The sequence below is a fragment of the Acartia tonsa genome, chromosome 13 (genome assembly GCF_053477335.1).
Source record: "Acartia tonsa isolate MP-2025a chromosome 13, ASM5347733v1, whole genome shotgun sequence".
Lineage (NCBI taxonomy): Eukaryota > Metazoa > Arthropoda > Copepoda > Calanoida > Acartiidae > Acartia > Acartia tonsa.
In genome coordinates this window covers 25081230-25225408 of record NC_137272.1, presented here as the reverse complement: position 1 = coordinate 25225408, position 144179 = coordinate 25081230, and the positions used below count along the sequence as shown (strand labels likewise).

Genomic DNA, 144179 nt, shown 5'->3' with positions numbered 1-144179 from the left:
GCCAACAAGAAGGAGTCATCTAAAGATTGTAACAGCATCAGTGGAGTCAAGGCTATCACAGCTGAAATAACTCCCAATGAGCCTAAAGTTCAAATAAGAGACAATTTTGCACCCACTAAGCAGGAAGAAAGGAAATTGTACCTTCATTGTTCTGGTTGTATGCCAGATGAAGTAGATTGTAAATATGACTATGATGTACGTATGACAGCCTTGTTTGACTCAGCAACAGACAAAAACATCATGTCAGCCAGGTACTTCAGCAAGTTGTTTGGCGTGCAAATGCGCGATGTTAAGAATCAGTTGGAAGCGAGTGATATGTCACTTGTCACCTACTCCGATCACAAGATCCCCGTGGCTGGAGATATAACTCTTATGATTCGCCCCACATCATTATCAGGCCATCATCACCCAATTCTCTTTTCGATTGTATCTGAAGACCATGAGAATGTCACACCTATGATAATTGGAAAGAATGGTATTAGAGACCTACAGCTAGGATGGACTTCCTTCACAGACAATCGCCTTACAGCACCATGTTTGTATTCTGCATTTCATCCTGAAGGAGCATTGAGCAGTATCTACTGTTCTGACTTTGAACTCCAGCTCTGTACGGGAATAGTTGAAAAGATTGAAGCTAAAGGAACTCAAGTGATAGTGATGAATATCAACCATTTCTTCAACCTGGCGCCTGGAACACAAGTGATCCTCAGCGATGACCATATTGCAAACAATAGAAATGCAGGAATTAAGATCTTACCTGGACAAACACAACTCACTATTAATGATGGTGGACAACTCAGCGGCAGAGCTCTAATAACCAACAACTCCGATCATACTATCACCAATACTGTTATCACTGGCTACATAGAGCCTAGCGACCAATCTATTGTCAGAGAAGTAGTCGTTGACTTTGACTTCACAGGATCATTCATATATGGAGTACCTATGATACCAGAACTGGATGAAACTGACGAAGAATTGGAGCAAATCGCCATAGCACGAAACACCCCAGCTATCAACTAGATCTCGCTAGATACCAGTAACCAACCCAGTATAACTCTTGTAACCATCTGAAATACAACTTCATTAATCAAATCGATTAATCTTTTGGCTGATAGATACACTCCAAATCATACAGCTATCAACAAAGACACCCCAATATTAAGAGTGGTCTTAATCTGATTATCATTTTAATATTGATAAGATCCTAATCTCATCTGATCCTGAATGAAATAAACTCGTTGAAAACAGAGATGATATTGTAGAGTTTAGATTAAGGTATATAGCTGAGATTGGCAATCTCATACACTAAAAACTTAAAATTAAGTACACAGTAGTAGTAATATAGCAAATGTTTTATAGTATAGCTTTAGGATCTTTACACGTTTACAACTAGACAGGAAATTTTAGGCATGCAACTGTGCCAAAATAGCTTTAGAACTTTACCTGAAAACTATTATGATTTGTGAATCAAATTTTACACTGAAATTCAATTTATGACAACCAAGGCAAGGTTGTAATAAAAGGAGATGTGGCCTAAATAGTACACTCTCCCACCCCAGATATCCAGCACATTTATGAAATATCATTAAGTCGACTGAACTATCTAAGGCTGAAATCTGAATCATTGAACATACATTTTAATATTCTGAAGAAAGTTGTGGGAAGGATATACACATAAAAGGGAAAGAATTAGTTTAGAGAAAATTCACTCACTTTAAAAAGGTTGTGATTTTCCTTAGCTCCTATTTCACATGCCTATTGCAGTATAGACCAGAGGCGAGTATAGAAGCTTTTAAATATGTCTAAACCTACTGATATCACCATAATGAAACTTTTATGAGTGTATTAACAAAAGTATGCATAAATATTTAAAGCTTGATATTATGGGCCAAGTGCATACTCTAATCTCACTTACATCTTCAAGATTAGATAAAACTTTTGTCCCAACTCTGGAACAAGGACAAGCTTTAAAGGACATTAAGAAAACTTTGGCATCCAAACCAATTTTAGTAAATTAGTTAGATTATTGGCACTTAAGATTATTCTGTCAAATGCAGCCGGCACCACAACTGGCTCATACGCAGCAGTCTTAGCATAAATAATATTGCCAGACTTACAGACCAAAACTATTATCACCTGGTCTAACCCTTAATGATCATGTACAACCATATCACTCATGGTGACAGATTACCAAGCTTATCTTTACCTTAGCAGACTAAAAGATACAGTATTAAGGATTACACTAATGTATGTCCAAAGATGGACCGCCTAAATTTAAGTATTTTTGCTAGTAAAACTTTGGGTTATCCGGAAGAAACTATGTATAATAGCTTTGATATAACCTTGCAGTTAACCTTAGGGCTAAAACACACTCCAGATACTTTACCCATCATCCTGCAACAATATCCAGAAATATACATTCCAACCATGTTGCGACAAAAGTATATTTAATTTGTATTTAACAATGATAAAGATAAAACTATCGATCAATATCTGTACAGACGTAACTATACTCCTTTCGTGTTTTCATTATAAAAGCACAGGGAACAGTATATATTATGACTTGCCACGATTTCACCCACCAATAATTTTAACTTAAAAGTTCTAGCAATTATATTCGAAATCATTGCATACCCCTCAAAGAAAATTCAGTCGCAGGGTCGAAATTGCATATCATATTTGGACATCTTAAGAATTATTTATGCAACAAATTCATTCAGAGCTTTAATATGACCAGGGTACTAATGCATCTTGTTAACGAACGAAAAATGGGCTTATTACCTTTCTAACCCAAGTGTATTTAGTATCGTTAAATAAATCAAAGAATTGGATTCTTACTTGGTTAATCCTAAAACTGAAACAACAATATCGTTCCTAAGAGGAAAAGACAATGTATCAATTCCTAACCAGGACATGTAAAAGCTATTTTAGCAAGCCTAAAAGTAGTCCAATAACAAAAATTTGTTAAGTCTGATTTTAAAGCACTTGCCCCAATGTAAAATTTGGACTGTTATAAAACAGACACAATTTATAGTAAATGCCATAAATATTTAAGTTATAATAAGCAACCATAATAGCTTAAACTTTTGAAGCAAAAAAAAAAAAAAAAAAAAAAAAAAATTGCCATAAACTTCCTTTCAGTAATAGAAACAATAAGTTAGTGCTAAACCATTGAAATCCTCAAAGAAAGAATTTCAAACAATATACTGACCGGTGAAAAGAAAGAGATATTTAGACATATAAAATGTCTAATTACCTTAAATTTATACTACTAAGACAAAAACGCATATAAGCTAAATTACATTTCATGTCATAAAAGGAGAACACTTTTGCTCTTCTTTCCCTTAGAGACATTATATGTTATACGCAACTTCTGATAAACAAGGAAAAGTCAAAAGTTTAAATAAACAAGACTTCTTTCGCTCTAATTTAAAGAAAAAAGTATCAAAACTTATCAGAACCTGTTTTAGTTGTTAACTAAAAAGAAGGCAGTTACAACTAAACAAGTAAAAATATAATGTAAACTAACAAAAAAAAGATCGTATGTTAGTTAAAAGTAATATTATCCACATAAGGTCAACTCTAACCTCACATATATCCTCTCACAATATATAGTTATAATCAAGTCTTCAAAATAGCATGGTTGAAAGGAGCTCTGATATAAATACAGGCAATTTAAATACCCTTTCAAAATCAAAAGACTCGAACCAATTGACGAACATTTTGACACCCTCACAGAGGATACAAGAGAGTAATTATAAAGCCTTACAATAAACTTACGGACTAAAAGATAGCTACATTAGTTAAAGGAATACGCTTCCGCTTATATTTCCGGCTAAAGCAAAAGTCTGCAACCAGAAATATGTGCACACACATCTTTTTATGCACAAATAAACATCGAAAGCGAATACCATTACAACTAAAATTCAAGCTTAAAAGATACTAAATCTATAATTCTAACAACATACCGAATTTATCTCTAAGAAACATTGAACATAAATTATAGATATCAGATTTGAAAAAGCACAATTTCACAACCATAACAATCATTTACATTTCTGTTTACCCTGTAAACTTGTGAACAATATGATAATATGTTATTCTAATCTGATAACTGAGCTATCATAATTTATGTAGAATTTTCCCACTCAAGGTTATATATCCAGTGGTAAAATTTACGTTTTCTCTCTTGAAAGGGGGAGACCACCATATACAATACACGTCGACTAACAAGTCGATCCCTTCAAAAATATTTATACACAAAAATATATAAAAGGAAAATTGCATATGTATAAGTTTTGAATCTGTATAGTCTAAACAGAGTCAAACGAGTAATACAAACTGTACAAATATACGTATGTTACTGCGTAACCCAATATATACAAAAATGAGTTAAAACATCTAATATAAACTATGTAAATTACACAAGCATAACAATATTATTAGGCAACCTATATATATGCTTTGAATTGAGATGAACTTGATTAGTTATTAAGCCTATAACCAATCTACATACAAAAAAAAATATGTCAAAACTTTAATTATAGCTAGGAACCGGAAACGCCCACTCAGAATCTAGCAGTAGCGAAAGTAAGATAATAAATAGATTTTGGAAAATAAGTTAGTTTATCATAGAACTCCAAGCAGTGAAGACCTTATTTATTAGTGTAAGTGTATCAATCAGAAAGGTAACTTTTGATTGTGGATATAAGCATTTATTAAATAAACTTAACTGTTTAACAATGTATCCTAAGATAATATTAATAATACTAAGTATGTACTACTATAGTACAACAGCAAATACAATGACAGACTTGATACCCACTCACTATCAAAGTGGAGAGTATATAGGCTACACAGCTGTGTCAATTCAATCTATTCAAGTTGATATATCTGTAGGCAATACAGCGCCTGAAATAGCAATCTATGATGGCCTGAAGACTCAATTAGACCTTAACTACAATGGACGCACCTTCACCTCAGCGCAAAATAAACTTATAGGCAAGCTATATACCAATAAGATTAAGGACTTGCTTATTGATGTAATAGAACTTATCCGCACAATCAAGGAAGCTATTGAAACCGTAACTCCCTTAATAAGTTCTAACCGCATTGAAGTGACTAATAACGTAAACAAATGCATAACTGAGGCATAAAGACGAACTGTAGCTGGACCTCTCAGCTGACCCTTCAGTACTGGGCGGATTACACCTCCTCATGGTTGTGTAGTACTGCGCCAGAGGAATTGAGTTCGTGGCCTGAAATAAAATAAGTTTTTATTAGTATTACTCGCAACATTAAACAAAGTTCAGAAAAATCAGGAAACGAGAATGCCTAAAATCCTGTAAAGCCACATGTTTAAGTAATGACTCAACTCACTTTATGATAGAATTAAAATCTTAGAACGGTTCAAAAATGCTTACACGATCATATGTTTTAAGACTAACTTTCTATCAATTAAAAGGATTAGTTACAAAAACCTTTAGAAATGTGTGCAAAGAAAAAAATTAGGTACAGCCTCTCACTGAAAATTAATATAGAAAAGACTAATAAACCTATACTTACATGGAGCCACTCCGGTGGTTCAAAGATCAACGGGCGGAAACCCTGACTTTCTGAAGGGCTATCCAATCTAGCAGGCACATTACTACTGGTTGGCCAATCTTCGATGGGAGACAGGGTATGTACGGCAAAATTCCCGACGGCAGACCTCACCTCGGCTGGAGTTGATGGACTAACAGATGGAGCCTAAACAAAAAAAAAGGGAAATAAGTTTTATGACAACTTCAGAGAACCCCAATGGGATACGTGCGGCAGGAGCAAACTCTCTCAATTTTCCTAGAAGGAAATAATATTAATTAAAACCCAGCCAGTGGATCTCCCTGGTGACATTAACTGAGACAAACGGTGAGCGATATATATGGAAGAGCAGAAAGTCAAAGTTGAGGAAGTGAAGACAGGACAGAACAATCCTGCAAGGACATGATGCTTTAATAGACAAAAAAAAAAAAAAACATTACAAAAGAAGAAAAGTTCACCTGTGTGTCCAGCAGAATATCATCTACAGAGGACATAGCCTCGTAAACTCCGGTGTCAGAAGTATCCACTGTTGGCGATGCAACACCAGACCGAGTCCCGTGACGGCAGGGGACAAGCTCAATAGTCCGGAGGCCTATATCACGGATGCGCCTGCATACATCTCGAATCCAGCGAGCCAGTGACCTGTCCGAGGTATCATCTAGACGATGTAAGGTTTCAAGCCCCACGGCACCAAAGAAGACAACTAGGAGAGCACAACACAGCAAGCCTAAACCCAATAACATGTTGAACAAGCCACTCATGTTAATTGCGTCCAGACTCGTCCTCTGGTCTCTCCTCGACTCGGCAGACCCAGAATCACCTCTGACAACATTGTCTCCAATGTCACCGCAGGAATTCCACATCACTGAACCGAAGAGAGACCAGAGTATCTGAATGGTTCTACTAAGCATCAATGAGAGATGCTCGTTGCCGAACATCGGGTTCAGAAGTGTCATAGGTGCTCCCATAGTCATCAACACTGGCGAGGCTTGGTACCTCGGACGCGTCACTGTACACTATCCGAGTCGTCCAGGGAGGACTCGAGAAGAGAGGAATTGGCGAGAGTAGCAGCCGCTACTCTCATCGACTCCTCGAATCTCTCCCTGATACTCTGATGCGCATCTAGGCTATCCGGTATGTGCATATTGAGCAATGTAAATTTTAAAAAGGACTAATGATTCTGAAAGGCAATATAGTAAAATTAATTTTATGAAAGAGACTGTACACATAAAAGTTTTTACAATCTATCGTTTAAAGTAACTATAGTTGAGCTACCTAAACATTAAATTTTTGATTTATCATTTAAAAGTAGATTTAATTGAGCTTATGAAAGTGTAATTAATCTTACATAATTCAACGCTTAAAAGTAGCCATCGTCGAGCTAACTAAACATTTTCTTTATGATTTATCAGCAAAATAAAATTGAGCTAACTAAAGCATAATTATTCTCACATAACTTAATGTTTAAAAGTAACTATAATTGAGCTAACTAAAACATAATTTTATGAACTATTTGTTTAAAAGTACCTAAGATTGAGCTAATTAAACATAATTTTTATAATCGATCGATTAAAAGTAACTATAGTTGAGTTACTTAAAACGCAATTTTACATAACCTATCGATTAAAAGTAATTATAGTTGAATTAATTAAACAAAAATCTTATTTTAAAATCTAAATTAAAGCAAACTATAGCCAAAAGTATACTGAAAACACTAATATATTCTTAACGTAAAAGCAAATTAATTTTAGAAGATTTAAGTGAATATTCGATAAACTTTGACTACAAAAAAAGGGACGCTGTAATCAAAAGTTAAAAGCGAATAAAATGATAGAATATATCTGTGTCAATATAAGTATATATTTACGATGGGTAAGCTTAACCGTTTTTGCAGACGGAAAACGTAAACAAAACCAAGATACGTCTATCTACCTGTTGACTCAGATATGTCCTATCAAAACTGCAATTATTTTATAAAACAGAATCGTCGTAGATTGAAGATATGCACATATTATTTCTAACCTACTTTTGATCAAAATATAGAGACAAAAGCGTTATCGACGGAGAAATATTCCTTCTTGACTCTTTAAATAGTGGCTAACGATAAAAATAATGAGCATATCAACAATCTATAACATAAAAACATTTATATAAAACAAACGAATTACTAATTTTTGTCACTTTTATATAAACTTTCTTAAAATTAGCGGTAAAAAATTAAACATTCGGACGCAAGCTCCGCACGCAAAGACAATTGTTGTTAAAATGAGCAGAATTATTGGGCCGCCAGCTATTTATAGCCTCGCTCAAATCTAACCCCTATCACTTTTGACCGCCCAAAACATAAACAAAGGGTTAACAACTTATTGTTACGCAGATTTTAATTACGGACGTCGAACGATATATTTCATAGACATTAGGTCTAACAGATATACCTAGCAGCGATGTAACGTAAGATATTAGCTTCAAATTGATTAAAATTCGTTCATATTAAAATTAAAATGAAATACAGCTAATACCAAAGATGGTATAAACCATATGTACATATACAAAATATACAAACCAGGGTTACCAACTATTGGTAAAGCCTTATACCTATACATATATACGAATAACTTAGCCAAAGAAATTAATATGATATGTAAATATTAATTGTACTTATTTTTATATGAAATATTATTTAAATTCAGGGATACAGTTAGATTTAACAGAAATCGAGATAACTAATCAATCCATTATAGGTCTATCTGTAACGAAAAGAATTTCTAGAAATATCCTAGGGATAAAATGATTAATAAAAGATTATTAAAGATTACCATACCCCAGGATACCCCAAGGAACCGGTTGGAGCACGCGCACTAACTCTTTTTAGGATCTACCATGGACCAGCCTGGAGATAACCTAGATGACCATGGAGTATTGGAGCCATACCACCACCCTACCTTGGACGGATTACGGTTGTGTACCTGTCAACACCTTGAGATGGTAGACGAGAACAACAACATTATCACCACACCGGATTATGATGGATTCTCAGAGAACCTGTCTATCACCATCCGGAATTTCTTGTTAAATACAGCCCTGAATACCAGAGCAGACAGTAGAGTAGAGACCGACAGTGATAGTAGTTCTACCAGCACTCTATCCCTCTCTGCCGATGACCTCACCCAACTCTACTATGACCTGCAAAGTCACTCAATCATCCTGGACGAGAATGGCAACGAGGTAGCACAAGTGGACGCCCTTAGCTACATATCTACCTCCCCACCAACCTCAGTCTACTCTTCAAGAGAGATTACTTTAACACCCAGTTCATCATCAGAAGAAGCTGAACTGCCCACAACAACAGAAGCAAAGACATTTATTGATGTGACAACGTTGGATAAAACCAAGCCATTCAAGAAACGAATGTATTCTGAATGGGAAGTTTATCATCTTGTATATCCAGCTATGAAAATACGCAAATCTTACTTTCTTAATGGAAAGCGTATTTAACTTAGCTTATTATACATGCCTATAGTTTATTATATATATGCCTATAATGGGACTACTAAAATTTTTCTTTTTCTCTTTTTTCTTTTTTAACAACTTACCCCCACTGGAGATGCGATCCCCAATTTTCAAATTCTTTGAACGTACATATAAGACTTTTACAGAAATGCTTCGCATCCAGACTATCTATCTATGTTTGATATAAAGTTAACACTATATAAGAGTAGAATCTAAATATTTGATTGACGTGCCTCTGTAATTATCAAGTAACATTCAGGCACGAGACACAATTACTTTAGCTAGGCCCAAGGCATTATTTGTATCCTTTTTATGCATTCATAGGCCTACCTTTACCAATATAACACCATATATGGGTAACGCTAGCCTATTCATGGTAATTTGTATGTGATTCGTTAATATTATATGTTTATTGAAGACATTATGTTTATTGTTAAAGTAATCATGTAACCAATTAGTACATGTATGTATGCCTACAACCATGTCTGATTTACGTCACAAGTTAACATACAGACACTTTATTGAACAGACAAACACTAAGATCCTTATTATAAGCTGATGTTATAGCATGTATCTCTTAAAATAAGTTAGTTATTTATTGACTCTCCTACCATCAAGTTCTCTTCTGGCTTTAAAAGGTAATGACTTAGTTGTTTGGCATGCATTGTAGTTTAAATTTAGGACCCTTAGTACTTAGCATGAATTGAGCTTAGGCCTTATGTTAGAATTCTAACACTTAGCACAATTCACTGCTTGGGACTTGGGGCACTTTTCTGTCCTACACTACTTATGATTTTAACACTTATCCTGTAAATATTTTCATACTTAACTTATTCACTTGTAATATAAATACACTTTATAAAACATTTTCCTTCCTTAATACTTCATATACTTATATAATTCCGATCGAATATCAAAACCAACCATTTATTCTTAGATTAAAGCAATATAATACCTCGCGTGGGACTTTTGTTGAGCTTCCACCAGCTCAACCAAATTCGTATTATACTTGTGGGAATAGAGGGATAAGCATTCTAAATAGACGAACCGACGATGAGAATGTCTATGTGTATTACAGTAAAAGTAGGTTTTTTAGTAGTACTCATAGAAGAGCGGTCTCCATACCATATTATTGGACAAACGCCCCATTCGCACTACCAAATGCTCCTAGAGGCTTCTGTGGGCGTAGCTGCTAGTAATAAATATAGAAGATACATACTCTCTAAACCAGTCAATGGGAAAAAAGTGTAGGAACAATTCGGCCATATCATTGGTAAGAAAGTGTACAGATTTTGGTAGGAAATAGAAGATAATTTTTTATTTTCCATAATAAGACAGCCATAAATAGTTGCATTTCTTAGGATAAAGCTTTGCTAGGATAATTTATTTTGTGTAAAAATTTCTTTGCTCGTATACTGTGATGCATTTGGCAAAAGATATATGATAAGTCAGCTATATATAGTTAAATTTCTTAGTATAAAGCTAGTTTTTGAGAAATTATCAAAAAATTTATGTTGCTCGCATTATAGGAATAAGTTGTATATAGCTATAAGTAAACAAGGATGACAACATCCATAAGTAGCGAAGCTCAAAAACTATAAATAGACAACTGGAAATGATCTATAGAGTATGTAATAAAAAACTTCAATAGCAAAAATCACGAAACCTTTTAAAATGTATATTGTATAATGTTTTTTTGAAGCATTAAGCTAATAAGAAAAAACGTTAAAATCTAAAATTCGATTTAGCACCCCAAAAAAAGGAAGTCTTTAAAAAACTTGGTCAAAATATGAAGAATGTTGACTTAATTAATCACTAAAAAATCCAACCGTTCATCTTGAACAGGAGTTGAGAAAATCACAAAAACTTGAAAAACTAGGAATCGATCTAGTACCCTAACCAATAAAGGTATCTTAATAAAAATAAGTGGAATTATGTATAAAGTAAACTTGTTCAATCCCTGAAAATTTCAACTGTCTATCTTGTATAGGGATTGAAAAAATCATGAAAACTTAAAAATCTAGGAATCGATCTAGCACCCCAACCAATAAAGGCATCTAAATAAAACTTAATCGAAATATGTAAAATCTAAATTTATTCAATCCCTGAAAATTCCAGCCATTTATCTTGAACAGGAATCGAGAAAATTACAAAAAGGAAAAAATCTAGGAATCGATCTAGCACCCCAATTAACAGACAGACGGACAAAACAATGTATAGATTGGATGGGCATATGTCATATGAATCTTCACTACAAATTTCAGCTGTCTATCTTGAATAGGAGCCGAGAAAATCACGTTTCCCCCATAGCGTTACGGACGGACTGACTGACTGACGGACGGACGGACGGACGGACGGACATAGTGAATTATAGAGTAGCTTCGCTACTAACAAAAGGTTTCGTCTGCTAGGAATCCCTTTTAAAGATAGACGGTTTATGGTGTCAGAATACAGATATAGATATTCTACAGCTATTTTTACTAATGTGACTTATGCGATTATGAATCTAAATATATGGGGATATCATGATTTGCGGAAATAAATGCTAACTATAAATTTTCAATTTACAATCATATCCTAGTTATAAAAAAGAGGTGGGGTGTTTATCGGTCTTTTTGTTTCTCAGATCCTCAAAAATGGTTGCTAATTGATTTATCTGCAGATTCCTTGTTGGTCTAGTAAAGCGCACACAAAAAGTTTCTCTGAAAATCGAAATGAAATCATCTGGCCGTTAATGTAGATCTATAGTCCAAAATATTTTACATTAGTGTAAAAATACTTGGTTGAAAAAGCCTTAAACCTTCCCGAAACAAAAATTATGTGTCTTGAAAGTATAACTCGTTTTAGCTGTTTCAGATATTTTAAGTAAGATGCATTAGAAATAAATAGGTAGGTTAATATATTGTAAATAAAATTGAATCAAACCAAACAACCTACTAAACTCTCTATTTGCCAGGGATCTTAATGGACAATATGTTGATTTACATTCCTAACAATGGTAAACAAAGTTAAAATTATTGGTTTAAAAGTTTGGACACTAATGGTTTGAAAATTAACAATTGAAATTCTATAAAAAGTTCCCAAAGTTTCTGAGCCAACGGGACCAAAAACCTCCCCTCCCTCTTTGGTCTTTATAAACTTTTTATTTCAGGGAAACTACATATTCACAACATAGTACACAGGTTGGCGTTGCTACAAAAGACCAACTCTACAAAAGACCAACGACTACAAAAGACCAACTCTACAAAAGACCAACGCCTACAAAAGACCAACGCCTACAAAAGACCAACACCTATATATTTTTATATAAACATCAAATTTATTAATAAAGTAAAACATAATCAATACATGGCTGCAGCGCTCGGCACCCTGGCCTGCCTAGCCGCGGGCGCTCGGCCCCCTTGCCTATAACCTAACCTAACCTTACCTAAATATTGTAAAAAATATTAAAAATTTGAAAAAAAATCTACCAACCACTTTTTGTAAAATCCACGATATTCTAACTATAAATAAATTAATGTACATTAAACATTCATACATATACAGTTTAGGTTATAGGTAAGGGGGCCGAGCGCCCGCGGCTAGGCAGGCTAGGGTCCGAGCTCTGCGGCTATGAACTTCTAGCATAACGATTTTTTGAATGTTGGTCTTTTGTAGGCGTTGGTCTTTTGTAGAGTTGGTCTTTTGTAGGCGTTGGTCTTTTGTAGAGTTGGTCTTTTGTAGCAACGCCCACAGGTTGTTTTGATTGTATGGTTTTTATAGTTGACATATCAGAGATAATCTGATATTTACTTCGATATTAGATCCTTATCTTTTATTTTGTTGATATATCCCCAAGACATAAGTTTAACAGGGAATAATCTTTGCATTTTCCACCATTTAAAAACACTATAGGCATTGAAGTATGTTAACATTAAGCAACGGATATTATCTCAGTTACTTATATAATATGTTTTAACTTGGGATCAGCAACCGCTCGGTAACCGCCATTTTGAGGGCGGCTCCGCTGCGGATTATTGCAAAAGAAAATATGAACTGTGGATTGCGGTAAATTAGCTCCGCCCGGATAAAAGTTTCCGACGACTCAAATTGAAAATTCTTTGTAAGCCGCAAACAGCATTCATTATGGCGGCTAGGGTGCAGATGCGTGTTTTACTGCCATTCGGCATGAAAATTCAGCGGTTATAATGGCTACGGCCGAGAACCTTGTTAAAAACTGAAATTAATTTTGTTATTTATCTGTGAACAGGATTTAAAGCTCATAATTTGTGAATATGCTCACGTAATTTGTAAAATGTGCCATTTTACACTGTAAGAAAAAAATGCCAGAAAGTCAGTTTTTAAATAATGGTTGAAATTCATTTCATTTGTAATGTGTACAATAAGTAAGGCGTGTTTAATGGCCATTATCCCCCATCACCCCATTTTTAAAATTTTCCTGTTCCCCTCCTTTAAATACAAACTTGGCCTAGACTTGTTTTCTAATTAATTCTTGATGTATTATCTTTTATATTTAATTTTGTAATTTTTTACAGTGCCCAAAGGATGGGCCTTAAAGATGGGCATACAGTGGGTAACTTCCTGTATATTGAACAAGTACTCATACTCAGAGATGCAGGGATATGGCAACGGAGTCCTGCAGAGTTTGTACCATTTTGTTAACATTTCAAGTAGTGAACACATTGTGATATGTTAGATGTTAAAACGATATCAACTGCTGCTATGTCATGAATCTGACATTAATTTTAAGAGCAGGAGAATTGCACGATTAGGACTTCCAGACAGAGGTTGTTCAAAACTTCAATCAAAGAGATGGATGCAAGTAGCTATGGTCATGTTGTCTATGAAGTTTAGTTCAGTTGTACAAACACCCAAATTTGGTCATGTGGTGTATTCTGTCCCCTATTGTATTTCATTTAAGAGGTAAAATGAGGTGAAGATTAAAATAACAAAGCTCAATTTTTATAGAAAGAAGTTGTGTCAAAAATATTTTTTTCTATTTGCCTTTCCTTTAATTCCTAGGCAGTAGCACATTATCATAACTGTTTTACTTAACAAAAGTATTTTCCTTTTTAAATCATTTTACACCCAATTTATATTATACTTTTTAAAAAAAAAGTTTTAAAAAAAGTAACTATTAATGGCACAAATTTGACATAAAGTTTAAATAGCTTCATTTTTTGCCAGGAAAACTACAGGTTTAATAAGATTGAAGCATTCTAAAAACGTTAAGTTATTATGATGAATCCAGTGTTAATTGATTTAAATTGTTATCTTAATTGAAAGAGGTCTAAAAATTAAAAAGGGGAAATGAATTTTAATGAAAACACTGCAAAAATAATTTTTTATTTATTAAAATCTAAAGTTGACTATATATGAATTGATGTGACTAATGATTTTTCACAAAATTACCCCTTCTGCAACTAACAATTTGTGGTTAATACATTTGGTCACTCAACTTAATAAACCAACCAATCAAAATTCAACAAAAGTTCCTAAAGTTGTAGTGCCACGCATAAGAAAACATTATTATTAATAAACTTTGGGGGCTAATGTTATAAACATCCCAGGAAAATTGGCCCTTGGCCCTTGGTAGAGAGAGGGGGGGGATCAAAGGTTATAAAATACGAGCTAGTTGAAATAAGTTTTTACAGTGTGGTATTAAACCCTTCCGTTTCTTAAGTATCTCCAACAAAAAAGTTATTCTTCTGAACATTGTAGATATAACATTAAATTAAGTAGCTATTCTATTTGCTAAGCCCGCCAAATTTTAAGTAGCGCAGATACTCTACAAATTGGACATATATGTTTATGACTTTTGTCTGTTCCTTTGACGGCCTGGCAGTCAAAGATGATACAAATGTGGTTAGATCAAAACTTAAAAAAAATATGGTTTGTTTTTTCTTTAAAAATCTAGTTTTGTCATATAGTCTAAGCTAGAGATATTTATATGCTATTAACCCTTTAATAAAAGTATTATTAAGTCTTTTTTTGTCTGAATCGCAAGTTCTTTTCGGGGATTTTGTAAACATCTTTGGATGGTTTTATGCTATTTTCCTGATTTCTACCCCTCTCCCCTACCTATGGACGTTGTAATCTTTGTTTATTGCCTGTCTGTCTGTCGTTCAAATAACAATTAAAACTGTTTATATTTTGTTATTGTTTCTTTAAATGAGTTAAAATGTGTTTTGGTTTCTTTAAGATGATTTTTTTGAAACCCAACTTTTTTATATGTTGTACGTGTACGTCGGTTTTTAAACGGAAAGCTTTGATTATTGATAAAAACAGTCTCAGGTTATCAGAATATTGCAAAACAACTGGATTTTTAAAAAGTGTATTTTTTATGATTTGTTTCTTATTTTCCTATTATCAGTTTTCAATTTAATCTAATTTCGAATATATTAAAGTACAGGGAAACAAGGATTGGCGAATAGTATGTAAATTAATATTAAGTACCATTATTTGGCATGTTCACTCAAAAGCCTAGTTTAGCAATGAAATCTCCCCTCCTCCTCCCTTATTTTGAAAAAAAAATTAATTATGAAGGTGGTTCTTCTAATTTAATCTAATTTTATGTTTGTTTTCCCTCTTACTTAAGGTCATATTGGGCACGGGTAGCACCGCAGGTTAGGGCACTACGGGTGTATGTAGGTCTTGAACAGTTAGAGCCCCCACCCGAAGGCGGCATAGAAAAAGTACACCCCACCTGTATTTTCAATCTTTATCTACTAATGGGGGGGGGGGGGGGCGAAGACAATGCTCAAAAGACACTTTTAGGGAAAGCATCCCATATTTTCTTAAATATGTATGTTTATATTTTTTTACTTCTGTTAGACGTAGTTGTCTTTTTAAATTGAGATTTTGGGAGATAATTAATTTTTGACCAATGTGTTCTCCCTCCCTGAAAAGCTTATATTGACTAAATAATCAATATTGCCTACATTAACCTTATTAGATGAAAAGTCAACATAACAAGAATGATACAAATACAGATGCAACAATATTAATAAAATCCAATGTTAAAATTGTGGATAAAACGTAAAGCAACGGGTTTCCTCAAAATGTCTAGCCGAGCAAAGAAACACTTCTCCCCCTTTTTTGATAAAATATGAAAAAAAGGCAGAGGTAGTTTTTCTTACATTTCTTTTTCACTTTAGGTCAGGTTAGGTTTTGTATTGGCCACAGGGTAGTCTCACATACCGCAGGGTTTAGGCAAAGATAGGGGTAGGAGGGGTGTTTTACCCCCACTCTTTCCTATTGTACAGGGTCATTCAAGAGAAATGATTTTTTTAAAAACTTAATTATGCATAGAAAATAAAACAATTATGTAAAATGCTTTTTATATTTGGAAAACCTATTATGAGACATTTATGTTACAAATATTTAAAAATTATTATTTCAACAAATTATGCCCAAAAAACCGGTTTTTCCAAAGACCTTTTTTTCGAAGATTTATGGATTTAAAGGGTGTGCAAAAAATACACTCATTTTTAAATTTCAAATTGCGTGACTTATGTTAATAGTAGAAAAATGTTGCGCATACCGTTGGAATTGTCATAAGCTCTAGTTTTTGAAAATATAAGACCTGTTTTTGTGCTATTTGTAGTTTAGGAGCTACATTGAAAAATGTGAGAAAAAGGTTGTAAAGTTTTAAGTAATTGGAACATTTTACCTCGTAGCTCTTATACTATACGTAGCACAGGAATGGTTTTTATATATTAAAAAACTAGAGATTATGACGATTCTAACGATATGCATAACATTTTTCTACTATTAATACAAGCTGCGCAATTAAAATTTCAAAAAGGTGCGCATTTTTTTACAACTCTAAAATCAATAAATCTTCGAAAAAAAGGCCTTTGGAAAAACCGGTTTTTAGGGCATAATTTGTTGAAATAATCATTTTCAAATATTTGAAACATAAATGTCTCATAATAGGTTTTCCAAATATCTAAAGGATTTTACATTATTGTTTTATTTTCTATGCATAATTAAGTTTTTAAAAAAATCATTTCTCTTGAATGACCCTGTAGTTTTTAAAAGAGATCCTTCGGTACAGACAAAAAGACAGACTTTTATAAAAGCATTTTGTTTTCGTGTAATATTAATATTCGCTCTGTACTATTGGATGTAATTGTCGTATTGTTTAAGAATCTATAAATGTTTCAACAAGTGTAGCTGCGCCATTAAAAACTAACGGCTTGACCCAGAATTCCAATCAAGAGTTCGATTCTTCTTTTCTTCAGTTTCTACAGGAATTAAGGGATAGGACAATTGTAAGAAAAATGGCCGGATATTTTTACTAAATTAAAACTACTTAGGAGCATTTTGTTGACACACGTTTCCGATGGTTTAGAATGCAATAAAAACAAAGGGCTATACCCTAAGAGTCCCCTAGAGGCACTTGAGGTAGGAGAAGAAAGTTTATCGTCTATTTATAATTTTTTTTTGTTTTAGGTAAAAATATTTTTTGAGAGGTCATATTTGTTTTGGGAGAGTAGAGGTACCACCCTCCACAATAGTTACAATCCTTCCCAGGACCTATAAAAAGCTTCAATGTAAAGGAGAACCATAACGGCCCAACGGTTAGCGAGATCTTAAGCTACACACACACATCATGTTACTTTTCATATAATGATTATTTATTTGTGTAGCTTGTACCATTATGGATTAACTAATCTCCTATTTATCTATCCCTGTATTCCTTTTACAGAGCTCATATAAATTCGTCAAAGATTGACTTTTTATTCGGTTATATAATTCTAGTCATTTCAACGATCTATTTCCTAATTTGAACTCTCTAAGAATAGTTGTATTTCTTTTTGTGTTCTTAAGATGTCGAAAACGGTTGGAAGAAAATGAACCGTTATAAGAGCTGATTATTTTCAATAGAATAAAAAGTCTCGCTCGTCCAAACACTTTAAAGATAGAAGGTCTGTTATCTTGAATCAGCTGAGAAAATCACATTTCCACCTTAGCTTTATGGACTGAGTGACATACAAAGTGAATAATAGAGTAGCTTCGCTAAAATAAATTCTGGACTATTTCAAGGGTGGCAAACGTTTTTCATACTTGTTCTTCAAATGCATCAAACCTAATAAAAGTAGCAATTTTGACACAGTTTTTGGAACACAACAGTTTTTCATGAATTTTTTGTCTACAGCGTTTTAAATATGAAGCTTTTCTCTCAAATAGTTCTTTGTACTTCAAAGCTTTTCACTTATTTTCTGCTTAGTTGATATTTGTAACAAGATCTGTGTCTGTCTGTACCGAGGGATCTCGCTAACTGCTGAAATAATATGGTTTTCCTTTACAGTGTAGCTTCTCATAGGTCCTGGGAAGGGTTATTCCTACATTGGGGCAGTGTACCACCACCATCCCAATAGAAATCACACATAGAAAAACAACCATCCACCACCCCCCCCCCCCAAAAAAAAGTTAAACTAAAACTAAAATTTGGGGGGGGAGTTTGACTCATGGGTTACTAGAGGCCTCTAGGGGCGTAGCTGCAAGTTTTTTGTAAAGTATATTTAAGTGAATAAGAATCTATTTATCAAATTATTAGAGCATAAACATCTTTAACATTACATTTATAAATTCTAATGGATATTGATCAATTCAATTAAACAAGAAAGTGCATTATCCATGGGTGAAATATCACAATAGAAATATATATTTTTTGGAAAGAGATTTCTGTGTTTAGTTAGACTTTAGCATAATCTAGCAGCTTTGTATTTTAATTAAGATAGATTGTTGGATATCCTGGCTTATTTTGTTGGAGAGATTTTGTTTAATTGAGGGGGGGGGGGGATTGGGATGAGTATTACATTGACCAGAAACATTTGGTTTTGTCTATGAATTGCAACCTGTAACTTGTAAGTTTTGGATATATTTAGTTCTCTTTACGGGGTGTCAAATACCCCCCCCCCCCCCAACACACACACCCCACCAACTGGACCTCCTTGGAATAATAGTTGTCTAGAAATAGGACAAAAAGAGCCTTTCCTGAATAATCTAGACCTAAAGATCCTGCTGTTTTCAAGATGAACAGCAAACTACTGTAGTTTTTTTGAGAAAAAAATTATTAGAATTAAAAGTTAAAGAGGATATAAACTCCTTTCTTCCATGTTATTTAAACCAGTTATAAACATCTATTTGTGGTTTTATTTATTTCAATTATCAAAAGTATCCTATTAATTATATGTGTAAATATAAAGTAATATTCAAATGAACAAGGATGACAACATCCATAAAAGCGAAGCACTGAAACGGTAGGAAAACGGACATTGACACTTGTATAGTGTCTGAACTGAATAATCAGAATATAAAAGAATAAGAGTCTAAGCAAAATTGTAAGTAAATTTGTTGAAAAACTGCTTGATACAGGATAATGTTTAGGGATTTGATTATAGAGTTGCTTTGCTTAAATATTGTTCTTTGTTGTCCCAGGAATCAACATACCAAAAATCAGATGAAACAGATAATTAGATCACATAAAATTTGTTTTTTTTTAAAAAGTAGAAAAATCAACATGTTTAAAATGGACGTACGAATATTCTGGTAATAATTATAGAGTTGCTACGCTTTCTAAATCGTACCTAACTACTACAGGAATCACCATGCAAAGTTTGAAATCGATAGGACAATTCTAACATGCCTAAATTAACGAATAAAAGCTATCTATTTCGGACGGATGGACTTACTCTAATTTTAGAATAGCTTCGCTTAAAAAAAAAAATTGATGAAAGGTTTCGAGAATTTTTTACACAAATTTTAAGTCCTCAATAGCATTTGAAATAATAGAATGTAGTATTTGACTGATTATTCTATTCATTGTAATTATAGAGTAGCTTCTCTAAATTTGCCTCGTGTTTTTAAAGTAGAATAAATATATTACAAAAATATATAATTTAGGTTCTAAACATTTTGTTAAGGAAGACAAGGAGGACATTAATCATAAAAGCTAAACTCATAATTTAGAAACAATTAAATAAATGCAATCAATTAGTAGCAATGGCTTCGTATAAAAAGCGAAGGGTAGGGTAATTTCCCAAAGCATTTATTTTTGGAAATAAGAAAAAATATATCACAGATCAACACTATCAAACAGCTTAAAAACCTGGACAAATTCTATCGGACATATATGCAGACAGACAAACATAATGTTGTTTCAGTAGTATTTTTATACTAGCAGCTACGCTCCTAGAGGATTATTATGGGCCCATCTAGGGATGTAAGAAGGGGTAATTTGACTCTTCCGCTTTCATTTTATTTATTTTTATCGAGGGGGGGGGGGGCATTTTTTTCTTGGGAGGTTGGAGGTAACCTCCCTCAAAATAGTTATAAACGGAGTTCTTAAGATACTGACAAACATCAAAACATCATATTACTTTTTGTAAGGATAAACCTATTTTTTAAAAGTATGTTAATAACTTACAGATTCTAAATATACAAAACCTTCTGCATTAAATGTAGCATGATAAAAATCTCCCATTTCTTTATGTTTTATTCTAATTAGGTAAAAGTATATAGTTCAAACTTTTAAAGCGAGAAAATCTGTTCTATAATTAAAACAAATAACAAGGTAATAAAGAAATGTGTCAAAACTAAAAGATTAAATTATGATTTTCTGTTTATACTTTTAAAAAACTTATTTGAGTTTTGATTTTATAATTCATAGGATGGCGTCACTCGGGATTTTTGCATGGACGGTATGCACTATTAATCTTCCTAGAAACAACCAACCCTTCGATTGTACGATCCTTTTCTGGAAGTTCAAGCTGTTGACGGTAATGATTTGCGCCTGTTTTGAACCAAGTCATTCCCCTTACTTATAATGTCGCGCACCTGACATGTGAGTAGTAGGAAACTTTTTAACGTTTAGTCATGACGCAAGTTAGATCGTGACCCAAACCTCCTGACAAAATTTAGAAATCTACACAAAATACTTTTCAAAAATAAATTTTCTTGAAGTGTCATACACTTAAATCCCTGGCAAAATTTGAACAAAATATCATCCATAATTAATTTATCAATAAGAGTAACATTTTCAAACATAAAAATAAAAGTTTTAGCACAATATGGTATTCTATTTAAACAGGGATAGGACAATTGATAACATATTATCAACAACCCTCCTCCCTCCCCGCACCATCCTTTTCACCAAATTCTAAATAAGGGGTTCCTATTGATTGAATTCATTTCTAGCACTCAACTGTATAATACTCTATGTCTGTCTGCCTGTTTTTATAATTGGAAAATTTTCCAAAGTTTATACAAAATGAAGTTAATTCGTTGGTCATCCAAATGAGTATGATACAAATTGTACATAAAATTAATTCCAACTCGCAGTCATCAAATATGTTATTCAAATGAGTAAAATTTAGAGTGTAGAAAAGATTAAGGTTGTTCATCAAAACTATGAAACACAATAAATACAAAATTAAGTCCGCATTCTGGTCATCAAAACTATGGAATTAATAATTAATGAGTACATCATCATTTTTTCCAGTGTTGAAGCAAAACAACGAAACTACCGATCTCGGAAACCGCTGAACCCAAATGGCTACCATGATTTTCCTACACCTTATGTGACAAAATCTAACCTTACAAAAATAGTATTCTGAGTCATACTGAAAAATCATGTATAGCATCATATTATAGACAACTACCACGAAATTTGAAATTAATATCAGTTTTATTAGCCCAGGGCTTCGGCTTCTTGTGGCTAACAAATTTTGGTTTTGATCTTATAATTTTCATTTGAATATCCGCAGAAAGCTGTCTATCATAATATTATAAATAACTATACTTTTACAATGAAAATTACTTTTATGTGAAAAATAGGTAAGAGCTGTTTACATTTTATGTTTTTCTTTTTCTAAAGGATTTATTTCTATTACCACTTAATTAAGAGAAAGCATTCCCAAATAAAATTATGAATAATTAAGATAATGTATTTTTGATTTATAATTATAATTTTGTGTTAGGATAGACCTGCAGGGCCAGGGCCCCCACAGGGATTAGACATTAAATTAAAACTGCTTTCCTATTTTAAGAAGCAACCAATAGAAATATGGAAAAAAACAATTATTTATGGAATAAAAGGTCTGAAAAATTATGTGTAGATATTGGTCATCAATAGAAGTAATAACGTACAAACAGTAGGAATAAATGTTTTCAATTATTTAATAAAACCTTGACAGGTAAATATCATATATAACAAGCGGCTACGCCCATAGTATAAACTTTCCCAGGACACATTAGAGGCTAAATTGTAAAGGAGAACCATATCAGTTCAACGGTTAGAGAGTTCCTTAGGCACACACAGCTAGACACACACACAGACACCCTGTTACTTTAAGAATTAATCTACCTCTAATTATCATTATGTATATTATTTTTGGCATAGACTTATATTTTTTTGTGGGAAAGATTACTTTATATTTTATTAACAATTCCTGTATCTTTGAAAAACAGAAATCCTTATACTAAAGAAACAGGATGTTTGTTTGTCTGTGTATCTGTACCGAAGGATCTCGCTAACCGCTGAACTGATCAGGTTCTCCTTAACAGGGTAGCTTCTCATAGGTCCCGGGAAGGTTTATAACTATTTTCTTGGGGGGTGGGACACCCTTAATCCCCCCAAAAATTGAAAAATCACCCCCGAAAAATTTTTTTTTTTTAATTTTTGAACGCCCCCCCCAAAATTTTTTTTACTTTTTCTTATAAAATCTAAAATAAGAAATTGGGTTATTAAATTCGACTCTCTCCTCCTCAATTGCCCCTAGATGCCTCTAGGGGCGTAGCCGCTAGTAATAAAATAAAAGACTCAATAATTAGCAAGGATCTTCAGGGATAGACATTGAACAGTAAATTAAATTAAAGTATTTTCATAATAGTTGCTGATTTTATGATTTCTTTTTCTTTTTTCTAATTCATGTGAATAGGTTGAAAATAGAAGTGGATGAACTTTATTATTTTTGCTACAATGATCGCTAACCAATGATATTATTGTGTTAAAAATGTCAGTCAAATCGATTTAGGTATATTCATATATATTTAATTTCAAAATAATTTCCAGATACTTTAGTTGGACTTTTCAACCCCTCCCTCTCCCCTTAATTCTATGAAGTCAAACTGAAAGCTTTGTTTTCATAAGCTTGCGGAAAGGGTGTGTCAACACCCCCCTTAAAATTGAAACTGGGAAGACCTGTCCTAAACCTTTTTTACCCCCTGATGAAACACACTTCCCCTCTGCAAAACCTTGTGCAAACCACTAATTGTGTTAGCATAAAGTTAATATCGTTTGTAAGTCTTTTCATATTTGTAATGCTTAATGTCAACAAAATTATAAGGCAATAAAAAACCTTTATAATTTAGCATGTCGATAATATTTCAGTCACTTTTAGAGTCATAATCGATAGATTTTGTGGGAATAGTTCTTTCGTAACATCGCCCCATAAGTGGCGATTCGTCGTATTTTTGAAATGGCTTTTTATGGGTTATTTTAGGTTAGGTTAGGTTATATTGGGTTAGGTGATTGCCCCAAAGGGTTAGAGCCCCCCGAAGGGGCTAGAAATAGGAGAAAAGCTACTGTGAAAAATACGAAGAATCGCCCCATAAGGTGCGATGTTACGAAAGGGACTATACCCGATTTTGTTTAATTTTTTTTTTAAAGGGGGGGGGGTCTTTTAAATTTTCAGGGGAAATTGAATATGTAACGTGTTTGTATCGTCCCATGCAGCCTCAGTAGGTTAGTAAGCCTCCAAAATTGAAGGTTTTATTTCTGTGTTTGCTTTTAGTTCATTTATATCAAGTTAATATGAAAAGAAAAGCATATCATGCAGGAAACCAATTCATATTCGCTGGAAACAAACTATATTGAAACCGTGTTAAAAAATGATAGCTTTTTCATTTTCATATAACTTATCCTCGAAATCTATATGATATTATATGAAGTAGTAAGGGTCTTTATCTAAAGCTTTAGAACTCAATTGATACTGAATCTTTGGGTTCTCTGTTTTATGTACGCTTAAAATTAAAAGTTTTGGGAGTTTTAAGCTCAGCCCCTTTCGAATTACAAGCTCTAAGATGCTAATGTCCAATAAACAAAGAAATATTTATTTGAATAACTTTTTTTTCAAGTTGAGGTTGCAGATATGACAGAGGAATGTTGTAGAATGCTTAAACATGACCATAGTTAGATGGACAGACTCAATTCCAAAGTTTATTAGTAGCTGCGCTACATTTTATTGTTTAAAGAAGAAAAGTTCGTCTTTAATAGTATGCTTTTTAAAACTATTGCTATACCTAAAAGAGTGGATTACCCTCTTGCTTCTAGGACTTTATTTTAAAGAATATGAGTTTTTAAAATAGCTTAAAACCTTCCCAAAACCAATATCAAAATCTAATTTATGATATACTAAATTGAAACAAAAGTTATTATTAAAAGTTTTGCATAATTTTGGGAAAAAATCTTCGAAATGAAAAATAGAAAATCTTCCAAATAAATGATAAATTGTGTTAGATATACAGTTTAGCATCAACCTTTACCATGGAACCTGGAACAGATAAAATTAACTTTACCGCCAGCTACTACCAGGACGGAGAATACAAAACCTTAAACTTTTCAGACTATTCTGACAAATTTGTTGTCCTTTTCTTTTATCCTCAAGATTTTGGAGAAGCTATTACAACACAGATACAATTAATGGAAAAGCGAAAAGATATTTTTCCAAGCAATACTTATTGTTTTGGAATTTCAACAGACAGCCTGGAGGCGCACAGATTTTTTGTTGAGGACCAGCTGCGAGAAAATATCGGCGTGGAACATGTTATGCCCCTGATCTGCGACCAAACTGGTAAAATCAGTTCTAAATTCAAGGTTCTGAACAAGGATACGTTTGAGGCAAGTTTGTCTTGCTTTATCATAGATAATATTGGAACGGTTCTGGCATGCATGGCAAGTGATCCAAGGCTTGGCTTCGACCTGGAAGAAGTTGGCCGAACTGTTTTTGCTGTTCAGGTATTATTAAGTATTTTTTTGAAATTAGAAATCCTAGCAACTTTTATAGATCAGACTTACAAAATACCTTGAAATTGACATACTTACTTGTTTAACCAAACTTATATAAAAGTTACACTTACTAGTTACTTTACAAAGGGCCTAAAAAATCAGCCATGTGACGTCATAAAATGAGGGAGATGAGATGAAGAGTGGGAAAGAAAACCCCTAAAAAAGATATGTATAATCCCTCATTTTTATGACGTCACATGGCTGATTTCTGAGTCATTTTGTAAAGTTACCACTTAGTACATCATGCACAGTTTCAAATTATTTAAAAAGATTCTTAGGGCCAAAGTTGCTTTTTAAAATGAGTAATATATAAATGAAAAATATAAGAGCTTTGGAGTGTCCTTGATGCAGAAAAATAAACACTTGATAAGCAATGAGAATTGAAAGCATTTCATTTATTCATTTAAGGCTGCTATCAGTAAGGATGATTGGCATCACTCCATGGGAACTCCGGCTGGCTGGAAACCTGGAGACCAGTTTGTCAGGATTGATATTATCACCAGAGCCGTAGGTCTAAACTTGGAGGTTCAGAACAGTACAGATCAAAACAGTGGGAATCAGAGCAGCCAAATTTCACAGAAAACTGGATCCATGGGTCTTAGATTTTGGTAAAATAGTCTTTGTAGATAAAATTTTCTTTGTAAAAAAAAATAAATGTTTAATTTTATACGTATATTCTTTTTATTTCTAACAGTAAAGTTTAGCAAATGTATTAAACATTGATTTGTTGGTTTAAACTAGCAATGTTCAAACTCTTGAACCATTAATATTAAACTACAGAAGGTGTGATTTAGTTAAACAATCTATCGTCCATTGTCTTATACGTTATCAACCTTTGTATCTGTACAAAAAGAATCAGGCTTTATAGGCTGATAATCAAGCATTTCTTATAGAACACATAAGTTTTATCATAACTTTTTATTATTCGTTTGCTTAAAGGAAGCCTGCAAGAAATACTACGCTTTAACTGCTGAAAGACTGCCACAAGTAGACCAAATACCCCAAATTTGAAGCCTTCAGCTTCTATAACAAAAAAGTTCTAGGCATTTTAAAATGACATTTTATGTACAATGGAAATTTTGAAAGAATTGCAATGCTCATGTTGAAAACTTTGAAATTAAACTACGTGGCCTAGAAACAAAATTATAAGCTTATTTTTGTCATAAATTTAGGTTTCCAGTAACTAATTATATTTTTACAATAAAAATACCCATTTTTATAGTCAAAATCATTAAAAAAAAATAAGTTTTACTTGCGTTGTACCGAATGTACTGTAGCCAATCAGAAGGCTGAATCAGCTTAACAACCAATCACAGCAAAGCTTGTATTAGTTTACCCCTTTGTTTCCGCTATGATTTTCGTTTAAAAATGCAATTTAAATCGAATTTTTTTCATAGATTTTGACTATGAAATGTGGTGTTTTTATTGTAAAAATGTAATCAGTTACAGGCAATCTAAGTTTCTGACAAAGATAAGGTTATAATTTTATGTCTAGGCAACGTAATTTAATATTGTTTTTTCTTTTATGAGCATTGGAAATCTTTCAAAAATTCCATTGTACATAAAATGCTATTTTGAAATGCCTAGAACTTTTTTGTTATTGAAGCTGAAGGCTTTAAATTTGGGGTATTGGGTCTTCTTGTGGCAGTCTTTCAGCAGTTAAAGCGTAGTATTTCTTGCAGGCGTCCTTTAACAACTTTGGGACCTTTATCAAACTTTGATAGGGTGGTTCATTAAGTTGGGCGTTTAAACATTTCAATCATAAATTGTAATCTATAGAAAGGTTAATTTTTTTGTATCATCATTGGGAATGTACATAATACATATGTTTATCGGTCGTTATCTTACAGAGAAAAATGCCACACAAGGAGGTGCTCGGCGACAGCGGGTTTAACATGTCGTACATTTTGTACGGAATCATTGGATTCTCCTACACGTTCTGCTTCCTCTTCTGTATTTATGTTGTTCATAGAAGGTAAGCAGAGACTTTATTAAGGCCAGGGCATGGCACTTACTCATACAATGGTATTTCTCTGCTCTTTTCAAAAAGCTGTGGAAGCAATTTTTGGACATTGACACTATTTTTATTTTTTAGGGTTAGAGGGTAACAACAAACAATTAGTGTAAAAAATATAAAAAAACCTGATTTTAAAAATGAAGAGCTTTGAACCATGGCGCAAACCGCTCTTAGTTTTTACAAATCATGTCAAATTGAGACATTTCATTATACAAAATATATCCATACCCTACCTCAAAAATAAGCTTGGACGTCCTTATGCATTTTTAATTGCATCATTATGATACGCTTGGGTAAAATTTCTTATTGCATCCTTTTCTTCTTTCAACAACCACAAGCTACCAAAGTCAGAGTTTCACATAAAGATACTTGGATTTATAATTTATCCACTGTTGTCCTATCCATGTATCCCTGTCCTAAAAATCAATTAAACAAAGGATTTTTATTTTCTTTGGTTAGGTATTTTCTCATACTCATATAAAACTTTACTGCCCTTTTTGGGTCCCTAAAGAAGAAAATTTAAATACAATAAAAGTTAAGGTAGCGCAGCAACTCTATAATAAATAAATGATTATACGTCATTATGTCATAAAAAAGTAAATGGTAAAAGTAATTCCACCTTCTAACAGTTTTACCCTTAGGGTAAAATTTACATGGTTGTGGGAGGGGGGTAAAAAACCTACATTTTGTATGAGAACTTTCATACAAAAAAGGGCTTTAAACAAAACAATGGCGCGAAGCGCCCAAAAATTCTTTCATCAATTTTTAAGGGTATATTATCCCTTTACTTGCCCCCCCTCCTTTCCCTCTATGAAGTTTTGTTAAAATTGATATTTTGACTTTATTTTTTGTACTCTTACAATTTTTCTATAAAAGATATTAGCAGAATTTAATAATCAATAATGGAGAAATATTCAATATTCCTTTATCCCTGGTAATAGTAATCAATTAATCCACCGTTATTTATTTTTTTCTATAAAATTGGTAGTCATCAAATAGATAGGTATACAAAATACCGCAGAGGTGCAGGGATAGACAAATGGACTGTAAAATGTCTTCAACCTAATTCCAAGAGTACATGAGTTATAGTGTGTATATAAGTTTATTAATAGTGGGCGTGCAACTGATTAACACGCCCCTTGGCTGTATAAGAGGTGAAGAGGTGAAAACCTAGGGGGTGCATCAACCCCCATAATTTTGCCAGTGAGGATATCACCCCCCTTCTTCACGCCTCTGTTTATAGATGTGATAATTGACACTTATATCCATGGAGTAGCTACAGGGACATCAAGAAAAGAGATGGTTAAAGGTTCTATTCCCTTGGTTTTTACAAACTATAATAGCGTATGAACAAACAGATGGACATTAATACTAGGGTGGGTCGATTTTGGACATTTTTTTTCTGAGGCCAAAGCGGGGATCTGCACTCAATTTATATAGATATAATACACCTCTGGGTGATTTAAAATTTATCCTAAGTCTTAAAACCGCTGACGACCAGACATTCAATTGTATAGCTATTTGTAAATGGGAGTAAAAAATTTATTGAATCAGAACTATGGCTTCATGGTGCTCCCTGGAAATGCCTTGAGGAGCTGAGTCAGGAACTTTTGTCCGTTTCAAAAAATCTCGTTCCTAGCCTGAGAAAATCTAAAAAACCTCTACAAATTGGACAATTCTCAATAAACCTTAAATTTTTTTGGTTTTTTAGTGATTTCTAAGGCTAGGAACAAGATATTTTGAAACGGACAAAAGTTCCTGATTCAGCTCCTCAAGGCCTTTCCAGGGAGCACCATGAAGCCATAGTTCTGATTCAAAAAAAAATTTGAATGTCGTCTTTGCATACTAATAAGTAATGAATTATATTTTTAAGTGATCGTGTTCTAAAACTCAATTTTTTAAAATTCTTTTTCGGTCAGAAATGTTTTAAGGTTAATTTTATCTGTTGCATATCCCCGCTTTGTCTAATTCCGATATGAACCCACCCTAATTAATACTTACTAAGATATAAGGTAGCTGCGTTTATGGATTTAAGCAGCTTATACCAACAATGAAATCAATTCAAAAAAATCACGAAACCTATAGTGTTTTTCAGCTTTCGTTAGGGGCAATACATAGTAAAATTGACGACTCTCTCCATTTTAGAACTATCGCTTGTTGGTTATACCTTATTCCTGGAATTTAAGAACAAAAATATATTCTACTTTTTCAATAGTGGGAAGATTAAATTATCTTAACTAACTTATCCTTGAAGTTCTGACTTTACAAAGTAACCAGTAGGTAGAAATAAAACAAGGATGAATACTTTCCAATAATTTTCAACATTTATTTATAAATTAGATAATAGTTAATAGTTATATATCGCATCGTATTATAACAGCTTTTCGCAGATATAACCGGTTCAAATCCAGCGGATATTAATCGGCTTCGAAGCTATACTGGAAAATAATTGATTGTCTATGTCTCTTTGTGTGGGTCACTTAAAGTTCTTACATGACTGAATATAAAGGTCTACAATTTAAAGGAAACTTAGTATTTATCATGATCAGTTTTTATGCTATTTCAATACATATTTTTTAAAATCTTCTCCTACACTAAACGTCTTAAGATTTTATAATCTGAAATCTCCTTCTGTCTAACTTCGTAGGTAATATTTAGCAGACGAAGGTTTTTGTTTATATTAAGTTACTTATCGATTATTTTAATAATCTTTGGGAGACATAATTTTCCAAAAGCAAGCTTTAACAAAATTTAAAGAAATGTCTATCTGCTAAATATCCTTTTAAGTTTAACTGATTATGGGGCCAGTTTGACCATTTATATCTATTCTTAATGCTAAGAATTTCACACACACAAAAAAAACAATATTTAGAAGAGGCTCCCAATTTTTTATGTACAGTCTACAGATTTAACCACCAACGAATAATAATTTTTTGAGTAGCTTCGTCTCTTAAAAAACTATTTGAAATAGTGTGATTATGTCCAATTATGACATCCGAAGTGATAATAGCAGAATGTAAAAAAAGAGGGTGCGATAACTTTTTGATAGGTGTCAAAACAAAACAGCAATTTTTTTTTTAATTTATTTATTTTAGAAAGATTGTCCAGATTCTTTGTTTTTTTATTTAACTTAGAACAGGCTTTTAGAAGAATCGATGTATAATTACTTGGATGTTGCACTAGATTTTCAAGTACTCTAGTAAAGTGATACTCCTAGCTGGCTAAAATAAATCTAAAAGAAGATGATTAAAGTCCCTCCATAGATTATGACGTCATACGATAAAATAACCAATGAGAGGCCAGCATAAATTTTACCATTGGTCAACTACAGTGTATACTGGCTTCTCATTGGCTAGTCTATCGTTTGACGTCATAATCTGTGGAGGGACTTTAATCATCTTCAATCTAAAATCTTTTTTTTTTCAACAGTCTAACCTACTCGCTAAAACAGGAAAAAATGGGGTAAAGAGAAAAAACAATAGGAAAGAAAGATAGATCAAAAAGGCAGACAGGAAAAAGGGCAGACATGAGGACTGAGACACACAGTCTCTGATAGGATAGTTTTGTATCTTCCAAAACGAATAATTGTCCAATATCTAGTTATTTGTAGAATTACCAATAGAATTCCCAAACAAGAAAGTCATGCGTAATGGTATTATTTCTTTGGTGAATTTACAATAACTTTACTTTTAAGCAATGTTAATATATTTCCTATTTCTAATTTTACTATTCACGGAAAGCTGTCTATAATACGATCGATAATAACTAATAAAATTGTATACTTAACTATTTTGTAACTTTTTGGTAGCGAAGCTTCTCTATTATCAACAATGACGTCCAAGTGGGGGAGGGTAAAGAGGTACTCCCCCCCACCCCCATTTTTATCTATTATATTTGTAAAGTTTATGTATGTCCATCGATCTATCAATTATCTATCTGTTGCCCAGAAATTCACACTTTACAATTTTACAAATTTTCATGGAAAGGAAATTAGATAATAATTTAAAAGAAGTTGTATCAACTTTTTTTTTATAGCTAGCCGGTCCTTTTAGTAAGTAGTAGATGTAAAATTTTTCATAGAATTCAGATATGCAATCGGTTTTTTTGTAGACCTCTTATTTTTTAAGTAATTTAAGTTTTTTTTTTTTTAAATTAAGTCGATTTTAAGGTACTAAAATGCAACAAAAAAAAGAAAAAAAATGGCCATTATGAACAAAAATAGTAAGATCTTTAATTTGACACCTTACTTTTTCAATTCTGTCAGGTAATTATTGAAAAAATCGATTTTTTTAAACCCACAAGAATAAAAACTTTGAACTCAATTTTATCATTTCACAAGTAAAAAAATATGGGTTCATATATACCTTTAGAATCAGAAAAATATTACGAATCCATTGTAAGCAAAATTGAAAAAAAAAGTTTACAATATAGTATATAAACTACAATAAAAGGAATTATATGAAAATATCATATTATATTGTACAGGCAACGTCTTAACTTTTGAATTGAGTATAAAAATGGGAAGGGGGTATAGAGGGGGTAAAGAGGGGGTAAAAAAGGGAAGACGATAGTGTTGCCAGAACAAAAAATACAATTGGCCATTTTTTAATTTTTTAATTTTTTTACTTTTTTTCAATTTTGTTTACAATGGATTCGTAATATTTTTCTGATTCTAAAGGTATATATGAACCCATGTTTTTTATGTCTGTTTGAGAAAATATTTAGGTCTAAAGTTTTTATTAAACCGAGGTTAAAAAAATAGATTTTTTCAATAATTACTCAACAGAATTTTAAAAGTAAGGTGTCAAATTAAAGATCTTACTATTTTTGTTCTTACTGGCCATTTTCTTCTTTTATTTTGTTGCGTTTTAGTACCTTAAAACCGACTTAATTATTTTTTTTAAAAACTTAAATTACTTAAAAAATAAGAGGTCTACAAAAAAACCGATTGCATATCTGAATTCTATGAAAAATTTTACATCTACTACTTACTAAAAGAACCGGCTAGCTATAAAAAAAAAAGTTGATACACCTTCTTTCCACGATTTTTTTGGTGTGAAATACTGCCTTTTGTAGCTCCCATATGCAAAACATACTCTAAAATAATTTCTTATATTTGTTTACTTCTAATACATTTTTACAATTTTTGAGAGATTGTTATCATAATCCTTTCATAAAGGTAACAGAATGTCTAGGTTATAAGTTAAGCTTATAATAGGTTTATAGGGAGGTTTATTTAAGTATTTTAAGGAAGGGTAACTCTACTCTCCCAAGAAATATTACTCTAGAAAAAAAATATTTATTGCTTTTCTGTAAAAACTAAGGATGGAAGTGGATGGTCAAAATCCCTTCTCTCATGTGCCTCTAGGGGCGTAGTTGCGAGTTTAGATAAATCAGAAAGGTTTTATTGTTTGAAAAAACTCGATAACTACTAAACCGACGGTTTTTAGGGAATCTTCACATAGGTGCTGGATTTCCTGCAGCCGCAGTCGCTAGTTTACGAAATTTAAGAAACGGCTAAAAATCTAAAAAAAAATGTTCCAATTTATTGAGGTTGTACAGACCCTAATCATAGAAAAGCTTCATTTCTAATAATTGTTGCATGGTGATTCATAGTTTAAGATGACATGGAATAAAATTTATTTTGAATAATGATTATTTTTTAACTATTCAAAATATGTTATTTTAAATAAAATGATTTTGTTATTATGTCTTTTGAGTATTTTTTCTGAGTCAACAAAACTGGATTTAATCTTTTATTTTTTTATTTTGATATCCGCGGAAAGCTGTCTGTAATACGATGAGATAAATGGCTCTTCTACTATTGAAATAAATCATCCTTGGACTTTATTTACATAACCTAAAATGGTCATAACTTTTAAATAATGCATCTAGCGGTTACGCATTTAGAGACATCTACTAGCACTTTATATATATTTTTTATTTCAAATTTCTAGTTTGAGAAATTTGTCTATGTTGCGTTCAAGTTTCTACGCAAAAGCGAAAATGTATTTTCTTAAATCGATTTTTTGTGTTTTCTCTTGGGAGGGTGGTGGTGGAACCAAATCGGTTCAGCGGTTAGCGAGATCCGTCGGTAAAAAAAGACAAACATCCTTTTACTTTATTATGAGGATTAATTTGCATAGTATAGATGTATATAAAGACAACTACCTCCCTTTTTTCGATGACCTTTTTCGTCTGCTTCTAAATTATTTTCTGCTACTTGGTTGTGTTTATATAAGCAATACTATTGGCTGATTTTCAATGACCCAATAGAAAGGTTGCACATTGCACAAGGTTGATGCGATGGGGAGACAGTTATTTAACCCTTTCTCCCTCTAGTGTTTTAATCTAATGATTGGATAATTGAATGTTTTGACTTTGGTATCTTATATGGGCCAATCCACCAATATATATGAAATACTTAAAGCAACCAAAGACAAAATCTAGTTAATAAAAGTTTGGGGGTTAGATTCATCTCTAGTCCATTTACTCCCTTGTCTTAAGTAAACAATGAAATATTAATAAAGGAAAGTAAACATTGTTTTATGGTTGAATATTTGCTTTAGATCATTTTTATCGGCGCAACTACTCTACAATTTGGAATCCATAATATTTGAACTAAAATTTTTAATCTTTGGTTAGGTCGACTATCCTATTTTATAAAGTAATAAGTTTGTTTGTCCATTAAGTTCTGACCAATTGAGATTTTAGGAAATCTTCAAATAGTGCTTTATGGATATTATAATTCTCAATTAAAGTCTTAGGTTTTAGGATATTTTTCTACATTTCCAATCTCCCTTTCAATACAATAACTTGGGCGAAGCCACTAGCCCTATAATTTGAAATAATAAGAAATTTTCATCTAAAGGTGACTATTTTGGTATTTGTTAGTCTAATGGGGTTATGAATGTTGAAAAAGCCTCATAAATTGAAATAGTTTTTGGGTTTATTTCAGATACCAATCTTCTTCTCTGAAGACCAGGGGCGTAGCAGCAAGTTTGTTTATTAATTGTGGATGGGGGAGGGGGTATTGTTAATTTACTAGGGTTTTTAAATTTTCCTAACAAAAGTTTTGATATGCATAAAAAATCATTTTCCAGACATGTTACTGTATAAAAATAACAACGTTGTTTGATAATAAAAACATGACATGACGTTTTGTTTTACAATTTGTAGGTATTCTTCAGTAACATTAGCATTATAACTTATTTTATAAATTTTCTCAAATAGAGTTATGCGTATTCATTGTAAATGAAATTAGAGTGTAAAAAATATTTTTGTAAATAGAGGAATCTCTTGTGGGGAAGGTGGTGTCATATCACCTAGGAAAATGGCTTAAACCCATAACAGGTCCAATGGGTTTTTATCCCTGCTTATCACAGCATAATTAGTTAATTGTTAACTAAACTATTCAGCTTCAGAGGGACAATCACCGTCGCGTCGTTCTACTGTTTATTATAGATTGGATATTTTTTTTAAAATCTGAACTTTAATTACCATCTGTTATAAGACCATCCCTCCCATTCTCCCGGTATTTAGGCAAGGAGGGGAAGAGCAATGACAAATAAATTTTTCATCCAAATATCAACAGACAACAAAGGATACATTTTTTGCATAACAAGGATGACAACTTCCATAAAGCGATGCACTAAAATCAGAATGCAGGACAAACGAGCATTAACACTTGTTGAGTGTCAGAACTTAATTAATTAATAGAAATATTAATTTTGTGTCCATTGTCCAATCCTTGTATCCTTGATTTTTTGGGGTGCATTTTACTGTATTATCAAAGACGGAAACAAATAAAATATTTGTGACGTGCTAATTGTATTTTACATACATACATATGAAAGGATCCACAGAATTAGGAATGTTCGATTAGAAAGTCGGGGAGCTTTCGGGTTTGACTCGAATTTGTACCACACCGCGTCATACTAGAGACGTTCAAACCTACAATCAAAGGTTTGGTTGTCTGTTGGATGTTAACCTAATATCCTTGAGTGTTAGAGTATCGCATCCCATTACAAACGGATGATGCTCTGGCTTCCCTATATGATCACTTAAATCAAAGGATAATACCGCCCTAACGAGGTAATAGGAACTATCCCTCTATAATGTATGTTTCTGTCGGTTTTTATCCTCCCATATACCATAATCCGTGGACCCCTAAACATATTATGTTTGGTAGTTTTAAATGGATTATGGCATCAAATGAAAAAATTCCTTAAAATTTCTATCGTACATAAAATTGATTTTTTGAAAATAAATAATGATATTAAATACCATAAATACATAAATAATAATAATATTCTGACTAAAAATTATAACTTTTTCAATTCTATACCTTCAATTCTTATTTTTTAAATATTAATAATAGTTATTTCTCGCATCGTATTATAAACGGCTATCCGCGGATATAGAAAGTACAATTATAAGATTAAAACTAGTTTTTTTAGCCCCGGGGTGCCGAAGGCAACGGCTAAAAAAACTGGTTTTAATCTTATGATTGTACATTTCTATATTCGTAGAAAGCTGGATATAATACGATGCTAGACATAGTTTTTTCGTATGGATGAGAACCGGTTCCTATCCACCGGATTCGAATAAATACGAGAATAGTTATTTCTCGCATCGTATTATAAACGGCTTTCCGCGGATATAGAATGTACAATTATAAGATTAAAACCAGTTTTTTAGCCCCTAGGGGCCGTAGGCACGGGCTAAAAAAAACTGGTTTTAATCTTATGATTGTACATTTTTATATTCGCAGAAAGCTGGATATAATACGATGCTAGACATAGTTTTTTCGTATGGATGAGAACCGGTTCCTATCCACCGGATTCGAATGAATACGAGAAAACTCTTTATGGTATTTTTATTGGATCCATATTCCTTGATATTCCTGTGTCAGTACCATCCCACAGTTTATGGTGCTTCCTTTTTTTCAGATGCGTGCTATCTTTATAAATGTTTGTGTTTATACTAAGTACCTGTATTTTTCATGCACTCAGAAATATTTAGTATAACGCTCCAAATGCTTTCAGAATGATAATAAATCTAACTAATGGATAGAAAGAAGATGTAATTTTTCTTGTTTTCTTTTGCTATTTTTCAATTTTCTTATCTATTTTCAATTTTAAATTGTTTTTAAAAACAAGAATAAACTGTTAAAAAATAGATGCGCAAATAAGGCACTGTTGACAAATCTATTTGAAATAAAAATAATTCGAGGGTATACTTCATATCTATAAAGTATTATGTTGTCTGACTGTCTGTCCTTATCAAGCTGAAGATCTTGGTAACCCCTAAACAGATTGGGCTCTACTTTTCAGGGAAAATACCTACAAGACCTATGATGGTTTTAGGCTAAAAACAAGCCCCCTATTTTTTTTAAAAACTTAAATTACTTAAAAAATAAGAGGTCTATAAAAAAAACCGATTGCATATCTAAATACTATGGAAAATTTTACATCTACTACTCACAATGATTTCGAAGGTGCTTTGACTTTAGTGTCAGAACCTAAATTAAGACATAGTGCATTTCATTACCCTAGGTTAGGTAACTTCATTTCACTTTTCAACAAAATCTAAAATGCAGCGGTTTTTGAGAAAATTAGATTTGAAAATTTCAAGTTAAATTTTCATCCTCTAGGAGTTATCGCATAATCATGACAAGAAAAGCAAAGATTATTTAATTAAAATTTTGAACAACTTTGCTTTAATAAAGTCTTTCATAAAACAACTCTTAATATGATTTATTTAAGGCTGAATTTCCGTGACCTTAGCAAAGCAACTGATAAAAATGGCCATTAATTAACTCCCTTCGGGAGTAGTTTTATGAAGAACTTTATAAAAGCAAAGTTGTTCAAAATTTTAAATAAATAATCTTTGCTTTTCTTGTCATGATAATGCGATAACTCCTAGGGGAAGAAAATCTAACTTAAAATTTTCAAATCTAATTTTCTCAAAAACCGCTGCATTTTAGATTTTATTTAAAAGTGAAATGAAGTTAGCTAACCTAGGGTAATGAAATGCACTATGTCCCAATTTAGGTTCTGACACAAAAGTCAAAGCACCTTCGAAATCATTGTGTACTTACTAAAAACACCGACTACCTATAAAAATAAAAGTTAAGACACCTTAATCGACATTTTTAGAAAGGACTATCTGGTAATGATTATAGAGTTTCTATGCTTACTAAATTGTACCTTTCTGTTGCAGAAATCATTATCCCAAGTTCGAAATCGCTAGCACAATTCTGACATGTCTTAATTAACAACAAGAGCTATCAGTTAGTGATAAACATACGGACTGACCAAAATTTTTAAAAAAAAACTTTGTTTTTATTAAAGGGAAGATGAAATGATTGTTTATTAGTGAAATAAGTGATTCTATAGCGGAGATTATTATGCAATAGGGGAAAAAGACAAATAAATATGTAAATTAACAAAATACAAATTTTTGCAACGGCCTATCAAACTTTATTTACAAAGTCTATACAGTGTACTTCAAAATCAGATAACAACATGAAAAATAATTAAATGAGTCCAAAACTTGGTGTTTAGCAGAATGTATTATGACAATATTTTTACTCGTACCCAAAGTCATTATGATAACGTTTTATTATGCGTTGGCTTAAAAACTTTTATTACATTTTGATTGGTTTTCATTAATTTGAGTGTACAAACTTTTCAGCCAATAGTTTTCCACTCATCTAAAGAAGGGGTAATTATGTTTAATATCATGTATATCAATTTATAATCCTTCTAGATCCCTGGGGGTTTAGTGTGAATTATAAATGGGAGAGGTGGAGCCCCTTAACCCCCTCCTGAACCCCTTTTGATATTACATTTTCCGAGGTGTACAAGTCACGGAAATAATTTTGTTTTGTCAACCAGACAATTTTGACACCTGGGTTTTGAAGTTAACAGCTTGTTTATTAAACATTTTCCGTATTATGTATAAAATGCATATTTTGCAGAGATCAAGGGATTGATCATACATACTTTTATGTTCTTATTGTAAAGAAGCCGCACTAATAAAAAGAAATTTAGTTTAGCAAATTTAATTAATATAGAAAAACTAATAAACTGTCGCCTTTTTATCTGTTTAATTCAAAAATATCCTAAAAGTACATTGATTTCTGTTTGTAGCAAAGGATCTAGCCAAACGCTTGACCGATATGGTTCTCCTTCATAGTGAAGCTTCTTATAGGTCCAGGAAGGATTATAGATATTTTGGAATAAGGGTACCACCACACTCCAAATAAAAATTGCTACCCATAAAAGGATCCCCCTTAAAATAATTGTTCATCTTTCTCTAAAAAAATATAATTAGAAATGGATGGGGGGGGGGGGGGGTAGCCTTCCCTCCCACATCAGGTGTCCCTAGAGGCCTCTATATATGGGGAACAATACCCATCCCTTGTTAATGAAGATACTACTATTTATAATTAAACCACTATTTTTTTAGAGTAGAGAAAACCGGAAGCCTATTTAGATCATCATCTCGCAATGCTAAAAAAGAGAAATATCTCCAGCAACTACGGGAGCAAGAAAGATTGAACAAGGTAAAATTCAAACAAATTTAAAATAGAACGATCGATGATAAATGAATTTCCACCCAAAAAAGTTTCATTTATTGATAGTTGGGGAGAAAAGACAGCTTTATAAATTAGAACAAAAAGTAGAATCTTTTAAATTTTTCCTCCAATGATATACAAAAAGGGTCAATTGACCTCCCAACTTTTCATTTTCAATCTTTATATAGAAAAAAGATTTTTTAGGAGGATGGGGGGGCTCTTTTTCTATCCTTCAATATAAAGACAAACACACACACAGAAAGATATCTTGATACTTTTTATATCAGTATTACTTTATTACTTTCATGGATGTTGACATCCTTGTTTTATTTATAGATAGCAGAATTTGAGAAAGAAGAATTTATTAAAAACAATGTTGAGCCTAAGAAAGAAGAAGAAAAGAAAAAAGATTAAAATGTTATAATTTTCACATTTCATTATCCTATGTAGCAGTCGAACAGATATTATTTGCACACACAACTTTACCTATTTTTATTTGAACAAGATATTTACTAAAAATAAAACAAGCTTTTCTGTGTTTTTTACTGAAAAATATAATGTTAATCATAATTTTGTTGCAACACTACTTACAACTTATGAATATAATTGTCTTTGTTTATAATCAAAATTTCTATATTCTAAATGGTCTTTTAAATAAAAACATATTTTGTTTATTTGCTAAAAATATGTTCATGTTGTTGTAATAACAAACATATACCTAATTATTTATTTATTGTAATTTTGCACTTAATCGTCAAATAAATTGATTTTAAGAATATATTTTAATATATTTTAAGAATATTTTCAAATGCGCAAATTCAATCAATCTTGTAATTTTTCATTTTAATATCCGCGGAAAGCTGTCTTTATTAGGATGCGATAAGTAATTATCTTAATAGTTTAATACCTTAAAAGAAATAAAGTATTTATTCTAACAATACCAATACTAAATGTAGAAAATTTTTGCTTTATAAAAAAAGATATTTATAACAAATGAAAACATATATTTCCTCTGATAATAAAATATTATAATATAAGTATTAACTACAGCTAGGTGGTACAGGTACAATAATAATGTTGATAATACAATAAATAAACAAAAATTAATTACAAAAATCTTTGGTTTCAAAAAAGGTTATAAATTCAGGTGCTTTTTTAAGCTGTTAAGAATTAAATTCTACAATGAAAAAGGCTATTTTTGGAACAATGTTATTCTATTTTTAGAACTTTTTATATGAAAGGTTTATATAAAAAAAATAATAATTAGGATGCCAGCTGCCAAAGTCGCCCATTTCAAAGATTCATGCCTATTAGTTGCATATTTGGTTATTGGTTGAAGAATCAATACCCTAAAATATAAAATTTGTTTAGTTTGTTTATTATAAAGATGTTTTACAGCATAGCTATGAAACAGTCTTATATTCGCTGGATTTTAACCGGTTTTCAGCCATACATACAAAAAAAATATGTTTCCTAATACTACATATAAGGCCCCATTTTGTCCCCAAAAATTTGATATTTTACTAATTAGTAGGTGCCTTACCCCCCACTTGAGGGTTCATTTCCTAGGCCGGAAAATGAGTAAATTGCAAGAATTAAAAACATTTTATTGACAATCCCCCACCCCCTCCCAGTTAAAATTGTGTGCACGCACTCATACCACAAGAGAAGACTTTTGCATAGCCAGATAAAATATTTCTCCAAGCTGGCTGACGATATCCCCCCCCCCCCCCTACTTATGAATTTACCCCATCCCCTTCCCTTGACCATAGGATCGTTTTGACCAATATCTGAGAACTATATTAGCAACCGTGACGATAAAAATTTCCCTGTCACAAAATCCACGTATTCCAAGTCCATTTCATACTTTTTTTTAACTATCGTCTGCATGTATTCAAAGGTGTAGGGAATGTAAAAGAATACCCTAAAACTAATCTTGTAGAAGAATTAAGTAGTTTTAAACAATCCAGGGATCTATAAGAAGCTTCCGTAAAATCATAAACTCAATCAGTAATCAAAATCTTAAGCTACAGAAAAAAACTTACTACTTTATATAATAAGATTTTTAAATATATGGATTAAATATACATAAAGTTGGTGTTCAAAATTGTACTTACAGTGATCCAAGGCATGACTTTGCTGACTCTGGCGTAGACACCGGGATACTCAGCCTCAGCACATCCAATACCAAAGGATACAACACCTGTTGTAACAAAATTATATTTGTTTAAATTGTTAATTCATAATATCATTTCCTCACAAAAGACGACATATAACTCTTTAATATTCTACGCGGCAATCACATACGTGTAACACGTTCTGCTGATCATTATTATAAATATGTTGTTCTTATTGTGATTGATAGTTTATTTTGTAATCTTTATGCCTTTAAGGATTGTTTGAATTAATTATGACTGAGAGTTGTTATATTTTCAGACACCTAAAAGCATTCTTTTAGAACTAAATGTTTATTATTAGCTGAACTTAATGTTTATTATACCATAACTAATTAACAAAATTAAAACAAATCTTTCACACCTGTCTGAACATAGTTAGCACCGTTCTGGTAATACACAAGGGGGCCACCACTGTCGCCTTGGCAACTGTCAGTACCTAGCAAACAATAAATGTTAAATATTGAAATCATACATATTGTATTAGAGTAAAACACTAGAGGGAGAAAAGATAAAATAACTGTTTTTCCCTAGCGCAGTGACCTTGTGCCGACTTTCAATTGTTTCTTTGAAAATCAACCAATGTTAACAGAAATATTAATACGGCCAAGTAGCAGAAAACAGTTTGCTAGCAGATGAAAAGGTAGAATTATATACATCTATACTATAGATCTGTTCATATTGTCGTGCAAGTGATTGGTTGGTATCTCGGCTGGACCTACGAAATTACTGAAGATGTAGGCAAATATTGTATTTTACTTTTTGTTTTAATGTTCACTTTTGCTTGGATTTTGAAACAACATATAGCATCCAATAAAATATGATGTTATACCAATGATAGGCCAGTAACAATGTAATTGACCAATGGCATTTTTTATATTGGCCTATTATTGGTTATTCGTTTTGTATGCCTTTATGGAGTGTTTGAATACCTGGATTAGCAGCGCACATCATGTAGTCTGTGATTCCACTACAGCCATATTGATAGGGTGAGCTGCAACAAGCTGAGTTGGACATAGTCACCACGGTTGTCTCGCGGAGGTATTGGGAAATTGATCCACCTAAATTTTAAAAAAAAATAATTGGAATTGGAATCTATTGTGTAAGTCTTTTTAAGGGGAAGCTTTTCTATAATAAGGCAGGCCCATCCGTCCGACCTGGTGAGTCCTGTATATTTTGGGTATGAAATGTAGAAACCCTATCATCAGTAGCATAATGTTAACGTACACTTCAAACATGTTGATTTTAACATTTTTGATGTAATTATCCTTTCAATCTGATCTATGGAATACTGATTCCTATGACAAAAAAGTACAAGCGAAGCATCTCTATGTTCAAGTCTTAAAGTTGTAAGTATATCCTTAAACAGTATTTAAGCAGATTTGCAACAAATTTAATGCATTAATCTTCTGAGTAATCAGTTCTGATATTCTACAGGTGATGACATTTGATTGTCCTACCGATTCAGAGCTTTGCCTTATGGATGTTGTCAACTTTATTTTCAATGGTGACATGGTGGAAGGTAATGTTGTTGCTGAAAAGTGTAAAGTGTTTAAACTGAAGAGGTAGTTCCCTAGCCAGTAACAACATTGTCCTTGTCTTACTTGAAGATGTAGTTCCCCAACCAGTAACAACATTGTCCTTGTCTTTCCTGAAGATATAGTTCCCCAGCTAGTAACAACATTGTCCTTGTCTTACCTGATGAGGTAGTTCCCCAGCCAGTAACAACATTGTCCTTGTCTTACTTGAAGATGTAGTTCCCCAACCAGTAACAACATTGTCCTTGTCTTTCCTGAAGATATAGTTCCCCAGCTAGTAACAACATTGTCCTTGTCTTACCTGATGAGGTAGTTCCCCAGCCAGTAACAACATTGTCCTTGTCTTACTTGAAGATGTAGTTCCCCAACCAGTAACAACATTGTCCTTGTCTTTCCTGAAGATATAGTTCCCCAGCTAGTAACAACATTGTCCTTGTCTTACCTGAAGATGTAGTTCCCCAGCCAGTAACAACATTGTCCTTGTCTTACCTGAAGATGTAGTTCCCCAGCCAGTAACAACATTGTCCTTGTCTTACCTGAAGATGTAGTTCCCCAGCCAGTAACAACATTGTCCTTGTCTTACCTGAAGATGTAGTTCCCCAGCTAGTATCAACATTGTCCTTGTCTTACCTGAAGATGTAGTTCCCCAGCTAGTATCAACATTGTCCTTGTCTTACCTGAAGATGTAGTTCCCCAGCCAGTAACAACATGGTCCTTGTCCTCATACTCAGTTCCCATTCCTATGCAAATACAATTAATTTAGTTTGTACCAGGATGTTTGTCTGTCTAAGGATGCCTACACACAAAAGAAATTGCTTCTAGAACAAACTGCATCCCTCAAATTTCCTTTTAAAATATAAGTTGAGTATCTCCTCTTCCCTCCTTTTTTTAAGTGCATTTAAAAGCCTCTAGGGGCGTAGCATCTAGTCTATTTAAAAGATAAATGATGTCTGTCAATGCATATGATTGTCTGTATTGAAAGAGCTTGCTAACCGTCCAAAAAATAAGCAACACTTGGGGCAAAAAGTTTAGTAAAATTTTCAAAAAATTATTTAAACATAGTTAAAGCTCCAATTTTAAAGAGTTCTATTTAAGAATACTTAAATAAATCATGATTCTTAGAAGTTCTTGGTTGTTTCTCTCTTAGAGCCTATCGAGAACCCCCTACCCCGTATTTTTAATGTATTTCTAGCGGTAGGGGATTTAGTTCTTTATAGGCAATTTGAGGGAATAGCTCTAATGGTAACTTAAATTACAGGTGTCCTTTCTTTGAGAATTATTATATTTTTAATAGGATTTATAATTACTTGAAGTTTTTAATAGAAGATATAAATAGAAAACTTATGACATTAAAAAGTTTGTTTTGTATAAAAATTTTAGTTAGAAATAGAAACTAATACATTTGTCACCCTAGATCGTTACTCAGATATTGATAAGAATTTATGGGATCCTTGTTTTATATTTATGTCTAATTACATATGATTCAATACAAAAATAAAAAAGCTTAAAGCTGTCATAATATAAAAAAACATGTACTTTTCTTAACTGCAGTTATGGTCGGATTGTTCCTACGCTGTATTACTATTAGTTCAATTAAGAGGTCATCATTTAGATTTTTATATCTGTTTAAAGAAAGAAAACAATATTCGCAAATGGAGGGTGACAAGAAAAATTCAGATATCCATACATTTCAACCGACACTGGTGACTTACAGAGTAGCTTGGATGCAAAGAATGTGTCCTAACTTTTGTGATTTTTTAGCTAGTTGGTGCTTTTAGTAAGTATTAGATGTAAAATGATCCATAGAATTTGGATATGCAATCGGCTTTTTGCAGACCTATTATTTTTGAAGTAATTTAATTTTTTAAAGTATTTTTAATTTTTAAGGTACTAAAACGCAACAAAAAAGAAGAAAATTGCTATTATGAACAAAAATAGTAATATCTTTAATTTGACACCTTGCTTTTTTAATTCTGTTAAGTATTTATTGAAAAAATCTATTTTGTTGAACCCCGTTGAATCAAAACGTTGAACTTTGGGAGCTCGACACGAATAGGTTAAAACAAAATCACAAAAGTTAGAACACGTTCTTTAAAATAAAATTACCAGAGGCAGGCAGGCAAACTGGAGATACAGTCTGAAATAAAATGAATTTAATTATGCTTTCCCACAAAGTGCCGGTTGATCACTGACAACCCCTGCCCTTGTTTTGAAAATAAGGGTATTTTTTCCCTGTGCCTAACCCCTGTTGGGGGCTCTAACTATGTTGGGCCTATACCTGCGGTGCCCTAACTATGCCAGGCTACCCAGCACCCATTATAATCTAACCTAACTTGAGCTAAAGTAATAAACAAATAAACGAAAAAATTTACATTTTTTTTTCAAAATAAGGCGAGGAAAGATCAAATGGGAACTTTGTGTGATAGCAACAATTTAATTAAATTAATAATGAATATTGTGGAAATTATGTCATACTGAAAACAACCTACCTCGGAGATAGTAAGGGGTGTACACAGGGTGAGAACAGAGTAATCATATTCCAGGGTGTTGTCATTATAATTGGGATGGTCATTGATAGTACAGACATCGTAGTAGGTTCCATCTGAAGAGGACCAGGCGTTGTGGTCTCCAACCTAAAGGATAACAAATATTATTGCCGCTTCGCGCTACTTAGTTGAGAGAACAATAACAACCTTCAGAGCACCACTAATGACAACAGTAATACAGTTTAGATTAAAAGTTAAAATCGTATTGAAAATAGTCATTTTTAATTTTTTTTTGTATAATTTAATTTAACCTAAATATTTAATTACCCTGTATGATCGCTTACAAGTGATTAAATAAAAAGCTATTAATTTGAATACTTAAACAAGTGTTACTGACCAATTAATAATTTTTTAAAAGTTTTTCAAAAGGGTTCATAAAAGAAAAAAACTTAATAAATTTAAGGATACAGGAATAAGTTAATATAAGCTAAATATAGCATAAGAATATAGCAATGATAAAACTGTATCATCCTTACAGGAAGTATGACTATAACGATATAGTTCTCCTTTACAGTGTAGCTCCTCATAAGTTCAGGGAAGGCTGATACCTATTTTAGGAGAGTGTACCACAGCCCTCCCAAGAGAAATCGAACCTAGACTTAAATTGATAGGACAATTCTAACAAAACTAACAATGAATGCGAACGTACAAACAGATGTACTGACCCAAATTATAGAAAATCATCGCTTTAATTAAAAAACTTACAATGACTTTAAAACTTCCTGCTGTAGAGCCAGCTGTACAATGGGCAGCGGTCAGAATGGACTGAAATAAAAAGTTTAAGCCAATGGGTTTCATTATAAACCAAGATAAACCAAAAGCATGACTTCAACAAAACGTTAAATGATAGAAAAGGTTTTTTTAGTTTCAGATTAAAATACAAATTTGAAAAATCATAAAATTATAAAAATAAAGAACATTGGATCATGTTTTAAATTTGAAGTAATTTTTTATCCCCAAATACCTCATCATGCATGAGAAAATCTTGCAAGTTTACGTCCAAATTCATATAAAAACATCTCAAAAAAATCAACCATTGCATTTACAACCTTGCAAGTAAGAAGATGTATGTCTTAACCGATGGATCTCTCTATCCGCTAAACCGATATGGTACTCCTTTACAATGTATTTTACAAGGTCCTGGGTGGGTACATAACTATTTTGGGAAAAATTACCACCATCCTCCCATGTTTAATTATGAATTGTGGATGTGTTACACTTTACGCTAGCAACTTAATACTCACATTTTCACTGATGATAGATCCACCACAGAATGGAGTCCAACCTTCACCTGATGTCAATCCGATCTACAACAAGGGTATAGTAGCTTTCACAATATCCCGTAAAATTGTGAGCAAGCTTCCAGTCAAATGCGCTTATTAAGTCTAACTGTACTTAATGTTGACAAAACGCATAGTATAATTAAATGCGTATTTAAAAACAGTTTGATCTCATAAGCGCATTTGACTCACAACTTTACTGAATTTTGCTAAAGCTACTATTTTCTTTTAACAAACTTTTTGTTCAAGAAAAAAAAACATGTAATTTAATTTAAGTAAAGTTCCAAACCTAAATCCAATATTAAGTCAGCTCTTTGATTATAGCTGTAATTTTTATATTTTTTTGTCTCATTTGCTAAATATTCATCACCATCAATCTAAAAATCTATCCTTACATTTATCCTTCAATCAATCTACTAATGGATTTATAACTCTATTGATTTTTTGTTATCTATCTGTCAATAAAACTAGAGATATATCTGTCATTATCTATCCTTATATCTATTAATCTATTGAACGACCTATCTATTTCTATCTATTAATTTATCTATTATTCTATCCTTATTTAAAGTAACAGGATGTTTGCCTGACTGTTTGCTAACTACTAGACCGTTATGGTTCTTCTTTACAATGAAGCTTCTCACTGGTCCAGAGATTAACCCAGGAAATTACTCCCCCCCCCCTCAAAAAAGTTACGTTTACCTTTTTAAATTTAAAGATGAGGGTCAACCCCCCACCCCATCCCCTTTCCCTCAAGGCCCCTAGAGTTCTCTAGAGGATCGAAGCCGCCAGTCATGTAATTTAGTTTGTACCTGCCATGGATATTCATTTTGTTCAGTGATGACTCCATTCACAATCTTGGTAACTCTGTTGGGCTTACCACACTAAAAACACAGGGATAGGACAATGATGATAAATTTAATCTACCCTCCAATTCTTTAGTAATCTAATATGCCTGATTTTTATTACACCACACAACAAGCATTATAGAAATAATATTGATCGGAAAATTAAAGATCGTTTCATCTTCCCAGGACTCCGAGTAACATATTTGCTCACAGACCAATCAATCCTTTAAGTGCACGACCTTGTCCTTAAGTTTTCTTAACTGATTTTTTGTGTAGCAAAAATTCCAAAAAGTTTTCTTTTTATACTTAGTATCATAAATTTCAACAATACCAAATTTACGCTGATATAATTCTATTTCTTATAATTATAGTTCCTATAATTACATTTTATTTAAGTTATAATTTACATATTTTTTTCATGTAACATTTAAAAATATAGGTTAGGTTTGGTAAACTGTAGCCCTGCATGGTTATGGCACCCAAGGTATAGGTACCACAGGGAGAGGGCTCCACACGGGGGTTAACCATGAAGAGAAAACAAATATGGAAAAGTAATTATATAAAACAAACTATATGAAATAAACTTATATAAATTGAAATTGATAAAAATAATACTTACGTCACAGGAGGCGGCTGTGGTTGTTGAAATATTTGTGGGGGGGCTAGTGGATGGCGTCATCGTAACTGGAGGGGCAACTGTTGGGGGGTTCATTAACATCTAAATTAGCTTAATTATAAACACTAAAAGCCTGACATATATATGATAAAATCTGTATGAAGCAAATAAAAAGAACGTGTCCTAACTTTTGTGATTTTTTTAATCCATTCGTGAAGAGCTCCCAAAGTTTTGATTCACCGGGGTTCAACAAAATATATTTTTTCAATAATTACTCAACAAAATTCAAAGAATAAGGTGCCAAATTAAAGATCTTACTATTTTTGTTCAAAATGGCAACTTTTTCTTTATTTGTTGCGTTTTAGTACCTTAAACCAACTTAATTATAAAAAATAAACTTAAATTGCTTCAAAAATAAACGGTCTACAAAAAACTGATTGCATATCTAATTCTATGAATCATTTTCCATATACTACTTACTAAAAGCACCAACTAGCTATTAAAAAACACAAAAGTTAGGACAAGTTCTTAAAAAATTTAACTGATTTACTGATAAAAAATTAATAAAACAAAATTTTCAACATTTCTCCCATCAAAATATTGATACATTATTTTTTAACATATTAATTAGCATTTTGAATATGATCACAAAATTTAAAATATGTATCGTATTTTAAAAGATAACATATCATATACAGTATAAAAAAATCAAACGATTTCGCTTTAAATACGGCATAATAATTGATCACATGGCAAAATATTTTGCCAGAATATTTGCAATACCTATTAAAACATTATCAATATTACAAAAGTAAAATAATAGATATTTCTCGCATCGTATCATAAACAGCTTTCCGGCTCCGCAGATATAAAATGTACAATCTCATCATACGAAAAAAACTATGTCTTGCATCGCATTATATCCAGTTTTATAAGAATATAAAAATGAAAAATCCGAAGATTAAAACCAGTTTTTATAGCCCCGAGACGCTGAAGGCACGGGCTAAAAAATTGACTTTAGTCTTATGATTGTACATTTTTATATTCGTAGAAAACTGGATATAATACGATGCTAGACATAATTTTTTTGTGTGGATGAGAACCGGTTCTAAACCACTGGATATTAATCAGTTTTGAATGAATACGAGGAACAACTACGTATATATAAATCATAAAATACCATAACCGTGTTAAACTGCATGTAACTGACCTGATAGATGTAGTTGATGAGTGCAGTAGAGCAACCATGAGACACGCCCACAGCACACAACTAAATATAATAGTAGAGCAACCATGAGACACGCCCACAGCACACAACTAAATATAATAGTAGAGCAACCATGAGACACGCCCACAGCACACAACTAAATATAATAGTAGAGCAACCATGAGACACGCCCACAGCACACAACTAAATATAATAGTAGAGCAACCATGAGACACGCCCACAGCACACAACTAAATATAATAGTAGAGCAACCATGAGACACGCCCACAGCACACAACTAAATATGAAAAACGAAAAACATGAAACCTTATAAAAAATAAGTATTTATGTCTTTTGAAGCATAAATGATAGACAAACAGACAAAACAATGACATAGGTCATAGAACTCTCACTTGAAATTTCATTAATAAGATCACCTATCTTTAGCCTTAAGAACTGACTGACGTACGGACAGACGATGATAATTATAGAGTAGCTGCGCAACAACTAACTGACCAATACGACTGCCTTGAGCACCATGTTGAATATTGATATTCCAACAAGAAACTCAATTAATCCAGAAATCTTGACAAGCTTTTAAAGGCAACTTCAAGTGTTTTTCATGGTATGCTATCATTTCCACTAAATGTATCAAATCAGCGGAATTATTACTACAGCACACACTGCCTTTTCTCCTGTACTTCACTCTAACCATTGAATTTCCATCTAATTTATTTATTTGTTGCCAGCGGCCACGCTCTTACATATAGGACTCTAGGGTCACATCAGGAAAGGGGATAGAGGATAAGTCAAACCTCCACTTTAAAAAACTTGAGGAGGGTGGTTAATTTTTTCCATGGTTAACTTCTCATGGAAAGGTGTAGGCATATAAGCCTTTCTTAGACCAATAAGCCTACAGTGGTAGGTATTATTTTAAGCTATAAACAGACAGACATAATGTTACTTTTATATATGGATTATTTCCTTTTGGAAAAATGAAAACTATGTGAATAGTATATTAGGCGGATAAGAGTGCACTCCACATTCAATTGCAGGAATGTGGATATGAATAAGAATATTTGGAGCATGGAAAGAAAACGAAGTAGCTGGTTTTATTGTATTTTCATAGTAGCTTTTACAGGTTTTAGGCAATTTTGTATTGATAGATAGATTTATTCAATTCCTCTAATTACATATCTATAATACAAAGTAGAACGATGTCTGTTTGTCTGTCTGTCTGTTTGTTTGTAGCGAAGGATCTCGATAACCGCTGAACCGATCGGGTTCTCCTTTACAGGGTAGCTTCTCATAGGTCCCGGGAAGGTTTATAACTATTTTCTTAGGGGGTGGGACACCCCTAACCCCCCAAAAAATCAAAATACCCGTACCAAAAATTTTCTTTTTCTTTTTAAAACTAAAATTAAAATAGTGGAGTCGATAAACCCCCCCCCCCCAAAAAAAAAAAAATTCTCCCCCCCCCCAAATTTTTTTTTAAATTTTCTTTTAAATCTAAAATACGAAAAATTGGTTTGGTCAAACCTCTTGGGGCAAAGCCCCTAGAGGCTAGGGGCGAAGCCGCTAGTCTATAATACAAAGTAGAACGATGTCTGTCTGTTTGTTTGTCTGTTTGTAGCAAAGGATCTCGCTAACCGCTAAACCGATCGGGTTCTCCTTTACAGGGTAGCTTCTCATAGGTCCCGGGGAGGTTTATAACTATTTTCTTGGGGGGTGGGACACCCCCAACCCCCCAAAAAATGAAAAATTCCTCCTCCAAAAAAAATTTTTTTTCATTTTTTCTTTTGAATCTAAAATACGAAAAATTGGTTTGTTCAAACCTCTTGGGGCAAAGCCCCTAGAGGCTAGGGGCGAAGCCGCTAGTTATATAATAAAGTACATTAGGATTTAATAATGAATATGATTAACATATACAGTTACAATATTATATATTAAAATATAACTAGGTAAGATTCATGGCACTACACTGTATCTTGATACTTTGTAGTTTTACCCACAACTTGGTTTATTTTTTCAGGTTGGAGATTGTGTGAAGGCGGCAGAAGGACAAGGCAGGTTGAAATTTGAAATGTACAAATTTTGTATTGAAAGCCCCTAGATACCAGATCGAAGCCACTAGTTCTATATTTCAGAAAACATTTGAGAACACAATAGATTTATTCTAAAATATCTTTAGGTGTTGTAGGTACATCTTTTGGAAGCTCTTTAAAGGAACCATAAAAAGGGGGATACATTTAGTAATTTTAACCGAAAAATCCCGAATAACGTCATATTAGTATAGTTCATTACTCTAAAATGACGTCTTTAAGGTTTTTTTGGCCTTAAGTTTTTAAATTTATCCCCTTTTTTATAGGCACTACAAAGAGCTTCATCTTTTTTGTACTTTATATTTACTTTAACAAAGCATATGACGAGTTTGTAAAAAATCCTAACTTATCAATATTGTCAAAAATGTTAGGAGTATATTGTGTATTAAACACTTGTTTTAAATATGTAAAACTTTATTGACCATCAAGATTTACCATTGCCCTATCACAACAATCCTTCAAAAGTTTTAGATATTCAATCCAGGAATCTAAAGGGATAGGACAATGGCCGATAAATTTATGTACAATCCCAATTATGGTACACAAAATTACTCCTTCTGTAAATTTAATTAGTCGTTGAAACGTTTGAACACTCAACTAAATTAAACAACCTATCAAAATTCACTAAATTACCCAAAGTTGTTAAGCCAACGAATAAGATAACTTTATTATTAAACTTTTGGGATTCGTGTAATATACAGCCCATTGTCCCCTCTCTCTCACTGTATCAAATCCCAATACAATTGGGAAGTAATTATCCTAATGAGATTAATTAATAATTATGTCGTCTAGAGTACATTTAATAAGCTTTGAGTCAACCACATTGGACATTTATGTTAAAATTAAAATATATGTTGTTCAATTTATAGAATGTAAACCAAAAATGTTACCAAATCCTTTCCTTATGCTCAACTAACAGTTGCTTGTTGTTCTTGAAAAAAATCTCCCAAGTGGTCTGCTTAACAATGATTAAAAAAGCTTTTGTCCCCCCCCCCCCCCCTCCACACCCGGTAAAAAGCTGAAATGATAGTTAAAGTCTTAAGGAGAGGTGTGTAGATAATTCTTTAGATTTAAAATTCTTTTCAGAGTACAATTTTGATTTTAATTTTATTGCGAAGTTGTTCATAACTCACTTAATTTATTAAAATACAATTATAAATTATTTAGTAATTATTCAAACAAAGAAAGTTTGTTATTTGATATCTTGTACTAATAACATATAACATCTCAAAAACGGTTTGCCTCATAGAATAAGCTTTGTTTTATCACTTTTGTTTAAATGTGAAGTTTAAAATCCTAAATTTTCATCATTATTCATTTCACATAAAATTTGTACTCAATTTTAAATATTATTTTTATAATAAAAAGGATGACAACATCCATAAAAGAAAAGGTCACAAATTTACAATTCGAAGTACTCGTTGGGGAGACGATACTTTAAGCATCTCGACTTTTGGCAAAATCCTTATAAAACTCTTTTTAAAAATCACAAAAGTTAGGACACGCTTTTTAGCAAAATCCTTATAAGACTGTTTAAAAACTAAAAGAGAGAGGAGTGTATGGCTAAGAAAGAGCTTTTTTATCATCAGATGGGTGTAACTTGTAAGGAAAACACAAAAATATATATATTTGCTGTCTAAAAACGCAGCAAACTTGTTTGTCCTCTTATATTCATGTATGATTAAATCCTAATTTTAGAAAAGATTTGCTTATAATCATCTTTATAAATGGTCAATGGTAATAAAAAGTTAATAATTATTTTATTAACACTTGTTAGAAAAACGTAAATAAATAAATAAAATGTAGCGGGACAAAGTGTCTCAAAAATCAGCCATGTGACGTCAAAAATATTAGGGAGATGAGAGGAGAAGTGGGAAAGAAAACTCCTAAAAAAGAGATGGATAATCCGTATTTTTTATGACCTCACATGGCTGATTTTTGAGACACTTTGTCCCGCTACTATAAAATATTTAATTTTCTATAATGAATATTATACAAACCTCCAATAAAATATGTATATAAATGAAATGCCTACAGGGTCTTTTTTGTAAAGAAGCGGCACCAAAACTGAGGATATGGATTAAGTTTTGGTGAGAAAGAGCAGGGTAAAATATTCTTTTATGGGCAATTTTTTGAGAGGGATGAGGACTATTTCTTGCAAAAGATAAATAATAGTTATTTCTCGCATCGTATTATAAACAGCTTTCCGCGGATATAGAATGTACAATTATAAGATTAGAACCAGTTTTTTAGCCCCGAGGTGCCTAAGGCACCGGCTAAAAAAAACTTGTTTTAATCTTATGATTGTACATTTTTATATTCGTAGAAAGCTGGATATAATACGATGCTAGACATAGTTTTTTCGTATGGATGAGAACCGGTTCCTATCCACCGGATTCGAATGAATACGAGAAAAAAACTATCCACTATGGCTTCTAGACTGATTAACATCCGCTGGATTAGAACCAGTTCTAAGCAATACTGAAAATCATTTATCATATTGTATGACAGACAATTTTTCTTCGAATAATAAGATAATAAAAAAATCATAAAATTAATGCTTGTTATTACTTCCCGGAAATTAAAGGAAGCTTCACTGTAAAGGAGAACCATATCTGTCCAGTGTGTATAGAAAAAAGAAATATCCTTTTACTTTTATATTTTAATTTTTCATAAGAGACCCAGTTATTAAAATTACAGTACAGGCCAAGTGATGACATCAAAGCTCTTTATATTCATCTTTTAACTAATATTCATATTTTCTTTAATATAAACAATTATAATTTATAATTTATAGTTGAAATATACGTTTAACCTTATTAAGTGAGAAGGATTATCCAACAAAAAGTTCATTAAATCATGTATTTTAGAAATACTCCATTAAATGTTTCATTGGCGACCATTTCAGTAAAAAATACTCTGCGCATACCCCTTGTTAATAAAAGAATTCTATTATTTATATCATTTGTAAACATTTGTTATTTTAGGTTTTTGTAAATAAAATATTATATATTTGTTTATCATTCAAATCCAATTCTGAACTATTTTTTATATGGTTAGTGATTCGCATAAATAGAAAATAGAAATAGAAAAATCCCGCATTTTTTGCTTAATTTAGGTTGGGTTGAGTAAAGGTTATAAGATTGAAATTATCAGGCACAGGGTTCTGCAAGAAAAAATTTACAACCCCTCTTTAATCAAATTCGAGGGGGTTGTGATACAGACAACATAAGGTATGTTATATTGTCGTCATGGGGTTGTAAGACATACATGCATTCCATTGATGTAAAATAGAATATCAAAGTAGGTAAAAGAAATAAATCTTCTTTATAAAGAAGCTTAGTATAAATATGTTTAAGGCTATTTATTCAGACACACATATGAAAGAAAAAAATTAAACGTAAGAGCGCAAATTATTTATTTAAACCTCCTTAATTTTAGGGGTTGCTTAAAATTGACATTCCTATTTTCTGATTTAGGAGGATGTTTATGGGAAGAGTAGACCCCTATTAAGGAGGTAAGAGGTTCTCACTATGCTAGATAACATGGATGACTACATATATCCATAAAAGCGAAGCTCTGACAAGGTAGGAAAAACGAACATAAATACTTGTCTAGTGTCAGAATTGAATAAGCAGAATATTAATGCATAGTTCAGACAAAATTGTAACTAAATTTGTTGCAAAACTGCTTAAATAATTTTTGATAACGATTATAGAGTTGCTGCGCTTTTTAAGTCGTACCTAGCTGTTATAGGAATCATCATGCAAAGTTTGATATCGATAGAACAATTCTAACGTCTCTAAATTAACGAAAAGAGCCAACCGTTCCAGACGTACGGATGCTTTTAAAAAGGGTATTTCAACTTGTCCATACTTTTACCAGGTCCCAGAAATAAACAGTGCACAGCTAAATTGCTTTCTTCTTGTCGGATCATTTCAATTTATTGGATCATGTCTAAGATACACAGTGTCTGCGCACAAAAAATTGACTTTTGCGCGTATTCTCTAGCCGTGCTCTCAATGTTCATATATTTGGTATTGAATATTAGTTTTGTAACAGGGAAGGAGGGGATATTTGACTTTGAATTAAGCTGAGGTGGATTCTTAAAAAAAAATTGCCCCACTAATCGCTTAGTGGGGCAAAATTGTTTTCGTGAAAAATCCTCAAAAATCACATTAAAAATCTACAAAAATTAAATAAAATCTTATGTGCATAACCCTTCCCTTCTATGATTTTTTTTTTTTTTGTTGTAGATTTTTAATGTGATTTTGGTGGATTTATCACGAAAACAATTTTGTCCCACTAAGCGATTAGTGGGGCAAACTTTTTTTAAAGAAACCTGGTCTTCAAAATATAATACACACTTTCTCTCATTTATTGGCTTCAAAACTTCAGATACTTTTACTAACTCTTTATTTAATAGTAAACCTAGCAGTGTCCAAACTTTTCCCCCAATAATTTAAATCAAAGTAATTTTGGGTTGGACATTAAACTTTGTTCATTGTCTTATCCAAGGTTCTAAAGCAGCCTTTAAAGTAATGAAAAAATAATTTTCTTTGTATTTCTGACAGAATCCAAGTAAAGTATTTAACAATTACGGGAACTTGTATTGTAAACACAGATACAGACATAAATACAAATAAAAAGTTTAGTATATAAAAAAGATAAATTTTGCGCAATAATTCAAATGAAAAGTAACAATAAACTGTTATACGTATATTATGTAAGAATTTTTAAAAATATTACAATAAACTGCATTGCAATTTAAGAAAAGAGCAAAAATAGTACAACATGCACTTTAAGTACAATAAAAAATCTACAATTATTTTGGGATATTTCAAATTTATCATGCATAATTATTTCTTTTTATTTTACATATTTTTGGAGAACTTAATTTCTATTTTTCACTCTGTTTTTGAGAAAATTATCCCTTTCCTATGGAGTCCGAACATAAAGCATATTTATAATAGGCAGAAAGGCAAGTGTAATATATATATTACTCTAGATGGCCTGTCAGACATATAAATCCAGCAAACTTAAAAAAGAATTTCAAATCATGAAAAGAAAACGGTGAAGCGGGTTTCGTCGCATTTTCACAGAAGCTTTTCTCCTATTTCTAGCCCCTGCGTTGGGCTCTAATCCTGCGGGACAATCATTAACATTTACCTAACCTAAAATAACATATCGAAAGCTACTTTAAAAATACGACGAAAGCCGCTACTTCGTTTTCTTTCCATGATACAAAATTTTTAATAGACGAAGATTTCTGTTTATTGATCATATATGAATCATTCCAATATTACGAACGATACAAAGATAGCTTTATCTTTTAAAAATCATTATTTATAACTTGCTTATTATATGTGGATAAAATGAAAAAATGCCCTTTTGTATAAAAATTAAATTTTGACAACTTCTAATAATTTGGCCAGAATGTTTTTATTGATTATAAACTAATTATGTATCAATATCTAATATATTTATTGCAAATGTGTATTCAGAAATAGGTGAACCTATTAAACCTACTTACAAATAAGCCTCTTTAAAATAATAGCTAATCCCTAAAAATTCCGCTGTCTATCTTGAATAGAGCCGAGAAAATTACGTTTACGGACTGACAGAAGGACGGACAAAAAAGTGAATTATTATCATTTGCGTGAGATATAAATTTATTATCAGAAAATTGGTTGAAGTGGTAGAACACCACAAAAATTTTCAGGAAATGTTTATTTTGAAAAATGAAATAGTTGGCTTTGCTCCAACCGGCGCAGGGACAGGGAAATAGCATATGAAGAAATAATTGACTTTTCCCGCCAGTAAAAAAAAACAGTCAAGCCTAAACAAAGTGTTTTATTCAGTATTCTTTTTTTACATTTAAAAACATACTATTGAAACTAACAGAAAAGTTGGAGGCAAAAACATATTTTCTGCAAGTGCCCCATCACTGTCCTATAGCGGAGAGCAATAGGAAAGGGCTCGCACAAGGGGAAAGGCATTTAACACAAATATAAGAGCAAAGACGATTATGTTCAAAAGACGAAAAAAAACTAAAACTAATAGTTAATAGATATGGAAAGTAACTAAATCGTTACATAAAACACTTGAATAAAATTAAATAAATATGGTATATGGGGATTTAATTACAAACCCTGTCAAAATTAACATTTTTTACTGTATAATACTGTACTTTTATCATAATATCATTGTAAATATTATTAGCTAATTATTGACAAAATTGTGCTTGTTCGATTTAGAGATTTAGAATAAGAAGGCTACAAAATTTTAAACATGTTCGGCTTTTCATTTTGTTTTGAATTTGTATCCCCGTCTTTGAGAGGGAAGCTTATATTTTGCCTGTTTTTAGGTTAGAAAAGTTATTCTCATAATTTAGTATATTGTCAATAGTAATACTATACACTGAAAGCTTTTACCTTATTTCCCTAAAAATCCAGTTAGAATATTAGTAGTGAAACTACTCTGCAATTTAAAATACTCGAGGTTTTATCCTATAGTGGAAGGTTATCCAACCCCATTATATTAGTAAAGAAAATATCTTAAAACCTTCCCTGGACAAATACTTTACTTTCAGTTCAGTTCAGTAATTAACGAGACCTTAACAGATTTCTTATAATTTTTGTATATAGAATTGCCAATACTATTCAAATCTTAAAATTGCTCTAAAAATGCTCTAGTTCTAACATTTTTATTAGTGTAGCAACTCTATAAATTAGTACATTGCCAATAATACTCAAAGCTTACATAGCATTCTAGCCCAATACTACGTTACACTATCTAACAAGCAAGGCTTCGCGCGTCAATCTACCAATCAAAGGATGTTTAGTTAACTTTTGAGTACATTGATTTTGTAGGTTTGTGTATTTTGGTATTCATCATACAAATTAAAATACAAATAAAATTATACCCCCATTGATTGAGTTTTAAAGGGGATAGTAAAAACGCCACTACTCTATATTTCAAACCAAATATTCTTATATAATTTCTGAGCTACTTATGAATAGAAATCTGATTGAATAGCTTCCTCTTTGTTTATTTTGTTTCTATTCAAAGTTTTATTAGTGAAGTTATGACCTAATAAAAGTGTTTGACTCTATTCAAATTGATATGATTCATGGACATTAAAAATAAATAAAAGTGCATATGTATTACCTACGTTTGTAATCTAACAAGACTGGCCACATCCATAAAGCGAAGCCTTAAAGTCAGACTGTAGGATAAAGGAACATTAACACTAAAGCGTCAGAACTCAATAAGCAGAATATCAATTTATAAGTCGTAAATATATAAATTTGTTGCAAAATTTCTGCAGGATACTGTTTAAGGACAAACTTGCCTTTTAGGACTAGATTAAAATTATGCTTTGCTTAGAATATTTATTTAGTCGTGCTAGGAATCATTATTTCAAAGGATAAACATATCACACAAAACATTGTTGTCAAAAAGTTAAAAGTCAACGTTATTTTAGAGTTTCTATGCTATCTAATCAAAAGATCCATCCGTAATGTATGGATGGACGTAAGTATGGGCCGAACTTAATTATAGAAAAGCTTCACTTTTAAAAAATTGAATTGAAGAGTGAAAAAAGAACCCGAAAAAATTATAAGTTCTCATTTATAGAATTAAAAATGGAAGAATGGAGATTAAAATGTTTAGGATCCGCTGGATTTCAGATCAAAGTAATAATTATTTTCTCTATTACTCACTTTGTCCCACTGTACTAGCCGTACTAGGAAATATGCGATTTTCTCGGCTTCTATTTCAGATGTAAAGCGAAAATCTTAAGGAGAGGTTCATATGAATAATGGGCATGAAGTCAGTCCGTCTGTAATAATATGAGAGTCATTTAATTTTAACAGCAGAATTGAGATATAGAGCTGGAATTTTTGGTGATGATTTTTATGAATAGTCACCAATAGTATACTAATAGTTGCATCACTAGTATCAATTAGCAGAGTCGTTTAAGTAACTGAAAACAAATAAACAATATAGAACATGACAATTGAATTTTAATAATAATATTTAGACCGATAGTGGAAAGACTATGAACCTATCTGAAACAAATAAACAGGTAAGAAACAGAAATATTTAATAGATTAGCGTGCATTGAGTTGGTGTTAATTGTGAGATGTTTAAAAAAGTCTTTAACCCCTTCTGTTTCTTAGTTTGGAAGTTAAGATAATTTTCTTTGTCCATTTGTCTGTCGGTATGGCTATGGGAGAAGCATATTTATTGAAAAGATTCTTATGTCTTACAGACATCTAATCTATAACTTGTTTCGTCTATCTATTAAATTTCTTTGGATAATCAGCATATACATATTAATTTTTCAGTCCGTTTGTATGACTTTTCTTTACTATAAAATTTTATAATTTTACAATTTGTTACTTATGGATGCTGTCATCCTTGTTTAATCTAAATGTTTAGGAGATACAACGACGTCATTATTTTGGTTTATGTCCCGTGTGTCTTAAAATTGGAGAACACAACGCATGTGCAGGTATGGTTACTCATTATGGAAATAGCGCTACTAGGCTTATTTAGATTCATATGAGATGAGCTAGTCGAATTGATAATTCAAAGTCAAACTCTTTGTTTAAGTCAAGAGTACGATAAATACGTCAGTTTTATTAAGTATTTAAAAAAAAAAACATTAGAAAATGTCAAAACAAATAAATGATTATCTAAGTAAGGTCAATTTCATTGAATTTGAACTTGTCAAAAATAATATTTTATCGGTGAAAAGTATGAAAGTATTGTTACCAAGAATAATGTTCCCTTGTCAAATATTTAAGTATACATATCTTGTTAAAAAGGAAAATCTACGTTTAAAACATTGTCGTCAAAGCTATTATATTGTCTACGTTCATATGAATGATATATACTCCAGCTTCGTTTAGGATGCATCCTTGTGTTCTATTGTAGCAAAGATTGTCAGAAAGCTGACTGGAAAAATCACAAGGTAATCTTTTCAGAATAAATCAGAAATTACTTAACAATAGTATCCTGTCACAGATTTCAATAAAGAAAACAATAAATCTAAAAAAATCATCAATTTGATATTTAAGGTAATTTGCAAGACATTAACAAAAATCAGAGCAAAAAATATTCATATTTTTCACAAGTAAGAACTTTTTCCTTTAATTTTTTTTTCCTAACTAGCGGATACGCATCTAGTTTCTGTGTGAGTAATTTTTAGGTTATGGGGTGCATGGTAATTGGGTCAAATGGTCTAAAAAACCTTAGGCCTATACTAACCTTACCTGAAAAATAAAACTTACCTAAACTAGTAATTTCGTAGATACTTGCATCAAGCAAAAAAACAAGGGATGGACAAAAAAAATAGTCTAATACAATACCAAGACTTGTATCTAAAATAGATAACTCAATCGGTTCAATAGTTACGAATATCTTACGCAACAGACAAAAAAAACTTCTTTATGCAATAGGATTATGTTCAACATACAAAATCCACCATTCAAAGTAAAAGAAATACAAATAAAGCATTTTTCTATAACGGTTAGGATGTATATTTTTGTGACAATTATCACTTTTAATAAAATCAAATTTTATACAGAAATCCGATGTTACAATCTCAAGTGGCCAATGCTCTTTCTGTTTCATTAAGCAGGTGAATTGAAGTCTTATTAGTATCTAGAAGAATCTATTCTCAAGTCCTTACTAAATTTTGACCAGGTCAAGACATTGCCTCCTGTTTACTATTTACATTTGCAGACTAATTAATTCTCAGGGATTTGAGCCAGTATGAGAGTGATATTCTAACCCATCCAAGACTCTGCATGGTTTGCTTGACTGGAAATCAGGTCTTAACATTTTAAACTTTAAAGTATAGTAGACACCTTTATATAAAACCCTTTGGCTGAAAATTGTTGATTCAAAGCAAATTAAACCTCTGACAATAACAAGAACGATTTTTTCCCAGTAAAAAATAACCTTTTTTTATATTATGAGTAATATTATAAAATATTAACTTTTTGATTTAGGCAAGTTTGAAAAACTGTACGGGTTGTAATTGTGTCGCTTATTGTTCTCAAGAATGCAGGTTAGTCATTGGTTGTTCACAAGAATACAGGTTAGTCATTGGTTGTTCTCAAGAATACAGGTTACTCATTAGTTGTTCTCAAGAATACAGGTTACTCATTGGTTGTTCTCAAGAATACAGGTTTGATATTGGTTGTTCTCAAGAATACAGTTTAGTCATTGGTTGTTTTCAAGAATACAGGTCAGTCATTGGTTGTTCACAAGAATACAGGTTAGTCATTGGTTGTTCTCAAGAATACAGGTTACTCATTAGTTGTTCTCAAGAATACAGGTTACTCATTGGTTGTTCTCAAGAATACAGGTTTGATAATGGTTGTTCTCAAAATTACAGTTTAGTCATTGGTTGTTCTCAAGAATGCAGGTTAGCTATTGGTAAATCTCAATAATATAGGTTACTCATTGGTTGTTCTAAAGAATACAGGTTAGACATTGGTTGTTCTCAAGAATACAGGTTAGATATTGGTTGTTCTTAAGAATACAGGTTAGTCATTGGTTGTTCTCAAGAATGCAGGTTAGCTATTGGTAAATCTCAATAATATAGGTTACTCATTGGTTGTTCTAAAGAATACAGGTTACTCATTGGTTGTTCTCAAGAAATCAGGTTAGTCATTGGTTGTTCTCAAGAATACAGGTTATATATTGGTTGTTCTCAAGAAATCAGGTTAGTCATTGAATGTTAACAAGAATACAGGTTAGATATTGGTTGTTCTTAAGAATACAGGTTACTCATTGGTTGTTCTCAAGAAATCAGGTTAGTCATTGGTTGTTCTCAAGAATACAGGTTATATATTGGTTGTTCTCAAGAAATCAGGTTAGTCATTGAATGTTAACAAGAATACAGGTTAGATATTGGTTGTTCTTAAGAATACAGGTTACTCATTGGTTGATCTCATGAATACAGGTTAGATATTGGTTGTTCTCAAGAATACAGGTTAGTCATTAGTTGTTCTCAAGAATACAGGTTACTCATTGGTTGTTCTCAAGAATACAGGTTAGATGTTGGTTGTTCTAAAGAATACAGATTACTCATTGGTTGTTCTCAAGAATACAGGTTACTCATTGGTTGTTCTCAATAAATCAGGTAAGTCATTGGTTGTTCGTAGAATACAGGTCAGTTATTGGTTGTTCTCAAGAATACAGGTTAGTCATTGGTTGTTCTTTAGAATTCAGGTAACTCATTGGTTGTTCAAAGATTAAAAAAAAGTATAATGAAAAAAAAGGGAATGAGCATAAAGTGAAAAAACCAGAATTTAACCAATCTAATAATAATAAACTTTTCCTATCCTGAGATTGATTAATAAAGTTTATACTTATTTATTTGAATTGATATCTTATCAAAAAGAAAGTTTTCCTTTTATATCAAACAGGTGTCTTTAATTTAGTTCTATTATATCGTCTTTGAACTTTACAAAGTATCAATGGACAAATATATATAATTTACGTATGTAACAAGCAACATATGTTTTAAAAGCTTGACCTCACTCTTTATAAAAAAAATTCTCTTTAGTTTTTAAAATACTAGCGGCTGCGCTCTATAGGGGCTTTATATTCAAAGGAGTAGAGTAAGATAGAAAAAAGCTTTAAACCATCCCAGTCTTATATCTAAATTTCTTATGAACTATGCTAAAACCATCTGGAGACCTATATAGAGCTTCCCTTAAATTGGGAAGCCAATCGGTTCATTAGTTATCGAAATCTTATGTTACAGACAAAAAAAACTTATCACTTTATTTAATACTAGCAGTTACGCCCCTAGAAGCCTCTAGGTGCACTTAAGGTAGTAGAGGAAAAAGTCGACCTCATTCCATTCTAAATTGGAGTTTCTAAAGAGTAAAAAAAATAGTTTAAAACCTTTCCAGGACCTGTAAGGAGCTTTACTGTATAGGAGAACAATATCGGTCCAGTGGTTAGCAAGATCCTTCAAGACAGACAAAAAACGCTTATTACTTTATATAATAGGATTAATAGGATGAAATACGAATAACCTCTCTAAATTGCCCAGCAACTCTGTTAATGGACCATTTCCGACTGTCTATTCCTATGTCAAAGTAATTTAAAGACCTTAATTTATTATTCAAATTTCAAATAAGCGTGTTATGACCATAAATTGTCTTGTTGCTGCACAGCTTATACCAACAATGAAATTAATTCGGAAAAAATCACGAAACTTATACGTGTTTTTCAGCTGTCGTTGTGGGGCAACACATCGTAAAATTGACGACCTCTCCATTTGCCCCTCAAATATCATTTTATATGAAAGTTAATAAATCAAGTGTTAAACTTGTATCAATACTAGTTAATTTTTATATTTTAAGTACATTCATAAAAAAGGTATCCTTATAATAAAGTAACAGGAGGTCTATCTGTATATTTGTCTGTGTGTTTGTACTGAAGGATCTCGTTGATCGCTGAACCGGTTCTCCTGAACAGGGTAGCTTCTCATAGGTCCCGGAAATGTTGTAACTATTTTGGGGGAGGGTACCACCACCCTCCCAAGAGATATCGCCTATAGAAAAAAATATCCTCCAACTAAAATATTTATTTTATTCTTTTTAAATCTAATATAAAATTGGGAGAGAATTCAACTCCCCCCTCTTCAAGTGCCCCTAGAGGCCTCTACGGCAATGCCGATAGTTTTAAAAAGTAACTAGCCACTTCATAGGCCTTAAAAAGTTTTCCTTAAAAGCACAATCAATTAATAGAACACATATGTTTTAATTTAATCTATTTAGAAATGAAGATAAAGATCTCCATAACAGTGTTTGTTCAGATCTCAACAATCTTATTAATGATCATAGAATTGATCTACAAACAAAATCGAAGGTAAGTTGTTAAGGTATTTTATTTAAGACTAGCGACTACGCCTCTAAGGGCACTTGAAAAGTGTAGGGGGGGGGGGGGGGGGGAGGGGGTCGATTCCTTCAAATCAACTTAAAGTTTAAAAATAAAATGTAAAATAAAATATTTATAAGCTTTTACAAAAAAATAAAACATTGTAAATGAGGACCATATCGGTTCAGTGGTTAGCGAGATCCTTTGGAACAGACAGATAAACATCCTGTCACTTTAAAAAAATTGTCAACATTATGGCATTGCAGAAAGATGTTAGGTTTGAGTATCAGACTAAATTGCATCATTCAAAGAATTAACAAATTTTCTTTACTAAATCTTGACTTTAATATTGAGTGTAATGAAACCATTCCTTTAGGTTAAAAATATTTTAGGTAGACAATTTTATTCCGCCTGGAAGTGACAGTTATCATCCCTTCAGTTTAGTTGCAAACATGGACAATCTTGTCAAGGTATTTTTTTTTTAAATCTTTGAATCAAAATTTTTTAATCTTTCCAAAAAGGCCCCTTTAGTATTATTGACAGACCGACGGACGGCCGTTTATAATTAGAATAATCTCACCAAGAAATTTCAGGACGATTAATAAAACCTTCATTACCATCCCCTTTGTTCTTGAAGTCCGCCTTTCCTTCGCCCCAGCTCCTCATATCTGACATTCCAACCCTTTAACTCTTCCCCTTTTCATTGACCATTATCTGCCTCTTTTATCTTACTAAATCACCAATTTCAAAATATTTTATTATTCACTAGCGGCAACACCCCCTAGGTGCCTCTAGGGGTAATTGAAGTGGGATAAATCTACCTGTCCTCTTTGAATTTAAAACATTTCTAATGGCGATTTCTCATGGTGGTGGTGTTATCCTCCACAAAAAAATATAAACCTTCCCAGGACCTATGAGAAGATACACTGTAATGGAGAACCATATCGGTTCAGCAGTTAGCGAGATCCTTCAGTACACACAGATATACAGACACACATTCTGTTACTTTTTAATAAGGATTAATTACAAGGCTGAGCTGCTACTTGACGTAATTATTCTTGTTTCAATATAAAATAATTAATATTTTAGGAGTATATAAACATTTTACTTCCTGATGATGAAACATCATTTAAAGAAAATCAGGTAACTAATCATACCAAGAAATCTGTAACTTTACAAAGTTTCTCAAAAATCAGCCATGTGACGTCATTAAAATGAGGGAGATGAGAGGAGAAGTAGGAAAGAAAACCCTTTAAAAAATCGATGGAAGATCACTCATTTCATCATGGCTGATTTTTGAGACACTTTGTAAAGTTACAAGAAATATGCCTTAATAACTTTTTATGATAATTCTTAAATAATTAAGACGTTTTTTTAAAAAAAACGGCCACTAAAACTTAAAAATGCCAGAAAAACAAATGCAACATTTCTGCAAAAATTGGAGAAATACATGTGCATTGTGCACAAAATAATAAATTTTAACGTTCAATTGACACCATTCCTTTTATAATAAAGATCCTATGTAAATGTTTTGGGCTGAAGAAAATGTATTTTTCCTGAATCTTTCTACAATTTTTTATGTCTGTAATATCCCCATATTGCTGGTAAAGGACTGGACTGACTGGCTTAAAATATTAAATCTTCAATCTAAAGTTAATAATTAACTTTATTCAAGATTTTTTTCAATGCTCAGTTATATTTGTCGAGATTTTATTACAGATTTTGGTCATTTTAAAAGGATTGTAGATTATTTTGTTGCATGATGTTCTTCAGTTTTGTTTGTAAAGAAATAATTATTGCAAACTATTTACAATTGAACAACATTATAAAAATAAACACCTGCATATCTAGGATATTTATCAAAGAAAATTAAAATTAATCGTTTAAAATCGTGATAACTGTTTACTGTTTAGTATCTAATCTACTCTATACTTCATATTCTATGTTCGTCCATAACGAAAAATACGATTTTCTCTGCTGCTATTAGAGATAGACAGCTGAAAGTTTTGGTGCAGATTCCCTCTAACAATTAGCATCCAGTATATAATTTAATTAGCTGTCGATAATGCTTAGATACAGCGTAAAGTAGCACCAAAAAATGACGTCATACGATAAAATAACCAAAGAGAGAACAGTATAAATTTTACCATTATTAGTGTATTCTGGCCTCTCATTGGTCAACTTTATTGTATGACGTAATTTTTTGAAGCCACTTTACGCTGTCTCTTATTTTTATGGCAGCTTTTCTTTTTCTCTATGACTACTGAACATCTGTATAGCATCATATTATAGTCAGCTTTCCGAGGATATTAAAATAGCTATTTCTCGCATCGTATTATAAACAGCTTTCCGCGGATTTAGAATGTACAATTATGGTTTTAATCTTATGATTGTACATTTTTATATTCGTAGAAAGATGGATATAATACGATGCTAGACATAGTTTTTTCGTATGGATAAGAACCGGTTCTTATCCACCGGATTCGAATAAATACGAGAAAGAAAAATTATAAGATTAAAACCTAATGGTATTAATTTTATGATTTTTATTGGAAAATTCGTGGAAAATTGTCTTTAATTTTAATGCTATACATACTTTAGTATGACTGAGAACCGGTCATAATCCACCAGATATTAATCGGTTTCGAAGCCAAACTAGAAATTACTTTGCCTGTTTATTTTTTAATGTTTTCTTGTGCTTCGCTTCTAATGGATGTTTTTCTTGTTATTTTTTAGATGAGAAAATTGAGTTGGCAATTGACATGTCCTGCCACTGTTCTGTATAATATTGAAAAAGCAAACATTATTAGGTAATCTATTAAACGAGTGATGGCATCGCCCCAAGACATTATGTTTTATGATTGGTTGGCTTCACAACTTTTGGGACTTTTCTATCGAATTTTGATTGGTTGATTCATCAAGTTGAGTGTCCAAACGATGCAACTACTAATAGTAATCTACAGAAGGGATAATTTTGTGTATTGGGGATGAACATCAATTTATCAGTCATTGTCTTATCCCTTTAGATCCCTGCATTTTCTCCACCTGCCCTGACTCGCCATCTTTAATAAGAGGTCCCCAATGAAAATGTATATTAATGTTTTAGATTAGATGAAAAGGAGAAATTAGAAATTCATATTGTGGGCGCCAGAAAGGCTGAGGTATCAAACAATTAGATAAAGTCTCAAAATAAGATCTATTGTTTTCTTCTTCTTTATATAAATTGTTGACTTTTCATAGTAGGAAATTCATTATGCAATATATTTAACTAAAATGACATTGAGATCTTTTACATACTGTTATTAAATCTACAGTGCCTACTGTACATAAGTATTTTGTCAATTTGTAATTGATACACATGGACTTTATTGTCCTTGTTATAACAAGTTTGAAAACACGCACCACAATGTTGGTTTAGGTTCCCTCGTGTTATTCCATAGAATCTTATTTGCTGGATAATCAATATGATTATATGCTAATCTCTGCCTCTTATTTGATATGTATGATGATTATTTTTTAGTAGTTTGGAGGTATCCTTATATTTTAATTTACTTTTATTCTTTAGGTTGAGCTGGCAAGATCTTGGCTTTTATTTCCTGCAAGACTTCCAAAGCTAAAGTAATTTTAATTATCATTTAAAATTAAGAATGCTCTAAATAAATTGTGGCAATTTCTAAAATAAATAAACATATTTTGACGAAAATTTAACCACTATTTTAATAGAGAAAAAAAAATAAATTTAAGCGATTTTTGTCGAAATTGTATCAAATGTTTTGTTGAGTTGCAAGTGTATAAAACTAGCATCTGGAGCTATCAAAGGTAGAATTACATTAATCACAACATTATTTACAAATTACAAGCCATTTTGCCAAAACTATCTTTTTGTTAAAGCATTTGATGAAATTTAATGCCAACTAGATTTACATTGTTACCATTACCTCGTAAGGGCGGGATTCTACTTAGATTTAAGTGATCATCTAGAGCATCATTCGCGTATAATGGTATGCGATACATTAACATCCAAGGATATTAGGTTAAGTAACATTCATCAGACAACCAACCCTTTGATTGCAGACCCTTGTCTGAGAAGTCCTAACTGTGCATGGTAATGGGCCAGGGCATTCCCCATACTCTCACTATTTATGTCACGCATCTGACATAGAAGCAGTAGGAACCATTTTTAACGTCTTTAGTTATGATGCGGTGTCGAACCTATCACCTCCCCGGCGACGAGCGGATGCGCTACGTGTTGAGCCACAATAGTAGTTGATTAACCTTTTAAGTCTTTTCCTCAAACAAAAATGAAGTAACAACAAAAATCTTGAAATCACCTGCTCACGTTCTTGCATAGTCCCATCTTCTGGTTAGACCATTCTCAAGGAGAAATATTTTATTCGAATAATCAATATTGGTAAGAAATGTATTTTTAGAAAATTAATCCTTGTAATGGTTGGACCTGAATTAGAGGATGTGGCTGGCACAAATACATTTTTTGCCCAGGTAAATTTTTGTTTCATCCAAAATAATTAGTCAACTTGTATATCTAGTAATATGATGATTTCTATAAAGATTAGGCAATAATCTCTATCAAGTCTTAAAGTTCGAACGTCCACTCTAGGCATCTTATTTTTAAATACTCATTTACTTCTAAGTACTATTCTGTTCCTTCAATATTTCAGATGCAAGTCAACAATGTTAGCTTGTCCTTCTTTAAGCTTTTATGGTGTTGAATTCAGCGTTGCGGAGCCGTTTGTGATTATGGCAGCTCCGGCCTAAAATCAAGAAAAACTCGACATATTTTTTCCCCCACGTCTATTTTTGACTTTTGAAGGTTTTAAAAGTTAAATTTTTGATAAAAAGGGTCGGGACTTGAAAAACTTAATAGGGGCATTTGCACATGACAAAACAGAGTTATCAAATTATAAATTTATAAAAAATCTCTTTATTTATCTAGTCCGGAGCCGGAGCCGTTTTTTAACGAAAATTACGGCTCCAGCAAAATATGGCGGCTCCACAGCTGGTGTTGATAGATTTAATTTGGGGGAGCCATTTTTTCTTTGGGGGGATGGTACCATAAACTAAATTAGTTATAGACCTTCCCTGGACCTATAAGAAGCTTCACTCTAAAGGAGTACAATATCGGGTCAGCAGTAAGCAAGATCATTCGGTACAAACAGTAGACTAGACATCCTGTTACTTTTATATAAGAATGATACACAGATAATTAAAATAATTTCTGTTTTATAGGAATACGGCTGTGATATAGAGTTTAGGCTAATAAAGAAACCATATCATATGTATGAAAGGTAAGAGGTATAAGGTAATTGGGGTATAGTCCCTTTCGTGGCAACGCCTCTTAAGGGGCGTTTTTCCACAGCAGCTTTTCTCCTTTTTATAGCCCCTGCGGGGCAATCACCTAACCTAACCTAAAATAACCTATCAAAAGCTAAAATTCGACGAAACGTCCTTTAAGAGGCGTTGCCACGAAAGGAACTTTACCCAAAAATTGTAATTAGATTACTTTTTATTTGTTAGTTTGGTGTGCACCGAGAAATATGTAAAAAGTTAACATTTTAAAACAGTCTCCTTCAACAAAATGGAGTGATATTATAATAGATATTTATTGCATCGTATCATAAACAGCTTTCCGCGGATATAAAAATGTACAAGTATGAGGTTAAAACCAGTTTTTTTAGCCCCGATTTGCCGAAGGAACGGGATAAAAAACTGGTTTTAATCTTTAGATTTTATACTCGTAGAAAACTGGATATAATACGATGCTAAACGTAATTTTTTTGTATGGAGGAGAACCAGATCTAATCCATCAGATATTAATCGGTTTCGAAACGATACGGGAGAATACAATATTATTTCAGGACCAAGAAGTTTACAGAACCTGACATAGTAGCAGCTCTTAATTGTGGTTTTATCTTTTATAAGGTATGCTTTAACAGAAAAATTGGAAAGAAAATTTATTGAGTATCTAGCTAGTTTTTGAAGAATCTTGTAATATCAAGAAATCTTACAAAACTATTTAAAAGGGCACTATTTTAAAGACTTTCTATGTAAATTTCATTTATAACATCTAATTTTTTAAAGCTTATCCATGATGTTTCACAGGATCCATACATTTGCCCTATCTCTCTCTTTTTTATGAAAATATAAGTTACAAAATAGTTCATAAGGACGTTGAAGTTGTGCTAATAATTGTATTTTGAATTTAAACAAGGTGTTTAATAGTGCATACAACTTACAAGGATGTTCTTTGCAAATATCAATAATCAGAAAAAGTAGGATTTTTTTTATTCAAAAGCACTTTAAAGAACTACCGTAACCAATTTTAATGACAAAGCAAAGATGATCTAATTAATATTCCCTTAACAAACAAGGATGCCAACATCCATAAAAGCGAAGCTCTAAAATCAAAGTATGGACAAACGAACAATAACTCTTGAGGAGTGTTAGAACTTAAACATTAATTTATATTTCTAAGCGAAATTGCACAATGCAATGAACATTGTTGCAAATCTCGTAAATATAATATAGGATACATACTTCATTTTTAGGATTTGATTATAGAGATGGTTCAATTGTTATATTACTGTACCTTGTTGAAATGAGCTAACCGTTAACTTGTTAAGGATGGACCGACCATGTTTATAGAAAAGCTTTGCTTTGAAACATATAATTAAAACTTTTAAAATGTTTATTTTTTAGGAATGGAATGAAAGTTTGAATAGTTTGGTTAGAAAATCCGGGGCACCATTAGTCTTTACTGAATATTATAAAGAGGTATGGTAAAAATAATATTATATTATAGTAGCACTAACTGTAACCAGTAGGATCTCGTAAATTCGAATTTTTCGCTTTAAATTTCAGAAAATTATCTGTTCTGGGCATATTTAAGACCATTTGTGAAATTTCTAAGACCACAGAGCATTTACCAGATAACTTAAGATTTTAATGTTGAGCATTATCTGATATACCTCGCCCCTCTCATAATTTCTCTTTTATCCAGGATTGCAGCCAAAACCTGGAAAAGTTAAAGGACCATTGCAAAACTGATCTAGAAGTTAAAATAAACTCACAGCCAAATCCGTTTCAAAGCAGGTATTTATAGGCCATTGGAAAGTACATTAATCTAAATCTTACTAACAAAAGTACCTTAACTTAGCTTAATATCTTCAATCAAATATTGTTGACAAAACTAACTGCTTTTGTAATTATTTTTTGCTAAGCTTCCAGAATTTGAATTTCATTGAATAAGATATAGCCAACAAAACTAAAATATTTGCGAACGGCAAAGGTCTTCATTAATACTTAGCTTTGTCCTCCAAAGTCACACACAATACAAATCAAGGACAAAGGATGGTCCGTCTGGTCAACAATTCTAGGAAAATCACGAAACCTACTCTGGAAACCTTCTAGGGTATAGAGCAAAAAGGAAGGTGCAACATACTTGTATTTTGTAGTATTGTTCAATTCAGAAAGTATAATTCATAAGCTATCACAAAACCTCATTAACCGTCTGTTTATAGAATCAAAACAAAGGCTTCTTACTAAACAATTTAGAATTAGGGAGATTTAAAAAATATTTTATAATACTTCCTGAAATTAAAATCTTTACATGTTTTTCTTATTTAATACCTATATTTGCGACAACTTTTATTTAATGAAATCTTCCAATTTTTAACATTTACAAAATCGGTGGCCCTCTCGGACGGGATTCGAACCTGGGTTAGCCAGATAAGAAGTCACACATTCTATACATAAGCTATATGCAACTTCAAAGATTGGAAGTAAAAATAGATAAGGTAGTAAAAATAGTATGATTCACGAAACCTCGAAACCAAAAAATATATTACTCACGAAACCTCCGTGTTTTTCTCACGAAACCTCCCAACTTTTGAATTTCGTGGTTTCGGTCGAAAAGTACATGGACAAAATTTCCCATATAAAAGATTTAAAATTTAGCAATGTTTCGTATAAATTAAGCTTAAACTGACCTAATATTAATTAAAACTATTTAAAACATTATATCTAATGTACATACACATATAATAATCCTAAAAACGATATTCTTTTAACAATTTACATCAAAATTAAGTTTTTGTAAAAAAAACTATACTATTATTATAAATCCATCCCACTTCATATGTTCTTCCTTCCCTATTTCCTCCTTATGTCTCCCCCCACCTCCCAAAATGAAATTCACGAAACCTCCGTGATTTTTTTATAATGTCGTCTTTGTAAAAATTATTAGATTAATTTAAATTAAAACAAAAGAGTATATAAATGTCGGCGGAACGTTTTTTTAGCTCTTATAACAATATTTTTAACAAAAATTTGGTGTAATTTAATATCGGCGTAATAGTTTTAGCTATTATAATAATTTCAATTTCTATCCCCTTAATATTCAGAGATTAATAGTCGGGGATTGGAAAATGGAAGAAAAAGATTAATAGTAGGGTAAAAGACAATGGAAGAAAAATATTAATATTCAAGGAAAGTTCAAGGAAAGAACAATGGAAGAAAAAGAAGGGTTGATTAATCCCCATTATTAATTTTGTTTTGGGTTGTAAAAACATGACCAATTTTTGTTTGATATTAATGTGGCTTTTGTGGTATAGGGGTACGTTGTAAGGCTAAGGTCGTGGCTATCCAAGATCGACTCCAGGTGGGGACATTCATGTAAAAAAAATTTTTATTTAACATAACAGACTGAAAAATATATTTAACATCTTATTATATCCAGTTTTCTATGAATATAAAAATGCACAATCATTTCAGATTAAAGCCAGTGTTATATAATAATAGTTAATAATACGATGCTTTAAATAACTATTATATTACTCGCCCTACCCTCCGAACATACAAACACACAGACAAATATCCTGTTACTTTATAAATTTTTGATTTTTATATCCGTTTAAACGGTCGCTGATGATTGAAAATTACGCAACCTACGAATTTCTTTCTCTCTCTCTCTCTCTCTTTCCTCCTATAATATTAAGTATCCCTCAAAGCTTATAGGTCGCCGGTTCAAAACCCCCCAAGTAACTTATCAAGAATTCCAGTTCTATTGCCCGCATGTATAATAAACTATTAAAGCTATCATCCATATAATAAAGTAACAGAATGTTTATTTGTCTGTCTGTTTGTTTGTGACAAAGGATCTCGCTAACCCCTGAACCCATATGGTTCTCCTTTACAGGGTAGCTTATCATAGGTTCTGGGAAGGTTTCTAACTATTTTGGAAGAGGGTAAAACCACCCACCCAAGAGAAATCGTTCTGGAAAAAAATTACCCCCCCCCCCCTCCACACAACAATATCTTTCTTTCTCTTTCTCTCTCTATACAGATAAAAATATTTTTTAAATACCCGAAGAGGTTTCGATCTTAGGTGCTTCAGACTGCTTGGATAAAATATTAACAATAAAATTTATCCACTGAGCTAAAGAGGAAAGCTTTAATGATCAGTTAATTTAAACAATTAGTATAAAGTATTCTTTAAAATATTTAGGGCCATGGAAGTCGGTTCGAGGCTTGGCGATAATTTTTTTTTAATTACCTTTTTAAATATATTAAGGGACTTCAAAATTAGTTTTATTTTATTAATTACTGATATTGTTTACAATGTCATAAAAAGAAATATTCTTTAGAATATTTAGGGCCAAGGAAGTCGGTTCGAGGCTTGGCAACATTTTTTTTAAATTGCTTTTTTAAAGATTTTAAGTGACTTTTCAAAATAAGTTTTAGTTTTATTTTATTTATTTAATAAAAAATTAAATTTTTTTTTAAAGGAAATAAAATATGTTTATTCTAACAACAATAATTGAACCACTGATCTTCGTACCCCATTCTCTCATATCATACCACTACGCTATGAAAGAATAGCTATAAGATGCAATACCAATAATGTATTATAAAAAAAGGAAACAATAATTTTCACTAATTTATCTAAACCTGGATGGTACATCCAGGCATTTCTAGTTCATGATATTTGTAACTGTTTTAACAAAAACAAAATATTTCAACAAATTTTTAATTAAAAGCACTTTGATTAACACCTTGACTAACCCCTTGAGGCAGGTTAAGGCAAAAGTTTCAAAATGATTCAATAACTAAAAAATATCTCACTATATGAATCTATAAAAAAATGAAATTGGACAAATTCAACCCTAACGAATTGGATCTTTACAGAAAAATTGAAAATAATTAGAAAATAATCTAACTTATGCCTAAAGCTTAAAATTAAATTCATTGTTCATTACTTATTAAACAAGGATGACACCATCTATGAGAACAAAGCTCTGAAACGGTAGGACAAATGGACATTAACACTTGTAGAATGTTAGAACTGAATAATCAGAATATAAATGTATAAGAGTCGAAGCAAAATTGTAAGTAAAAACTGCTTGATACAGGATAATGTTTATGGACATACTCACATTTCTAGGACATGATTATAGAGTTGCTTCGCTTATAATAATGTACTTTGTAGTCACAGGAATCACATAAAAATTTGTCCATGTTAAAAATGGACATACGGACATTCTGGTAACGATTATGGAGTTGCTATGCTTTCTAAATCATACCTACTACAGGAAAATAAAGGTACTAAGAAAGAGAGGGAATGTCTGATTGAGCCAATAGGAGAATCGCATCGGTACATACATTTAATTTCATTGGTTGAAATTTTGTACACATCTTGTCACGAATGCATGTTTTTTTTTCATTTCATACATAGTAAAAAGTCAGCTGTAAACAGTATATTTTCTTAGTAGAAAGCTTTGCGGAATCAGAATTAATTGCCCAAAAATTTCGTTTAAATTTGAAAGCTTCAAAACGAGGTGGATTCTTAAAAAACAAGTTAGGCTGGCTACTCGCTGGTGAGGCAAAATTATTTTTGTGAAAAATCCTCCAAAATCGTATAAAAAAATTTACAAAAATTAAATAAAATATTAAAGGGTTATTAACATATGATTTTGTTTAATTTTTGTAGATTTTTAATGTGCTTTTGGATGATTTTTCACAACAATAATTTTGCCTCACTATCGAGTAGCGAGTCTATAATTTTTTAAGAATCCACATCAGCTTGAGTCGAAAGTAAACAATACTTTTGTCTGCTAGAAATGTTCCTTCTTAGATTTGACGAAAAATGGGTTCAGAATATGCTTCTATTCTTCTATTTCTATTTACAGGAATCACCTGCAAAGTTAAAAATGATAGGACAATTCTAACATGCCTATGGACTGACCAATCCTAATTATAGAAAAGCTTCTCTTTGAAAAAAAATAACCCTAAAATATAAAATACTAAATTCTATTTGAAGATCAACTTAATCTAAAATAAGCATAAAAAAAAACATATATTGGGGCTGAACCACAAAGTTTCCTATCAAGCACTGTTCCCCTCCTTTTTAATTTTTTTTTGGTTACCTTTAATATACCAAAAGGACTAGTGCCCCTTTGATCGTTTTCAATTTGTTTTACATTAATGGTAGGGAAGTGGTGGGGCTCTGTGCTCTACAAGGCACTTTGGGGGAAATTACCCATATTTTAAATGATTAAAAAAGTTTGTAAGTTGTAATATTCAGAGAATATTAGTAGTTTTTAGGTTTAATTATTGCAGTACTTAATAAATCATGATTTCAGGGAAGCTTTTTTATTTTACTTCCCTAATTCGTCACTTTCCTCCAACGTGTTTAGCCATTAGATACAAGAAGTTGCCAAGAAAGTCAAAATTAAACTACAACATATCATAAAATGAATGATTGTGAAAATACATAGCTATATAGTTCAGAATTTTATTGCTAGGTGTCGTAAAAACCTTTTTTGAATTTAAATTGGTATATGATATAAATATCTAAACAATCTTAAATATTTTTCAAAGTATTACAGCTATCCACTCTTTAGGATTTTTAATAAATTTATTCAATATTTAACATATAATTTACGAGTAGTTTATGATTTAGATAAAATACCTAAAAATTGTAAAAAAAAAGCTTTTTGTCTACATCTTTAAACTGAATGTGCAGACAAACTATGTCAATCCTTTTAGCATGGCTTTTAGTAAACAGAGCAAAAAGTATTAAAACAATGCTTGAGTTTCTTATCAAATTCTGCCAAAAGTTGCTTTATCCCATCATCAAGTTTTAACTAAGAAATCAGCTCTAAAGCATTGTTTGCCAGAATAGCCTTCCCTTGTCCCTGAATACAAATATTTGTTCCTCTCGAATTGTGTCAGCTGTTGGTTACAACTGCTTTCTAACACCACAATGATTTACTAACCATTGGGACCATATAATAATCTAAACTATATTTTAGGACAGCAGCTCGGCTTCCCGCAGGGTTCACACTCCGACAATATGGAAGAAAAAATATTCTTTTCTCTAATGATTTCGTTTGTGTTGTCAAAAGGAAATAAAATATAAAAAGAATTTTCTGTTATTTTTTAAGCTTTTCGCAATTTCTTAAATGGCGTTGAACCCGATTTATTTCAGCTGATTTAAAACCGGTTGTGAGTCAATTGGGGCCAACAAAACAGGAAAATATTTAAAATAAAAATTCCTGTAATTGTGCTAGAGTCTCAAATGATATATTATTTGATTCAATATTACGAGAAAAATAATGTTTTAATTAATTTCTTTATTTACATCTAAGATTGAATAAAAACATTAGATATGTTTATATATTTTATTAAGGTTTATATGGTATATACACAATCCAAATACAAATTAGAAAAAAATTCTAGGTTCACCAAATATCACAAAAAAGTCACGGAAACTTTAATTTAGGTCATGTTTTTAATTTTTCTTTAACAATACATGAAGAAGTTTATTGAAATGACTGTCCAAGTTCAAAAATATTTAAATTTTTCAAGGGCAGCCTTATTTCAATTGGTTTATTGCAATATAATTTCTAAGCTATGAATGCATTAAAAAAGATGTAAGCATTTTTTTAAAAAAGTAACAATTTAATTTTACTGCAGAAAGCTTTTTGTAATTATGCATATTTTAAAATTTCTAACTGCTAAAAGATTGTCTTTAGGTTTTAAGCATTTAAAAAACATTATTTCAAAGTATCTTATTCTTCATGGTTCAAATAAGAAGTAACTCTTTTTTTTGTAAGGCCTAAAAAGCCAACAAAAAAAAGAATTAATGAACTATATACCATTTAATAACAACAGTAAGTACTTTTATGCAATAAAAGAAAGATTTCAAATGGCACAGAAAAAAAGTAACGATGCCATTGAAGTCAAACAATACGTCCATTACATTAATGGGTAGGAATATGGCACCTCAAGATATTCTGCTTCAAATGGTTTTGCCTATTTACAGTAATGGATATAGAATACATTAATATTGTGAGAGATTCTAGCATACCCTGGTCAGATGTTTCTCCCAGCTGGCTAATTTAACGATACTTGCCATCATTCCCTAGCCTGACAAGGGAGGAATGTATTCACCTATATATGATGAGTATATTAGCAACCTAAATTGACGACAAAAATTCACTTGTTACTATATTCAAGTAATATATTTTCAGTGTGTATGAATCATGATCAACATTATGGTAATTTCTGAATAGCGGAAGTTATATATCTTCAGGTGACATATTCCCAACCAGCATTACAACATTAAAGAAGAGAGATTTATAAAATAGAAAATTTATGAGTAGAAATTTTTCTCTATTTTAAAAATCCTCTCATAACGCCATTTAACATAAACTATAATTTAAGTCGAAGTTAGCTGAAAGTCTTTAAAGTTTTAGTTCGATTATTGGTTAAGTATCCAAATAAAAGTTATACTAGAAAATTCTTAAATGTCTAAGTACTTTATTCAGTATTTGAGCTTATTAAAGTGGGTGGACAGAATTGTTTGATACTCAAAGTATTTAGTAGAAAAAGCTCTAAAAATTCATTTGTAGTGTCCTTAGGAATCTTGATGGATAAGACAATGGACAATAAATTAATGAAATCCCCAATGACAACAAACAAAATTACCCCTTATGTAGAATAAAATTATTTGTTTGAACCAACAAAACAAGATTTAATAAAAGTACCCAAAATTTTTAGCCACCAAATAAAAGATCATAGCTGTATATCAGTGTATAACTGTGGGTAGCATAATAATTAACAGTCCAATGTCCCCTCCTTCTCTGATTTTTCTAGACACATGTATTAGAAGGCCAAATCGAAATAAACCTCAAAATTTTAAAATGTTTCATGTTCATTTACTCAGCAATGCATAGGATGAAAATAGTTGGGAAAACGAACAACACTGAATAAGAGTATTTTAGCAAACAAGATTTAAATTTTGTAGATCTAAATTTTTCTATTTGGCTTCCTTATATCTGCTTGTAAGAAATAATAACTAAAATCCTAACTAGATCTATTTAAGAATCCTGTCTCCCGCTATAATTGAAAATGTAAGATATGAGTATATGAAGTGTCAGAATTCAGAGATTTTTTTTACAGCAGTATTTAGTTTTAACTTGGTATTTTAAACAGCCTATAAATGTATTCTTTTATATCAGCATAATTTTGATAATAATCACAAGATTTAGATTTCAATTTGAGACTTTACAAATATTTACAATTTCATAATTAGTGCCTATAATTGTTAGGGATAATATTAATCAGAAAAATTACCTCTATTTAACTTTATGTAAGTAGTATGTAATAAAGGGTAAAGTCATTTTAAGATGGATTGACAATAACTAGCTTAAATATTGAGATTAATTAAGGTGAAAATCATTTTCTTTATGCGCCATATATGCTTTTCTTTTATTTAAAAATTGTTGGTAAGACTAGGGCACCACCAGATAATATAACAATGAAAATATAACAACAATATTCCACAAAATAATAAAATATTTTGAAAAAATTAAAAGTTATTGCTGAGAATAAATTGACAAGGAAAAAGTATTGCTTGGGTATCTAATTAGCAAGTCAACAACTGACTAAAATTCTTTGTGCACTTAATAATAAATAATACAAAAACAAACTTGTTTTCAGTACAGAGGGCAAAGTAATTAAACTATAAATGGGTAAAAATATAATAAGACAAATTAAAGAGGGAAAAACTTGAAAATAGCATTTACTTCATGTGTTTAGTTATACGATATATTCGCGTTTCACCCCCTTAAGTAAACGATAATTAGAATAGTTAATAAACGAGTATTAGCTGCAGAATGAGTTTTAATATGTTAATTTTAATAAATAAAAATGTTAATATAACAAACAAATTGTAAATTATACCTAAAATAGAATCATTTTAAAATCTAATTAATTTATTAACTAGGAATAAGTAAATGGTAATTTGGTAAATGATAAAATATCAAGGGTTGTAAAATATTAAAAATTAAAACAGTTTCATAAGAAAGTAAAATAAAGAAACTTTATCTAAAATAGTCAAAACCTATATTAACTATAAACAAACAATATTACCTAATTCAAAACCAGTTTTTGGGGTTTAACAACTAACATATAACTTTTTTATAATCTCTCAATGCAGAGTCTTTAATTTTAAGTATTTTTACAATTATGCCCTTTGGATAGATAATTTACAGAGATCTTTTCGGTCCATTGGAGGATTTTTTTCTATATAAAATCTTGACTGCCGCCCTTGCTGCCATCTGTGGGCAAATATACACCAGAATCTTTTTTATTTGGCGGCAGTTTTGCGTCTATTTGATCTGGATCCGTTAATCTTACTTCTTCCTCGTTCTGGCCACTTGGATGTCTCCCCTCCAAGTTTCTAAATATAGAACAGGTAAATAATCTAATTATTAGAGGAAGGGGAAGATTTTAAAATCTGAATTAGCAACATTTAATGGAGCTAAATCCAAACATTAAATCCACAAGGCATCCAAATTATAGAGGTAAATACTCTCTCAGAGGTTGGTATTTCTCATCATTTTATTCAATGTTACTCATTTGAGAAAATTTGATAAGGGAAATTAGGACTTAAATAGACTAATGCTGGTACCAAAACTTTAACAACACAATCTCATTCGTTGGCTCAAAAAACATTGGGTGCTTTTATCAAAACTTTATTGTTTTTTTTTGGAGGGAGGGGGTGTGCATCTGTATATTGACAATTGGCTTGTCCCTTACATTCCTGATTCAATGAAACGTTTTCAATTACGAACTGGCCCAAATATCCCAAAACGTTTATAAAACTTCTTTATTCAAATTATCACATAAATAATATTGATCACGACAAAATGGCCCCATCAATTTCTTTAATTAAGTGATGCAATGATTGTTTAAGATATTGTGCAACCGTAGTTTCCAAATTTTGCTGTGCAAGACCCTAATATATTTTAATTTTAGATGCATGCTATTAATGAAGTACTTAACACAATTGAGAAGATTAATCATGAGAGGAAAGTAGGAGATGAAATTGTAGTAGGAGAATTTGAGGTGAAGGGACCATAATACATTGTCATAACTGTAGCTGGCCTTTCCTTTCTAAAGATGGATATAATAGGTAAGGAATTATTGTGTCAAACTAAAGGATAAAAATCCCAGATCTTGGGTTGTTTCATCTGTTTAGCACCTTTCATGTGCCAAGTTAACGTACTTATGATCAACGCACATAACGCTATCCCAAGACAACAAGTTCATTCATAGTACAGCCTTTTTTTAGTAATCTGCTTAATGAATAAAAGTATTTGATCAACACACCTAAAGATTGTTGCTAGTACAACTACGGGTTAAATGCTGTGGCTAACAACTCAGGGCAACTATTTTAGACAATCAACCATTATTTGACCTTTTTTTTGTCTGGAAGTTGTATCGTCCAAGGCAAAAGCCACGTTTGTTTATGGGTTGCTGCTTAATCTAATGTAAAAATTTAAATATTTGTTCTCAAAAATTCGTAATATTGCTAAATACAAAATGTAACTAGTACCTGCATAATCCGCAGCAGAGAATGCTACAGCAAATCTTTCCAATAAGAAAAACTATAAAAGCTCCGGCCAGAACCAACCAACCTGCCGCCAGCAAGGCAAAAGCAGTTTCATACAATAATCTGAAACATGAAGTTCCTAAGTTTCTTTAGTACCTATAAATACATTTTTATCAAATGCTCTTCATAAAATTATCTCTTATAAACTTCAATAAAATAAGGATGATGACATCACACAAAAGTAGCGAGAAAAAAATGGAATGGACAAGTGGACAAAAAGAGTTATAGAGCAGATATACAGTTATTTTAAAAAAAGAAGAAAGAGTTAATATGCAAAAATTCAAAGAAAACCCGAAACCTTTGAAAAATAAGGTATATCTCTTTAAAGCATCACTAACAAGACAGACGGATGAAACAATGTATAGACTAAATGATCGAAATTCATAGGAATCTTCACGGAAAATAAACAGTTGTTTTTCTTTAATCGCCGCCGAAGTAATCACATTGCCCCAATGCCCATGGCTATGGACATGACTGAAGGACAGACAACTTGAATTATAAAGAAGCTGCGCTACTAAAAAAGAAGTATTAGTGAAGCCAACATAAATAGGTTACCTGTCACAATAAGATTCTAATTCAGGGTTATCAAATTGGATGTTGTGAATTGTATCGTTATCTCCCAGAGAAAATCTAAATAAGACATGATAACAATATAACGCGGCATCTGCGTACACAGTAGCGCGCCTGCTTCCTGTGGTTTCGAGTCTGGACCTAACTGCATAATACTAGAGACGTTAAGAATAGTACCAACTAATGCTGCTATCAAAGGGTGGGTTGTGTATGTAGTGTTACTAAATTTAAAATCTATAGGTAATAAAAAAGAACATTCAAATGGGAGACTAGATTTTCTAATAAATAAAAGAAAAGAAATAAAAAGGGCCTTGTTTAATAATTATGAGTTGTGTGTTACTTTCAATATGATTAACCCTTAACGGTCGGGGGGGGAGGGGATCATTTATTTATCCGTTTTTTTCTATCTCATTTTCTGTGTGTGAAAGATAAAGAGCCCAAATTGCGTGACTTTTTAAGTATGGGTGTGACACATAACTTAGAGTTGGAATTTTTTGAATATCTCCATCCTGGCGGGCACAGGATGCCAGCAAACCTGGCAGGGTCATCCAGGTAAAGAGCAAAAATTATTTTTTTGACTAAAACAAAGCATTTTATCATACCAAAATACTAAAATATCCTCTAGTAGTACATCCTTATATGAAATACAGGTGTTCAAGTCCCTTTCAGGTTCAAGGTATGATCCTGCAGGTCCTGATATTCCAGGTCTCCAGAAATCTTTAAAAGGCTCCTGTGGCCGCAAATTTTGACTTAGAGACTTCAAATTTTAAACTTAAGCTTTTCTTATATGTCTACATAACGTATTAAAATTTCATAAAGATCCGCCGCCGTTTTCCCGCCGACTGCGGTGGCTGGCAGCTGCCGAGTACAGCTGCGGCCGCTGAAATTTATATTTTGATATTTCTAATGTAAAATTTACATAAAGATAAACATTTTCTGAAAAAAATTGTTCTTCTAGCTTTAAAAATAAGAAAATTACAGCCGTTTGAAATTTTTAAGTAAAAAAAGACCTAAAAACAAAGGTTGTTGAATAAAAGGGTGAAGGAAGCGAAAATTGACTTAGACTTATAAAAGGTCGGAAATTCATTATCAAACAGGGGACTTGCACAAAAAAATAGCCCTCTAGCTCTAATAAGGGTTAATCGAACGGACATACTAATGATTTCGGAATACTGAGGTTAAGTTTATTTTAGGGGCTGACGCGATTTCTCTTGATAATAACCTAAGAATAGGACGAATTTCAGAATAATTGCCCCGCGTTGGCAGGACTCCACAAATGTTACTTTTATTTAGGGCAAAGCCGCTAGTATAATTAATTAAATTATATAAAGTAGTAGGATGTTTGTCTGTCGTACTGATGCAATGTACCAATTTTATATCTATTGATTTTCAATCAAACAAATAGCTTTGACATAAACAAATTTAAAAAAAAAAATAGGTTTACCTACACATGCAATAAATTTTTTATTAAAATATAAAATTCAACGCAAATCTATTAGCTGTTAATAGCTAAACCAAGACAAAACAGCAAATAAATTTTTTTTATTGAGACACCTAGCGGCAAAACTTTGAACTACATATAATAAAAATGCTACTCAAATTAGACCGATAGGTAGTTTTTTTCTTAATTTTTAATGAAAATCTTATCTATATATATGTTAGGTCTGTAACTGATATCTTTTGTCTTTAATTTATGTATGTTAAAATTGTCCTAATGATGTGAAACTTTGCATAATGATTCCTTTAACAACAAGGTACAACTCAGAAAATTACCGTGAGTTCATTTTAAACAAGATGATTTTTGGCTAATTATCCTATTCACTGGATTTTTTGGAATATGGATTCCTACGATCATTAGGTATATCATACTTGAAGGATCTCTATAATCACGGGTTTATTTGGTAATGTTAGTTTGTCTGACTTTCTGATTTGTTTAGCTTCGCTTTTATGGATCTTATTATCCTAATTGTTCCATTTTTACAACAAAAAGTAAAATATATTAGAAAATATAAATTAAGTTTAAAACCAAAGTAGTGACTCTAAACTCTAAAGACAAAAGAATGGTATTTATAATAAGTACAAAATGTCACCTGAATGAATCTAAGTTCTCCTGGCCAATTAGATCGTACAATTCATTTGCTACCCTGAAATATATAATATTGATATTAATCTTTTTTCAGCTTTTGCTGCTTTAGCCTGTATGTGTATATTATTGTCAAATTGAATAAAAATGTCTTCAATAGTATTCAAGGCAGTCAAACGGCTTTTTATGTATTTTTTTAGTATTACCAGGAATCTTTAATTATTATATTCTTTGCTGTTCAAACTTCATACTGAGCTATTTATTTTTTTATATGTATTGTGTATATATATAAAAAAATTTACCTATGCCTGAAGACCCACCAAGTAACAGTAATCATCCAAAGTACGATTAGAATCATACAAAAGATATCATAAACCATGCTGCACCCAAACTCACAGAAACATCCCATAACCTAAAGTTATAGATTGAAATTAATAAAACAGAAAAAAGAGGGTTACCATTAAGAAAGATTTTTTCAAGCACTAAAAGACCCCCCTCCCACCCGTCTCCAATTTACGACAAATGAAAAGCTTCTCTAAAAAGGAGAACTCAATCTTAAGCTTCAGACAAAAACCTTACTACTTGAAATAATATGATATTTACCTCGTCACAGCACTTCTCATTATTCTTTATGCACCTAAAACAATAAGATAAACATTTTCAAGTGTTAAGTGTCTTTATATGTACCTAGACATTTATCCAACCTAAATAAATACTTAGGTATTATTTTAAGATGTTTTTTTTTTAATTCAAGGAATTCATCAATTTTAATAGACAACCAACCATTTAAATGCACTATGGTATGGTTATGGGGACCTGCATCGTTTAGGTAAATATTTTGACTCGTTTTGTGTCTTCTAAGGAAACGACTGACACATCATATTATACGCAGGCAAAAAACATTATAGATAATAAAAATATTTTAAAAATGATACCTGAAACATTTATTAAGAGCTATTCTGACAACTAATAGGAAAGCAATGCCAACACCACCTGAAAAATAATGAGAATTATTTCTATGTTTATACGAAGCAAAATCTCAAACGGCTAGCGCCGCGGTCTATGTGACGGTCCCCAAAATGGAGAACTATCTCAAGCTACAGATAAAAATCCCTTGCTACTTTATAATAATACTAGTGGCTTCGCCCCTAGCCTCTAGGGGCTTCGCCCCATGAGGTAATGGAAAGTCAACCCTCCAGAATAATTTTATAGTTATATTTTCAAAAAAGTTATTCTTTGCCGAATTACTCTTTGGTAAAATTAAACCCAGGTTGTACGCCGTATGCACAAAAATTTTAATTCGTAAAAATTAAACCCAGGTTGTTCACCGTATATCTCGTACGGGGTGAGCATAAGCGAGTACCCTGTATGCGGCGCAAGCTCTGATAGTCCCACTGATTGGACCACATATACACAAAAATTGAAAACTCTCCTCTGTAAATTTCATTTAATACCTATAATTGCAACAACTTTTTAAAGATGTCAATTTTCAAAAGTTACAAAAAGCCCAAAAAAAATTTTTGGTGAAATTTTTTTTTTTTTTTTTTTTTTGGAGGGGGGTTCATGGGGGCTTCGCCTCATGGTGCAGTGGGGTTCCCCCAACCCAATTACTGGTTTTTGTTTACAAAAATAAATAAAAATAAAAAAAATTGGAAATAGGGATTTTTTTATTTTTAGGGGGGTTGGGGTGTCCCACCCACCTAGAAAATAGCCTAAAACCACCAGAGGACCAGTAAGTATATATTCCCAGAAGAGTAGAGCCCAATTTGTTCAGCAGTTACTGAGATTTTACAAAAAATGTAAAAAAAAAATTTTGGGGGGGGTGGTTTTTTTAGTTTTTGGGGGGGTTTGGGGTGTCCCACCCCCCAGGAAAATAGCTTAAAACCATCACAGGACCAGTAGGTATAATCCCTGAAGAGTAGAGCCCAATCGGTTCAGTGGTTACTGAGATCTTAAGCTTCAGACGGACAGACAGACGGACAGACGGTCAGACGGACAGACATCAAGCTACTTTGTATTATAGATAAAAATTCACAGGATGGAATAGGATATTCATTTAAATCAAATAGGGAATCATGAAAAACAATAATAATAACTTTTACCTATGATAAGAAACCATGGCATATTTGGTTCAGCAGGACAGGACGGATTTTCTTCTCCAGGTGGCACCGCCTGTAAAAATGCATATCTTGATAGAATGTCTATTGTCTAACCAAAACTCCGTTTAACGAGTATCGCACCCGCTCGGTTTCGGGAAGATGATAGGTTCGAATCTGCGCTTAACACCGCGTCATAATAAAAAAACGTTAAAATGGTTCCTAATGCAGCTATTTCAGGTGCGCGACATAATACATAAAGGGTCTGTGGATGCCTTGACTCATAACAGGCGCGTTAAACAATATCAGGTAACGCTTTCCTATCGTCGTTCGCATAACTATACAGATTTCAACGCCTAGTTTTAAATAAATGCTCAAATTAAAGGTAAAATAAGGATGGGTCGCATGATAAAACTAACACATAATACTTTTGTTATCAGAGATATTTTCTATGATGGTTAACTTACCTTTAAGCCACCCACAATGATCATAAGGAACAGAATTGGGAAGCCTAACACGTACAGAACTCCCATACCCCAAACCTGAAATGATAATACAAAAATATTTCTTATCTTCTATACTTTTTAAACACAATTATAGTTAGGTATTAGTTGGTTGAAAAAAATGTGTAATTTAAAATGACCATTAATTACGATACTTTTTGGAAAGCTTTGTATTGGGCCTAGGGGGAAAGTACATGTTTCTTATCCTCCCGCAAATAATTCTGAGCCTACTAATAAGCATGCAACAGGAGGAAGGGGGAGAGGGAGAATTGTTACGACAGTCATTCCCTTTTAATAAATAGTAAATACAGAAGAAAAAAAATATTTTTCTTTATCTTAGAGCAGAATAGTTATTTCTCGCATCTTTCCGCTGATAAAAAATGTACAATTTTAAGATAAAGCCAGTTTCTTTAGCCCTGGAGAAAACTGAATATAATACGGTGCTAGACAAAATTTTATCGTATGGCTAAGAACCGGTTCTAATCCACCGGAAATTAATCGGTTTCGAATGAATACGAGAAAAAAAGCATTACCTTTCTTTTTTCTCTGTCGGTGCAGAATTCCCCACATCTATTCACCAATTCAAATGCCGCCATTTTAAAATATTTTACTTTTAATCTTCACTGTTGAATAATAGAATTTAAATGGATCAGCAATTTCTTTGTATAATCTAAAGTAGTTGTTCCATGAAGGATATTAATTTTAATACTTTATAAGTGATTGTTTAAGTTACTACTAAAGACGTATGATGAAAGACGTATGATGAAAGGCGTAAATTACAGGAGTATGTAAGACAAATTTAAAAAGATAAAAAATAACTTGTAAAGCTATTTTTCTTAAAAATCATTGTGTTATAAAATATTATAAAGACATAAACTTCTAATAATATCCCATTCATGAAATTATCCCTTTAAATTATTTTCTGTTGGTTTACATCTTCGTTCATCTCTGAAATAAATAGAACAATTTTAATAAACACTTTCAATTTGAAAGATCCTACAACAACAACATTATAATTCTCTGTAAAAAAATAAGCAAACAAGTTTTCAAAAATAATTTTACATTTTGGTTATTAAAAGAATCTAAATATATGTTTCAAAATAATAAGTTTGTGTCCCATAGAATATAAAAACAATTTCTTAACTTAAAATAAATTGCTAACTACATACCCATAAGATTGTCTCAACAATTAACCATCTAACTAATTGTTTTTTTTTGCCATAATAACTCACTAAAATGACTAGTACCTACCTAGTTAATATTATTAGGTAACTATTATAGGTCTATTTCCAAACTTATTATCCTGTTCCAACATTTAGAAAGTTTTTTTAATAACCTCATAATAGATTCAGGCAAATACATAACTCCTCCCCCCCCCTCTTGAAATTTTTATTATTTACTTTAAGAATTTCACACATAAGAATTAGGAGAAAATATCACGTGGTAATAATAATATTTACTCATAAATTTCAGAATAAGACTTGACTTGTGGGAAGAGGGGTGTCAGTATTTGCATTGATCTACCATATAAAACACAATAAAATAAACTATTCAAAATTTGAAACACAGTTTACTATTTTAAGTTTAATAAAATACTAGGTATAGACTCAAGAGAGTTTAACAAAATTCAAGAATCTTGTATTGATAAACTGTTTAAGTTGATGTGAATGTAATTCTAACGACGGTATAAAGAGTTTCAAATTTAAAATATTTTTCTTAAAGTGTGAAACATCTTAGAACTGCATAAATGTTTGACAAAAAAACATTTACATGTGACAAGATATTTTACAACATTTTAATATTACATTTATAACAATTTTTCTGAGCTCTTGATATTCTTTCAAAGAATTTGAAATTTCTACATAATTTTTCACAAAAAGATAACATTCAAAAAATTATTAAGTAATTTCGACTATCAAAAGAGTCTTGTAATTTTATTTATTGACTTAATAAAAAGTCTTCCTTACATAACTATTCAGTACAAGTTGTATATAACAAATTAAGCTAGCCTAAATAAAGGCAAATAAATAAGAGTTTTTTTTTATAGTTTTCTATACATTTTTTTAGACAAAGTAAAAAAGTAAAAAAAATATTATTGGTTAAAAAATACCTAATCTTTAGCAAAACATCTCAATAAGTAACAATTTTGAGAGAAAAAGATCTTTAATAATATCATAAAAATTTAGAAAAGCAAATAATTAAAAATGTATATATTAAATAGAGATCACTAACTGATTTTTTGTTGTAAATTGTTATCAAATACTAAATAGATTAAACAAAAACTAGAATTTCATTAATGATTATGCATGTATGTATAATATTATGTATCACACATATCAGCAAAAAAAGACACACAGAGCATATCATTGCACCTCAGTAGTAGCTAAGCTACTCAGGAAGTGTCAATTATTTTCCTTGTTATTTGCTGTATGAAAACAAATAGGCTCTGTTATTCGAATATAAATTGTAATCAATACCTTTCTTAAGCCATCATTTTTCATGGATATTTGGGTAAGATTAAAAAAATCCATATCAAATATCAAGATAATTAACAAGTATTTACTTCATTGAAAATTATGCTATCTAATTACCTAGACAATTAAATAAAATAAATAATCTTGTTTTTCCCTTGCCATAAAAACAACAGTATGACAACAAATGACTTTTTTTATATTAATAATAACAAACATAATAACATTGCAGAGGGAAATAAATTAAAATAAGATTATTATATTAAATATTTTGGCCAAACATTGAGGAAGAAAATGTCTAGGATGCTTTAGCAGGGATAGTGCATCTAAAAAAATATTAAACAAACAACAAAAAGCGGAAAAGTTAAAGGCATATATTTTTTTCTGTGCCATATCCACGCAACAATTTGTAATATAAGATCTGTGTAACTATAATTATCTATGCTTGTCACCGTTTCTTTGATTTTAATTTCTGTAATTTTCTTCTCTTCTCCATCTCTTCCCTTCTCATATCTTCCAAATCTTCCATTCGACCTGGGTAAGATAAAATTAGTCAAGTTTGTTCAGCATTGCCTCGAGTATAGCATGTGAACCATAAAGAGGGTGGTAGCTTTCGCAGAATTTCGTAAAGGTGTGTGTTTTAAGACTTTAAATGTAAAAATAAGAGAAGAACTCTTAAATTTGGTATGGCATTTGCTCCAATATGGTATTAGACAAAATAATTGGCGAGAAAACGCGAGAAAAAAAATCGGCGGTTCACGGCCGCGGTTTTTTTTTAAAATCAACTTTTAACGAATCATGATCAAGGAAGGGGAGAGGTGGTATTTTCTGTTTGACATGGCACTTTGAGAAAATTTGCCAAGGAAAGATCTTAGTACTGCACACTTCTCCTGCATGATACTAGAGACAGAGTACTTGTTATATATGACCTACCTATCCTATCACTGCGCACTTCCTCCTGCATGATGCTAGAGTACTTGTTATATATGACCTACCTATCTTAGCACTGCACACTTCCACCTGCATGATGCTAGAGTACTTGTTATATATGACCTACCTATTTTAGCACTGCGCACTTCCTCCTGCATGATGCTAGAGTACTTGTTATATATGACCTACCTATCTTAGAACTGCGCACTTCCTCCTGCATGATGCTAGAGTACTTGTTATATATGACCTACCTATCCTATCACTGCGCACTTCCTCCTGCATGATGCTAAAGTACTTGTTATATATGACCTACCTATCCTATCACTGCGCACTTCCTCCTGCATGATGCTAGAGTACTTGTTATATATGACCTACCTATCTTAGCACTGCGCACTTCCTCCTGCATGATGCTAGAGTACTTGTTATTCTCCATGCTACGGTCATCAAAATCTGGCTCGTCCCTGTATCTGTTCCGGTCATAACTAAAAAATAATCAAGGATTAGAATTGGCAAAACAAATATTTGGTTGATTACAAGGACGTGGAAGAGGCGTTTCGTCGTATTTTCATACCACTTTTTCTCCTATTTCTAGTCCATGCGGAGGGCTCTAACCCTGGTGGGTAATCAGCTAAACTAACCTATCAAAAGCTACTGAGCAAATGCGACGAAACGCTCCTTAAGAGGCGATGTCACTATACCCGTTTTTTTTTCAGAGGTGAAATGAGGGGTTTTCAAAGTTTGAGTTTAGTTGTGAAAACACCGCTTTGACGATTATGGGAGATTAACAATATTGAATCCAAAATGTATGAGAACAAATTTTGTTTTCAAATAAAACCAAAAATAAACAATAATATCTAGCCATTCTGAATAAATGCCATGACGTACAAACGTAACATATTACCTACTGCTGTGTTTGTAAAAAACAGTGGCTAACTTTTTTTTACAAGTTTTGCTCCAATTGGACGTAAGTTTTTGTTTTTGTTATGATCTTCAAATGAACCTAAAGAAAAATTAAACTTACCCAAAAATATTTCTAATTTCTTTGCTGATATCAAAGCCTGCATCTCCATCATCAATAAAATCATCCATCTCAGAATCATACTCACTGTCAGACTCTATTCTATTCACTTTACGAGATTTATCCTTAAAAATAATCTTTTTCAGATAAATGAATCATATTGATTTAGGTTTAACTGATAGCTGAGAGGACTATTGTAGAAACTAAAGCAGCTGGATGTCTGTCCATGTAACATATGCGAGAGTCTAATGAGATCTTGTAAACGGCTAAACATATCATACTAAAATTGTTAGAAATTGTTCGGGGCAGGTTTTATGCTATTTGTTCTCTTGGCCATTTAACATTTCTGGAGAGAAAAAATGTAATAATGCTCAAATGGTTTGCTAAAGTCATTATCTAATAAGATTAGAAGGTTCGGAAGTACAACCAAGTTCATTAATAAGCACTGTATCATTTGAGTTCCAAGGGCCCACCTCTACAATACAATGTTTGGAGTAGCTTCCCTTTCAACCAAAATAAAGGACATACCTTGCTTCTCTTCTCCTCCTTTCTTACTTTTTCTCCCGGGAATCTTCTTGCCTCCACCTCGTCGAAAGATCTTTTACCATTGCTGCTACTCTTACTCCTGGCAGTAGTTAACATTTATACTTCATAATAAATTCAATATGGTGGGGTAATCTAATAAAAAAATGGGTAATGTAATTATCACCAAAATAATGACCCATGGTCCTTTTTTAGATGTAAAGCTATTTATTAGCGAAGAGAGCAGAAAAAGTCAACTACAGAACATCAATAAGGTTTTTGCAATGAAAAGATAACCATTTAGTTCTTTCGGGGATATCTTAACTCTAACCTAAATAAGGCTTCATCAATAATATTTTTCTTTTTTTAAAAGGCGAGTGGTCCACTTAAGTTTAATAGAAATTGTCAATATTTCAAATTAATTTTATTTTCAAAATTTTAAAATGTTAACTTTCCTCGAGTCTGAAGATGAAGAAGTTTTGCTGCTATTTTTAGCAAGCTGTGCTTCCATGGCTTTAATTTTCTCCTTCAATTTTCTATTCTCTTCATCCTTCTCTCTTTGAAGCTCCTAGAATAATTTTGATAGTAAAACTTTGAGTAAGTGTATTAATTAGAATGTGGAAAGCGTTAAAGTAGATTTATAATATATTTAAATTTTATAATATATTGACGAGGAGTTTTCCCCTAAGGTGCCTTATCGAGCACAAATAACCCCCTATTGAAATTAAGGGGGAAGGTTTATAACTATAGGTCAGGTTTGGTTGGGTTATGTTAGGTAGGGATTGGGCAAAGGGAAAAAACTACCCCTCACCTAATTTTCAGTTTGTTTAAAAATAAAAGATTCACAGCTTGACAAAAACATGCCACCCCCGCCACCCCCCCCCCCTCCCAACCCCCACCATTTTGTCTTAAATATTTTCTGCTCATCATTCCATTATAAAAATTAAAAAAGATTAAAATCACAAAATTTGCTTTTAAGTTCATCTGTTAAATTTTGGATATTTAAAGTAGAAACACAAAATCAATAAAAACAAAAAGGTTATGTTAGTATAAAAAGGGAGTGTTATGTTTCGGCCAGGTTTCAAACATTGCTTACATTTCTGACACCATTACTATCCCCAGTATGATGGGAGCCATTCTGAATTAAGTAAAAGTAATTTTCAAAATAAGTTTATAAGTGTGACTGTGCAATCATTATCGCATTGTATAACCAGGGATAAGAGATAGGAAATCTGGCCATAAATTAGGTCCCGGTCTAGTTTCACAAGGGATATTGCAACTTTTACCATTTCCTAAGTAAATATAGTCATTGGAGGCAGCTCCAAATTAGCTATCGCTCTAAACCAATAAGGATTGGCTTGTTTTGTATCAACCAATGGGCAACTGGAGGCAAGCTATATAAAAACCGCGGCAATTTTAGAAGCAGACAATTCTAGAAAAAATAAAGAGCTGTCTGCTTCTAAAAAAATAATAGAAATGGTGTTTGATCACATAAGCTTAATTTTTAAATCTGCTCAGAGTTTTACATTTAAAAATACCATATATAAAAAACAAAAACAGAGGGATTATTTTTTAGGAAATGCGTAGCTAAGAATATTCTATTGGCAGTTTATAAATGAGTTGTTGTATTTCAAATTTTAAAAATTTTATACTGAATTGATAAAACACATTAACCTTAATTTTTGTACTATTAGCTAATTTGTACACAGTACAAATCTATCATTACATAATAGTATCCATAGAACTTGATAGAATGTTACCCATTGCTTATTTAACTGGTTTTTTAGGCCTAGTTGGAAAATAGTCCTGGAATAAAATTTTCTTACGTTTCCCATCCCTTATCCCTGAGTATAACTGCCCCTCCAGTCTGCTTCACTTTCATCATTGTACTTCCCTTTATTTATTTGCTATTTTGTCTTTTTACGAATAAGAAGCACTATGTGGGTTTATAATATACGGAAGTAAACGGCCACCAAGTTTGTCTCAAACTTGTATATAAATAAAATACAATATTATATTTTATTCATGAAACCAACTACTGGGTTTTAACTGTTTTTGTTTCAAAATCCCAAGTAGCATTCTGAGTTAAAGAAGTGAAACCCATGAAGGCAGAATCTTATTTAAAGGAATTATATGGATATAAAAGTTCATCGTCCATTGTCCTATCCCTGTATCCGTGCATTTAACTCACCTCTAACCGACGTTTTTCTTCTTTAATCTTATCAGTTCTATCATCCCGGCCACTATGGCTACTGCCGTTTTTCCGCCGTTCATAATCACGCCTATCCGCCTCTTTACTGCGTGAATAATTATCAGAAGCCGGCTTTTTGTAAGATGGTTCTGGCGCTGGCGGCGGCTTTTTCATTGTCTTCAAAACGGCGGGATGCAATGAGGGGCCAGGCTCGGGCCGTCGGATTTTTTGCGCCGGAGGCGGAGTGGCGGATTTCAACGGCGGGGTGGCGGATTTTGAGGATGAATTGTGGTGGTCGTTGTCTTTACTACTGCTGCTAGATGAGGAGTTGTTGTTCAATTTTGGAATTCTTCCTGGTACTTCCTGGAAAAAAAGTATCATGTTTTACTTATTGGCAATAAACCGAGGAAAATTTCAGTATTTAAAAATTCGACAACAAAGTTCGTAGTTTAGACAATAAACATTAGGTACTATAATAATGTGTTCATATGATATATAGATTACCATCATGAAATCAAATTTTAGCTATCATTCTGAAAGTTGAAATGAGCATGATAACTTCCCATAGTTTATTATAGAACTTTGCTTTAGATTTTTCTTTTCCTCATATGACTACGAATTTTTTTTTGTAGTGAAAAATATTTTTGCCTAATTTTTCACTAAGTATTTTTTTCTCTTGACCATCTAATAATAGGGGAAAGGCAGGGATCTTAAGGGATAAGACAACGGTCAATAATTCGATCCCAATGCTGATACTTAATTACCTCCTCTTTAAATTAAACTTATTGGTTAAAAAGTTTAGACACAAGGTACAACTTTAAAGTTTAAGCCTACGTATAATTTAGGGTACCAGCGTAAATACAGTCCAATGTCCACCATAAATCCCTACAGAAAGGAGGGGGGGGGGGGAGGAAGGGGGGTAGTCGACAGAAAAAAATCTGGGAAAATATATACCGGTAATGATGTAAATCTACTAAATGAAGACTAATGGTGTGGAAATTCCTGCACTAAAATGACATACCACAATAAAACCAACTTCTTATTATGCAATTTCTTTGAATAATTTTCACATTAATCACTTGGTGCATTTTTATCGTGTGATCAAAATTTTTACTAGTCGGAAATACTTTGCAAAATAATGAAATAATCAATTTGGTCTACTAACTTTCTGTCCTCCTGTTGGGACAAAGCAGGTTACTTCTTGAATTTTAATACTTGACATATTGAATATATATTGGTGGCGTAGATTGAAAAACATTCTGCGGACCACGAACGTGAACTATTAACCAAGCTTTTGTAATACAATAAAGTTGACTATTTATATTTCCAAAGGCATAATAAAAAGAAATAATTTAGAAAAAAAATCTGATCATGTTAAGGATTTGGATGATGCACCATGAAAAAAAATATTAGAAAAGATATAACCAAAGATATAAACAGATTATTATACAATACACTACAGTAGCAGCTAAAAGTGTTTTCGTTACCTTAGGAGGTAGTTTTCCTTCTCTACGCAACTTTGCTTCGTTCTCTCTCATCCACTCTTCTTTCTGTTTTCTAAAATTTCATTTTATCAATGTTATGACTTAATTCTAGCAAACTTAAAGGGGGAAGGGGGGGGGGGGAGGTTTAATGCAACCACCTCGTAATCGATGATTAACTGGCACTTAGAATTCGAATTTCGATCTGAAATTTTGGATGAATAATCTTTGGTAGGTCTTTTTTCCCTAATTCGAACAAAAAGTTGGAAAAGTAAAGGCTAACGGCTCAGCCGTTTTGCCATATTTCGGCTATCTTAAGAGCAAATTAGTCACGAAACCTGTCTCCACATAATACTTTTTGTCGCTAAAAAACCTTATCAAACGGTTCTAGCCGGAAGCTGTTGGTACTAGAAATTTAAAAAATCTGTAAAAAATATTAAGAAAGATTAAGAGAAATTCTAAATGTCATTTAATCTTCTTATTTCATGGGGAAAGAGAAAATTATTTGTTCTTTCGTAGGTATGCATTTATATTTCATCAGATCAGACCAACATATTAATACAACAGCACAAAATAAATCTTTCTACTTTACTACACTCTCATCATTATTCATTTTATTTTTCCCCAAATCCAAATGCGACAGAATTAATATCCCTAAATCTAGGCTACTTACTTAGTCATAGGTCTATCGCCAACTTCAAACTCCTTGATTTCTTTCTTCTTCTGTAGAGTGACTGGCTTGTCCTTCACTGTGTTGGCCACCTGCAGCAGTGACTGAAAATATTCATACAATAAGTCTTCCATAAAAAAAAACAGCGTAGACTAGGATGCCAACATACATAAGATGCGAATCACAATAAAATCATTGATGGAAATAAAGACAAAGTGATTAATTAAAATAGCAAACGTTCAATTGTCGTATATTAAGAATAAATTATCGAAATCATGGAACATTTTTCTTTCGTTTTTAAACGTTTTATTTTGTACTAGACCGACGAAGAAAGTATATAGTAAAGTAAATCATATACTTGATACTCATAATTTTAAGGAATCTTTTGTAAAAAAATCAGCCATCTAACTTGAACAGCAGCCGAGAAAATCCAAATTCCACCGTAATATTACTGACAAATTTACATATAGAGTGAACTGTAAAATATCTTCGCTACTTTGGAATAAAAAAAACCAGAGCTGAGGAAACATATATTTATCTCTAATAATTTATGGACTAACAGGTGGACAATGTCTAGATGCTCATTACTCAGAGAATAGTCACAAGAAATTCCAGATTCCCATCTCATTAGTGCCAACAAAAAATTATTTAAAATTCCTTTCCAAAAAAGGAATGAAGGGTGAGCAAAAAAAATGCTTTCATTTTTAAAATTCAAATTGCGCGCCTTGTGTTAATAGTAGAAAAATGTTACCGCTATGAAGTCTATTTCTTGGAAATATAAAAACGATTCCTCTGCTACGTATAGTAAGGGAGCTACGTGTTATAATATCCCAACTGACTTAAAACTTGACTTACAAGTAAAATTTGGGACATTTTACCACCTAGCTCCCAGATTATTTGTAGCACAGGAACCGTTCTTCTATTTCCAAAAAATACAGTTTATAGCGGGTCTAACGGTATGCGTAACATTTTTCTACTATTAATCAAGCCGCGCAATTTGAAATTCAAAAATGTACGCAGCTCTTTTTGCACATCCTATTCTCTAATATTTAGTTATATAAAAGTCAAGTCAAGTTTTACGTCAGTTGGGACATTTTACCACGTAGTTCCTAACCAATGCGTAGCACAGGAATCATTTTTATATTTCCAAAAAAATAGACTTTATAGCGGTTCTAACGATATAACTAACTTTTTTCTATTATTAACACAAGCCGCACAATTTGAATTTTAAAAATGTACGCATTTTTTTTGCTTTGCAACCAGACATTATACTTAACAAAGAACATTTTTTGAAATCTAAAAAAAATGGTTTTATTGAACAGAATTTTAATTTCTTGTACAAATTAGTAAGTTAAAAATCATCTTTTAAGATGTGTTTAACTTTTAAATCCGCCTTTGTTTTTATTGGTACATTATTATAATCCTATAATAATATTATTAGGATGTTTCAAAATATCCCAACACAAAGTAACAAGGATGAGTGTATGTATGTCAAGCATCTCAATGCAGTCCTAGGGACAGATTTGGTTCAGCTTTTAAAGGAAGTTTTGTATTGCATCTTGTCTAATATTTAGCGCATTATAGACAGAGGAAAGCCTAATATTCTTAATATAATAAGAATAAAAGATTTTTTTTGCTAATTAATAATGAGACAAGAAATGATGTTTTAAAAAATTGATAAATCTAAAATAAGGAAGATATTTTTAAGCAAACTTCAATTACAAGGAATTTTTTTCTCAATTTGTTTTGCATGCAAATTGTCTTAAAACATAAATTTTGGTGAACCCCCTGCAATTATTATTATAGTATTCTACAAACTTGTTTTTATAATTTGTAATGCCATAAAGCCATATTTTACTAGTGACCATAATGAACAGGGAGGGTAAAAACTAGTGTCAGTTAATTTTACAGGAATTCGTTTTCCTCAATGATCACACAACAGCTAATTACGCGTTGAAGTATTAACCCCATGAGAATAAGACCAAAATCTTAGAATTTCTAAATTATCTTGATTTCCTTCCATGTGTAATGTTCATGTTTAGAAAACGTTTAGGTATGACCTTTATTAAATGCATTTATAGCAAAAAAGGGCTGGATTATGAAATAACAAAGATAATCACGACCATATGTAGTGCAACAATGAAATGCTAACAATATCTTGCTGATGTTGTTTAGTTATGAGATCTTCTGAAAGTTTAAAATATTTGTCGAAAAGTGAATTTAATTGTAAGAATGGTTCAATTATGAAATCTTAAAAAAATCGAACGTTTAATTTTCCGAATATTTGTGACTATTCACCATTAAAGTTCAAAAAATTATTGTGTGAAAATTTCTCCTTGAATATTCAGAAAGCCCAGACTAGTAACCTTAATCTATTATAGGTGTCCTTTCAAAACCGTTCATACGCCTGGTTTTAAATTGGCACAACATTAAACATGTATAGTATTTCAATATTGTAAAATCTATTTTGTATCTTAACTATTATGTTCGTTTTTTTAGAGACATAATTATTATTTGCAAAGCTCCAGTAAGATGTAGAATATTAAATGAGGGTGTGAGGGAATAGGGACTTTACAGAATTATCTATGCGTGTCAAGAAAATAACATTCGTCTTATTAAATTCTTTAGTTGCAAAATCTGCCATTCTATAACTAGAAATAAGTTAAGTGTTTATTTTTCTTATCATTTGACGGATTTTTAAATCCAATCCTCCTATGATAATCTCGGAAAATACTGGCTCTAATTAGTTGCAATCTTCAAAAAAGCTTTAGAAATGTCTTTGGGAGATTTATGGCAATTTTCCAGACCTCCCACGCCCTTCCTTAGAGGCTAAGAGCTGAGAAACTAGTTAAAACATAAAGTGGAACAATATTTTAAATAATCTATTGTGGAAATCAAGAAAAATATAAAAACTTAACATTAATCTTACTATTCTTTTTATCAACATACATATTTTTTTTGCTTTACTAGGTACTTACATCAATTGTCCTAATTTCCTATTTTTTTAATTGTACAGAAATGCACGAGCATAATCTGAAACCACATGAAAGCAACAAAATAGGAATGAGAATTTAGATGAAAGAAAGATTAAAGTCAGGGATACAGAGATAGGACAATGTATGATACATAACACTGTCCCCTAATGCTGATTAATAAATATTTTTTTTTATTTAAGGGAGGGGGAGGGGAAAAGGCTATTGACTTTTTAAAGCTTGACTTGGCTGATCTTTTTATCCCTGGATTAAAATGTAAGAAAAATGATAAGGTAAAACATTAAATAGAAAAAGAAAATTGAAAGAAAATCAATTAATGGTAAATGGCGTCAAATTGGCGATTACGTTTTTTTACTAACCCATAAAAAAATATATTTTTTTTATAAATAATAAAATAAAATTAATAGTACTTGATATTTATTAGGGTTGAGCCGGATATCCGGGCTTTTTCAATGTCCGGCCGGATACCAGATATTGAAACTATCCGGCTGGATATCAGGCAATATAATCTTTTATATACTTTTATACTAACAAAAATCTATGGTTTTTTAAATTATAAATGGCTGTAATTTTCTTATTATAGAGGCTAGAAGAACAATTTTTTCTAAATATGTTTATCTGTAAATTTTACATTAGAAAACTAACATAAATTTTGGCGGCGGCAGCAGTACTTGGCAGCTGCCAGACACAAACCAGCGGTCGGCAGTTAAACTGTAATGGATTTTATGAAATTGTAATATGTCATGAAGATATATAAAAAACCCTAAGTTTTAAATTTGAAGTCTCTAAGTCAAAAATTGCAGTCACATAATTCGTTTAAAGATTTCAGGAGACCTGAAGGTTCAGGACTTGCAGGATTGTACCTGGAATCTGAAATCAACTTGAACACCTATATTTCATAAGAGGATGTACGTCTATGGGATATTTTAGTATTGGATAACATGAAATGCTTTAAGTAAAAAAATATTTTTACTTTTTACCTGAATGACGTTGCCAGGTTTGCTGGCATCCTGTGCCCGCCAGGAAGATGTTATTAAAAAAATTCCAACTCTCAGTTGTGTGTCATACCCATATTTCGAAAGTCACTCAGTTATAGCCTTCTACCTTTCATACACAGAAAATGAGATAGAAAAAAAACAGAGGGGGAAGGGGGACGTTCAACGCCACCTCCCCGCCCATTCTCCAACCATTAGGGGTTAATATTACAGATTGAGGGTAGTAATAGTTCATTAGATTAATTGCTTAGAAGAAAGATCATTTAATAGTTACTTAATTTTTAAGCTTTGCTACTTTAATATCCGGTAATTAGGCCTGATAACCGATAATTTGCCGGATATCCGGCCGGATACCGGATATCCTAACCCTAATTTTTATTAACTGTTAAAAAAAAATTAACAGAACATAAATGTTCAAAATTAACTTGCAAAACTGTATCTAAGAGGGAATAATAAAAAATAATTGTAAATAATATTTGCTTGGTACAAAGAGAAAGGGTTAGAGAAAAGAGGGAATAATAAAAAATAATTGTGAATATATTTGCTTGGTATAAAGAGAAAGGGTTAGAGAAAAAAACACTTAAATTAATAGCAAAGCGTAACCTAAAGTGACAGGTTGACGGAAATATATAAATTATAAAGAAGCTGCGCTTATAATCATTAAGAAGTAAAAAGCAATTTAAAGACTTACAAATTATGGGTTTAAATGGTAATTAAATAAATAGCCATGAGGGGTTTCCCGAACCAAACAATTCAATATTCAAAGTAAACATTTCCTCAAATGACAAGACTATTTTATAATCTATGCTTTAAAGGATATTCAATTCCTTCTTAATAAATTAGGCACGTCAGCAGCAACTGCGTTTCGTTGCAGTTTTTCTTTTTCTTCTAGAAACCAAGTCAATCATTGGAATAGTTTGAAGCTAAAGCCAGGACGCAATCTATATTAACAATCTTCAGCTGGCTGGCGTATGATTGAAGCTGCCACCACAAAAGCAACAGCAGCCGATTTTGAACATTTTCCCCACGTTGTAAACCAATCAGCAATCACAACCCTGGTTCTTTTATCTTAACTAGCGGCTGCGCCCCTAGCATCTAGGGGTTCTGTATTTAAAAGAGTATAGGGGATAAAATAGCCTTAATCAATACTAAGGCTTATATCTAAAAACAAAATAAACTAAAACCATCACAGTTCCTCAAAGAATCTTTCTTTAAAAGGAGAACTGAATCAGTTTAGTAGTTATTAAAATCTTAAGCTACAGACAAAAACTCTATTACTTTTTATTACAGGATGATTAAAAATTTCAGCCGAGCAACTTTATATTTTGGCGGCAGCAGAGCCCTAACTTGTAATTCTTAAAAAATTAAATGATGCGCTACTTCTATTCAATATTATGTTGGTTAAGGACTTATTAGGGATTTTTACTAGGAATTTAGGAATAGGATAATGGACATAAATATATTTTCCCACAGATTCTTAGGTGTACTTTAAGGACTTTAGAAGCTAGAGCTTTATTATAATTAAAATAAAATTATAGAGCAATATCTTTTAATAATAACGGTTTTATAATAAAGTTTCTTATTCGTTGGCTTAACAAATTTTGGACTTTGATTATATTTTTATATGTTCGTTCAGTTGAGTTTCAAAACGTTTCAACCACTAATTGGAATCTACAGAAGGTTTAGTTTTGTGCATCATTATTGGAGATGTACATTAATTTAAAGGCCATTGTCTTATCCCTTTAGATCACTGGTCTTATTCGATTTCTTTGCTTTAATTAGATTCCCATAAAAAAGGCATGTCTCATTAGTTTGGATTTTCCGGTACAAGTAATCTAATTTTAAACATTTCTTAAGGTAGATAAGATTTAAATAAAAATTGGTTCTCATTAATTATGAAAATCTAATGAATAACATGAAAAAATTTGCATTATTATTAGACTTAATTCCACACTATGAGAATTTCGAGGGAAATCTTATTTATCTTGTATTACCCTATCCCTAGAAAGAAATCTATAATAAGTAGGAGGAATTGCAATTAATCAAAAATAAACAATCTAATGACAATGAAATTGATCAAAAATTGTAAAAAAATTAAATCCGATACAAATATTATTTCTAATATAATAGCTGTCAGATAAGAAAGAAATTTAACACTCCTTTCTCTCACAGCTTACCTGCTACCAAAGACAAAATATAATGCTTAGACTTTTTAGGGGGGGGGGGGGGGGATTTTTTTCCGTCCATTGTCCAATCCCTGAAGATCCCAATAAGTCATGAAAAAAGCCAAAAATTAAGTTATTGAAAAGTTTTTATCAAATAAATGCAAATGAAACATAAAAGTGAACATAGTACATTAAATATAAGTTTCGCTTCCATAATCTTGGAAAACCCGTCAACCTTTTTCTTCCCCTATAACTTTTTCTTCCTTATTTATTGTTTTCCTCTGCCTACAGCACTCTCACCCACGCAGCCCATCTCCCCCCCCCCCACACACACTTTTTGCTGGTTTAGAGTATATTTTGTATGTTTTATCATTAAATCCTAAATTAGACCCCCTCATTTGGTGTGATGCTTTCCCATTTAGGGCTAGATAAAATACAGCATTGTTTAAACCGCAGATAAAAAGTTTTGGTAGAAAAATACATTCTTATGATTTTTTAATATGCCCATTATAAGCTTATCTTTGGCAAGCTCATGAAATTAAAGTGCAATGAAGATATTAGCATTACCAATAAATCATTGAATATCACTTTATACTTCATAAAGGATAAACCACCATTGTCATGCACACACATTTAAGTGGGAGGATATAAAAAGTTTGAAATGGAATAAGTGGGATACTGCCACACTTTGGGATGCACAGACGCAAGACTGCAAACCATTTAAAGCACCAGTAAAAAGAAACTAACTCGCAGTTGAAATTCAACTTTAGGCACGATAAAATATAAATCCATTTATCAATGTTAAGATAAGAATTTTAACTGTGAATTACTAAAAAATTCAAGATATATTTTTAGTTTTAGAGAATATTTTTTAAAATGCGAGCTTTTCTTCTTATTTGTTTAGTTCAGGGTGCCATTTCTTTGGAGGTAAAAAAAACTTTTAAAAAAATGTAAATAGTATAAATTATTAGTAGGATACTCTTTAATTCATTTTGTCCGTCAGTCTCTTTGTCAGAGAGTTGCAACAGCGAAAATGTGTTTTTCTCTGCTGCTATTTTAGTTAGAAATCTGATATTTTCAGTGAAGATTCCTTTGCCATATGCACATCTAGTGAATACATTGTTTTTTTCCGTTTTGTTCTGTCAATCGGTCATGCTTCAAGAGACTACACATTTTTAAAAGTTTTAGTGATTTTCTTTACATATTCTCTCTCCTTTTTTTTGTTATGAAAAATGAATATCTGTTCTATAACTTACTTTGTCCAATTAAGATATTAAGTTCATATACTTATTGATGTTGTCATCCTTGTTTTTCCTTCCAAATAAATACGGGATAGGATAATTAGGATAAGCATTTTTTAAACACATTGTATTACAACAATTAAAAAATATGATTCGCAATCAGTAAAGCAACTTAATTAACGGGGAAAAAATGAAAACAATATTTTAGGGGCAACCATAATTTAGTTCACAGAAAAGTAATAATACAAAAAGTTTTCTTCAGTTTACATAACTATCTCTAAATAAAGATTATTGATAAATTTCTTGTTTGCATGATGAACAAATAAAGATTCATGTTTTTTTTACAGGGAAAAGGAAAAGACATTTAATCTTAAACTCTTAGCTTAACGTCCATTGTCCTATCTCTATTCTCTCTCCCTAGGCCCCTTGTCTTTATGAGGAAATTACATCATACTGTGAGGAACCTATAAATGTGAAAGAGTTAGTGTTAGTTCATTTCTGCATGTTTCATATACGCATAGTCAGTGTTTCATATTTACAAAAATTCACAATAGCTAGTAAATAATATCAAGTGTTTAATAAAGAGAGCTAATAGTTGTAGAAAATACGCTGGGAAGGGGTGGACAATAGAAGATAAATTATTCTTTCTTAAAATCTAAGCCACAATGTATTCAGCTACAAGACCGTTTTTCATTCATTGTTCTTTCCCTGTATCCCTGAAATCTTAGTCTAAACTTTACAGGAAAGCTTTGAAATGGTTCAGGTTTTCAGAGATGTTTAGTATATTGGTAAAGGACAATTTTAGGCAAGTTGGTAAGGGAGAGTTGGGGTGCGGGGGGTGGTTGTTAAGATTGTCAAAGTGAGAAAAAGATAAATAAAGATAAGGGGATGAGTTTAGGGTAACACAAAGAATGTAAAGAATAAAGAATTCAGACCAAACGACAAAATAACAGACAATATATTTAGTTTTATATATTAGACAACAGGCACAAGGGCAGCTTCCCAACAAGTAAACTGCTACTGCCAATGTTCAAGCACAACATTCAAAGACAAATATGGAAAAATACAAGGAAATTGTAAATCGTAAGTATATTAGATTATAACTTGTCTATTAACATAATAGCTAATTTTACATTTTTTATAGGGAAGGTAATGGGCTAATTGATGCTCTACTTGAGAAAAGCAATCTTAAAAGTTTTTATTTTTAGTGTTGATCACACAGGAGCTCAGTGGTGCTATGTTGACCCAAGATATTCTCAATGCAATGATCTCGGACACTCAAAGAGGTTCAATCAGAACTGGTCATACCAGGTAAAAATAAAATAGGAGATTATGATTGTAGGAGGCAAATTTTATAATAATATACTTTAAAACCTATTTGCCCATAGCCTCAAGGGCCAGCTAACCGCCTATGTGTCCACTGCTTTAGAGTTTCTCTTTCTCTTTAAGCAACACTTAGAACTTAGACTCTTACTTATTCAAGCCTCTTTATACCTATCCTTAATTTTAAAACTGAACTTAATTTAAAGTCTTTTTATGCATATAAAAATACGTCCTTTAAGGCATGTGCTACACCAGAGCTGAACAGCTATCAATGCAGAGGAGGAGGTGGAGGAAGTAGTGGAGGTTGCAGTGGATATGGTTGCAGCAGCGGGGGAAACAGTGGTGGAAGGAATGAAAATTCATCTAATACTTTTCATAAAATTAACTGTTACTGATATGAATACAATGCATTTTGATTTTAAGTTTAGTACTCTGGTTTGGTTAAAATAAAAGAGGGAGTATCTGTATGCAAACGAAATCAACATTTGTGTAGTATAAAAGAATATAGAATTAGGATTGTCCTTATAATTAGAACACAAAATGTTATTTGCTTAATTTTTTTAAAAATTAATGATCCTATGGCTTAATTCTTAATTTGAATTTACATGTGATGTCCAGTTACCCATGCCGTGGAAGTAAATGTGGAGGAAGTGGATTTAATGGTGGCAGCAGTGGAAGCTACAATAATGGTGGCTCCAGCAGCTACCCATGCAGGGGCAGCAACTGTGGTGGCAGTGGATATAATGGGGGCAGCAGTGGCAGTTATAATGGAGGCAGCAGTGGCGGTTATAATGGAGGAAGTGGCTTCAACGGTGGCAGCAGTGGAAGTTACACTAATGGAGGAAGCAGTGGTTTCAATGGTGGAAGCAGTTCCTATCCCTGTAGAGGTAGCAACTGTGGGGGAAGTAGTGGTGGGTACTCTTCAGGAGGAAGTGGATTTAGTGGAGGTAAGTTTCTTCAAAGTTATAATTTTCAAAAATATTTATTGCCATCCTATAAGGAATGAAATTTTAAGTTAGTTCTTATTGCAAACATTCAAATAAATAGACCACAAAACAGCCATGTTAGATAATGTAGTGGCACGAACATTCATCTTGAAATCCTCTTTTAGGAAAAATATTTTTAGCTTCACAACTCTAAATGTAAATGGTTGAAACAAATTTAAAAACAATATGAGATCATAATGAAAACTATTTTCTAGGAAGTTCCGGGTCTGGCTACGCCTGTGGAGGCAGCAGTTGTGGTGGCAGCAGTAGTGGAGGGTACAACAGTGGTAGCAGCAGTGGAGGATACAACAGTGGCAGCAGCAGTGGATATAACAGCGGAAGTAGTGGAGGATATGGAAGCAGCTCACAATTGACACTAGCTCAAATATTGGCAGTAAGAGCTAAGCAAGGAGATGCTGTCAATTTTTCATAACTCATTCATATTCTGTATGTTATGTTTTACTTTTACTAACCAAATGTTAACATGAGTGTATGTATTAATCATCTTTTTGTTTTAACAATAGAAATTAAATCTAATTGGATTTTTAATTGATTAAGAACTATTGGATTTGACTAGTTTTTTTGATTATTAGGTTAGAAAATTTTATTTGTTTTTTGAACATTGTCATCTGGAATTATATATCCTAAAGTAGAACGATGTCTGTCTGTCTGAGGCTTAAGATCTCAGTAACCACTGAACCGATTGGGCTCTACTCTTTAAAAAGTAAACCTACTGTTCCTGTGATGGTTTTAAGCTATTTTCTTTGGGGGGTGTTACACCCCCAACCCTCCCAAAAAATGAAAAATAACCCCCCCACAAAAAATTCTTTTTAAAACTAAAATTTAAAAAAAAGGAAATCGACTAACCCCCCCTCAAAAAATTTTTTTTTAGTTTTTCTTTCTAAATCTATACTACGAAAAATTAGGTTTGTTAATCCTCTTGGGGTAAAGCCCCTAGAAGCTAGGGGCGAAGCCGCTAGTTTATTTACAAAACCCTTAGGTATTCTAACATAATACTAAACTGTATAAATAAATTTCTAAATCATATTAAGCAGAAAAATCACATGACTAGAAAGTTCAAACAATGATACATCAAAACTAATCATTGTAAAATGTCATGGAAAACATGTGAAATGTGAAAGTAGATTTTCATTCATCAAGAACTTTATAATTCACCTCGTATGTCTGTGTGTCTGTCCTGAACGGTTCTTACTTTGTCCTTTATTTTATCTTGGCTCTTGGACGGTCATATTTCTGAAGAAGAAATGTATCGACTGTATAAAAGATTTTTTTCTTTTATCAAGAAGATTCTTAACTCCAATAAAAGCCCAGCACTAAAAGTCACTTTATATACATCTTTACATTCCTTTAGCTTTGATGGAACTTGGATTTCATGAAAATACAAGATAAAAATAAGCAAATATGAAGCATTTAATATTTATCTGACTTTGCCTTTCCATAAAGTCAATTCTTAGCATTTTAGTAAATTGTCTTATTTCTTTATCTTGCCTACTTCTCAATGTTGATATCCGTGTTTTGTATTTGCTTTTAGATCAATCATTTCACATTATCAACATTATCATTATCAACGATGCAATAAATAAATAAACAAAAAAACAATTTGAGACAATAAAGAATATCAGAAAAAAATTTTATAGGTAAGAAATAAAATATTAATTTTTTTATCTGTGAGGATTAGAGAAAGTTAGTATAAAAAGGAGAAGCAAAATATTTTTTTGGTTTGTTTGTTATTGAAAATTAGCAGACTTCCATTATAATAATAAAAAGACACCTAACTCTTAGTTTAACCTGCAGAAATTGAAGATTCTTGAGATATTGTGATAGACAACAAAAAGCGTATTAAGGAAAACTAATCTATTGAGCACTTAAAAATAATGATTTGGGGTAACGGTAACGGTGATGTTACTACATCCCTTTTCGGGTTTATCCAGGAATAAAATCCTACCGTAAAATCCAGAGGTTTTGGAGCCTTTTTGGCCAACTCTTTCCTCCTTCTAATGGCTTCTTCCTTTTCTCTTTCTCTCTGAGATTTTGATTTCTCCTCACTCTTACCAGCTGAATCAGACCGGTTGAAATCTCTATCATCCCTGACAAAAATTTATGGTTATATCATCGGGGATACAGGCAATTGTCTGCAGTGGATAAAATAAATTAGGACTGTCTCTCAGGGTTGGATTATAAATTAGAAATCTTTTTATTGAATAAACATAAATTGAAAGTATACCTAAAGTCTGAAAAAGCAAGAATATGAAAAATAAAAATAAATAAAATCTATGCTCAAAACTATTGTGTAAATGTTATTCATAAAGAAAGAACAAGGGGGGGGGGGAAGTTCTGACACTTTTGCGTAAACGGTGATTATAGGCTTTGTCTTTGGACTGAGAGGATAGGTTATTAGGGATAAAATCATTCTTATATGATGAATTTCCCCCAGAATTAAGATTTTTTGGATAGGCCTCCAGGTTCCGGAGCTCCAGGCCTCCAGGTTGTCTCTCTACAGGTAAAAATGAAAAAAAAAATTTTTTTTTAAAGAGTTAGATGTCAGCTTATGAGACAAAATATGTATGTTTTTTCTTCAAATATGTGAATAACAATCAAAAAGAAGTATATTTTGTTTTATAAGTTAACTTCTAACTCTTCAAAAAAAAAATCTTATTTTTAATTTTTACCTGTACAGAGACCACCTGGAGGCCTGGAGCTCCGGAACCTGGAGGCCTATCCAAAAAATCTTAAATCTGGGGGAAATTCATCATATAAGAATGATTTTATCCCTAATAGCCTATCCTCTCAGTCCAAAGACAAAGCCAATAATCACTGTTTACGCAAAAGTGTCAGAACTTCCCCCCCCCCTTAATTTTGGTATTTGAAAGTTTAAGGCTATTTTTTTTATTTGTGAGAAATAGGGTTGGCAATCGGAATACGGAATCCGCCCAATTTTGGAATCCGAATCCGGAATCCGTTTTTTAATAGCGGATTCGGATTCTTAATTGTTAGGCTAAAATTAGCGTCTTGAGTTTTTTTTTTTCAAGGCAAAGATCACCCCCCCCCCCCCATCTCTCCCAACCTACACCACCAAGAAAGAGGAGAAAAGCTACTGTGAAAATATGAAAAAACACAGCTTTAGATTCTTCCCAGTACCCGGTAAAATTTAATCCCTCAATTTATTTTTTTACAAAGCCTTTTAAAATATTGCTAGAATCCGGAATCCGTCAAAAATAAGAATCTGGAATCCGTCCAAGAATCAGTTTTATTTTTGGACGGATTCTTGTAAGAATCCAAATCCGGTCCAAAAATTAGACGGATTGCCAACCCTAGTAAGGAAGTTTACCTTGTCCTAGTATAGTTAATACCAGATTCATCCTCATAATGTTCTCCAGAACCTCCACCTTTTCTTTTTCTTTTCCTGATAAAAAAATAATGGATCATGTGAACTCAATATACGAAGTACGGTGCAGTGTTTTCTAGCAACTTTGAAGGCTGCTGACAGGCATAATTTTTATAGGGTAATTTCTTTTTTAAGAAATAAGATACACAAACCTAGGAGCTGATTCTTCTTCCTCCACCTTCTTGAGAGCTTCTTTTACTCTCTCCTTCGCTCTGGCAATATCAACAGGTGCCTTTGGTTTCGCCTTAACAACATATTCAAAATCAATGAGTTATTTTTGGTCTATAGGTATATAATGAGAAGAAGTTTAAAGAGATATATCCACGAACAAGAGCACGTGATTCTAAGTACCTTCCAGCATTGATCCTGAGTATTTTATTTCAGAATATAATAGGTCACTATTAATAATTAATATAATGACGAAAAAATTTATGTTTCACCACTTCAAGTTGAAGAAAAGTAAAAAATGTCCACCATTTTTAGTCAAAATTCTATCAAACGTTTTGTTGAGTTCGGGGTGTCTTTAATTGTCCATGTTGTCAAATGATAAAAATTTAAAAAAGTCAAAGCACATTTACTATATCTCACATGTATGTTTAAAGGGGGGGTTTTTTAATGCAACCATCTCGTAATCAGTGAGCAAATGGCACTTAGAATTCGAATTTCGATCTGAAATTTTGCATGAGTAATCCTTGATAGGTCTATTTTCCCTAAATCGAACAAAAAGTTGGAAAAGTAACGGCTGGCGGCTGGCAGCTCAGCCGTTTAGCCGTTTTTTGCCTATTTTTAGGGCAAATTCATCATTAATTACGTAGGAATCAACTTTTTAAAACATATTTCTGGTTTAATTCAGGTTAAATGATAATAATAACCATTTTTAAAAATTTTTAGTACCAGCTGCTAAACGGCTAGAACCGGCTGAAAACGGCTGGGAGCCGCCAAGAGTATAAAGGGTAGATAGGGCTTGTGACATGCAGACTGGCCAGCCAATTTTGAAAATAAAAAACGTACATAACGTACACAAAAAAAATACGTTACGTACATAAAAAAAGTAAAAAAACGTACAAAAACGTACATTCCTAATAAAAATAAGTTAAATAATTTCCTAGTTACCTATTATCAATACATTTATGTCTACTAGCAGCTACCTGTAAAGGAGAACCATAGCGAACTGACAGACACAAGATATCCTATTACTCTATTCAAAAGAACTAGCGTCTACGCTCCTAAAGGCCTCTAGGGGCACTTGAGGAGGGGAGAGTTGAATTCAATAAAAAAAAACATGGATGACAACATACATAAGTAGCGAAGCTCAAAAGTTATTTATAGACATCTGGAAAAAAATTAACTTAAAATCGCAATTAAAATTCATTTTTGGGGGGAGGAGGTAGTTTTTTTTCTAAAGTCCATTTCTCTTGGGAGGGTGGATGGTGATACTCTTCCCCAAAATAGTTATAAAACTTCCAAAAACCTATGAGAAGCTATCCTGTTAAGGAGAACCATATCGGTTCCGTGGTTAGCGAGATTCTTTGGTTCAAACAAACAGACATTCTGTTATTATGTACAAAGTATATCCTATTATAAGGACCAGCGACTACGCCCTTAGAGGCCTCTAGAGGAAGTTGATTAGGGGGGGGGGGGGGGAGTTGAATTCAAAAACCCATTTTTTTATTTAAAAATAAAAAGTAAAAAACAAGGATGACAACATCCTTAAGTAGCGAAGCTCAAAAGTTATGGATGGAAATCTGGGAACTATATAAACTATAGAGTAGTGTCGTAAAAAAAAAGCATTTAACTTATTTAAATAAATCACAAAACCTTTTAAAAATATATAATAACGTGAAAATCTAGGAATAAATTCAGCCCCCTAACCAATAAGCAAATCTCAATGAAATTTAGTGGAAGTATTAAGAATGAAAACTAATACAATCCCTGAAAATTACAACCGTCTATCAGGAATATGAGTTGTGAAAATCACAAAAACCAATACATCTAGGAATCGATCTAGCACTGCAACAAATAGACAAACCTTAAAGAAACTTTTTGAAAATATGTAGAATGTGAATTTATTTATTCCCTGAAAATTTCAGCCGTCTATCTTGAATAGAAGTCGAGAAAACCATGAAAAAAAGAAAATCTAGGAATAGATCTAGCACCCAACCAAAAGGCAAATCTCAATGAAAATATGTAGAATGTGAACTTATTCAATCAAAAAACAGGAGCCGAGAAAATCACGTTTCTCCAATAGCATAACGGACTGACAAAGTGATTATAGAGTAGCTTCGCTAATAATTTTTTTAGTGAGGGACGGGGGAGTAGACCACCCCCATTTCTGATTTCAATTTTAAAAAGAAAGAAAACATAGGGGAAGGGTTGTGATTTTTTTTCTAAGAGTAGTTTCTCTTGGGAGGGTGGTTGTACCCTCTCCCAGGACCTATGAGAAGCTTCCCTGTAAAAGAGAACCATATCGGTTTAGCGGTTAGCGAGAACCTTCGGTACAAATAAACTGACAGAGAGACATACATCCTGTTATTACGTACTAAGTATATTCTATTAAATAAAGTTTTTTGTCTGATGCTTAAGATTTTCATAACTACTTCACACAGTTACCGAGATGGTTTTAGGCTATTTTTCTACCATTTTGAATACAGGTTCTTGAAGGGATATGGAAGGACAGAGAAAATAGCCTACAACCTCACAAAGATCATGTCGGTTCAGCAGTTAGCGAGATTCTTTGTTACAGAAAAAAAAAGGATTTATAGGATAAACATATAATAGGATATAGGGTAATTTTGTCTATTACTAAAGATCTCAGAAAATACTAGTCTTTAATACAAAGTAAATCAATGCCTGTCTGTCTAAAGCTTAAGATCTTGGTAACCGCTGATGAACAGATTGGGTTCTAAATTCTAATCTTCAGGGAATATATATACTAGTCCTGTGGTAGTTTTAGGCTATTTTCTTAGAGTGTGGGAAACCCACCCCCCCCCCCCCAAAAAAAAACAAACAAATCAACCACCCCTCAATTTATTTTTGTAAACTAATGCAAATCAGCGGGGTGGGGGAACCCCCACCGCACCCTGGGGCGAAGCCTAAATGAAAAAAATAATCACAATCTTTTTTTATATTTTTTTTTGACAAATTTCCAACAAACGATTCTATAAAAGAGGGATACGAAGCCTCTAATCCTAGTAGAAAGTAAAAAGCTTTAATTGTCCCTCCCCCAAAGAAAATAGCAAAAACCATCACAGGACTATCCTTTTATATAAAGTAGTAAGCGTTATTGGTCTGTCCAGAAGGATATCGCTAACCGCTAGACCGATTTTGTTCTCCATTACATTGAAGCTTCCTATAGCTCCTGGGAAGGTTTTAAACTATTTTTGGAGAGGGTGTCTTCATCCCCCTCCCCCCCCAAAAAAAAAATATTTTTTTAACTCTTTTAAAACTCAAATTTAAAATGGGCTAAGGTCGACTTTTACCCCTCCTACCAGTGCCCCTAGAGGCTTCTAGGGGCGTGGCCGCTAGTTAGGTATATTCCATGAAGAGTAGAGCACAATAGGTTCAGTGGTTACTGAGATATTAAGCTTCTGATATACAGACGGACAAGCAGACGGACAGACATCATTCTACTTTGCATTATAGATAATATACTATTTTTGTAATACTTTTTGTACAAATACAAATAAATATAGAAATACTTTTATACTTATATTTGATTCTTATTCTTTAAAAACTGAAGATACCAAAAAATAAGACTTCTTAATCCTACATTGTGCACCATATGCTATCTCGGAAAATTTACACAAGTATATAAAGAATTTGAAAAAAATTATCGTAAAATCTATTAAAGGGGTAGTAGCATGAAATGCATTTAAACTTGAATTTAGTCAACTGCATATCTCTTTCTGTTCAATAGTTTAAACTATATCTATAGGACATATATTTCAAATCCATAAATTTAAACTGTAAGTTCTAATAACATATATGCATAATTTACATACATATTTTTGTTCTATGAAAATTGAAGATATTATTGAATTTATTTAAATAATACACCTATTGTTTTTGCAAAAATTTTCGTACAAAACATACAAATTACTTTTCTGCTAATATTTGATTCTTATTATTTTTTTAAAAACGTAAAACGTACAAAAATACAAATTTCAAAATACGTTACGTACACATATCAAAATAACGTCCAGAACGGACACAGATTCGATGCGTAACGTACAAAACGTACAAAACGTACACTCTGGCCAGTCTGGACATGTCTAGGGGTAGGTTTCTATGGGTGCTAAGCTCAAAAATGCTACTAAAAATAGTGACGGCCAATCCATATGGCAGCTGGGTAACAGCTGCAGCTCAGCTGCGAGCGGCCAAGAGTAGAATGAGTAGATAGGGCTTGTGACGTGTCTAGGGGTAGGTTTTTATAGGTGATGAGCTCAAAAATGCTAACAAAAATAGTGGAGGCCCATCCACATGGCAGCTGGGTAATGGACGCAGCTCAGCTGGGTAACGACCGCAGATCAGACAAGATAGGCCAAGAGTAGAATGAGTACATGAGGCATGTGACGTGTCCAGGATTAGGTTTTTATGGGTGCTGAACTCAAAAATGTTTCTAAAAAAAGTTTCGGCCAATCCCTATGGCAGTTAAGTAATAGCTGCTGCTCATTTGCGAGCGGCTAAGAGTAGAATGATTAGATAGGGCTTGTGATGTGTCTAGAGGTAGGTTTTTATGGGTGCTGAGCTCAAAAATGCTACCAAAAATAGTGGCGACCCATCCATATGGCAGTTGAGTAACAGCTGCAGCTCAGCTGCGAGTGGCCAAGATTAGAATGAGTAGATAAGGCTTGTGATGTGTCTAGGGGTAGGTTTTCATGGGTGCTGAGCTAAAAAATGGTCCCAAAAATAGTGGCGACCCATCCACATTTCAGCTCAAAAATGGTACCAAAAATAGTGGCAGCCCATCCATATGGCAGCTGGGTACCGGCCGAAGCTCAGCTGGTAGAGGCCAAGAGTAGAATGAGTACATAGGGCATGTGACATGTCTAGGGGTAGGTTTTCATGGGTGCTGAGCTCAAAAATGCTACCAAAAATAGTGGCGACCCATCCATATGGCAGCTGAGTAACAGCTGCAGCTCAGCTGCGAGTGGCCAAGATTAGAATGAGTAGATAAGGCTTGTGATGTTTTAGGGGTAGGTTTTCATGGGTGCTGAGCTCAAAAATGGTACCAAAAATAGTGGCGGACCATCCACATTGCAGCTGGGTAACAGCTGCAGCTCAGCTGCGCGCCACCAAAAGTATAATGAGTAGATAGAGCTTGTGACGTGTCTCAGGGTAGGTTTTTATGGGTGTTGAGCTCAAATATGCTACTAAAAATAGTGGCGACCAATCCATATATGGCAGCTGAGTAACAGCTACAGCTCAGCTAGGAGCGGCCAAGAGTAGAATGAGTAGATAGGGCTTGTGATGTGTCTTAGGGAAGGTTTTATGAGTGCTGAGCTCAAAATGCTACCAAAAATAGTAGTGACCCATGCATGTGGCAGCTGGGTAACGGCGGCAGCTCAGCTGGGAGCGGCCGAAAGTAGAATGAGTACATAGGGCTTGTGACGTGTCCAGGGGTAGGTATTTATGAGTGCTGAGCTCAAAATACTACCAATAATAGTGGCGGCTCATCCATATGGCAGCTGGATAACAGCTACAGCCTACAAGCCCTATCTACTCATTCTACTCTTAGCCTCCCCCAGCTGAGCTGCAGCCGTTACCCAGCTGCCATATGGATGGGTCGCCACTATTTTTGGGAGCATTTTTGAGCTCGTTCCCCATAAAAACTTACCCCAAGACACGTCACAAGCCCTATGTACTCATTTTACTCTTGGCCGCTCCCATGTGAGCTGCAGCTGTTGCTCAGATGCCATATAGATTGGCCACCACTATTTTTGGTACCATTTTTTAGCTCAGCACCCATAAAAACCTACCCCTAGACACGTCACAAGCCCTATCTACTCATTCTACTCTTGGCCGCTCGCAGCTGAGCAGCAGCTATTACTCAACTGCCACATGGATTAGCTATCACTATTTTTGGTAGTATTTTTGAGCTCAGCACCCGTAAAAACCTAACCCTGGACATGTCACATGCCCTATGTACTCATTCTACTCTTGGTCTCTCCCAGCTGAGCTGCCGCCGTTACCCAGCTGCCACATGGATGGGCCGCCACTATTTTTGAGCTCAGCACCCATAAAAACCTACCTCTAGACACGTCACAAGCCCTATCTACTCATTCTACTCTTGGCCGCTCGCAGCTGAGCTGCAGCTGTTACCCAGCTGCCATATGGATTTGCCGTCACTATTTTTAGTAGTATTTTTGAGCTCAGCACCCATAAAAACCTACCCCTAGACATGTCACAAGCCCTATCTACTCTTCATACTCTTGGCCGCTCCCAGCCGTCTTCAGCCGGTTCTAGCCGTTTAGCAGCTGGTACTAGAAATTTAAAAAATGGTTATTGCTATCATTTAATATGAATTAAACAAAAACTAAGTTTCAAAAAGTTGATTCCTACGTAAATAATGATGAATTTGCCCTAAAAATAGGCCAAAAACGGCTAAACGGCTGAGCTGCAGCCGCCAGCCGTTACTTTTCCAACTTTTTGTTCGATTTAGGGAAAATAGACCTACCAAGGATTACCCATGCAAAATTTCAGCTCGAAATTCGAATTCTAAGTGCAATTTGCTCACTGATTACGAGATGGTTGCATTAAAAACCCCCCCCTTAATGCTAATATGGTTTAATTTACAATCTATACAATATGAGTATTCACATATGTATCATCAAATATCCATTTTATTAAAAGAATTAGCTTCATAAAAGTTTTCAAAATTAATTAAAATACATAAAAAAACATGGTGAAACATAAATTTTCTCGTCAATATATTAATAATATATGGTGACCTAGGCTATTATATTCTGAAAGAAAATACTTAGGATCAATGCTGGAAGGTACTTAGAATCATGTGCTCTCGTTCGTGGATAGTCCTCTTTCTTCACATTTTTAAAAAAATAATATGAATGTAATGAGTTTTGTATAAAATTAAATGCTTTGTTTGTTTTCTCATCAAATTATTTAGGATACTTCACAACCGCCACTCCCCTTAAAAGAATAATACCTTAGAAAATTTAGCCATGGGATCATCTGGAATTGTATCATATTTTCCCATCAACTTCTCATATATACTATTAGATGTGTTGGAACAAAACCTAAAATAAAACTCAAATGAATAATGTGTAATCTACCTAACAAGATTAGATTTCGGGATATCTCAGATCATGCCTTTAAAAAAAACGGATCTACTTAGTAGTAATTCTAAAGGATAATTATCAAGTATGTTAGCATATCGCTATAACCGCGACAGGGGGTGCCTGCCGATTATAGAAAACAATTGTATAAAGGTCGTTTTCGCGTATTTTTTTAAACGCAGTATGACAGAGCCTTATTGGGTGTTGCTAGTCATCAGATTTAAAATAACAATAGCTCTCAATAACTGACGAAACAAAAAATTAAACTTGCAATTTAAATATAAATACCTACCTAGATTTTTTAATCTTAGGACTTCTATTTACAACATAGGCAAGGTACAAAAACAACATTAAGTATACTTTAACATAACGATAGTCTTTAAGGACTAAAATAATGCTTACTCACCCGTAATCATCTTCATCACACTGAGCCCGTCCTGTCAATGTCACCGATGTATCACGTTCATTAATAGCTTCACTAAAAAATATTTATGACATTAGATAAAATAGAACGATTGGAATTTATTCTGTAAAGCTTTTAGCCGAAAAATAATATAAAATAGATGAAAATTTGCCAAGTTACGCAGAATTGAATACAGACAAAAAGGTTTAAAAAATTTGACTTACCTTATTACAGCTTTGTTAGCAGACTTTGTCACTTTCAGATGTTTGGCAATTTTACTGAAATTAGATTTTTTATCAAAACAATCTTAAAATAGTAAGAAACAAGGAAAGTCAACCATTTACCCAGGAATAAGACATATTCAATTCATCCTGCTAGTATTCCAACTGCAGTATATCTTTATAATTTTACTTATTGTCTCGTTCATTCTTCCCTTATTTCTTCAAGTTCTGGGCGTTTAACAAAAGTTTATGGTGGAACTAGAAATAAAATAAGTTTAAAGACTAAGTAGGAAGTTAGTGTACGTAAAAAATAAAAAAAAATAGAAACAAAACATCCCAAAACTTAACACTTACTTTTTTGATCTTTCATCTCTAAGCTCCTGTAAATTTTTCAGTTTTTCTTTTTCCGCAATTTTCTTTGCTCTCTCTTCTGCCTCTTTCTTTTCCAGGAACTTTTTAACATTGGCGTTCAGTTTCCCCTTCTCTTTCTTCTCCTTCTTAACTGGTTCAAACTTTGTCTTAAGATATGTTGGCCGAGCTTCCTTCTTATCCTAATTGGAAGTAAATGTCATTAAAAGTAACTTACTTTGGCCATATAGATTATTAAATTAGAAGTTAGCTCCTTCTAGCTCTTAAGAGGTCATGGGTAAATACCCCAACCCCCAGAAAACATGTAAAGCAAACATACCCCTTAAACTTTTAATTTTAACATGGCTTTCATGCTCTGATAGTTGCAAATCTATTTTGATAAAAAGATTTTACCTTAGAAGTAGAGACATGTTCTGCCAATCCAAGCAGGGAAGCGAAATCCAAACCAGGATCCATTGTAAAGGCTACCTACCTACCTAGTATTCTGAACAATAATTGAAAATTAAATAAATTAAAAATGGAACCACACTAATATACTTTTTATATCTTAAAGCTATACTTTTCTCATAAATCCTATAATTTTGAGCTTTCTTAAGTTAAGATAACACAATTAAGACCCCCCTTCGAAAAAATAACTTTAGGCAGTAAAACAATAAGTATCTTACAACATGTTGTATTATTATCAATAGAAAACAAACTAATTTAATTGGAATGAATTTTGACTAGTGAGAACTTGAAAACAGCGTACTATATTTTGATTAAATCCTTGAATAACTTAAACTCAAAGCTTAATACAAAGATGTCTTACCTGTCTAAATTGAACAAGTTAAAGTTATTGCAACTTTCCCCCAAGACCCCTCAACCTTGATTTCAGCACATTTTTTTTATCTCCCCCAAAAAGTAAATTTGACAACTCTGAAACAACAGGTTTATTAACATATATCTTGGAAGATAGGGTAGTCAGGTTATTTTCATTCATCAGGTGGGTTTAGGAGCTTTTTAGCAATGTTACTAGGGAAATTTTCATGGGGGTTGGTTTGGGGAGTTTAACAAAATATGTGAAAGGGGGCATATGAGGGGGGGGGGGATTATCAGTAAACATTTATATACAATAATAATATATTACAAATATTACATTAACTGCATTAATTCAAAATAAATGTTATGAAAATTATTTATGATGAAAACTATGGAAAACTAAACAAAATTGATGCTGAAAAAATATAAAATAAAGCCATCAAATTAAATACTATTAGAGATTAACTTACACCTTATAAAAAATGTGTAAAAATAAAAGCATTTACATTATGTAGTAATGAGATTTTAATAAGAACAAAATATTACCAGATTATGTCACATTGACTGTTTAAAAAACTGTAAAAGAAGGGAGGGGGGCATTTCTTACCATCTTTGTCCTCATTACCCCTGTCAGGAAATGACACTTATCATTGAGATAGAAACAAATGTTTTGATATCAAGGCTAAAAATGTTTATCTAATAAAACTAGTCTACATACCAATGGTATAGCATCTTTCCAAACTTTAGGTGTTCTCTCATCGGGAGTAATTTTGACACAGAAAGTCATAGTTGCCCCACCTCCAATTTTATTTTATAAGATGAAGTGCAAAAAAAATCAACAAAAATTTTATTTGCATCAAAACATTTGGCAGAGTTTTTTTCAAATAAAAATTGAATTAAAAAATCCTTAAAAAGTATCAAACTTAAAATAATGAAAAATTATTAATCAAGGTAAAATTAATGGGTAGGTAAAACAAAACATTTAAAATTAATATGATTCTAATATATACTAATAATATCAGCCATTTTTATAATTCTAATTCATTACAGCACGAGAAAAAAGATATAAACTCTGGTTATTGGCTGTTAATTTTTAATCACCTTGAATCAATAATAAGCCAAATAAAATTTGTAAATTGTCAATATCTAATAATAATAACTGGAACAATCAAACTTTAATATATTTACATATAATATCTAAAATTTTGAATTTTAACATTATTATCAAATCAGAAAGAGAAATGGGTTTAGGACCAATTTATAAATAAACAAGAATTTTAAATGTTTATAACTAAATTAGATCAAAGCCATATGTATTTACTGAAAAAAAATACAAATTATAAATAAAATAGCCCGAAGAAGATATCCTATAACCTTAAAATAAACTATTTTAGGAAATTTGCGTTGTAATAATTGCAATCATAAAGTCAAGATCATTGTGTTTCTAATTTTCTAAAAGATTTCATTGAAATCATCTTGTACAGCTAAAGGTTTGATAATATTTCACAGAAGGAAAAATTTAGAATGAACTTTGCTATTGAGAATAAATGTTTGAAAATTCATGTTTGTCACTTAAAGAAAAACTATTTGGCCTTCAACTTCACTGCCAGTCATAAACTCATAAACTTAATGGATATTATATTATTTTCTTTGTTGAAAACAATATTTGATTACTAATAAAAAGGCAAAACAGATTTTCTTAGGATGTTAAATCCTGTCTGATATAAAACCTAAAAGGCCTCGATTTTCTATTGCTATATTTACCCAAAACATATGGAAACGTGACATACTTTTGTTTTCCATAAAATATTTTCAAACCTCTATAGGTACTGTGCACAAAATTGCAATAAATAAGAGTATATAATATGACATTAATCAAAACATCTTTCTTAAATTTAAGAACATTTAGTATTTGTTATTTAATAAAAACAAAGTTGTATATTTAAAGCAAAGTTAAGTACTTTTTAATGCAAATTAATCTTTTTAAAATATGATGTCCAACATATATTGCAAAATATACAACCCTGTTATAAAAAATTACCCATCACATGTAACTATTACTAAACATTACTGTGCTAAAACACTTAGGTATATATGTTAATTGTTTATGTATTGTTATATATATTTACGTCCAATTGTACACCAATATCTTATTATCTGTATACACAGTGTGTGAGATGACTAAAAACTGTGTAAGGACTAAAGCGACTTCTTTTTTTCTTTTGAGGATTTGTTAAATAAAAGGATTTAACACTTTACATAATAAATAGGTTCGCCACTAGTAAAAAAATAAAAGGTAAAAGGTTAGAAAAATTCTTCCTTTTTATTGGATTGTTAAAATGTTAAAACCTTCTTTTTAAGAAGAGCTAAGAAGAAAAGTCTCATAAGTAAACACAACTTCAGTCATATCATCACTGTATTAAGTGTAAATATCATTAATATTTCTTACAAGAACAATTAAGCATGCAACGTGACAGGATGGTTGGTTCGAACTCGTAATGCAATTATCAAGGATACTTAGACAAATCAGAGCAAAGCTTCCAAGAAACAGATATTATGAATCTTAGTTTAATAAATATATTTACCTTATGCTTGGCCGACAATATCACTAACATTAGTATTTTTTACACGTTTGCCATTTAACAGAAATTTTGAAAAACCAATGTTTTTTTTTTATCGTTAAAATCAATTCAAATTTTATATCGTAAATATATGTTTCTAAAAGACTAGGCATTTATTCCTTTTTATCTGTAGATGCGTCTAATTATCCTCGACAATTAAGATACCAAGATCCCCTAAATATGGTCTGACACTTCTTTTAGGGGCATTTCATATCAATTCAGTGTTTTAGTAACAAATACAATCAAAACTTTAAAAATTTATAAAGATTATTAAGGTTAAAATATAAATACTTGAACATCAACCTAATCTAAATTATTATATATAATAGCATGTAAGCTTATCAAAAGCAGATCTTTGTATAGAAAAGAAAAACAAATCATATATTTTGTAAAACTATAACTAAATCTATACCTACTCAAACTATACCAAATTAAGTAAAAATTTCATAAAAGATTTGAAATAAAAACATTTCATTAAATCTAAGGGATGAAATCTAAAACAAGGACAAATAGGAAGTATGTTCATAAGTAGCGCAGCCATGCTAAAATATTTTTTTTTTAATTGAAAGATTATTAAATGAAAAATTGAAGTATTGGTAGATATTTCAATATTTCACTAAATTTGACATTTTCATTATGTAGGTCATTTATTATTATCTTTTTAAAACTTAGAAAATAAAGTCATTTAACGTAGGTGTAAGTCACAGACAAACTTACCTGTATTATAACATATAGAAAAGCTGTGCTACTTATATTGAGGGAAATCTAAACTAGAATCTCCAGTTTTTTTTTCGGGGGGGAGGGGGAATCCAATATAATTTGGTTAACAAATTTACGGAAATACAGTGTGTTTTTTTTTATGAGAACTTTTTTGAAAGCAATTTTACCCCACTTATAGTTATCAGAATTGAATGATTAACGACTTATTTTATTCATTTTTTTTTAACCACTTTTAGAACATAAAAAAATCAGTTTTTATTTAAAAAGTAAAGTAAAATCAAAGATTTAAAACTTAGGTGTCAACATCTAAATAAGGTTTTAGCGCATTTTTCTTAAGCTCAAATCTTCTACCCATTGCAAGAAAAAAATTGGATTTTCAGTAGTCCACTTTGGGGGGCCAATACTCCCTTCCTGGTTGAGATATGGTCTTCAAACTTTAATATGTTCTAGTACATGTTCCTAAAAGTATCTGTATCAATTTTTAACTCTGTATTTCAACTTTAAAGCGTTTTGCAGCCATTCTTGCAAAGGGTAGAAGATTTGAGCATGAGAAAAATGCGCTAAAGCCATTTTTAGATGTTGACACCTAGGTTTTGAATTTTTTATTTCACTCTACTTTTTTAATAAAAACTGAAATATTTTAATGATGTTCTATAAATGGTTATAAGAAACGAAGAAAATAAGCCATTAATCATTAAATTCTGAAAACTATAAGTGGGGTAAAATTGCTTTCAAAAAAGTTCTCATAAAAAAAACACACTGTATTAAAACTCAAATCATAAGAGAACTATTTCAATATTTATGTCAAAAAGTCAACATTATTATCAAGTTTAAAAAGACTATGAGAGTAAAAAGGAGGAATTGACTATTAAGTATCCATAAAAGCTTAGAAATTGTTATGAAAAAGAATAGGTAAATATAAAAGATATGCGTATTTTCTGACTTTTTGATTTTTATAGGTAAGTTGTTTATTTTCTATTTTAAATATAATTCACATAGGAATTGTTAAAATTTTCGAATAATAGTAAAACATAATAGTTTAGATGATTTTTGTTGTTGAATTATTTAAACCTTTTGATTTATATATCAATAATATTGAAAAAAAGTGTGTTATTTATTCAATCTTAATTCTTAATTTATATACGTTCGATATTCTACAACATAATCTTAACCAAAGAAACAAGAATAGATCATTGCCAGATAAATTACTGCTCCACTTGAAATTCTGTTTTTAAGATTGAAATTCTTAAGGGAGAGTTAATCTAATCTTACATTAACCTATCCCCTAAACCCTGAGTTTGACAGAAACTAGAATTGATTATTATTATTTGGTATAACGTAAAACTCTAATTAAAAGACTAGTTACTTCTCAAAATATTTACATTAGTGTAAATTAGTTCAATATTACCCTTATGGATTAAATCATATAGCAAACATTTTCTTTAAATTCAAATCAGCTGATTTTAGTAATTCATTTGTTGTTGTTGATACCGTGAATGTTATGCTTCTTGTGTTATGAACTGGTTTTGTTATATAATATGTTTGTGTTGATTTAGCTCAGATTACAGCAGCGGGAGGTTGCAGTCTACAATAAGAGTTGTTATGTTATGTTATCATAGTAAATGCTTCGCCCATAGTTCTAGGGGAGGTCAGTGAAAAAAGCTTAAAAAACATCACAAGTCATTTATAAAACTTCCCTGAAAATTACTACCAATTCAGACCCAGAATATTCCGTTAGCTCTAAGATCTTTAGTTTCAGACAAAAAAAAACTTTGTATAGGTATAATAGCTGGAAACCGATCAATTAAAAAATGTCTTTTGACCGTGATATGAAACTAGTCATTAACTAGCTACATATTATAATCTAGACACAATAAGCTAATCATAATTCGATCGTCTTAGAAATCCCCACACAATAATAGTTTACCTGCATATGAATTATTGATATAGGTTTGACCGAGGATAACGTTAACGTGATTTCTGCTCCAGGATTATTAACTAAACAAAAATAAAAGATTAAATCTAAAAGATTTTCTTCTCATTATTACTCAGGAGAAACTATATCCATAATAGGTAACAAGAGTGTTACTGTTCATTTATTAATAACTTTTCTTGAAACTATCTATCAAACATTCTACGTTTATATTATTCTTCCCATACCATCAGGTGTGCCATCACTGCATCAAAAAATCTATGTTTCATCATGTCTATATTTATTATTATAAATTTGTGTTAATGTTTATTTAATGATACTATAACTTTATCATGCTCAATAAAACCATGATCATTATTTTTTGTTTATTTCATACTAGTTCCATTTCCTGATTATGCTGAGGTTTAATGTTTGACTCAAAAAATTATCTCTGTTATTATTTCAGTATGTCTATTATGTTGATAACTATGACGGTAGCCAGGTGTTCCGTGTTGCTAAAAGTTAACTCTACTTTACTAAAATATTTACAAGCTTTTAAAGATTGCTTCTCTATTTAAAGTCTTCTATACCTATATATTTAATAATTTACCTATGTTTTTAAGCTGATGTGATTCTTCTGCTAAAAAGTTCCAAAGACTTGGAATTTTATTTCTTGGCATCAAAGATCCACAACTAGAGCAAACATTATCATTTAGAAAATAGCTATACTAATATAATAAAGATTCATGTTGTTATTGTTGGCCTCGAGCGAGTGGAGTTCAACAAAACTAGTATTAAGGGGGGGGGGGGAGGGGGCGTAATGACATTTAAACTTAAACCGTGAGCAAAATGGTCTAAATATTGAGCTAGACACTTAAACTTAGTACATAAGCCTAGTCCTATAGATACTAAATCTAAATGAAAAAAAAGTTCAAATTTTTTACTTTAAGGTTAGGTAAGAAAACCCTGCGGAAATGGGATTTTTAGGCCTTTTTTTGGCCTGTTTTGGTATAATTTGACGTAAAAACTCACTTTTAATTGTTTTTTAAAAAGTTTTTTCCTTAAATACTGTATGTCTATTCATAAGGACATTATTTAAGATGATTCAGCAAGTTTGAGACCAGAACTCAAAAAACCTATATTTGATATATGACACACAAACTTTAGAAAAAATGCACTTTACTCCTGCGAGCCTTATATAATGTCCTTGTGTATAATCACAGTGTATTCAAGGGAAAAAACCTAATAAAAAACAATTAAAAGTAAGTCTCTACAACAAAATAGACCAAAAAGGCCTAAAAATTCCATTTTCGCCCATTTCCGCAGGGTTTTTCTTGCCTAACCTAACCTTAAAGTAATAAAAATTTTAATTTTTTGCCATTTACAGCATGACCCTCGAAAAAGTATTTTTAAGCATCTGCAGCCCTTATTTCTCAATGAATTATTAAAAAATGCATATGTCCTTGTTCTCCATAGTATTCCACGTAAGTAGATATAAAAATATTTTTTTTACCTCCATTAACACCGGAGATTTTTAGAGCTAAAGTTTTGAAAAAGTGACTGAGAAAAAGAATTTTTTTTGTTTCTCTTATTTTTTGGATGGTTATATTATGTTTTTCTGGCAATTGAATAATGAGACACAAAGAAAAACAAGTTAACTAAATATTTCTTTTTTATTCCACCAAAAATATAAATTTTTAATGGCAAAAAATACTACTGAATGAATTGATTATTTGCAAATTTTAGGTTATTTATTAACCCTTATTTATAGAAAAGGATTAATTATGACAGTTGCTCCGCCTACTTTTCTGACATCTCAATTATTTAATAAGGGGTAAATTAAGCTTTTTAGACTAAAAAATCATTATGTTTTATTTTTATTTTCTTTATAACTTGTTTGTTATTAAAGTTAGGATTGTGAAACAAAAACAATTTTCCTGCTATATTCATAGAGATTTATTTGGTTTTTTAATCTTAAACAATTTTGCCTAATAAGTAAGTTTTTCAAAATATCATTAAACTAAAAAGACTCAAAAAATATGTGTAAAAAAATGCTTTTTACTCAAAAACTAAATTTTTTATTTCATTTTTGTATAAAGTTTCTGCTAGTAACAAAAATAAAAGGATTTCTAGCTTAATTTTGCTAAAAAAGTCGTATCATGTTAAAAGTTACTTTTTCCTCAGTCACTTTTTCAAAACTTTAGCACTAAAAATCTCCGGTGTTAATGGAGGTAAAAAAAATATGTTTATATCTACTTACGTGGAATACTATAGAGAACAAGGACATATGCATTTCTTAATAATTCATTGAGAAATAAGGGCTGCAGATGCTTAAAAATACTTTTTCGAGGGTCATGCTGTAGATGTAGTACCTATAGGACTAGTCTTATGTACCAAGTTTCAAGTGTCTAGCTCAATATTTAGACCATTTTTTGCTCATGGTTTAAGTTTGAATGTCATTACGCGCCCCCCCTCCCCGCCTTTTATGATTTTAATACTAAATTCAAGAAAAAAATTTTATTAGAAGATGTGATACTTGAATTTTTAAGTATGGTTCAGAACGAATTCTAATCCAGCGGATATTAACCGGTTTTGAAGCCATACTGTGGAATTATTAATATGTCGACGTGCGGACTTTCTGGCATTCATTATTATATAGTTGGTCTGCTGACAAGAATTTACCTTATTGTAACAGGAGTTTTGTATACCTGTGCGCTCTGTGTAATGATTTATCTTGTCTGGCAGGAGCAGATCTCGGCCTACCCCGAGACCTTCCACCATCCTTCTTTTCCTCCCCTACAAAAAAGATAAATCAATGGTACAGTACAATACTAAAAGAACAAGTTTAAAAACATATTAGGAGTTATTTATGTTTAACTCTAAAAATGTATACCTATTGCATATGATATTAAGAAATATTTTTTCTACCTTCAATGAAAGAACTTTTCCTAGACTGGTTGTTACTGCAAATTTCTTCTGTGTCCGAACATGTCCAACCTATAATTAAAATAGGATTAGACCAAAAACTACAAATTTTCGAACATTTTTTCTGAATATAATTTTGGAAGATTTGTCTATAACTAAAATATTAAGATTTCCAAAAAAAAATCAAAATACCTTCACTTCTACTCCTAGTTGTGTTTTTCTTGTTGATTTGTAAGAACTCGTCAATTCTAAAACAAAGTAAAAAATTTAACTTATTAGGTAGAGTTGGTACTAGGTATAAACCAAATCAGGACGAAACAAACACACAGATATAAAGGGAATTTACAGGCCTCTCAAACCGTAGAAATGATAGAAAACAACAACAAAACACACGATTAAGATAGATAGACGGTTGCTATGTTATCTGAAAGATCTAGAGCAGACCATTCAGAAGAATAAATAGCATGTAAGATATAAAATGAATATCTAGATACCTGTTAAAGATGGATAGATGATTGCTATGATGGTTGTCTAAAGGATCTAATCCAGGCGTGCTCACTTCATCTCTTTCATCAAGCCTGAAAGGGATAGTTACATGGAAATTATTAGTTTTAGTAATCACAGTTCAAACTCCTTTGACAATGGTCATTTAGGGCATCTTTAAGAAAAATGCATATTCAGTGTGGCCACAACAAGCTTTATTATTAGGGGGATATTTTAAAGATCTTTTAATTTTGCCTCTTAGATTTTCTTGCACCAATTAAGCAGAAAATGACTGATAAATATTTTAAATGATTACAAAACTTAAATACTTTTTATTTGAGTTAAGAGCCTAGACGTCCAACCTTTTTTTTGGGGGGTGGGGGGTAAAATTTTTTTAAGGGGAGGTAATTCGCTTTTTGGGGGGGGGGGGTAAAATGGCGCGCGAAGCGAATTTCCCCCCCCCAAGAAATTTTTTTTACCCCGGGGGTAAAATTTGTTTGGGAAGGGGGGGGGGGGTAATTACCCCCCATGAAATCTGTTGGCAGGGGTAAATTTTGTTTACCCTCCCCCAAAATTTATCCCCGGGGAAAATTTTTGGGGGGGGTAATTTAAATTTTATTAAATATTTAGTATTAAATTTTTTTAAGTTAGAGATTTTTTATTTTAGGGGGGGGTATTTAACCCCCAAAATTGTTTGGGGGGTAAATACCCCCTCCTAAACAGTTGGGTAGGGTAAAATTTTGAATGGGGGGGATATAATGAAAAAAAATTTGGGGGTGGTAAAGTCGCCACTTTACCCCCCCCCCCCCCCTTGGACGTCTATGGTTAAGAGCATGCTAAAAAACTTTACCTTCAATAACCATGCAAAGTACTCACCTTAGATTATTCATTCTATTAATAGACAAAAAAAATATCTGAAAAAATACTGTATAAAAGCATCTCAAATATCTAAAAAATTTATATTTGAGATGAAATTGAAAAAAAAATGTATATTACCAAAAAAAAAAAGCAAAATTAATGTACAAAGTTATAGGGTAATTTATAGGAAAGTAAAGTGAGGCGCGAAGCGCCGAAAAAAATCTGACATTAACTACTTGAAAAAACATCTTATTTATGCAAAGTTTTTTTGGAATTTAAGAAATAATGAAAATACTGAATCATGAAAATTTCCAAAAAATTGAAAAATAATGAATAAAATTTTCAAATACTGAATATTCAGTATTTACTGAAAATACTGAAGCCCCAATTTCCAAATACTGAAGAATACTGAAGATTTTCAGTATACTGAAGAATATGGCCACGCTGCATATTCCTTGTATTACCTGTCACTATTTTCATCAATCGTAACACTTCTCTCATCATCACTTTCCTCAGACAATCTTTGTCTGTCCCCATCATCATCTGTGTGTCTGTCTCTGTCTGTGCTGAACTCTCTGTCTCTGTCCTCTCTGTCCCCCTCGGTGCCACTGTACTCGGTTGATCTATCCTCTTCTTCAGACAAACGATTGCACTCCTCCTAAATAATTGGAGTTATAAAATCAATATAATTCTTTAAGTTCGCTTAAGTTATGACAAGCCATAGTACATTATCCATCTTAATATCTTCCTAACTGAAATCTTAAGGGATAAGACAACGGACAACAAGTTAATTTAAATCCCTACACAGGATAAACCAAATTACCCCTTTAGCAGGTTAAATTTATAGTTTAAAAATTTGAAGACAAACCAATCAAAAATAAGATACATAATTTTAAAGCTTTGGGTACCAGTGTAATTTGAATCCCAAATTCCTTCTCCCTGCAATCTAACCAGTTTCTAACTATCTATCTATTCACGTACCTGTATCATATTTAATCTTTCCTCCAGCTGGCGCAGATTGACCTTGCTCCGGCGTCTCGGGGTATCTCTTTCCCCAACACTATCCTCCCCAGTTGTAAACTCGCTGTCACTCGAATTTAAACTGAAACAAATATTTCATAATCAAAAAATTCATAGGGCCTTTAAATTAGATTTTTTGACTATTTCAATACAAATATATTTCCAACATAAAATAACTTTTAAAATAAAGATTTTTTATCTCATCAATCTAGATACAATAACGAATTTTGTAGAAAGCAATCAATTTTTATATTAATAATTAGATAAAAAGGTAATAATTTTTATAAAATCCCCCAAAGACATTTACAACGCTTCTTTGAAAAGTATAATCAATTAGGACCAGCAGTTTCTGAGATCTTAAGCTTCAGACGAAAGAAAACTTTCTTTAAATTTGTACCTGTCATCCCTAGATTTGATGGCTCTGAACGCGACTGTGTCCAAGTAACGGGAAAGAAGGTCGCAATTTGTTGAGGGTGGTCTTTCTACTTCATCATCCTAAATATTGAACTATAAGTAGCGTAGCTACTTATAATTAGCCTGTGTCCGTTTTTTTTAACACAGCTAAGATTTTCTCAGCTACCATGAGATATACCTATAAATTCCCCATCAATGCCCCATGTTGAATATTTGCTGCTTTTATTAAATAACAATATATTGTTTTTAGAATTTATTTCAGCATCTTCTGGTCCTCTGAAATTACCAGAAAACATAATCTAATTTACGATGTCTACACTCTATATAAGATTTTTAAAAATCTTAAGTTGCAAATTGTTTACTACTCATTCTTACCCGTATAAGAAAAAGATTGTTACCTGAGAGTTATTATTGTTCTGAGTGCGTCCTTGTAATTTATGGAGACTTCCCGGAGGTTCACCCTCACTTTCAGATGAGAGTTGGGGGGTGAACTGTCTCTTATTACTCCCACCATTACCCTGAATATTATCATTTCCTGTTATATAAAGTAATAAGGTTTTACTGTCTGCCAGTTCAGAACTACTGAACCGATTAAACTCCCCATTTTGGGTATGCTTTTTGGGAAAAATAACTTTCCTTTTGACAAATAATCCCTAAAACTATTGGTAGGGACAACTTCGTGAAGTTTCTCATAGGTCCAAGGGAGGTATATATTTATTGGGGGAGAATAACTTCTTCTTCCCAAGAGAAATCACCCCTAGCAGTACCTGAGATATTGAAGGAGTTCCGGTACCGGAGGGTGTACCAGTTCCAGACCCACCCCCACTGTCATCAACGCCCCCATTCGTCTCAGCAAAGTCAGCTTCGTGTAATTCACTGAAATATTACAAATTAAAAACTAATCAAATGTAGGACAGATGCCATACTTTATACTGCTGTTCATCTAAATCATATATAGTCTTGTACAAAGATAATCTTCGTGATAAAGGACGTCATAATTATTATATTTGTCTATATAATGTAGGAGTTTTGTCATAATTTAATGCTAAGAACTAAATTTCTTACCATTAAAAATACACTAGAATATTTTTGAAAATTTTTAGTATTTATAGGTATGTACCTGATTCTGTTAAGACTAGAGCTTTGTCTGACCCTGGCTGAATTCCTGTGTATCCTGTAGTGTCGGCCACCGGCTATGCTAGTGCTGCCGCCGGTATCTGTTCTGTTGGAACCGCCAGTCGTGTCTGTCCCACCGTTTCCGCTGTCACGACCCGAACTTCCTCCACCCCGTCCACCTTAATCATATGTTTTTAATGAGATTTTTTGGATTTGGTTGCGCAGTTAGAAAGGGACTTTTCTTATTTATCAATGCATTTAATAACAAAAGTGGAAACATTAATTGCTTGAAATTAAATGAAGTACCTTAATACCTGAGGTAAATGTTACTGTATTTTTTTTAATATACACTTACAATACATTTTGTATACTTTAGCATAAACACTAGTAGCAAAAAGCTTGTAAAAGAAGTTGTAAAATCACTTTAAAAGATGCATAAAAGCAATATAATTTTACCGGACATTCTGCTTCCTTGAGTGGCGCCACCGTTATTATTGCCGCCAGTCCCGCCGTTAGCACCGCCCTCCCCGGGATCAGGGTTATCGCTATCGCCACTGCTGTCCTTCCAAACGCCAGGAAACCCACCGCGAGCCCCTCGTTTCTTCCTAAAATTTATTTTCATTAATACCTAGCAAAAAAATTACAATCATGCACACAGGGGTGAGTATTTTCAAACCTAATTAAATTGAACTTCTTTCCCTCCGCCCCTCTATATTTCTTTCTCAATTTACAGAATTGCAGAATATTTCCTTATTTAAAACCTTTAAATTATGGAATCTCTAAACAAAGATTAATTTATTTTCCTTTATTCTATCCTGTATACCAGAAGACGATAACTTTCCTAATTACCAACATTTAATTTGAATTTACTGGGGTAAAATAAGCAATCTAATATCATCCTTGTCAGTTATAGTCCTTCTTTTTATCTTCAGTTTGATGTTTATCAAATCAATGTATTAATCTATCAAACCTGTTTTCAGTATCATCATCACTGGCATCAGAACTGGAACAAGAGGCTGTCCGTGACTTGTGGAGGCGGCGCCGCTGTTCTAACCTTTTCAATATGGCGCCCGGCTGTGTTGTGTACTGTCCGTACTGCACACTTCCAGTACCACCTGTAATTATAGTAAGATATAATTCCTTAATTCATATGTGGTGAACAAGATGATTAATAAAAGGTAAGTAATTGACATATAATCTATCCTGTCTAACTTAAGTTTTCAAAGCAGCTGAAAATTTTTTGCAAAGCGGTTTAGGATATTTTAAGTAGGCAAGGTAACCAAAATAACGTAAAAAGAGCATTGAAGAGTGAGCAGCAGCATGTTGAATAATATATACTAATAAATTTTAATAATAATAATTTACCTGGAGTAGTGTTGTTGTTTGCACCGCCACTGGATGTTGTTGTAGTTGTACCAGTACCAGTTGGCTGTTGGGACTGTTCATCAGAGGACACGGAAAATCTACCAAAATTTATTTGATAATTAATAACTAATAACTTTCTCAGAGCAGAGCTTTGATACTAATTAATATGAATAATACCTAGGATTTTCTTGTGCAAAATCTGCCGGACTTCCATCCTCACTCTCCTCGTGTATTTGGTTGAGTATTGGTTGGATGACCAGCTGCGGAGATGACCGGGCAGATACCAGCTTCCGACCAGAACTGCTGCAGGTCAGCTTACTAAACCTGAATAGGCGAACCGTAAGTTTCGCGTCCACTGCTGCACAGTATGCCAAATAAAACAAAAAACTCATATGTCTGTTTATTTTGGTCCAAATGAAGGATAATTAATATAAGTTTTTATTTTAAGTTTTTCTTCTAGGTAATGTTGTAGAGTTGTCAAAGCCATTCCCTAACAGCCTATTACATCTCTGTACATCGTAAGAACTTTTAAGCAAAACATCAAACAAAATATATATGATTTACCTTGCTGGACTTGTGATTGAAGTTGATGATGAGGGTGTTGGCGAGACTGGGGATCCTGGGGTAGATTTTCTCTCGCTGCACGGAGAGCTGCACGAGGTATTTTCACCAGAACGGCGCAGTGAGTTCTGCCGGCTTAAACCTGTGCCTAGAGAAAAAAAATACTAGTTATTTATTTTGCCAATTTAAGTTTTGTTTAGAATAAAATAATGTATTAGGATTAAAATAGCTAATACACTCATAATAAAAATAAATGCCCTTAGTGGCCTCTGGGGGAGTAGACGACAGTTTAATATGTAGATAGAGAAATAGGGCAACGGAAAATAAATTAAACATCTTGTCATGGTTGGATAAAAAGAAAATTGTATTTCTCTAAAATACTTTATTACAACGAATGAAAAAAATTTTTAAAGTTTTTTTACATCAGCAAATTCCCTATTTCCAGCTTTGTTTAGGTACCTAGTGAACTTTCAACAATTCATATTACATTCAGTCTAATGTGAATACTATATACAATATACATTTCTGTGAGGATTCCATTGGAATTCAGTCCACACGGGATTCAACCCACGGAATTCAGCCCAGCGGGATTTAACCCAAAGGTATTCAACCCACACGGGATTCAACCCACGGGATTCAGCCCACACGGAATTCAGCCCACATGGGACTCAACCCACGGAATTCAGTCCATACGGGACTCAACCCACGGAATTCAGTCCATACGGGACTCAACCCACGGAATTCAGTCCATACGGGACTCAACCCACGGAATTCAGTCCATACAGGACTCAACCCACGGAATTCAGTCCATACGGGACTCAACCCATGGAATTCAGTCCATAGGGATTCAATCCATTATATATCTAAAATTACCAGTTTTCAAAAATATTTTTTTTTAATTTGAGAACTAAAATTTTAGAAAATTAGAAAAAAAAGTTTTGAAAAAAGTTTATGTAAATTTTTTTTTTGTAGAAATCATTTTATAAAATATGCTTTATAAAAAAATTTGAGAAAAAAAAGAATTATTTTCTAAAAATTTGTTTCTCAAATTTGAAAAAAAATTATTTGTTTTTAAAACTGAGAATTCAGTCCACACGGAATTCAACCCAATATATCTATAAAATTCTCAGTTTTTATAAGGCATATTTTATAAAATAATTTCTACAATAAAAAAATTTACATGAACTTTTTTCAAAACTTTTTAAAAAAATTTCTAAAAATTTTGTTCTCTTTAAAAAAAATATTTTTTTTCAAACTGGTAATTTTACATATATAATGGGTTGAATCCCGTGTGGACTGAATTCCGTGGGTTGAGTCCCGTATGGACTGAATTCCGTGGGTTGAGTCCCGTATGGACTGAATTCCGTGGGTTGAGTCCCGTATGGACTGAATACCGTGGGTTGAATCCCGTGTGGGCTGAATACCGTGGGTTGAATCCCGTGTGGGCTGAATACCATTGGGTTGAATCCCGCTGGGCTGAATTCCGTGGGTTGAATCCCGTGTGGGCTGAATTCCAATGGAACCTTCTGTGAGATAGAACACCTACCAAACACAGATTAGTGATAGGACATAATGAGCAGTTGAATCAGGGATTTCGGATAGTTAAAAATCAACAAACGTGGATATCATATTATACCCAATTTCTTAAATAGGACACTTGACATTCTTAAAGTCAATACAATCATATTTGAATATTACCTATTTGACTAGAGGTAGGAAAGGGCGCAGGGGTGGGTATGGTTTCTTCTAATTTTTGTGCGGCAAAGGCCAGGGTCAGGTCGAGATGTAGAGAACCTAAAATCAAATGCTTAAGATACTAGGTATGACTAAATAATATTTTATGTTTAAGTTCATGAAGAATAGACGTTTGAAAAGATTTATTTTCAAAAGTTCCTATTTGTTTAAAACAAGATTCAAGCAAATTGATTTAAATCAGGGATCTTCAGGAATAAAACAATGGACAGTAAATTGATATACATTTTGCAGTTAAAAAGTTTGGACACTGTTTATTTGGAACAAAACAATCAAAATTCAAAATGAGCCAACGAATAATATAAAAAAGTTACAAAACTTTAAGGTACCAGTACGTGTAGTTTATATTCTAGAGTTGCCTCACTCCCTGAATAAAAATATTACCTGCACCCCCGGCCGCAGTAATTTCAGCAAGGGATGATGTGCTGCTGTGCCGGGAGAGTCCTTTCAGGGGCATCCCCCCGCCACCCTTCACCTCATCCTCTTCTTCCTCTTCCTCCTCCTCTACGATGCTGCACTGTCGGACGCGTGGCCTGCACAAAAATATAATAACATATATAACTAAATTAAATCAACAACAATAATTTGTGTAAACTAAAACGGTAGAAAAAGTGTTAAACTTGTGTTATTTAAGATATATATAAAAAGTAATAAATAATTCAAACTAAGTGATGTAGGGAAGAAATTCTGTGATTGGAGTGAAAGGATAGATTATTTCACAAAAAAAGTTTCCTTTTGGGATGGAGTTTTCCTATTTAAAAAAAAAAAATTGGATTTGGCCTCCAGGTTCAGGTGCTGCATCTTTTATCTTCAAATATGTAAATAACATTTTAAAAGATGCATATTTTGTTTTATAAGTAGAACTCTAACTCTTCAATAAATTTTTTTTTTCATTTTTACCTGTCCAGAGACAACCTGGAGGCCTCCAGCACCTGAACCTGGAGGCCAAATCCAATTTTTTTTTATAATAGGAAAACTACATCCCAAAGGAAACTTTTTTGTGAAATAATCTATCCCCTCACTCCAAAGACATAGCCTATAATCACTGTTTACGAAAAAGTGTCAGAACCGCTGCCCCCCCTTATTTAATCGGCTTCCATTTACCTAATCTAGAATTATTAAAAGGGGGGGGGGGGGCGGGTGTGACAATTTTCGAAAACAAAAGTAAAAGGAACTCAACTTAAAAAGAGTTTCCCGTCATAAATTTATCTATTTCAACTATTATTTTTTGTTGTCTTCAGAATAAAAGCAAAAAGAAACAGCACTTAAGAAAAATTACCTAAAGTTGTGCCTCCCAGTAGAGGTTGTGCTGGCGCCTGAACCAGCAGCCGCCTTGCCGTCCTCCAGGGATAACAGAGATTCTACAGTGGCCGACACGGGAGCATTACTCTTTACCTAAAGATCAAAATTAACTCAAGTTTATATTTGGTTGGTTTAAAACTACTAGCGGCCAAACTTTCCATCCAATAATTTTAAACTACATAAGTGATACTTTTGTTCATCATTAGATATGTACATCATTTTACCCTCATAAGGATCCCTAAGGAAACTAGTGATAAAACCCCCACCCCTTTCTTGAAATTGGAAAGATAATTCCCACAAAAATACAAACTGAAGTTAGTATAGGTAAAATTCTATTTACCATAGTTATTAAAAGTGATTCAATTAAATGAAACAAAATAAATAGAAGTATTAAAACTTAGATTGTCTAGATTTCAACTGAAGTATTTTTTAAATTAATCTCTTATTTATCACTATATAATACTAATCAGTACTTATATATGTTAGTAAACATGTTATATGCTAAGGTAGAATTTAAGAATAAGAAATAAATTAGGAATAAACACTCTCTAGCGGATTAAAAATAAATTAAGATGAACTGAAGTCTTATCAGTAAATTGTTTACATAGAAAACAACGTTATATTTCTTATCTTTCCAAATGAAATTCTTTTTTTTTTTGGGGGGGGGGGGTTTATTGGCAAGCAGTAGAATCTACTAGAATTTCCGGATCTACTGCAGTTCACGGTAAAATATTGCTGGTAACGAATATTGCCAAAAATCTATTAATTTTAAAGGCTGCTAGCTGCCAAACGGCTGAACGTACAGATCATGTCCGCACACTGTTTTAAGCGGCATAAGAAGGCCTACAAATAATCTGAAATAGCCATAAATCAATAATGCATAATTATCTCGCAGTGCAGAGAAATGCGCGAAAAAGGCCTATTTTACGCGTTTTTTCTTCAGTGAAGCTTTCCCTGTATAATTGGATCTTGGCTATTCCAGATTTTTTGTAGGCCTTCTTATACCGCTTAAAATGGTGTGCGGGTATGATCTGTACGTTCAGCCGTTTGGCAGCTAGCAACCTTTAAAATTCATAGATTTTTGGCAATATTAGTTACCAGCAATATTTTACCGTGAACTGCAGTAGATCCGAATTTCCAGTACTGTGAGGTTTTGAATTCTGAAGCTGCTGGAACAACAAGATCAAATAAACAGGAAAACCTCTTATTGGTCATTTGCAGTTTAGCATATAGAAAATTACTTTCAGCAGGCTTTTAAAACAAGTATTTATAATACTGTACTATCAACCCACCTCTGGTTTATTTGGAATTGCAGCAGAACCGTTATTAGCCGCTGTTCCAGCCGTTGTGCCGCCAGCAGCGGCTGCCGCAGCCGCCCGACTGCTTCTAGCCCTCCTGGCGGTGTCTTGCCGTTGGGCGCGCAGCTTTCTCTCCGCCAGTAAGAAGTAAGTAGCAGTCACATGATTGTATTCATCTCTAAATAAAAATAAAAAATAGTTAATTTTCAAATTTATCATTACGTTTCATCATTCAATTAATAATGCTATTAATCCATAAAGTTAAGAAAATATTTCTTTGTTATTTTTTCTCTTCCTAAAGAAAAATGGCAATCCTTTAAATAAATCTCAAAGTGTTCTAACCCATTATTTTTTCATCTAATTTTAACTTTTCTGTATAAATGTCTAAACAATGAAATATTATTTTGTCAATTTAAAATAAATTAAAGAAGCATTAAAGTTTGCAAATAGACTTTGCTTTGTATGAATAATAAATGTATTTTATTTTAAAGTGAATAAAAAATGATCAATCTTGATTAATAATTCATAATAATTCAAAGTACAAACAAATAAATAAAAGGGGGATTTTTAATGCAACCATCTCGTAATCAGTGATTAAATGGCACTTAGAATTCGAATTTCGATCTGAACTTTTGCATGAGTAATCTTTGGTTTGTCTATTTTCCCTAAATCGAACAAAAAGATGGAAAGGTAACGGCTGGCGGCTCAGCCGTTTTATGCCTATTTTCAGGGCAAATTCATCATTAATTACGTAGGAATCAACTTAAAACATATTTTTGGTTTAATTCATGTTAAATGATAGCAATAACCATTTTTTAAATTTCTAGTACCAACAGCTAACTCTAGAACCGTTTGATAGCATTTTGGAGTGGCAACGAGAATAAGGTGGAGTAGGTTTCATGAATAATTTGTACTATAGATATCAAAAAAATGGCAAAACTGCTGAGCCGCCAGCGGTTAGCCATTACTTTTCCAACTTTTTGTTCGATTTAGGGAAAATAGACCTACCAAGGATTACTCATGCAAAATTTTAGATGGAAATTCGAATTCTAAGTGCCATTTGCTCACTGATTACGAGATGGTTGCATTAAACCCCCCCCCCCCCTTATTTCTCAAACCTTATAGGTAGTTATTTTGTGCCTATTAATAAAAGAAACAAGTTATAAAATACTAACCTATCTAAGCTCTCTATGATTGCCTCTCTTGTGGCAATATTTCCTAAAAAAATCATGAAGTTAGATAATGCTAGTCACATTATATTTTATAAGAAACTTATTTTAAATTTGATTCTTTAATATTTTGCCCTATAAGTTTAAAAGATAGGCGAGGGGGGCCTAAATGACATAGAAACAAACATCATCCCTCTCCATGAAAAATGGCTTGAAATCTAGCCTCACGACAAAAGGTTCAACTAAACACAATATTTTGACCCGGCAGCCATTTTTAAGATTTTAAGTATCACAAAAAGACACAAATAATCACTTAATTTTTGCATTTACCAACCTGCAATCATTTTTTGCAGAATTGTCTCGTGATCTTTCTCAGATAAATGTTCCCTGAAACGAAATAACAAATGTAAAAAATTTACCAAGATCATATTTTTTACTAAAACTAGCCAGAAATATCTTATATAGACAGACACCCTTACCTAATACATAGGTATATGAGATATATGTGTGTTAGCATGACTATAAATAAATACAAACACTTTCTCTAGAGTATTGAAAACTTTTACAATACATGTCTAGTCCAAAGAAGAAAATGTATTTAGAAAAAGAGAAAAAGATAAATAACTGTTATAATACGCAAAAATGTGACTGACATGCAGCCAATCGATTTAGATACCTTAGAAGCAACAATATGACGATTACTACATTTCTATCTTTTAGGTCATTGGAAAAGGTAAAATTAATTAATTATCTGTTATTCCTTTTCTTTATACCCGTCCCATTCTAACATTCTATAGCTCAGAAAGTTTGCCTCGGGCTGAATAGTTGGAAGAATTCAAGATATAAATATTGTAGAGAATCGGGGATACAAGGATAGAGCAATGGACGATAATTTACTTTTCTCCTATCTTATTCTTATTTGGTTTTCAATTACTACGTGAAAGAAAGGAATGCGGATGTATTACCTATACCGCGTTGCTCCCCCCCCCCCCCTGTAGAGAATAGAACAGAGGATAAAGTAAACAACCAAATACAAATATAAATACAGGAATAAGATAAATACATTCAATAACCCGAACAAAACAAAAAAAATTTATTTCTTAGCTTGAAAATTTTAAAATAGATTAATGTAAAATCTAAAATAACGAAAAAATGTCTTTTCTTCTATCTACCTATCACTGTTATCTTTTCTTAAGATTTAATATACATTTCAGTTATAACATTGCCCTTGTAGACTTCAAAATAGAATATTAATCTAAAGTATACAAAAGACGAAGCCTCTCTATATGACCAAATTGTTTAAATTTTTCATAGAAGATATGATTTCTTTCATACTAGTCAAGTTTTTTTTTTGAGTACCGCCGAGTTTAAATTGAGAAACACAAACAAACAAACTTTAAATTTTTCTATTTATTCATCAATAGAGAACTTAACTTACATAGGTAGGTACCTAGTGGAAATAATCAACATTTTATCTAAAATAAGTTACCTCGTAACTAAAGGAAGCATATCCCACAAAGGTATTGAGTTGTCTATCTTTAACCACGGGTCTAAAATAAACAAATATCAATATAAGTAGGTACCTAGGTAATATTTAAAAACTTGCAAGGTGGCATGCGGTCAAAACATCAATAGATGATTAAAGTATTTATCATTAGTTAGTAATATTTTTTATACCCTAAAGACAAAATCTGGAATTAAATAAATAAAGACTTTACCTATATACATACATGATAAAACATGAAAATGATTTAAAATTCAAATAAAAATAACAATTTTGTATGGCTAAAAAGGGCGATGCTAATCATAAATCAAAACAAATAAAATTTCGAGTACATAATCTTACCAACGAGTATCCGATCCAAGGTTGCGCGTTTTGTTGGATCCCGGGTTAACATACTTGATATCAAATCCTAAAAACAGATGGATTGCTGAACATGTAAATTACAAATGTAGGATTTCTGTTCAGATTTCTGAAATTAATTTTAAAAGGATGACAACAACCATAAAAGTGAAGCTAATTAAATTAGATGGTCAGAAAAAAAATAAGCATTAAGTAATATCATTCGACATAATTTAAAGGACTGATTAAATTTCCAATACCAAAATTACTTAAATACAGGATGCTTAAAATGAACATACTTAATTTTAAGGCTTAATTATATAAACAATAGGTTTATAAAACTACACATAACCCGTAGAAACCGATATCATAAAGTTGCTTACCCGACATTGTTTTGAGATATGAGCAGGTACGGTATAATTACAGTCCATAATCATCGTCAAGGTCTCGCTGTCGTTAGCCTCCTAAAAATCGAGGAAATTGAATGAAGTGCATTAAAATACTCTAAATACCTACTTTGAATAGTGATTTTTTAAATGTTACACGAGATTAAGTTTATTTACGAGGGAAATCAAGAAAAAATATTTTTTCCACGATGTTTCTATGAACAGCAAAATTTAAATGATTAATCTTTATAAAATGAAATTGCCAGCTTTGATCAAAACAATAAGATGTAAGCTGTAAATTTCCTATAGCAATGAATAACACAATAAGGCTTCAAGACTCAAGGAGTCAAGATAGATGGAAATAAGACATAAAGAGATTTCTATGAACCTAAAGAGCAATACTTCACAGAAAACATATTGTTAAGAATGATTTAGATAAGATACATAGCTAAATAGCTACATAGAAAAGTTACAAAGTACCTTAAAAAACATACTTTCAAGACTTAATTAATAAACAAGTAAGTTATTAGTAAGTTAGAAAGGTTTACAGGTAAGTACCTGGAAAGGCGCGGCTCCACAAACTAACATATATAGAATGACTCCAAGACTCCAGATGTCAACAGCAGGAGCATCATAAGCGTCCCCCAGAAGAATTTCAGGTGCAGAGTAGGCCAGGCTTCCACAGCTTGTCATCAGGCGCTAAATATACATTAAAAGTTAAAACTTACATCGTGTAAACTATTGAGACTGAACACTTAACTTCAAAGGGCCGAACGACAAAAGGTGATGAGATTTTTTGTTTTGAAATAAACAGACAGCATGTGGTGGGGGGGGGGGGGGGGGGAGGGGAGGTGTTGGCGGAAGGTTAGAACTATTAGAAACAACACAGCATAAACAATCCTGTTTTTTGCAAGGTTTTTGAGATTTTGATTTTCCCTTAAATCCGTCGACAAAGGTACCTACTTATTCAACTCTTTATTACATTTTCAAAATCAAATGTCTACCTACAAATAACTGTCTTACCTGTCCTGGGTTAAATTTATTTGAAAATCCAAAGTCCGTGAGTTTGACCATGCCCAGCTTCTCGAAAAATACAACATTTTCTGGCTTGAGATCCCTGTGAACGACATGAAGTTTATGACAATACTGTATAGCAGTGACAATTTGGTTAAAGTACTTTCTAGCAATCTCCTCACCGAGGCCTCCCTCATGCTGTAATATATCATCAGTTACTTAAAATGTAAAACGTACCGCGTCCGCTAAACTGCAAGCTAGATTAAAGAAGATATTAAAACAGGCAGTTAACATTTTAAGTGTAAAATTGTCGAGGCTTAATTCCCTAAACTTTGCAGTTCTAAACAAACAGGTCGAACAATTAAAATTGAAGAATAATATTGCAGGGGTATATATTCTGCACAAGATTCATTTTTTCCCCTGTTGCCAATTTTTTAATTTTTTTTTCACCTAGTAGTTCTAGCAAGGAAGGGGATAAAATGAAAAAAATATTTGCAGAACTCTTTATTTTATTTATATTATGCCTCCTCCACATATTTTTTAGTTTTTTTTCACCAAAGATGAGAGAAAAATAGAAAAAATGCTTCCAGTCCTCTTAATTTTTACATTATTTCCCCTCCCCCCAACCACGTATTTTTTTACTTTTTGAAGACTAAAAGATTCGAACTGTTTCTAATCCCTTGCACCGACTGATTGACCAAGTAAAGTTGTTATTTGATTCTACAAAAAAGCAAACCCTCATAAAAGTGCCAGGCACTATTTACTATAATCATTCCCAACCTAACAAATAATTATAGAATATTTTTATCAAATTTTTTTTTATTGTGGTCCACTTTCAGCTGAAATGAATTGCTAAGAAATCAAATGACATTTTAAATGTAAACATTTGAATGTAACAATATTTACATAATATTAAATGTCAATAAATACAATTCTCTTATCTCTTAAACTATTTATTATATTTTAAGGGTTTTTTCAAATTAAGATTCAAACTGTACGTAAATACAAAAGAAATATATCCGTAAAAAAAATATTTTTAGTTTGTTAACATGATATCTAGATTCTATTGTATTTTGTATTTTTTCTGTGTGTGGCCATATTTAGTGATGATATATTTCCTTCATGATATAATCATACATATCGCCTCCATCTCCCAGCTCGAGGACAAGATACAGCTTTGTTGCTGTGTCTATCACCTACATAGAGAAATATTAAACAGAAGACTAAATGGTATATAATTATAGTAGGAAGCTAACGTTTTAAAGGTCTTTAGAAACAAAAAATCTTTAAAAGACCAAGTTGAGAGGAAAAATGCGCAAAAAATAAGTCAGCAATCCTTACCTCATATAATCTGACAACATTTGGGTGCTGGACAAGCTTCATAAGCTTGACCTCCTGTAACATTTGTAATCTGGTGGACTGGTCCAACCTCTGCTTGTCAATGACCTTAACGGCCACCTTCTCTCCTGTAAACACATGGCGAGCTAGCTTCACAACTGCGTAATGTCCTTCGCCTAAAATTATGATAAAAATATTTTCTAAAACGAATCACTTCCACCAATAACAGATTATATAATTGAAAGAATGCAAAGGGTAGATACATAGCAAATGGGTAACACATTTTAAGACAAAATGCATTTTTCTTGTCTTCAGATTAAGCATCAGATAAAATAGAATGGGATTAGGTAGGTATAAAAACATTCATAATATAATCAACAACAATAAAGTATTTTATTTTATGATGAAAGCAAAAACTTACCTAGTAAAAAATATTAGACACAACTTACATAGGTATAGGTAAATAAATCAATTGTTAAAGACAAAGTAATTACCTATAGTTTCCTCTAGATCATATAATCCTGCAATTTTATTCCCAGAATAACTCATTATAATTTCATCTTTAACATCACATATTCTGAAATTTAAATACATTCAAGAATCATTATATGTTCTCGACCATGTATAGGAAAGAGAAACAGTAATACAGAATTTTCCTAATGATAAATAGGTACAATTCTAACTTATTTATAATTCTTTACTAAAAAAGGAAATCATGATCTGAACTTCTTAAGCATTACAGAAACTGAACAAGCGTAGTTAATGAAATCAATCTTAGACAAAATTAGCTTTAAATAAATAAGCCTTATTAAAATATATATGAGATAAAAAAAAACTGCTGTTCGTTCGTGTACAAACATACAAAACACATTAAATAAAAAATTTCATTAATCTAGACAAGTCATTCAAACTTTCATTGATATAGATATCCAATCAGGACGAAAACCTTACAATTATTTTCTAAATACTTATAGCCTAACAAAATAAAAGCCGTTGATAAATGGAATGGTTTCTTAAGTAATATTATAAACGCGTTACACAAACAATTAGACAAACTCTTAAAATACTATTGTTTTGAGGTTCCCAATATCCTTTAAAATGAAGAGAAAGATCGATTAAATATATTTAAGTTAGTGGGAACAGTGTTTTAAAACAACATTATGATACACATAAATATGAAATGAGAATATTGTTTGATAGTAAATAAATTCTATCTAACAAATCTGGTTTATAATCTAAATCAATGTACTTCATTGGAAAATAATAGCTGTGTTGAACAAAATCATTTCTATGTAATCTTATACATATAATGACAAACAAACTTATAAAAATATCAATATTTTGAATATTATTGCAGTATTATTTATTTACATTAAATATATACCTATTTAAAAATAATACATTTATCTATATACATTTTATATCTGAATCTCACTGAACTAGGATTAATTTATATCTTTTGATAAAACTATAGGTAACATTTTTAAAACAGATTTATCTTATTTTAAACATCTGCAATATCATTATTTACATTTATCTGTTGAAATTTAACTCGTACAATAGGTGATTAATTAAAAATATAATCATTTTAAATTTTAATTATTTTTTATAACACACAATAACTATTGATGCTGAGAAAAATCTCGAATAACTTTTTTTTGACAGCAGACAGACAGAGTTATCTCTTTACAGTCGTACAGAGTGTACACTTGAACAAATATTTAAATCATGGTTGCCGTGAGGCGGACTATTTTATATGTTTTCCATTATGTAATAACAACAATTTTTATATATTTGTAGAAAATTAAAGAAAATTATTAATGATTTAATTTTTTTATGTGGAAATATTTAATTTAAATAACATTATATGTATTTATTATGATTTTAAATTTTTTAGATTAATTTAGTTAAAATAGTTAATGATAATAAGCTTCAAGACGTAAATTTACATAAAATTTAAATAATTACAATAAGCTACTTTTAATTCCCAAATTAGAATTATATTAATCAAAAAGAAAGATTTTTGACAATTTGGCAAAGCACAAATATTTTAGAGTTATTTAAAAAGTTGTAAGTTGGCAACCAATGATTCTAAAGAAAGTTTAAATAATAGGTTAACAACTATATCAAATTCAATTTCTAGAATTGATAGTTTGTAATAATTGAATTTTACTGAATTATTTTTATTCTAATTAATTACTAATTAACATTAAAATTTTAGTTTTAAAGTAGAAAAAAATTTATTTCCAGCTAAGAAAGCTTTAAATAATATATATCAATAATAAGTTGTATACTCTATTATACAATTTTCTTTACACGCTCAAATGCCCCGTTCAGTTTTGTTAAATGTAAACAAACAAACTAGCAGACAAATAAATA

At 32.1% G+C, this 144179-nt stretch overlaps 8 protein-coding genes and 1 long non-coding RNA gene across 17 annotated transcripts; 5 read left to right on the top strand and 4 right to left on the bottom strand.

The window, feature by feature from the left end:
- The first annotated feature begins 24603 nt into the window (after nt 1-24603).
- On the top strand, nt 24604-25831 carry LOC145335023 (uncharacterized). Its single transcript, XM_080180699.1, has 2 exons — nt 24604-25120; nt 25580-25831. The coding sequence occupies exons 1-2, from the start codon at nt 24650-24652 to the stop codon at nt 25781-25783; spliced, it is 675 nt and encodes a 224-aa protein (XP_080036825.1). The 5' UTR covers nt 24604-24649; the 3' UTR covers nt 25784-25831.
- Nucleotides 25832-27021: 1190 nt separating this feature from the next.
- LOC145335024 (uncharacterized) lies at nt 27022-39575 on the top strand. The gene is made up of 3 exons (XR_013885126.1): nt 27022-27146; nt 38664-38760; nt 39109-39575. It is a non-coding gene; the product is annotated as an uncharacterized LOC145335024 (long non-coding RNA).
- Nucleotides 39576-39755: 180 nt separating this feature from the next.
- Nucleotides 39756-49688, bottom strand: LOC145335022 (trypsin alpha-4-like). The gene is made up of 13 exons (XM_080180696.1): nt 49498-49688; nt 48985-49044; nt 47778-47876; nt 47123-47194; nt 46275-46337; nt 45736-45795; nt 44974-45117; nt 44591-44621; nt 43162-43224; nt 41879-42007; nt 41311-41385; nt 40890-40975; nt 39756-40121 (listed from the first exon to the last, which is right to left on the bottom strand). Exons 1-13 carry the CDS (start codon nt 49519-49521, stop codon nt 40083-40085), a joined length of 945 nt encoding a protein of 314 aa, XP_080036822.1. The 5' UTR covers nt 49522-49688; the 3' UTR covers nt 39756-40082.
- A 9037-nt stretch (nt 49689-58725) lies between these two features.
- On the top strand, nt 58726-76437 carry LOC145335021 (uncharacterized). Its single transcript, XM_080180695.1, has 20 exons — nt 58726-58780; nt 59128-59172; nt 59529-59601; nt 60002-60063; nt 60170-60225; nt 60679-60732; nt 60853-60925; nt 61106-61164; nt 63896-63986; nt 64388-64465; nt 65085-65138; nt 66732-66805; nt 67102-67156; nt 67561-67613; nt 68426-68495; nt 69243-69301; nt 69872-69935; nt 70713-70787; nt 71014-71105; nt 76325-76437. Exons 1-20 carry the CDS (start codon nt 58730-58732, stop codon nt 76422-76424), a joined length of 1338 nt encoding a protein of 445 aa, XP_080036821.1. The 5' UTR covers nt 58726-58729; the 3' UTR covers nt 76425-76437.
- Nucleotides 76438-76679: 242 nt separating this feature from the next.
- Nucleotides 76680-87175, bottom strand: LOC145335017 (uncharacterized). 5 transcript variants are annotated; one of them, XR_013885122.1, is made up of 12 exons: nt 87136-87175; nt 86759-86897; nt 86190-86264; nt 85729-85798; nt 84562-84619; nt 84230-84263; nt 83929-84038; nt 83634-83687; nt 81529-81603; nt 80917-81036; nt 79449-79758; nt 76680-77579 (listed from the first exon to the last, which is right to left on the bottom strand). XR_013885122.1 is itself a non-coding variant. In XM_080180692.1 (11 exons), exons 2-11 carry the CDS (start codon nt 86819-86821, stop codon nt 79602-79604), a joined length of 816 nt encoding a protein of 271 aa, XP_080036818.1. In that variant the 5' UTR covers nt 86822-86897; nt 87136-87175; the 3' UTR covers nt 79274-79601. The 5 variants fall into 5 exon arrangements, 1 of the variants encoding a protein (XP_080036818.1); XR_013885123.1 differs by having other exon boundaries at nt 76680-77192; XR_013885124.1 differs by having other exon boundaries at nt 76680-77088.
- LOC145335016 (uncharacterized) lies at nt 87173-117823 on the bottom strand. Its single transcript, XM_080180691.1, has 17 exons — nt 117714-117823; nt 117299-117389; nt 116891-117087; nt 116540-116593; nt 116319-116390; nt 115783-115873; nt 108770-108861; nt 108561-108635; nt 107178-107319; nt 95512-95612; nt 94845-94914; nt 93358-93720; nt 91624-91734; nt 91173-91271; nt 90648-90769; nt 90002-90108; nt 87173-89230 (listed from the first exon to the last, which is right to left on the bottom strand). The coding sequence occupies exons 2-17, from the start codon at nt 117359-117361 to the stop codon at nt 89145-89147; spliced, it is 1845 nt and encodes a 614-aa protein (XP_080036817.1). The 5' UTR covers nt 117362-117389; nt 117714-117823; the 3' UTR covers nt 87173-89144.
- On the top strand, nt 102436-104620 carry LOC145335020 (uncharacterized). Its single transcript, XM_080180694.1, has 4 exons — nt 102436-102588; nt 103882-103985; nt 104111-104213; nt 104465-104620. The coding sequence occupies exons 1-4, from the start codon at nt 102538-102540 to the stop codon at nt 104618-104620; spliced, it is 414 nt and encodes a 137-aa protein (XP_080036820.1). The 5' UTR covers nt 102436-102537.
- LOC145335018 (uncharacterized) lies at nt 104751-105748 on the top strand. Its single transcript, XM_080180693.1, has 2 exons — nt 104751-105172; nt 105427-105748. Exons 1-2 carry the CDS (start codon nt 104836-104838, stop codon nt 105642-105644), a joined length of 555 nt encoding a protein of 184 aa, XP_080036819.1. The 5' UTR covers nt 104751-104835; the 3' UTR covers nt 105645-105748.
- Snrk (SNF related kinase) lies at nt 117820-143491 on the bottom strand. Of its 5 annotated transcripts, none has more exons than XR_013885120.1 (34): nt 142295-143491; nt 141804-141976; nt 141583-141658; nt 140472-140662; nt 140007-140147; nt 139446-139526; nt 139066-139132; nt 138709-138769; nt 137554-137606; nt 137226-137268; nt 136045-136228; nt 134730-134845; nt 133835-133983; nt 133397-133492; nt 131702-131846; nt 131315-131461; nt 131138-131235; nt 130743-130887; nt 130229-130377; nt 129777-129951; nt 129424-129532; nt 129055-129174; nt 128640-128737; nt 128204-128324; nt 127687-127880; nt 126376-126459; nt 126074-126129; nt 125885-125953; nt 125639-125752; nt 123567-123649; nt 122972-123042; nt 122427-122629; nt 119522-119860; nt 117820-119187 (listed from the first exon to the last, which is right to left on the bottom strand). XR_013885120.1 is itself a non-coding variant. In XM_080180690.1 (32 exons), the coding sequence occupies exons 1-32, from the start codon at nt 142392-142394 to the stop codon at nt 122597-122599; spliced, it is 3516 nt and encodes a 1171-aa protein (XP_080036816.1). In that variant the 5' UTR covers nt 142395-143491; the 3' UTR covers nt 122427-122596. The 5 variants fall into 5 exon arrangements, 1 of the variants encoding a protein (XP_080036816.1); XR_013885121.1 differs by having other exon boundaries at nt 122453-122629; XR_013885119.1 differs by lacking the exon at nt 119522-119860 and having other exon boundaries at nt 117820-118118; nt 122453-122629; nt 125665-125752.
- Between the last annotated feature and the right edge of the window lie 688 nt (nt 143492-144179).

Coding starts and splice junctions, on each gene's coding strand:
- LOC145335016 (XM_080180691.1), bottom strand. CDS start 117,361: ATGGATCCTGGTTTGGATTTCGCTTCCCTGCTTGGATTGGCAGAACAT. Junction 116,594..116,890: donor AGAGATGAAAGATCAAAAAA/GTAAGTGTTAAG, acceptor ATCTAATTTCAG/TAAAATTGCCAAACATCTGA. Junction 90,770..91,172: donor AGGAGGAGAAGAGAAGCAAG/GTATGTCCTTTA, acceptor ATTATTTTTAAG/GATAAATCTCGTAAAGTGAA.
- LOC145335017 (XM_080180692.1), bottom strand. CDS start 86,821: ATGGCGGCATTTGAATTGGTGAATAGATGTGGGGAATTCTGCACCGAC. Junction 85,799..86,189: donor TCATTGTGGGTGGCTTAAAG/GTAAGTTAACCA, acceptor GCATTTTTACAG/GCGGTGCCACCTGGAGAAGA. Junction 81,604..83,633: donor GAGAACTTAGATTCATTCAG/GTGACATTTTGT, acceptor TGTCTTATTTAG/ATTTTCTCTGGGAGATAACG.
- LOC145335023 (XM_080180699.1), top strand. CDS start 24,650: ATGGAACCTGGAACAGATAAAATTAACTTTACCGCCAGCTACTACCAG. Junction 25,121..25,579: donor GAACTGTTTTTGCTGTTCAG/GTATTATTAAGT, acceptor TATTCATTTAAG/GCTGCTATCAGTAAGGATGA.
- LOC145335022 (XM_080180696.1), bottom strand. CDS start 49,521: ATGGTGCTCAAGGCAGTCGTATTG. Junction 47,195..47,777: donor CCACAGCCGCCTCCTGTGAC/GTAAGTATTATT, acceptor CTGTGTTTTTAG/TGTGGTAAGCCCAACAGAGT. Junction 40,122..40,889: donor AAGTCATGCCTTGGATCACT/GTAAGTACAATT, acceptor TTTATATTTTAG/GGTATTGATTCTTCAACCAA.
- Snrk (XM_080180690.1), bottom strand. CDS start 142,394: ATGTATTTAAATTTCAGAATATGTGATGTTAAAGATGAAATTATAATG. Junction 141,977..142,294: donor TGATCTAGAGGAAACTATAG/GTAATTACTTTG, acceptor TCATAATTTTAG/GCGAAGGACATTACGCAGTT. Junction 136,229..137,225: donor ATCATAGAGAGCTTAGATAG/GTTAGTATTTTA, acceptor ATTTTTATTTAG/AGATGAATACAATCATGTGA.
- LOC145335021 (XM_080180695.1), top strand. CDS start 58,730: ATGGAAGAATGGAGATTAAAATGTTTAGGATCCGCTGGATTTCAGATC. Junction 60,226..60,678: donor AATATTCATATTTTTCACAA/GTAAGAACTTTT, acceptor AATTTTATACAG/AAATCCGATGTTACAATCTC. Junction 67,157..67,560: donor TGGGCGCCAGAAAGGCTGAG/GTATCAAACAAT, acceptor TTTATTCTTTAG/GTTGAGCTGGCAAGATCTTG.
- LOC145335020 (XM_080180694.1), top strand. CDS start 102,538: ATGCGAGCTTTTCTTCTTATTTGTTTAGTTCAGGGTGCCATTTCTTTG. Junction 102,589..103,881: donor AGGGTGCCATTTCTTTGGAG/GTAAAAAAAACT, acceptor TTTATATATTAG/ACAACAGGCACAAGGGCAGC. Junction 103,986..104,110: donor ATACAAGGAAATTGTAAATC/GTAAGTATATTA, acceptor TTTTATTTTTAG/TGTTGATCACACAGGAGCTC.
- LOC145335018 (XM_080180693.1), top strand. CDS start 104,836: ATGTCCAGTTACCCATGCCGTGGAAGTAAATGTGGAGGAAGTGGATTT. Junction 105,173..105,426: donor AGGAAGTGGATTTAGTGGAG/GTAAGTTTCTTC, acceptor ACTATTTTCTAG/GAAGTTCCGGGTCTGGCTAC.